Source organism: Hydractinia symbiolongicarpus, chromosome 10 (assembly GCF_029227915.1).
Source record: "Hydractinia symbiolongicarpus strain clone_291-10 chromosome 10, HSymV2.1, whole genome shotgun sequence".
Lineage (NCBI taxonomy): Eukaryota > Metazoa > Cnidaria > Hydrozoa > Anthoathecata > Hydractiniidae > Hydractinia > Hydractinia symbiolongicarpus.
The window spans coordinates 15,449,177-15,583,090 of record NC_079884.1 but is presented as its reverse complement, the minus strand read 5'-3'; the positions used below and the strand labels follow the sequence as shown (position 1 = coordinate 15,583,090).

The 133,914-nt window shown below is 32.6% G+C and overlaps 8 protein-coding genes and 1 pseudogene across 16 annotated transcripts; 6 read left to right on the top strand and 3 right to left on the bottom strand.

Moving 5' to 3' along the window:
- The first annotated feature begins 246 nt into the window (after positions 1-246).
- On the top strand, positions 247-12,571 carry LOC130662525 (zinc finger protein 143-like). Of its 3 annotated transcripts, none has more exons than XM_057461414.1 (14): positions 247-405; positions 5,492-5,668; positions 5,894-6,069; positions 6,335-6,356; positions 6,477-6,578; positions 7,049-7,234; positions 8,058-8,285; positions 8,702-8,856; positions 9,252-9,453; positions 9,528-9,707; positions 9,992-10,198; positions 10,337-10,551; positions 11,014-11,272; positions 11,694-12,571. In XM_057461414.1, the coding sequence occupies exons 1-14, from the start codon at positions 303-305 to the stop codon at positions 11,981-11,983; spliced, it is 2,502 nt and encodes an 833-aa protein (XP_057317397.1). In that variant the 5' UTR covers positions 247-302; the 3' UTR covers positions 11,984-12,571. The 3 variants fall into 3 exon arrangements, with proteins under 3 accessions (XP_057317397.1, XP_057317398.1, XP_057317399.1); XM_057461415.1 differs by lacking the exon at positions 247-405 and adding an exon at positions 418-817; XM_057461416.1 differs by lacking the exons at positions 247-405; positions 5,492-5,668 and having other exon boundaries at positions 5,950-6,069; positions 6,431-6,578.
- A 2,957-nt stretch (positions 12,572-15,528) lies between these two features.
- LOC130662526 (uncharacterized) lies at positions 15,529-24,145 on the top strand. Of its 2 annotated transcripts, none has more exons than XM_057461417.1 (7): positions 15,529-15,789; positions 17,316-17,553; positions 18,656-18,789; positions 22,241-22,340; positions 22,476-22,613; positions 23,195-23,290; positions 23,376-24,145. In XM_057461417.1, exons 2-7 carry the CDS (start codon positions 17,436-17,438, stop codon positions 23,723-23,725), a joined length of 936 nt encoding a protein of 311 aa, XP_057317400.1. In that variant the 5' UTR covers positions 15,529-15,789; positions 17,316-17,435; the 3' UTR covers positions 23,726-24,145. The 2 variants fall into 2 exon arrangements, with proteins under 2 accessions (XP_057317400.1, XP_057317401.1); XM_057461418.1 differs by lacking the exon at positions 15,529-15,789 and adding an exon at positions 16,196-16,345.
- Positions 24,146-24,969: 824 nt separating this feature from the next.
- Positions 24,970-27,112, bottom strand: LOC130662527 (uncharacterized). The gene is made up of 2 exons (XM_057461419.1): positions 26,867-27,112; positions 24,970-26,336 (listed from the first exon to the last, which is right to left on the bottom strand). The coding sequence occupies exons 1-2, from the start codon at positions 26,922-26,924 to the stop codon at positions 25,912-25,914; spliced, it is 483 nt and encodes a 160-aa protein (XP_057317402.1). The 5' UTR covers positions 26,925-27,112; the 3' UTR covers positions 24,970-25,911.
- Positions 27,113-54,460: 27,348 nt separating this feature from the next.
- Positions 54,461-69,147, bottom strand: LOC130612801 (matrix metalloproteinase-14-like). Its single transcript, XM_057434153.1, has 5 exons — positions 68,949-69,147; positions 56,675-57,053; positions 56,340-56,597; positions 55,992-56,203; positions 54,461-55,159 (listed from the first exon to the last, which is right to left on the bottom strand). The coding sequence occupies exons 1-5, from the start codon at positions 69,066-69,068 to the stop codon at positions 54,776-54,778; spliced, it is 1,353 nt and encodes a 450-aa protein (XP_057290136.1). The 5' UTR covers positions 69,069-69,147; the 3' UTR covers positions 54,461-54,775.
- Positions 69,148-79,090: 9,943 nt separating this feature from the next.
- On the bottom strand, positions 79,091-85,367 carry LOC130613065 (uncharacterized). The gene is made up of 7 exons (XM_057434381.1): positions 85,194-85,367; positions 82,827-83,009; positions 81,906-82,067; positions 81,380-81,510; positions 80,744-80,953; positions 79,408-79,508; positions 79,091-79,253 (listed from the first exon to the last, which is right to left on the bottom strand). Exons 1-7 carry the CDS (start codon positions 85,293-85,295, stop codon positions 79,165-79,167), a joined length of 978 nt encoding a protein of 325 aa, XP_057290364.1. The 5' UTR covers positions 85,296-85,367; the 3' UTR covers positions 79,091-79,164.
- A 5,901-nt stretch (positions 85,368-91,268) lies between these two features.
- On the top strand, positions 91,269-93,794 carry LOC130612900 (uncharacterized; annotated as a pseudogene).
- Positions 93,795-97,155: 3,361 nt separating this feature from the next.
- LOC130662750 (folylpolyglutamate synthase, mitochondrial-like) lies at positions 97,156-112,717 on the top strand. Of its 5 annotated transcripts, XR_008989091.1 has the most exons (18): positions 97,159-97,419; positions 102,972-103,103; positions 103,217-103,270; positions 105,089-105,153; positions 105,241-105,358; positions 105,434-105,508; positions 106,056-106,117; positions 107,113-107,215; positions 107,428-107,505; positions 107,813-107,864; positions 108,076-108,165; positions 108,898-109,017; positions 109,149-109,246; positions 110,257-110,309; positions 110,384-110,459; positions 110,686-110,752; positions 110,944-111,555; positions 112,260-112,717. XR_008989091.1 is itself a non-coding variant. In XM_057461673.1 (17 exons), the coding sequence occupies exons 1-17, from the start codon at positions 97,210-97,212 to the stop codon at positions 111,312-111,314; spliced, it is 1,824 nt and encodes a 607-aa protein (XP_057317656.1). In that variant the 5' UTR covers positions 97,159-97,209; the 3' UTR covers positions 111,315-111,982. The 5 variants fall into 5 exon arrangements, 3 of the variants coding, with proteins under 3 accessions (XP_057317657.1, XP_057317656.1, XP_057317658.1); XR_008989092.1 differs by lacking the exon at positions 112,260-112,717 and having other exon boundaries at positions 97,156-97,419; positions 110,686-110,853; positions 110,944-111,078; XM_057461673.1 differs by lacking the exon at positions 112,260-112,717 and having other exon boundaries at positions 110,944-111,982.
- Positions 112,718-113,621: 904 nt separating this feature from the next.
- LOC130662751 (uncharacterized) lies at positions 113,622-120,722 on the top strand. Of its 2 annotated transcripts, none has more exons than XM_057461676.1 (2): positions 113,622-113,976; positions 119,124-120,722. In XM_057461676.1, the coding sequence occupies exons 1-2, from the start codon at positions 113,877-113,879 to the stop codon at positions 120,425-120,427; spliced, it is 1,404 nt and encodes a 467-aa protein (XP_057317659.1). In that variant the 5' UTR covers positions 113,622-113,876; the 3' UTR covers positions 120,428-120,722. The 2 variants fall into 2 exon arrangements, with proteins under 2 accessions (XP_057317659.1, XP_057317660.1); XM_057461677.1 differs by lacking the exon at positions 113,622-113,976 and adding an exon at positions 118,739-118,928 and having other exon boundaries at positions 119,124-120,668.
- A 3,410-nt stretch (positions 120,723-124,132) lies between these two features.
- On the top strand, positions 124,133-125,543 carry LOC130612781 (opine dehydrogenase-like). The gene is made up of 2 exons (XM_057434137.1): positions 124,133-124,234; positions 124,322-125,543. The coding sequence occupies exon 2, from the start codon at positions 124,361-124,363 to the stop codon at positions 125,444-125,446; it is 1,086 nt and encodes a 361-aa protein (XP_057290120.1). The 5' UTR covers positions 124,133-124,234; positions 124,322-124,360; the 3' UTR covers positions 125,447-125,543.
- The last annotated feature ends 8,371 nt before the right edge of the window (positions 125,544-133,914 follow it).

Here is a 133,914-nt window from a genome sequence, read left to right as displayed (position 1 = left end):
TTAAAGTTCTTGTTTTTTCTGAACTTCCGATAATCCGAACATTCGTTAATTCGAACATATAATTAAGTTCTTTGAGTGTTCGAATTAACGGACGTCTACTGTACATTCAACCTCGTTCTCAGCGCCTATTGTCTGTTTATATCCGGGCGCGGCGACAAGAGAAGTTACAAGTTCTTGTGGAAGAGGTTGGGAGGAGGGAGATAATTTTCTTCAAAAAGCCTGGGACGAGGGTGCTAATGACAGACGTTATATGTGTGCATAAATTAGCAGTACAAAAGAATTTCAAAAATGGCGGCTAATTTATGATACTGCACATTGACTTTGTGGGTAAAAAATCCATTCCTCCTTTGCAAGAAATTTCCTCGAAAAGATTTTTCCCGTCGTTCCTCTGCCAAAGTGCTTTGCGTAAGTAGTCAATTTGTTTCGATTATATCTTCTGTCTTGTTTACAAGTCTTGAGGTGTTGCTGTATTTCGGGAAACCTAGAAATCGATTCTTCAATTATTGGTTAAGAATTGACTGAATGAAAAGTTATTTCGTGATGTCAAAGCGAGCCAGCAAACCTAGACTAACTGCACAACAACCAGCTGGATGGTGAAACAAATAGCTAGCTGCTACCTATAGCCAGCTAAGAGATGACTTACTCAGATATTCCACCAATATATTACCCATGATAGCAGGTTTCTCAAATCAGAAGGCTGCTGGCAATGGTGCAGAGCAATGAGAAAAACGTTAAAATTGAATTTAGAATCATATAAATGAATATAAACAGTCTGCTTTTCAGATTCAAGTTCTTGATTGTTAGCTAGCTAGTACAGGTAATATTTTATAGCTGACTAACAACCCCCTAATGGTCTTTTTTTCTGATACATAGCTAGCTAGCTAGCTAGCTAGCTGTTATTTCTGTTATGCTCTTGACTAAAGTGCTGATATTATGTTGGTAGCGTATACTGTTGGTAAATACACCATTCTCCGAGTTCAGCGCGATCATAAATTTAAAATGACGTAATCTAATAATGGCGGATTTCATATGTAAACAAACCCTAAGCGTGGTCGAACACAGTAAGCGTTACTATTTCTTATGGTAAACAATTAATTAAATAGACCTTTAAATTATTTTAAAATAGTTTTTTTAGTAACATATTAACTTTATTTATATGAAAAGATGCAATATGTGTTTAACGAGTCAAGTTGATGTGCTAAATGCCATCAATTTCTCAGCGTCATTTTTGTAAAAATAGTTTTACTACGCTTCTTAATATCAATATAGAAAGGGTTGCGAAGAGGTGGCAAAGGCAAAGGCATTAAGCACGGCAAGGAAACAGGAAGGGGAATCAGCAAGGCAGGGGTAGGTAAGGCATGGGAGGAACAGGCAAGGGCAAAGTAGTAGGCAGGTACGATAAAAGGCACCTCAATATACTCAATATAATAATGTACAGTACAACAATATAGAAAGGGTTGCGAGCGTGGGACAGGGCCCCCTAGGTTTGCAAGCAAAAATTTTTAGTGGTCCTTATTTTGAAAAGATTCCTTGGCAGGATGAACATGTATAATTGCCTTTTCTAAACATGGCATTTTTGTGATATGTAAATGACAGTGGTTGTTGTAGATGCAAGATTATCATCTTTTACTTGCCCTGTCCAGGATTTGAACCTGGATCTCTCATTTTCATGAGTATCTTAGCCATTAGACCAACAGGGCATAAATATATATAAATATATATGAAAAACTTTATAGGTGCAACTTATGCTTATGGATTTACGGCACATATAGCCGTTTAATTTTTCTTGTGGATAATAAAATTCAATTTTTTCTACTAAATAGACGGGGGACCTGATGTTGAAAAGTCTGGATAAGGAACTATATTACCATGTGTTAACGTCTGGTGGAGCGATTAATAGGAAACTGTGCCACCATTCATGTGGAGCTCTTTAGTAGAAGTATGCAGTATATCATAAATAGTGTGAAGCACACACACAGCATTAGGGTGTTTTAGGTTAATATATTTTTCCAAAAATAACTTTCCTGCAAAAATACAGTTTACATGTTGTGTCATCATAGCAAATTTTCTCAAAATATTTGCGGAAAAACTTAAAATATGAATTGTAATCCAGGGTGAGCGCTTAGTACAGGTAATCGATGTTGCACATCCACATAGGTTTAATACCATTTTTTTTAAAAACTATATTGCAACCTCAGTTTATAAATAAACAGTGGAAACAGTCTGGTGTTACCCAGTCCAGCGTTACCCAGTCCAGCTAAAAATCAAACAGTAGTATATATATATATGTTTATTTTGTACAACAACAGTTGGATTAAAAAGCTCTTATTCCAAACTGAACAGAAACTTCAAAAGTATAGTAATGTTAAAAATCTTTCTTCATTCTCAAGTTTTTGCCAGCAAAATTGGCAGTTTTATCCCAGCTAAGTAGTTAATTTTATGCTAGCTTTGTATAGCTAGTTTTATGCCAGTTTCACACTACCTATATCTTTATATACTTGCTCTATTTTTTGCCAGCTAAAAGCCTTAGAAGTGGTTTTTTTTACTGTTGGAAAGGTGAATAATCTTAACAAACGTAATAAGACAGTACGGCTATCCACTATCAAACTTCTTTAAAAAAGGCAGCAAGTTAGCGTTATATTTCTTCTTCACACGAACACATTCCTAAAACACGAGTTGTGGAACATGTGTGTGAGCTTCTCCATCTTTCCAGTGCATAATCTTCATTCCCACATCCAGAAAAAGTACAATGTCTAGCCATGTTTTATGTTCGAAGACTGTAGTCGACTGTTGAATACGCTTTGTTTACATACGAAAATGTAGATTAGTGCGGAGGTCCCACGCTGTAATTATGTATTTTACAGAACAAGCTAAAATCGGAGAATGGTGTATTATGTGATAATCCAAACAAACAGCTTTCGCCACGATCTGGCAACTTGGATCATTATAAACGGAACGGTATACGCCTTTTCTGAGTTAGCGCAGCCATATTTAATTTTCCAGAAAGTTTTGCAAGTTGGACTTTGAACCCCCTGTTCTCGTTAACAAAGCATACAAGAAGTACCAAAAAAAGAGCCTCTTTTGAGAGATTTATTGCCTATCTTGGCACGTCTTTGTTTACATTTGGGTACCAGTATTAAATCCTAAGGCCACCCTCAAAGATATAATTGGTTAGCGTCACCCGACCGACTCACTTTGAAAGTCGAGTCGAGGAGTCGACAAATTTGTAAAAAATAAACAAAACAATCCACGAACAATCTTCAACACACAACAAAATCCACCATTTACCTTTTCAGCAGTCCTCCGAATTACGGAACGACGTTGACTGACAAAAATCGAACTTCAAACAGAGGCTAAAAATACAACTGGTGTACATTTAAAACAAATAACAAAATATGGCTGCAAAATATAGTATTCTTGTAATTTTTAGGGAAAAAATTTTATCCGACCGACTCACTTTTGTAATTAGAAATGACGATAACCAAACATATTTTCGACGGTGGCCTAACCCCCTTGTGTTTTGTTGTAATTCCCAAATATTAGTACACCTTGGATTTGGGATGTTTTGGAACATTATATAATTTTGCTACAAAACAAGGTTTACGAGGCTTAAATAAAATGCTGATATATAAAAATAAGGAAAAACATCTCAAGGTAAACTGTAAATCTCTTAAAACAGCCTCTCCATTTTAGCATTGTCTGTAGTTTTCTCTACTGAGAATGGAAGGTCAAAGTCTAGCTTGCTCCACTTGCAGGAAAATTAAATATGGCTGCGCTAATTCTGAAATGGTGTATTGCCTATAAGCCATCCTTTAACATAACTTTGCAAAAATGCCAGTGAATCGGGCAGATATAGATGATTTGTAAATGTTTAAAAAAGGTTCATATATGCGTGCGCATCCTGACAGGCAAGAAAAGAAGGACCACATAGCCAAATTGATTCTTTATGCTAGTTTATAGATTTTTAGCAATATAAGGTTAAAAGTGCATTGGATTTGTTTTTTCTTAACTATTATCTTCTCTGTTTAAGAGCAGAAATTACCAATTTTGAGTCTGTGTTTTTATACTTAATATTTTCGATCATCGCGGCCTGTTGTTTATATTTTTTGCCTGTGCACATGCATGCACATGTGCATTGTTTTCCATGCAAAATCAAAATATTACGTCACTCCGCAACCCATCTATACACCTCTTTATCACAGTTTAAGTGATGTATGGAAAAAAGGAATTAAACAAAGTGAATTTAATAAAGGCTTTGACGGGCAGTATAAATATTTCTCATTTTTTTAAATTGTCGTAAACTTTGCTTTGAAATAGGTTTTTTGGCTTATGTGAAGCCATTCTGAAAATATCCTACAAGAAATTTAGTGTTTTCCAGATGTAGCCATGCCTGTAAAACAAAGGAGCCATAATAACATAGCACATGTATTTTCAGATTAAAACAAACGAAACTCAATGTCTTCTGATGGTGCAAATGATAATAAAAATATCTAAATAGAAATATCTTTGGGAATAGGTTTAGTATAATGTTTTATAGCCAAAAAAATTGTTGTCTGGCACCCCTAACCTTGTATATATTTATCAAACGCAGCCTAGAATCAGTGCATAAGTACATTTAAGTAATAAATTAAAAAAATTCATGAAAATTAATTATAACAATAGCTTCCTGACCTGCTTTTAAAAAACGAAAAGACCTATTATATATATGTATATAAAAAACGTCCTCCTTTTGTTATTCAAATTCCTAAAACCCTCATTTGGCTAACTTTTTTGTGAAAAAACGTGTTAATAGATGACGTCCCTGGAAAAAATTCCATTTTTTATTGTTTGAAAAGCTTACTTTAACAGGTAATAACACAGGAAGCATTTAGGAAACATCATTAAATTTCCAAGTTTCACAGACACAGCTTAAGCTATTCAAAGGATATTTGAGCTGGTTTACCACACACCCTCCATCCAAGATATTTAATGCTAACAAGACCTATATGTAGTTTGAGAAAGTACTAATTTGCAATGTATTTTAAAAGTTAAACTGGATAAAAAAAAATCCAAAGCATGGGTCGTAAAAACATTTAAAATCAAGTCAGAGTAAAGTTTTGATTAAAGTTTTAATATATAGATACCATAATAAATTAAAAAGTATAATGCAAAATACCGAAAATTCTAACAGGTTAAAATTATCATTGAAATTTTGAAAATTAAACAAACTAAATTCCTGGCTAAATGTGCAGTTTTAATAACTTTTTAATTTCCTCACTTTAACTCCTAATGTATGTAGAAAAAAGATATTGTATAACATACTGTATAATAATATGCTCTTATATTTTTCTTTTCCTAGTGGAGACTAAAAATCAGGGATAATTCAGGAAAAGTAAAGCAGTAGTATTTGATTTGTACAATACATATTGGCTGAACATCAAATGAGTCAATAAATGGTGTTTTTTGTCAACATGTCTCTTTCAACTAAATCTTTTTTTATATTATTTTCCAGTAATGGCAAGGAGCTCTGCAGATCAAACACTTTTACCTAATGAACATGGACATATTTTATGTGAGGACAGAGACAGACCAGTTTCAGTTTTGCCGGCTGGCCATGAATCAGATTACCTTCATAATCCGAGTGTGTTGCACCAGTTGCAAGCAGAAAGAAAACTAGGTGATGAAGAAGGTACAAATACTACATGTAATAGTGTGCAGAGAAGTATAACCCCTCTCCACCTGGAAAAATGAATTCCCCTCTACATAACACGAAAAGTTCATTTGATTTTCCCCTCCGGTATGACAAACAGTGAAAGGGACAAATTAATCTATGGGTGTATTCAACTGCACTATAGGCAGATATTTGGAATGCAATCAAAGTAATTTTTTCTTAATATTGTATTTTGTTTGTCAGGTAACCTGGACCATCCAGATACTGAGATTATGAATTTGCTGATGTCGCAACACAAACATGAGCAAGAAGAACAATTGCAGCATTCTGACAGCCAATCTGTATCGTACCCATGTCCAGTGCAATCAAGTGATGTGACAATGAGTGCGGACAATCAAGAAGCTACAAATACTAAATTGGTATGTTGCGTAAATAAAAATTGATCATGTCATGTCTTGTTTTTGTAACTTAATTTTAATATTATTGTGAAAAATGGCACTAAATACATGAAATATGACACAATTTCACAAACCTTTTTTACATGCAGTCATTTCTTGTGTTTAGAAAAATTATAAGTTTGTTTTATTTATAGCAAATGTAGTTATGCCATTGTAAATTATATATATATATATAATGTTGGAAATACCTTCCGTTGTTTGAAAACCAAAGCTTCTTTTTTTTAAGGAACCAGAAGAAGATTGTGAAGGTCAGAATTTCTTGTCATTTGAAGTTGTAGCTCCTATTGCCTATAATTCATAAAATTTTTACTTTCTTCTCCAGGCACTCGAGGAATCTTGGTGATGAATGTTTTTTTTATTTTTAACAGATGATAAAAATTCTTGCTCCACATTTCATGGGTCAACAGCAGATCCTCCACAAGCATACTATTCATCTTTGGGCAGTGAAGAAACTCACTCATCTTATGAAGGTAATTTCATGCTTTAGGAAAGAGGAATTAGTGAAATTAAATATATAACATAACATCGAATATATAACTTGCCCTTTAGGTCTCCACTCTGTCAGAAGTGCTAGAAGTTAGGGTTTGTTAGGAATTTCTAAACTATTGTTAAAAGGTCAGGAAAATGTTAGAAATATCAGAATTTTTTTTGTCAGGAAAATGTTAGGAAATTTAGGCTTATAGAAGGTCAATAAAAACTATTTTCATTATTTAAACTAAGGAATAAATCTGAGAATTGATCTCAAATAATTTTTTTGAGTCTGCTATCAAAATAATTGTAATAAATTTACATGTTTGATGGTTTTCAAGGTTTCCAAAAGTGTAAAACTCAGGAACGTTAGGAAAATAAGAAGGTACTGTTGAGTGGAAACCCTGGCCTTTGTATTCTTAACAAGTGAACACAAAATTATAATTGTACTTCTTGTGATTTGTTTATTCAGTCTCCACGTTTGTTACTGAAGATGGACAAAATAGTCAGCTCATAATTTCTGGTAATAATGCATATCCTGCAGATATTGCTGTCTCAAACAACATTGTTGCACTTGGTGAAAATAATATAACAACAATTGCACTTCCAGATGGTCAAGTTCTGTCACTTGGTGAAGATGCTTTAGAACAGATTGCAGGTTTCTTGAATTTTTTTCTACCTGGTGTTAAACCTGTTTTTCTGGATTAAAGCCTGTTTTTACTGTTTTTAATCCTGCTTTTGTATCGTTGACTATAATCCTGACTTATTTTAAATTGAAATGCCAGGACTATCTTGGAATTAGGGATTTGGTGGTCAACATGTACCTCTCTTGATAATGCCAAGCAATGTTCCATTAAAAAAATCCTTACTTAATTAAAAGGATCCTGCCGAATTTCCAATGATATATCCATTTTTTGTTGAAGTTTTGTGTCTCCAGATATAGCTTTTTAAAAAGTTTGTTTTCCTTGCCGCCTCGACCACCATTCCATTACGACCTTTGATAAAATATTCAAACTAGCTCCAGTATTTTTTTGTGGAACGTGGCCCTATTACGTATTATGTTAGGTCTGCTTCAATTATTACTGCCTGTTATAGCCGAAACAATAGACGCCTTTTAAAACTGCTAAGTGAAACAAAAGTTCTCAACAAACGATTTTTTTTTAAAAAAAATAATGATTTCACAACAATAGGTAAGCAATCAAACGAAAAATTAAGTACATGTGCTTGGTTTTTTAATTTAAAAGTATTTTCATTTAGGAGGCAACTTGTGAAATTTATTAATGGTCAACATGCTGCACTGTGCTGAATATAATTGCTCGAATGAGTATAAAAAACAAATCAATATCTTATAAATTACCTAGCAATCAGTCCATTTCCAATGAAGAGGCTTAAACTTAAAATTTTCACTCTTTAAAAAATGTGGTATACTTATTATTAGGAGACAGGATCACGATTTAGTTATTCTGCTTGTTTTAATACAGGACTAACCAACTTGAATGGAGGCTCCATTCAGTTAGCCACTACACAAGCTGCAGATGGTTCTACTCAAGTTCAGTATGTACTAAAGCATGATCCGAATATCAAAGAAGAGCAGTACAACCCAGAACAAGACAGTCCTACAAAGAAGGTTTTTCAATGTGATGTTGACAACTGCACAAAGCAGTTTTCTACTCCCTATCGATTGAAAGCTCATGGACGAACTCACACTGGTGTGGATTCTTACTTTTAAATACCACTTTTTAGAATTTTAACTGTTCGTGTAATTTCTTTTATAATCAGAGAAAATCATTCTTTTCTTATGTGGAAATATGGGGGAAACTGAGAATATTGTTGCGTTGTGTTGCTAAACAATAGCATAGTCAGTGCCAAATTTTTTTTTGACTTTCCTTTTAAAAAATTACCTATAGTTCTCACAGTTAAATTGCCTATAACCTTGGATGAAACGTTGCAGCCAAATGGGCAAATTGACTCACTTTTGTATACCAGATGCATTTCAATTTTGTTAATTAAAGTTCACTTGTCACTTTGCAGACTTTAATTTTTGTTGATGTCAATTTGATTTTACAGTTATTTGATTAAGATTTTCACCGAAATTAAGATAACTATGTACAGACATTATTTTCAGGTGAAACATTTACATGTGTTGAAGCTGGCTGCCACAAAACATTTGTCACTCAAAGTGATTTATTGAAACACACCAAAACACATCTTGGTCAGAAGGATTTTATTTGTGAAGTCGAAGGCTGCAAGAAAGAGTACTCAACTGCACACCATCTAAAGGTCAGTGATGTTTGCTTTGTTTTATTATTTCTAACGTTTTCTTATCGGGGCTGCTTAGGTCATCGTGTAGCCTGATTGTTTTGTAAATACACAGTTACAAGTTGAATCTTCTCTCCGGCGAGATGCCAGACCTGTTTTACATCATTAGGTGACTGTGACCTTGCTTTTGTGTGGCAGGCAAGTCAGTGCATTGCTGTATGTATCCAGTGAGAAATGGAACAAAGTTATAGGCGTAGGGATGCCAACTAGTTACACAGAATCCACAAAAGCTTTAAACTTCCTGTTATATAGTTCTTAACTATTTATTTTACTATTTTTCTTTGAAGTGTTGTATTTTTGTATAAAATGATTCCATAATAGGTGAGTTGAGTAATGACCTGGTATATCTATTTAAGGTTCATAAACGGCAACATAGTGGTGAAAGGCCTTTTGTTTGTGAGTGGGAAGGCTGTGGGAAGATGTTTACTACTGGTTATGGTTTAAAATCACATTTCCGAACGCACACAAACGAGCGACCTTACAAATGTCAACATCTTAATTGTGCTAAAGCTTTTAAAACCAGCGGTGATCTTCAGAAGCATGTTCGAACTCATACAGGTTAGTACTGAAGAAAGATAATAATTGATTATTGAAAAGAAGCAGTTTTTTGACGTTTTTTTATTGTGCCATAGGTGAGCGGCCTTTTCATTGTCCATATGAAGGTTGCAACCGTTCATTCACTACATCCAATATCAGAAAAGTCCATATGAGGACACATACTGGCGAGAAGCCATACCGTTGTGAAATAGAAAGCTGTGGACGAATGTTTGCTAGCGCTACCAATTACAAGAATCATTCAAGAATACATACTGGTAAGTGTTATATATTGTATTTCTTTTCTGTTGTACAGTGTATATTATTTAAACCTGTTTTTGTCCTGTCTGGGCACAATATATTTCGTGAAGCTACCTGACCTTAATAAGCGATTAATGCTATAACGTGGTAATAATATCCCGTCTTTATAAAATAACTAATATATTGCATAAAAAAAGAACACAACTAATATAATTGTATTAGTTAAGATTTCACGTGGACAATATTTTTATCCTTTGTCTGTATGTGTAATTGTTGTACTGTATGTAAATGTTTTTTTTAGGTGAACGACCCTATGTGTGTGAGGTACCAGGTTGTATGAAGCGATTCACTGAATACTCGAGCCTGTATAAACACAACATCGTACACACCCAACAAAAACCCTACACGTGCACCTTGTGTCACAAAACATACCGGCAGACGTCAACATTGGCCATGCATAAAAGAACTGTACATGGAACAGACGATTTAACTGATACTGAACGCCAAGGTAAGTTTTTGTACTCTCTGTATGCTGTGATGTTGACAGGGAAAGTAAAAAGGGTTTAAGCGATTTTCTTTAGTTAAACAGCCAGTACCTAATTTTTTAGTTTTTGTCCTAATTCGATACGTTTTGTTTTCTTAATAGAAAATGGTGTTCGACTTCAAATAAAGCGACCGCGAATAGCGCAAAGTCCTCGTCTACCGCCTGCTTCGTCTGCATCAGCTACTGGTTACCTACAAGGGATGTCGTTAGTCATCAATAATACTTCGTCTACCGACAGTCAGTTTACTGCAGAATTGTCAGCTCAACATTTGCCAGAATCAACTGAAATACCAGGTGCTATTGCTATACCCATACAGGTGCGCTAAATTGTTTACTGTGTCCTACAGACAGGTGGCTATCGTAACTATGATATTGCTGTATGTTGTATATACGTGATATATGCTGTATATACGTGATGTATGCTGTATATACGTGATATATGTAATATATGTTGTATATACATAATGATGTATATACGTGAATATGCTGTATATACGTGATATATGTTGTATATACGTGATATATGTGGTATATACGTAATGATGTATATACGTGATGTATGCTGTATATACATGATATATGTAATATATGTTGTATATACATAATGATGTATATACGTGATTATGCTGTATATACGTGATATATGTTGCATTTACGTAATGATGTAAATACGTGATAATGCAGCTCTACTGTTTACAAAACTCACTTTATGTTTTTGTGTATGTAATGTTTTTTTCCCCTACCGATATGATTGCAAATAGTTGTTCTTAAATATATAGGTTACCATGAATGCAGATGGTACAATCGCAGGTGCCCAAGGTTTAAATTTAACAGATGGAAGCGGACGGATGATACCCGTCAACCTTTCAGTCAGTATACCGATGTCAACATTTCCTCAAATGAACAACGGTGGCACTGGTGTCGATGCAGAGCAGTCGGTGGATTCAAATATGTTCACTCAAGCAGATAAAATGGATGGTGTAATCGACATGTTACCTGAAAGTACGAGCCAGGTTACGACTGTACAATCCACTTCAAGTAGGTCCCTTGACATAGATTTATTGCATTTGTTTGTTTGTTTATTTGTTTTTTGTATATAAATAATTTAGTATTAACAATACATGAAAATCTTGTAGAACGCAATTTTAGATGTGTCCGAAACATAACTTTAAAAAATGGAAGAGTCGTTCATGTGTCATGAACGGATTTCTGTTCGTCGTTTTCCAGCCTGGGAATATATGAATGTTATGTATCTTGTATTTATTTATTTTATTTAAACGTTACTAAAAAATTTCAAAATTTTAAAAAAACTGTTCGTTAAGGGAGTTGTGGATAGGCATCGGTACTGTCTCTATTTTCTTTACGCCTGTCGTGTGATGCCGTACGACGGAATCAACTGAAATAATTTTTATTTCTTATTTTTCTTCTCGTTATAAAAGAAAAGTGAATTTTTATTTAGATACACCTTCTGAAGATGGCGAACAACATGGCCGGCTACGACCGAGAATGATTTCCGGTGACGGTGACCACCTTGTATCATCCTCAATGGATGTCGGACTTCTTAACGAACAAACATCGTCGCCGTCGTCAGACTTAATTGACGGCGTGCTACGTGATGAAAATAGACATTTAATAAGAAGTGAACTTCCTGGAGATAATTTTGACGTCGATCCCGACGAAGGCGATGTGACAGACAAGTATTTGACGTCACACTATCGTAAGGACGTCAAAAGCTTTCAGGTGTCTTAATGTGAGAATTCTGTGTAGCTTTCTCAAAAGTTACTTTCAGAAGTCGCTGCTAAGAAATGGCAGGTGTTTCGTAAGAAATTGGATGACAATGACGTTTGATATGATTAGTTTGATGTGAAATGTCGACGATGCAAAAAATCTTATTGTCTGTGTGTTTCGGTTTGACGTAAAAACATTTTACCAACCCCTTGCGTTTTACTAACACATACATTTTTTGTATGAATAGAAAGTATTTACATTTGTTGAATGTGATTCTTATGAACTGATAAAAATGTTGCAATGCAATGCAATAAAAACCTCACTTTAGCTTCAATGTATTTTTATGATAAATCTTGCAGTGATAAAGTTTTATCCTTCGTAACAGCAGTTCAGTATCGATTGAACGGACGTCCATATAAAAAGCGAGGTTATAATATATATTTTTTATTTATTAAGACCAGTTTTTTACTGCCTATACAAACAAACCAGAAAATCACAAGACTGAAATAAAATATTATGTAAATATATATTTATATGTATGTAAATATGAAAAAATGAAATTATTTTGTATATGTAGACCTGTTCGAAAGATATCTATGTGCCAGTTTCTGCGTTGCTGATTCACTTGTAAAAGAATGACTTCGGTCGCAATCCCATTCAGTGTTCGTAGCTTCTGCAACGTAAGAAGTAAATCAGGAAATTTTTCTTCTTCAAGGTTGGTCAGGAAAAGAATTAAATCGGAATTGAATAACTGTTGTTCAAGGTTTCTATATAATCAACAATCTCTTTCCTAGCTGTTTATATTGCAAAACAATGGCCCTTGTCATTTCTGAATATTTCAGAATATGTTTTGGGAAAGTAACGCGAACCCAGTTGTTATCAAAACGTCTGAGATTTTCTGTTCCTTAGGCTAGAACAGCCCTGGAAACTATGTTGGTGGCTACGTTTTCCGGGACAGTTATCGCGGGTTATTTCCTTTAAATATTATCATGATAAAAATATTTCCACTTTTTCAAAATCGTCCCGCCGATTTGTAGTATTGAAAGGTGTTGCTGGGATGATTCACTTCGTCGTCAACTTATGTTTGTGTTTCTTGGAACAAGCCACTGAAGTTATAATGTCTCAATATGTCCGTCATAAGCTTTCGCAGAACGTTCCTTTTTCGTACGAAACAAAGATTAATAAAAATTTTGCATAATTTAACTTTCTTTTAATCGCGTTTAAAAGTCAATAGTATGCTAGAAGACAACTAAAAAAAAAGTAAAAAAAAGCTTGACTATCAAATGTAACATAAATGTGCGTTTTTGGTTTTTTTAGGGCTCTAAGAGTTGCCCTAATTGTGACTTTCCGGAAGCACTAAATACTGTATTTTACTGCGTATAAGCTCCAGATAAACATATTTGGCAATAACCAATAAGTTCCCTCCTCTCCCATCAGGTACACCCACTAAAGAAATCTTACAAAATGAGAGAGACGCCGAAATACACTCAACGTTCCCATATTTTTCTCTCAGTTCTGGACTTTCGAACGTCCTGAATATTTTCCACGTAGCTGTCATCGTGTTTTACGGATGTGATGTTGACACAAATCATTTTCTCATGAATCCTACCATGATTGTCATTCGTTTAAGTCACGCAAGCCCTTTGTTTCCTCACGTGATAACAATATAATTTGATAAAGAAATGATTCCAGGATACCTACAAATCCAAATTCTAGAACCAGTTATAAACAGATTTATAATTTTTTTGTTACTGTGTGTTGGTTGTGGATGCTGTTGGTTTTGTTTACTAGCAAAGGTGAGTTATACTCACTAAACAACAAAAATATTTTTTTGATTGTAAATCTGAAGCCCAATCCGCGAATATAGCTAGCAAGGTACAACGCAACCTCATTCCCAGCCTTTTGTCTCAAGGATGATTTGTTTATTGACAGGCGCAGCATCAGACAGAGAGAAAAAGCCTTGGGAACGATATTAGATAATAATATAAAATTAAATTCAGCTACTGAATTATTTATCAAGGTTATGCAGGTTATGATATTCTAACGGGACGGTACCGTAGAAGGGCTCTGGAGACGTGGTTGATATACATTTTCATTAACCTGGTAACCAATGCTTTTCTCTCCTCCGTGAAAATTAAGAAGTACAACTGGTTTACTTATGTTAAGCTTTGTGATAACAACTCGAGGGAAATAACACCCCTGGGGCGAGGGTGTTAGGAGCGCTAAGAGTCAGTACGTACTTGTGAACACGTAACCGACACGAGTGTTGCATACACACGACTGGTTGACAATTTACTTAAAAAAAGATGTTTATTAGAAAACTAGACATGATGTTATTTAGCGTTCCTGTGTTTACGTCTTTCATTAATTAGAGAATTTTTGTTAACAATGCATGACAGGATCTATATCACTGTATTCATGTTGCATACGCACAAATTGTATCGTCAAAACATATGAAGTCACTTCTTAACGCATCCAATTGAATTAGGTTTCTTACAGTTAAACGGACATTCATTTAATTTGAACATTTTATAAAAAGCAATTTTATCTTGATTTTATCTACAGAAGGCGTGAATAACATGTCCTTATAGCTAGACACACGCTTTTTTAAACAAGAAAATATAAATGGCCCTGGTACTACAATTCTGCTTTCAGTATCTAGATTCACTTAGAAAAAGGTTTTAAAGTTTAAAATAAAAAAAGTAAAATAATAATAATAATAATAATAACGAAAATAAAGTTGAAGGCATTTATCAAAAGCCAGGCATAACTTTTGGAGAAATATCCACATGGGTTCGCCTGTCTTACATATTCCTGTTCTCAGCATCTAAATTAGCAGACAATAGCGAACCGTCTACCATTTTGAACACGCAGACGAAAGGTATTTGTAATATAGAAATACTTTGTTCGTCCCTTACCGTTTTTAGATTACATTACCCTAAAAGTAGAATTTTTTGTTCAATCACAGCAAAATATTTAGACGTTAAATACAGAATTTTAAAATTTCTTTATATCAGAGCGAAAACAGGGAGAAAAACATTTTTCGCATGTGATCATGTCATTTGATTTAGAGTGGGAAGGATATCCATAACCATTAAGAAAAACATAAACGAAAATGTAGGTTTCTCATATAAAGCACTCGAAACGAAGCGGTGATAACAATATTGCCGCAATTGAGTGACGTCATACGGGGAAGTGCAAAAAGACGTGACGTACTTTATTGTTAAAACTCTCCACATTAGAGACTTAAACACTTTAATGAGAAATATCAGAAGTATAATAATCAAAACTGCGGAACTTGTAAGTTCTTTGCAGAGAGAAAAAACCGACAAGAAAAAAAGAATTTGACATGATCGCGGGTCGCAACTTACAGGCGTGTGGGACAAACAAATAAAATAATAAGCTTAATAATTACTTTTCCTTTCACGGTAAAATTTCCCGACTTCGTCTTTTTTATCTCTTTCCGACACTATTATGACGAAATTATGCCGTCAAAATCGCTACGTGAGCCGAAAAGGTTGACATACTATGATATAACTGTGACTACGAAAGCAAAACAAGAGTTCGTGCCTTTTTCACGTTTAAGTTAATCTCCGGCCGATTGAAACTATAGACTTTGTTATTGATGTCTATAAATTTCATTGCAATATAGTGGAAATTGACCAGTGCATGGAATTCGGATAGAGGTATTGTGATAACTATTTCAGTTGTATGCTCGACCTATTGAGATTTTAAATAAACAAACGCACAAATTATGATGGAATTTAATTGTCTTAAAGATGACGATGAAAGATCTAATAGAATAGACTTGCTGCATAGTCAATGAAGTAAGTATTCCTATTATGTCATCGCCGTAACAAATTCTCACAGTGTGGACTGGGTACTACATTGTGTTGAGAAATCACTAATTTGAAAATACATAAAAGTATGTAGATTACATGTGAAACAAATATTTTTTGACTGGTGGAGATTGGGTATTTTGTTGTTTCCATGTTGTTTCCTACAAGCCATTCTCCCTTTTTATGTTAGTTCTTTGTGCACGTTGTTAATTGAGTTTAGTAATTCATATAATGGCGTGTAATCATCCCACTTATTTCGACACACAATCGTAAATGCTTGCTCACACTGCGCTTCTGTGAAATACCTTTGAACATCTCCGAAACATATTTTCACTTCTTAAAAATTTCAATCTACCGAAAGGTGATTTTTATTTGATTTAATTAGCCTTTTGTTCTCGTATATATTTTGTGATTATGCTTTTTATTATTATTACGATGTTTCCTTTAAATATAAGATGGTGTTTTTTTTGGTTGTCATCTAGTCACTCTAATGTAATGATTGGAGTCGAGTTGATATCAGCTTCGTTGTAAAGACTTGATCCAAGTATGTATATAGATGGACAGTGTTGAATTTTTAATTAAAGAATCTAGTAGGTTTCCATGTATTCATCGTTGAATTTTTTTCTGGATAAAGTAGTTGTGAGAAATTTCCTGTATTGATACGCGCTTTTTTTATAAGAGCAAACCACGTGAGAAAACAAGTTTCTTATTCGTCTAAAAATTTAGGGAGACTCAAGAACATTCAGGGTTTACATGACTTTGATTGTAAGAACATCTTGAAGTTCTGTGTTATCTTACAAAAAACCTGGCTGTTCTTGAACGTTTAATTTCTTCGTATCTTAAGAGTTTGTTTGTTGTTGTTGCTTTTTCGTTGTACATCTTTTGCGTCTGAAGGTGTGACTCTTTAAAGTATATCCAAGCCATGGTTGGACAAGATAAGCGTATTAGTGGTTATGCTTTTAAAATTGCGACAAGTGCTTGGAAACCAATTTTGTTTTCTAAATGACAAGTGAACGCGACAAAATAATTCAAGTTTTTTTTCCCGTAAGTATTGGAAGAGAGTTTCACAAAGCTGATCTATGTTTCTTTTGTGCATTAATTTTAAAATAAAGCTTCGTTCATCAACACTCATATAAAAGTAAATCGACTAACAGAAGTGTATGTTACATCTCCAGCAGAGAGGTTTTGTTTGAAAATTAAAAAGAAAATTTGATGATTAAATAAAAGTTAAGAACTTGTATGTAAGCTATGAAGTGTAGCAGAACTAAGCTAAATCTATGAATTGTAAGTTCAATTAATAAAAAGAAAATGCGCAATTAACACTTCTGCCCTGTGTCTTTAAAGAGTGTATATTTTGCTAGCATTGTCATTTCTCAATAAAACAAGCCGGACATTCAGGTAGTCTTCGATGCTTGCACGAATTCTTAAGAAGGCGGATGTTTAGATTTTTAGCCATTGTCAAAAAACGTAATCAACATTTTTTTGCTATATATTTACGTATTTGTTTGTTTAAGCACTCAAAGTAAACAAATATAACCAGAGGTTATACATAATAAGCAACAAGAAGCTAGAGAGAGCAAAGACAAAGAGATCAATCTATACCTTCCTTTACTGGAGAAGACACGTAAAGTATTATGGAGATAAAAAGTTCCTTGAGCATTTTTGGGTTATTTCTCTTGCTTGATATTCGAATTATCACTTGTAACTTGGATGTATTAGTTAGCGGTGAAGAAATGCAGAAATTGTTGTTTGGTAAGAACTGTTTTTTTTGTCTGCTGTTTGTTTGTTTCTTTCGTGTTAGCTTAATTAACAGTTTGTCAACTATTTGATATTTATAATGCTAGCAAACAGCTAAAAGCGATACGCAGGTACAGCCAATTCTCTGTGTGATTGCAAATATGATAATGATCACGTCACCAGCCTTAACCGAAGTAAAAAAAAAAAAAAAATGACGTAAAAATAACAATAACAAGAATGTCGTAAATATCTCTACGAGATGTATTAACTTGTTTCAAAATGTAAACAAAAAACTTATTGTGGGGAAACAGAAAAAGGGAAGATGTAAAATGTGGAAAATGTTCAGGGGCAGCGTTCATATGAAGATCTGTCAACAACACAAACAGTTCACCCAACACGACTGACAACAACACATTCTAAAACACAATTTTTTACGTGACCGGAAGTTCAAATAATTCAGTTTCCCATCATTATGTTATTTCAAGTAAGTACAGAAAAACACCCTTATTAAAAAAGGCACCCATATTCAGATTTGACATGTTCTTTTGGACAAGAAATATTTTTGCTGAAGTGGTTTGCTTTTAAAATTACATTGGTTCAAGTATGCTAAAATGCAACATAACAAAAATATACAAAATTTGACAAAAACATGAATACAATAAGTTTGTCACCATAGTAACATCCAACACGAGTATATTTCACGACATTGTAATTTTGCAAAATTCGCTCATAAAATGGTAGGACGCAGTGCTGTTTACAGGAGTAAACCATTTCTTGAAGCAGTTTTCTCCTTTTTTCATATCACACAAGATCTGCATCGATGCCATCTGATGTGAAACCTTGGAAAAGGAGGCAGGATTCGTTAATGAGTTGATTGAACAAGCAATTAGTCATAAACTGATTATCACTGATGACAGTAGTGATGTAGTGTTTACTGCTTCAATTAAAATCATATTAACAATTTGAACGGATATAAATGAAATCATCGAACATTGTTTGAACCATATGCGCAGCAAAAAATATATTCACATCATTCTACCCCACAGCTGGATGTTGTATCCATTTTGTTTGTGGACATTCAAAATGTTGACATTTTTGTTACTATTGTCGTCTTTAGGGTCGGAAAGCGACATCAAAATTGTGGAGAATGGAAATCTCTCAAATATTTTGAAGCGAAATCTTTCGGCGTTTCTACCACCGATACAACCAAAATTTTCAGAACTGAAATTGCAATTTGCCTCAGCGAACAGGGTAGGTGTTATATATATATTTTTAAGTTGATTTATTTGCTAAAAGTTTTTCTCGAGAAATGGGAGTGTTAGCTACTGGTTAAAATGATAACACAGGCTGTCATCATGGCTAAGGGAAAATGATATTATTGCATTCGTGTAAAAAAATATTTGAAATAAATTAAAATTAAAAAGTAAGCCAAGAAAGATGTTCACATGGGATGTTAATATGTGTTTTCGGAAGAATCGTCATAACTCCACTGTTTAACGGCCTTATCAAAAGGAAACTCCTAGAGATTTATGACGCTGCTCTTTTGTGTGTTCAAATAATTTTTAACGGTAACAACTTTGACCAATGAAGACACATTCAACAAATTTTTAACATTCTGAGCCTCGGTAAAAAAACATATCGGTTATCAATGACGGAAACTCTTGCGTAATTTTTCACATTTCTAAGAACGTAAAAGATAAATTATCACGATCATGCAGCCCCCTGGACATAAATTGGAAACATTATTCTCTTTGTAGTTTTCCAAATTCGTTTGATATATCTTATCGGCAAAGGTTGTAAGATCCGATGAGAGTTCACACTAGAATGAAAACGTTCACCGGCTTTTTACGTTACAATAAGTACAAAGCTTTACAAAAGACGGACGGCTGATTGACTGACAAACTAAACGTCACTTTGTCGAACCAAAGCCGACATTCTAATGGCGAAAACACTGTATCGGAGTGTGTTGACGGCTAAATATTAACTAATATATTTTATTGCTAATGAATTTAATTAACATCCTGTAAATACATGATTAGACGAATTTTATATTTCTTTCCTGTACATAATAAACATACACAAAACAAACAAATTATTTACTAAGGTGTCAGCATTTTTGTCCTGTAGACTTAAAAGGTTTTGATCAATTGATTTTGAAGTCGTCCGAAAAATTGTCTTTTTTAAAACACAGTGAAAAATTTTATTTACGAAATCAATTTTGGATTATTCTCAAGTGATATGAAAAAATAACAACAAAGAGAAATTATTAATCACTGACTCACAAACGCAGGAAACCTGTTTCTACTTTGAGAAAATTGGCCGCTAAACGTCTTTGTTATGGTGCGAATATCTAGCGGTGTCTTCAACTGCCCGCTTACAATTTGAAACAACAAAAAATAAAATACAGTGTGTTCACTGTTTGTTGCAAAGTTACCAAACGGTCACCATTGTAAGAAATCGTCGAATAACAAAGTGTATCGAGCATGTTAAGTCACACCTGTTTGTTATTGTCATGTTAGGTAATATCTTAGAGTTGCGGATAAAACCACTGAAAAGCGAAATTTTGAAGCATTTTTTTTTGCTTCTCAAAAGTAAGAAGGTACTGTATAATAAGTTAAAATATCAAGTAGTAGTAAATTTATCACTAATAAAAAAAAGTGCCAAAAAAATAAAATGCAAACATGAGAAACCGTTTGTTGGATCAAACACACTTTTCACAGAATGAATTTTTTTTTTGGAAATCAACAAATAGCGTGGATTATCTTTGAAACAGATCTAGTTAAACTATTCCAATCTAAAAATATTTTAGACAATTTATGTTGATAATTCATTTATGCGGTCAAGCCAATGTTATTGAAGGCGTGTTTATTTTTAAGTGTAGGAGTTGAGCGGTGAGAAAATATACTCTTTTGTTGGAACGCTATCTTCAATATCTACTAATTACAGTTTGTTCTTTTTGATATATTTACATGCAAAGATGAGTAACAGATTAAAATTTGTTAACTATTCTCAGTAATTGGTTAATGCGACAGGTTAAATTTTTTGGCTATCTTTTCAAGCAAGCGTTTTTTTAATAGCCTCAATAATGTATTGGGCACAAGTAAAATCCTGCGGCAAATTCAAAATTCAATACTTTCGAAATTGTGATGAACTTTTGAGAGCCAGAGCTCCGATAATTGTTATCTTTTAAAGATTTGAGCTACTCCAGCCGACGACGAAACTAAGCATTGCTCAAAATCACTATAGCAAACCATGAGTGGTGAGAGTTCACCGTTGAACAACAATGTTGTTACACTGTACAGCTTGTTATATAGTTTTTCACAAAGCTTCGTGACCCGAATAGTTTATTTTCTCTGATTTTCTTGATTTTAGTTTTCTTTTCTGAGTTTTTGGTACCTTTTAACTGTTTCTCATTTCTTTTTAAAGATCTCTCATAAAACATTTATATAACCGATGTAAAACCAAGCAGAACGGCCTATTGTTGAACATAAGACGATTTAAATAGTATTTTCCCCTAACTGCTGGCCAGAATAACCCACCTCTCACTCGAGCTCGTGGAAAGAAGCATAGGCGGGAAGAGGGTTTTCCTGGCTACCTAACTGTAAGCTTGTGAAAATCGCCCAACTACCATCTTTTACGCGTGCGCATTAGATACGTGTGAAAACGTGTGAAAACAGAAGAAAAACCTTTCGGCAAACGTTGATTATTCGCAACTTGAGGATAGCTGAAGAAAAAAGCATGCTACAAGGAAATTGATCTGTAAGTTGATCATATTTAAAATAAGTTAACTTCAAGCATTAATACCTCCGTCTAATAAAATTTGGAGGTTACATTTTTGTAATAGCATTTAAAGTTTCGTTGTTGGGTATTTCATTTTTATACTTACAAAAGTCTTTTTCTCATTAAAATATATCGATGGCGTACTGTTTAATGTTTATCCGCTTATCCGTTACATTTGTCTTTGCGAATCACAGGTAGAGCAGAAATATATTTGATTTAAAAATATTCTTTTGACTTTATTTTTCCCCACAACATTAGTAACTACTGTTGTTGTTCTTCATTGCAAAGTCACGAGGAATTCTGCTGCAGCGTAAAAACTTCAAAAAAAATATGTATCTTGCTACCCCTTCGTGTAGCACATCACGAAGTGAACTGCGTTGTGATAAACAGTCGTGCTATAAACATTATTCCCTCTATAGCGGTGAACATAAAAGACATTGTTAAAGGTATCATCTACTGAGATGGACAAATGTATAATATACTTCTAATAAGAAGGATTAGAAGGATTTAAAGTTTTAAACAAATCTTCTTTTACCTGCTTACATCAGCACGAAAGTTATTCCAACGTTTACAATTCTGATCCTCATCAATCTGTCTAACAACACCAGCTTAATTAATTTCCTAATGACGTTAGGAACGCCTGGCTATTGATATATTTTACTTGATGTGTAATTAAAAATTAAGTTACCTTTCCAATTTAAAAATTGAGAAAAAGAAGTTTTGAATAGGTAAAAATGATAAATACTGAAACTCCACCAATAGACTACAGTGGTCGATTAGATCGAAATTGTGCTGGGGATCTTCCCATTTTTTGGCAGAAAATATCAAACTTAATCATAGTTCTTTTTAACTTACAGATCAACAGTATTTTACTATTTCAATTATTGCTACCACATAAAACTTTTAACCTTTTTCTTTTTAGTTATACTATCGAATGAATTTAACGTCAAGTGATCTAACAATTATGGCAGACCCGACCGTGACGATACCTTATAAGGGCAGACTACAAAAGAAATTTATAGGTATGCCAGGACTTCATTTTTTTGCGTTGCTTTTAATTTGTCAGAGAAAACATAAGACAGAGGCATTTGATATTGTAGTGATGTCTTTAAACAACATGTCATACTGAATTTATTTCTTTTCTTTTTATTTTATAGCCTTCGAAATTAGGTTTCCCTGCAGGAAACTGAAAACTGGAATGGTCAAATTAGGGATAGTTGTGGATTTCTTTTTTAACAAAGAAAGAACGTTGTATAAAAGAATTGATTTGTCTATGAGAAGATATTGCATATCAGGTAAGAATGCACAGACGGTCTTGCGGGGTAGGACATTAAAAACTGTCTCATTCATCCAAATTTATGTAAAACATAAAAACGAATCGACGGTTGCTTATTTTCTTCTTTTTAAAATCCTGACAAATGGAACTCGCTTGCAATAGATGACGCTATAAAAATTATGACTTTATGTTGAATCATTGTTGAAACTGAAGGATATGGAAAGGATTAAGTTCTAGCTTGTTAAGAGATCAGTCCTAAGGCATCTTCAGGATTATTAAGAAACGGTAACTTACTTCACCGTCTCCTGAAATAATATAAACAAAGGGTTTAAAAAGAGATAATCGTCATGAATTTCACATGACTGTCTGTTAGCAACATCTGTGAATCAGATCTTAACAGGATCACGTCTCCCAACAAGCCCTCAAACAGTGGTTTCTTTTCCTCCTTCTCCGTCAGTAACATCCCTACTAATTAAAAAGTATTTAGTTACCAGACTGCAATTATAATTATACAGCATGACAGGGATGGATATTTTTGCTGACTTATGTAAATTTACTTCGTGACTATATTGAAGTTTTTATGTTGTAATTTTTTATCAGAGAAGAGAATACCCTCTCACGGCTTGCCATCCGCTGGATGTAGAAAGAAATGCAACTTGAAAAACTTCAGAAGAAAGTATTGCTTGTCTGACTTCGGTAAGTGACGTTAAAATTGTCGTTGTTTTTTTGTTGGCGTCATTGTTGTCGGCTATGCGGTGACTACTGTTTTCTTTTTCTTTAGTTGCACGTGTAAAAATTACAAAAGCTGCATTAAATGAAGCAGAACCATATTATTTGGCAAATTTTCCCAGGAGACGTATTTACAAACGAGCACGCACACTAAAGATGATAAAAAAGAATCAAGTTATAAAAGCACGTGGCGCCAGACTAACCTGTGACTGCAAAGTGTTAGAGGAAGGGAAGAGATATTTATTATTTGGTCGAGAAGACCGGTATAATAACGTACTTTACGTAGATAACTTTTCAATTGCGTTTGAAATACCGAAAAATGACAAACGTGCCGATTCTGTTGTGAGAGACTTCCAAAGAGAACGGCAAACAATACATTGTCCGTTTTCAAATTTACTGTAAGTAAAGCTAAAGCTAGAAAATATTTTTCCTGCAACGTTATTTTCTTTCTTGAAAATGGCGATATTTATTTAATTGAAATGAAAACATGAATATATTGGAAAACATTGTCTAGCTAAAGATACGAAGGGTTAAGTATAATGGTGTCACCGCTCTTCAAAAGACAGAGAGAAAAGAAAAATCGAATCATTAACATTCTAATAAAAGAAACATGCTGGCTTCTGGTAAAAGTAAATCGCATGTTATTGATGGCGTTTCACATTTATCTGTTGGCTACAAAGTTTCCTCTCCATTAAGCTGTGCAAATACCTTCTTGAATACTCCATGCTGTTTTAAACAAACGCACACTATATGGAAACTCATTGTTCATAGTATATATATGTAATGTATTTTGTAATTTAATTCACTTAACGTTCTAACTAACTTATCTCGAAGTTTATTTCTTTAATACCAGTTTCCATGTCAGCAAGGAAACACTGGACTATGCGATTTAACTAAGATAGGATGACCATATTAGGCTTCAAAGCATTAGCGACAACGAGACGCCATTAAATGTTTTGTCCAAAGTAATTCTTAAATTTGCTTTCATGACTGTAGTAACCACAAGGCCAGTGCAGGGAAGTCTACCCAATAATTTAAATTTAAATATTTATTTAAATTCAAATGTTTATTTAAGTCAGCTAAGGAAATAGATAAATAGAAAAAACGACGGAAAATCAAGCGGCCAAAATTTTCGCCGGCACATTTTGCGTAGCATAGCGTACACCTCTCTACAACGGTGACTTGTTATATGGACTCGCAGGACCGAATGAAATGAGGATCAAACTCTTACAAAACTTTTATGTAGCGGATATGCAGCGGACAGTTTATAACTGACAATTCTCTATAACTGACGTCGTTTCAAGGTCCCTGAAACTAACCTCACTCTATTTTTCACTTTGAAGTCAGTTAATGCGTAAGGTCGTGCAATTTTATCAATTTTTATCAATAAGAAGTAGATTTCTGACAAAATCTACACAAACTTTACACTAATATTTTTTTAAAAATGGTCCAAATTATTCGTAGACCCAATTTTTTTGTCGGCCCTGACTAACAAAATGTTAAAGAAGCAACAAAAATACGGCGAACAAAAAACGAATGTGAGTGTTTTTTGCCGTTGGAAACATTGGGGATCAGTTACAAACGCACTGCGTAAACTTTGTTATATGTCGGGCGGTCGAAAGATAACTACAGGTGCATTACACATATTTTTATTAAGACAATAGCTTTTTTACAATAGAAGCGATGGCATGATAAAATGATGTTACATAAACTTAAAACGTTTAGTTAAGAAATATCTTTTTTAAATGTATAATTAGTTATTTATAAAAAAAAATTTGTGACGTATGAGCGACGTTAAAATGATGGTATTGAAACAGTGTTACCTCTTGCAGTGAAAAGTTTTCGATCCACGGGCGAAAAATGGAAACGGGAACACTGCATCATGTTTCACAGTAAGTCTAGTGCGGTTATACGCACAAAGAAGTGTGCACAAAAATTACTACCCTGGAAGATATAAGTTTCGCAAAAATATTATACATTAAAGGAAGAAGTTAATGCGGAATTGATGTTTTTGAATCTGACTTGGATTTCGAAATGTTTTATTTTGCATTTTACTCATCTGGTTTGTAATCTTTCTGTAAGTTGAACATAAAAATCACTACAGCTATATGTCATAGGCAAAACAATAGCTATTTAACGTTGCAATTCCGCAATCTTTACTCTAGTAATGTCAATAAAAACATGCGCATTCTAAATATTTCATTCTGCACTTTGCTCAATTCTCGAAGTGCTATTCGCAAACTAAAATTCAACAATCTTTTTTTCCGCAAACGATCTATTCCCTTACTGGAATGAGCTTCTTTCATTGCCTGAAAACAAGATATAGATAAAAAAAATTCATTTAAAACAACCTTGCGCAAAATTAATACGTGATAAATTATATTTAATTTTTGTAGCGAAAACTAATGCGTACAAAATTTCAATTCAAATCCGTTGCCTGAAAAACATTACGCGCGAAAATTACAATAAATAAAGTATTTATTTATATATTTTTATAAAGTATGAATTAAGTTTTATGAATTTGCTTTTTCTCATTTCTAGAAGTTTGTAAAAGGCAACTTTTAATGATACGACACACTTTTTTTTAATTAAACCGATTTAATAACTGAAAGTGATTCATCATCAGGTTTAGAAGAAATTGTTCTTTGTCCTAATTTTCTTTCGACCACGATACAAATTGAAGCCACAATAATCAAAACCAATGCACCAACGCCAACATAAACGAAATTAATATTAAACTTCTTGGAACTTCTTGTTTCATCTAAAGGCAAGTTATCGTCACGTCTCATCATTCTAGCCATTGCTAGTGCTACTCGTGTAGGACCAGCTGTTGTGTAGACTTTAAACACACCACAACCTTGCCAACAAAGTGGATCCACCGTAGGGTTAGTCTTAACACCCACACCAAAACATTCATTACATGGGATATATATGGTGCCATTTGGACCTAGAATACGTCCAGTGCCTGTAGGTGCCGTAAAAATCTTCGTTGTCATCTTGCCTGATTTTGCAGCTAAAGGTTAAAATTTTATCGGATACATTGAAATGTCAAGGTTAAAAATGTCAATATGATTTTATTTTTAACTGTATTTTTAATTTATCATACTAAATAAAATCGATGCACAGATAAAAACAGCCTTAGCATTCCGGGGGCGAAAATTTCATGTTGATTTCTTGTCTAGGCTTTTTTATGTTATATGTTTACATAATTTCGGACGAAATGTAACTCGTTTCGGTGTTGATTTCTTTTCGGTGTAGAAGACTGTCATAAAAATTTTATTTTGCCCTCAAAATATCAATGCAAACACGATTTACCCGAAATGAAAGTATTGCGCATGTTCAAAAAGTTATTGCGCATGTGTCCTAAGTTATGGCACCTGTGCAGTCCACACAACCCCAACATGAAAAACTTTATTTAACGATATTTCATAGTGGTTTGAGATCTTATTTTAGGTAAATCTCATATCAAACCCATGTAAGAGCTACCTAAATGAGAAAGCTTTGGTGTAAGCCATGCTTTGCAGATTAAATAATTATAGCTACCTCGTGTAGATGTTAGGCATATTGTCAATGTGATGAGTATATACATAATATGAACCATGACTTTTCTGTTACTGTTTGTTTTCTAAAATGATATAGATTTCCAGTTAGTTCAGCAACCAATTCTTCACATTTATCTGTTGTTGCACAAGTTATATGCTAAATCAATTTGTCACGTGATGGATTACCGCACTGTCGTCTGATTATTCAGTGATTCTTTTCAGTCAAATTTATTGATATAAATGTTTCTATAACAGAAAAAAAGTTTGTGTGTGGCTAATTTTATTATATTTATCTGTTATCCAATTTATTTGACAGTTGGAAAATATGCAAAAATCAATGTTTGTCACTAAGCAGCTGGACATAAATGTTTTGATATTCCTGGGAAGAAGAAAACAAAAACAATGGCAATAGGAACGTTGTTTATTAGTATTTGCTTATTTGAATATTTTTTTATTTTTATGCACAAGTTTATTTAAGCCTTTTTTTACAGTAATAGGGTTGACGGCTAAAGTTAGTGTGTTTTGGTGTTAAGGTGTTTTCATGCAACACTGGAGTTTTACAGAGAGTTATATCTCCGGCGCCTACCTTTATGGAACTAAGTTTTGTGCTTTTCACCAAATAATGCGTTCGTAAAAGTTTATGCGAACGAAATGTGATTTTTTAAAGTTTTATATAAAGCACTTGAATAATTCTGACTAAAAACAAGAAGCATGAGAAAATTAAATATTAAATTAAAAAAAAACAAAAAAAAAACATTACACTAAATTAAAGTGTTTAAAAATTAATTTAAATTCCTGATCCAGCTAGGAGCAAAAATAGTAATGTGTGGTAAAATATGGCCTAACAAGGTGCATAGTTAAAAAAGTTAAAAAATTTTGATCTATCCTGTTTGGCATGTTTTTTGTTTTGGTCAATGTGTCAAATTGTGTCAAAACCCGCCGATCCTTCAGAACTACACACCGCTTGGGGAACATGTTGAAAGAACAGTGGTTTTACTACATACACGATACAAGAATGAAAGCTTGTTTTTTCTTTAAACAAAATGCACCAAAAAAGCACAATAAATAAAGTGTTACTTTCTGACACAACATCCTTTCTCTTCCCATTTCCTTTTTTTTAACCAAAAACTGGAAAAAATTGTACTTCAAGGGTAAAAATTGCTAGGTGAAGGTTTCGCGAGAAAAAAAAGAAGAGAAATTTAGGGCAATCACTCCTGTAAGAGACGATATGTTTTTTGCAAACTTTGGAAAAACTTTCGCGAGCGAAAGTTTTATTTTTCATTATCACGTGAAATAAAGGTGAAAATGTGGTACCTTGAAGCAATGAATTTTCGAGAACTAATTTTCGCAAATCATTTTTTGAAGTAAATTTAATTTTCGCGATAACTGATTTCCGCGAAATTGAAAAAAAGTCCTAATATTTCGCAAAATTTTTTTGCGAAATTTCGCGAAAAAAGGTTTTTAACCCTATTCGGTCCGGGGGGGATTCCGCCCAACCCCCCTAACGTTTTTTTTTTAATAACTCTTTAATGCTACGTTGCATGGCTACTATACTTACTGAGTTTCAATATTTATCTATTAGGCACCTGCGTGCCAAATTTGTAGGTCCCATACCGTTCCGAGGCTTTGATATTGGCTATTACTCGAAAGTACTCCTAAAAATCTCTATGAAACCCTTATAATGGGTAAAATATAATAACTCTTGTTAGGATTATCATTAGAACTTACAACACAACTTTGTTTCATCAAGGAAAATCATTTTGTATGTTTTGGAAACGTGATTAACCCGATTTTCCGATTTTTTCGGATTTTACCCGAAAATCGAAAAAAACTGCTGAAAAACTGCTGAAGTTGAAATTCCCATATATATTATATATACAATGCCGCTTGACTTGTGGAACCCGTTATAAGTGAAACTTTAACCAAGTGGAACCATCTTCCCCGATTCCTTGGACTTCCTTATGAAGCTCTTTTAATTTCTTCGGATAAGTGGAACCCCGGATAAGATAACTTTTGCTAACTGAAATCATTTTTATGGTTACTTGTAACTGTAAGTTTTGCTTGATATTCATCAAAACAAATTTCGGAATTCCAGCATTCGAACGTATTTTTTTACATTCGAGTCACTAATTTTTCGAAACTAACACGTGCGTGGTGTATGTCTTCTTCCCCTTTCTGGAATCTTTCGCACTTGTATTTTGTCAGGATTATTGTCAGATTTGGTCCCATGAAGTTCCACGACAACTGTAGTTCTAGGTAAGAAATAAACTAGCTAGTGTAAATCATTTTTCAAGAAGGAAATAAAAAAAAATTCGCGGGAATTCAATTTCGTAAAATTGACAGATGTCAAGAAGAGATCAATTAGCACAAAATTAAAAAAAAACAGGTTGTTTTTTTTGCTGCATGAATTTGAATATTTTAACAAGTTTCAGGTGAGGATTTTGATTGTTTGAGCACTTTTGTTCTATAAAGGAAATTCACAACTTTGTAAATTTCTTTAAATTATAAAAATAGTTGTTGCGCGTTGTAAATGTTGTTGATAAAACTAGTTGTTAATACAAGCAATGACTTTCATTTTATTTGACTGTTTTCGAAGTGTGATTAACTAGCAATCACATGTTTGGTATCGTAAAATTTTGGAATAAATTTACCCATTTCGATTTTTGAAATTTTTAAAATCTCCCTCATTTTACTCAAGCGATTTCTAAAATTTTAAATATCGAAGTCAGTAAAATTATTCCAAATTTCCCTCTTAAACATGTTATTACTAGTACTAATAAATTTAATTACATTTTTTGCGTAATAGCTAGCCATAAACCTGTGGAGAAATCCTCCTGAATTTATCCGTCGGGAAAATATAAGAGAATTCTTTCGTCGCTATTCACAGTTACTGTCTTTGACTCACTGCCAGAAAGCGAGCATTGTTATATAGACTAGTCATTAGACTGTGATAAAGTCCACGTGCTCACTAGTCTTTAAAACTTTACAAGAATTATCTCTTCGTAAAAAAATGGATAAAAATATATCGCTCTTGCTATTGCGTGTTTCAGTACCACGATCTTTTCCTCGCTAGTAAACAGACAAAGTACTGGTATTATTAATATAGAGATTACAAGTTCGTCCGTTTAAAATCCATGAGAATCATTAAAAATATGTCGCATTTCCTATTTCAGCCAAAATTATTTTTTGTATTCTTAACACGAAATGGCCTGTACCTACTTTTTATCATGTGACCGGAAACTTGCATTTCGCCTTATTACGCCAACAATGACAATTTTTCGTTCGGACATCACAGTCCGTGCTAGTCAAAATGTATGAACGTGTTCAAAATCTTTCGTCAAACGGCGCACATTTAGACTAGCACAACACTAGGTCAGATGACCTAGTAAAATTTCCATAACCGTTAAAATTTTACTGGAATACAACGATTTTAAATAAGAGGACGTCAAATGAAGAAAAAATACACCTTTTAATATCATCGGACGGTTGTTATATTTATTGATTTTAGTTTCTTATAAAATTATAATAGAACTTCAATTGTTGAAATAAATGTACTATCTGCAAATAACCGGTTAGAGGTAAAAATGCTAAACCTTTTTCGAAATACACCTGAGATTGGTTTCGGTGAGTGGCCGAGTTGTTCGTTCTTACTTTTCTCATGCTAACATTCGCTATGGTTGCCGGTGCAGGAAGAGGTTAATTTTGGAGACAGTGCAACATTTTAGAACATTTTGTACACCAAAGGGAGCAAATTTTTGCTAAATTCGCGTAATAATAAACATTTCAAGATTGCTTTTAGCTAACTTTGATGTTCGCGTATTTTATCATACTTGGATTTTACGGAATTAAGTTTTCGCAAAATCGAACTTTTAGACTATATTTTTTGTCACGAATTTGTATTATTTTCGTCACAAACAAAATAATGGGCTGATGATTCACACTTATGCCTATCGTCGCCTAAGTTGTTCATCGCAGAATATTTTAAAAGGGGTCATTTGCGAAAGTTATTTCCATTGATTTCGCGATTTTTGAATGGCTAAAACTTTCTTACAGTTTCAGATTTAATCTTTTATTCATTGGGGAAATATAATTCTGGCAAAAGTTACTTAGTTTTTCACATCAAAAAATATATTGACTTAATTTTTCCGATACGATTAGAGTGAATGATTTTTTTATCTTAATTTAAACTTCTGTTATTTTTTACAACGTCAAGCTCTGGAAGACCATGTTTGTTTATGTTGTATTCCAAAGGCATGTTCACAAAATGATGGAAAGATGAAGAATAATCCTGAATGCCATAGGCCACGAAAAATTGTTGTTACAAATGTTCAAAACACGCTAGAGGAGCTCAAAAAATGTTGAAAAAACACCCTGCAATGGGATAGTTGTAGCTGGCAACATTGTAATGGTTATGGGTGTGAGCAACATTTTTTTACTGTGATAACATCTCATTGCACGCCTAAAAAATACTGATTGTGGCCCCGCTCTCAAAGATGATATATTATGGTTAGCTATCTCTAATTCCAAAACGTAAAACAGACCCAAGATATGTCTGCGAGTTATTATAGCCCTAGAAAAGCCATAAACAACTTTTAAAAAAATGATGTAACAAATGTTATAGAAAATTAGGCAAAATTTCTACCAGAAATGTCCTATATGATCTATTACTGACTTGTATGTATAGGGAAGTCAGTTCTAGGGGCCAATGGAAATTGGAGACTCAAATAATGACCGCTTTTTTTTCCCTACAACTAGTCTAAATAAAATTAATGAAGCCATCGTACTAATAACCTTAACACTTCATATTGTGAAAACGGATGAAAAAACACTAACGTCGTAGTCTTACAAATTGTAACAATTTATACGGCGAGTTGATGACGTCTGCAAAAACACATCCCCTAATTACTTTAAAGGAAGAAATTTTCGTGTAAGTAACTTTCACGAATGATCATTTCAATCGGCATAGTTGTTGATTATTATATTTCAAGGAGGTCTTGAAATAGCGTGTAAAATTACAATAAAATGTCATCAAGTATAAAAAAGAAACATAATTTAGAATCGATTCAAACAGTTGGTTTAACACTTATTACACAAAACAATAAGGAGAAAAGTTATTTAAAGGTTTTTTTTATCTCATAAAAGAAAATACAGAATAAATTCGCGAAATCACTGTAACTGATATTTCACAAGTTCACATTCTGTCAGCATGCAACCATACACTAAATGCAATAAAACAAGACCGCTAATTTTGAAGTTTGCCGACACAATTTAATACATAAAGTAAAAAACTTAGTCCGAATAAATTCATCTGTACTTGTTAATCAAAGCAACGAGATGAATTTTTTTTATAAAAAGCTAAATTCGTACAACAACGTATACATCTTTCAGGCAACTAAAAATCTATCAACAAGGTTCGCTATAAAAAGATAGAAGTGGTAAAATGGTCAATTAGTGACGAAATAAAATTAAGAAAAAAAGAAAAGTTCCCTAGAGGCTTTCAGTCCGTTATTAAGAAGAGGCCTATGCTTTTTAATTTACAGTGGTTCTTTCAGTAATAAGATGTTCCATTTAACGGAAGTGTCAATAACTGATGTATTGTTTTCAACACAGGTAACATTATAGTTCCTTTGTTCAGCTTTATTAAGTTCAGGTAAATCATAATGCATCATTTTGTTGATGTAATTGAGTTGATGACAAGTATTTAAGTGATTAAAAATAGCACTGTCTTTTGTTGTCGCATGTTTAAGATAACGTTCATGTAGGTTTCAATCTGTTTTACCGATGTAATCAGCGGAACAGCTAGGACAACGAAAACGATATACTACATTTGACTTTGACATTAGCGGTGTTTTATCTTTGTTATTCGTGAAAAAACTGACTTTCGTTGTTGAATAAGTTACTTTCAGAATAAGTTTTACATTCCGACGGACAGATCTGCGTAATTTCTTTTCTAAAGATCGAACTAAGTGTTGACTTTGTTCGCCAAGGTGCGGTATTTTCATCCAAATAGTATTCCATATTAAATGTGGGACTGCGTAATCTGTTGCCTTATCTTACTATATTTTGCGGATAGTCGTTCAATGGGATAAAAAATAACAATCTCTTCAAAAAAAATATGCCTAACATGCCCTCAAATATAAAATTAAAGTAAAAACTCCTTGTAATGGAGATCTTTTAGAGCGGACTCCTCCATGGGCACGGTCACTTTTCTCAAGAACGAATACGGTCAAATGCTTATAACAAAACCTCTATGCAGCGTCTACTTTTTCTTGTTTGTTATTTACATGGGGTATTTTACGCCTTCATGTGCGTTATATTACATGCCTGGATGTAAGAAAGGCGCAAAGTAAAATGATATAGAATTGCATCCATTGTAATCAAGAAATATCTCAACCTAAATTGTTCGGACGCTTCACAATATTTTAACAGTATGACTTAACAAGTTATCGTGAGAATAGAGCCTTGTAACCGTATGTCAACATATATCAGATACGTATCTGCACGTGCTTATTATAACAGGGGCTCTTGCATAGTCGCGAAATTTGATTACTCCGCAAAAGCGTAAATGAAGCATTTTGGGAACACTTATCCACAGAAATAATGTACGCCAACTTCACATTTCAACAAAACCTGTTTAATTTAAAAGCTTTCTGCTACAAAAGTCATGGGTGATTTACTTCTATTGTTCCCTCAATGCATTTACTATAAATAAGAGCACCGCCAAGCAGAAAATTACCATTGTTATTAATATTGTTGTCTATTTCATTTAAAAAGTTTTAATTTTTCCCGCCTTTTCAAAGAATAAATTCATGATAGGAGGAAGAAGAAATTTTAAAAAATTTTTGTGAGTGGTTTTTGTTCGTTTGTATTTTGTTCCACTGTTCGAAATTTTCTAAGACAAATATGTGCAAACATTTTATTATTCCATATGCGATTTTCTGTTACTTTTTTTAATTCTGTTCAACATTGTTCATATTCCTTATGATTCGAAAACATTAGTCTTCGCGAAGTATGAAATTAGTTTACACGAAAATTAATCTAAATAAGTTTACTTATTTTAAAGTCTTATTTACATCAAAAAAAGCTGTAAATACTTCACACAGTGTTTACGAGAGGATGACACTCGACATAGCAATACGAATACCAATTTATTTAAAGTTGATTGTTTCCCGTTTTCCTTAAAGCTTACCTCCCGCGAGGTAACAGATTGAGCTCATATGAAAGATCTTTGAAAGTTATCTGGAAATCTTTTATATTTTTTTGAAAATAGCTCTAAAACATGCAATTGCTCTTATGAAACATAATTGTAGTAGCCAAACTAGTCGATAAATCCCGGGGAAAAATCCGCTTAGGCAGAGGAAAAATGACAAAAAGCCGTCATTTAAATTTCCATGACGTCAACACTGTCATGTTCACATATATAAATATTCTTTTTAGTATTTGGCTGACCCGCGTAGTATTGTGTGAAGAGTTTAAAACTCTGATCAAAATGATGAAAATGGACATAAGGAAAAGTTAAGGGGATATATACGTTTAAAAATCTTGCTGACGTTAGCAAAGTTCCCCTTTCCCCCTAAAAATACAAAAGCTTCTTTTTTAGAAATTTGTATACCTGATGCCTTTATCGCATAGATCTTAAAACACTGATCCAAGGAATTGTATAGGGTCGCGTACTTTTGACACATGGTTGAAGAGATATTCGGGTTTAAAGGTTTTCTGGTGACGTCATTAATCTGTTCATTCCAAATCAGATTGGGGGACCTAGGTTTTGGAAACTTACCCAAATTGGTCCCAGATGGTCCCTAGTTACTCACGCGTTAAAAAAAATGACTGACTTCACCACCTCGTTTCCCAGTTATGGCCTCAAAGTTTTATCTGTATTACAATAGCTTTATTAATTTAAACTAGCTGAATAGTAGTAGGTTGTATGAGGCCTGTGTAAGAAGTGTTATGTTGTACGGTAGTGAGACATGGGCAGTGAAGCAGGAAGATCTTGACCGTTTAGAAAGGAATGATATGAGAATGGTTAGGTGGATGTGTAATGCCAGTCTGAGAGACAGAAAGAGTTCAGATGAGCTAAGAAGCAGGCTAAGTCTCCGTAGAATTAAAGATGTTATCCAGATAAGAAGATTAAACTGGCTGGGGCACTTGGAAAGAATGGAGGAGGATAATTGGGTAAGAAAGTGTAGAGACTTGATAGTTCCTGGGGCAAAGCCCAGAGGAAGACCGAGAAAGACTTGGCAGGAGGTTATAAGGACAGACTTGATAGAGAGGAAGTTGAGTTTAGATCTAACACAGTCTAGATCAGATTGGAAGAGGGTCATTAATATACCCCGTCCAACCCATGCTAGCATGGAAAACGGACGTTAAGCCGAGAATGAATGATGAAAAAAAATGAATGAATGAATAACGGTGGGGGAATCCACTGAATCTCTCATTAAACCGATGCAAGGGATACCGAACAAAAACATACATCACAGTTTTTTAAATTTTCAAAACTCACATTTCAACCCCGACCCTAAGCTCTTTGTCTCTTTTATAACGGGATGGTAAGAAGAGAAAAAAGCCCTAGGATCGAGGTTGCTCACAATCTGCATTATTCTATGATTATAACCGCTGAAACAGAACCTGCAAAAAATTATAAAATAAAAATGGAAAATGTCCAAAAAAATTAAAGGTGTTTAACAACCGTTACGTAAAAAGCGAAATACTTGCTTTGCCATTCCAGAAGTACACCAGGGAAAAAAAGGATACCAAGCATTCAAAAAAAATCCAACAGTTTTTGTTAAGTCATACAAAATCATCTATTCAGTCTCTATTGCATGCGGCAACCATTCCAAGGTTATACTCAAAATATAAGAAATTAATAGTTGACAAAACACAAAACAGAAATATAACAAACTTGAATCATTTGGTATATTGTATATCTACTGAAATATTTCAATTCATAATACTAAAAGAACAGCTTGCCTTACAGACCCAAACTTATGATCAAGAAAATCACGCATAAAATCAAAGAAGATAACAATGCAGCGTTTTCGAATTTAAAAATCGAATATTTTTCAAACGATCGCAATCTAACAGATGTAAACATTGATTTAAGTTTAGGTTTTAGGTTTACATTTATTATCAACAACAACACTGACAACAACGCAGTTTGTAGTGTTAAAAACAGTAACAACAGAAAAATTACTTTTTACAGTTTATATAAATTCTTTTCTAGGATGTACGCGCTGGTTTTATAAGTGTGTTTTAGTTTCAGCCTCGACGTTCTTAACTTTTTTGACAAATGCTATCCCCATTATTCTTAGCATGGCTATGACCTGAAAATATATAATGCCTTAATAAAATAAAGCTTGCTATATTTTACTATAGCTATTGGCAAATTCTTTTTATATTTAGAACAAACAATCGAGGTTGAACATATTCTTAGAATATTCTTAACTTCTGACCCATTGTTCAGAGTTTATTCTTACAAAAAATAAAACATTTTCTGTTTCAAGACACAACAGAAAACTTAATGTTTAAGGGAAAATTTAGCTCTGAAAGTTAAAACGGCTAAAAAATTATTGTACGCCTAAATTTATTTCTGTACTAAATAATCTAAACAACGCACCTGCTTTTTTTCGCGTTCTCAGTAGGTAGCTTGTTAGCGTTGTGTGGATAAAAGTTCAACCAGTTTTTACTTCGATTACTAAACTTCGCTTCATCCCAAAGAGAACAAATTGAAAATGTATAGCTACAATTGTCTGATACATTTCCAATCAATTCTTTTTCTGATATTAAATCATCGTACGTTAGAAATATTTCTAACTAACAACAACAGTTTGTTTTTTACATTTCAGATTTGAATTACATTCATATTCGAATTTGATAGTTTTTCTATAAAAAGAAGCAATCTCGATCCCAGAACACAAAATTGACCTTTAAGCTGACCTTATGATAAGTAAGCATTGACATGCCTTGTTTGAAATAACTTTTTGTCAGAATCACTTTGAAAAGGAGACAACCTTTGTCGCTTCAGTTTCCTTTTTCAGTTGATAAACAACTTGTTCGGTTAGATACGGCGCGCACATTGTAAACCGGGGGTAAAATTAAATTATTCCCCGTGGGACTTTTAAAACAAAAAACAAAATGAATAAAAACATTGAAAAGATTTTTAAAAAAGTTTAAAAAATCTTCTTTATTTTTTAAAGTAATAAGAAAAAAGAATTGAATGTTTAAATAGCAGCCCCCTGATTTGCGTATTTTAACTTAGTAAATTTTAGCGTAACGCCACGCTTTGGGGACACAATGCATGAAAAATAAGAAAGTGACCCGTATATTTTTCTCCTTGGCCTCACCGTGCGCGCACACACACAGACACACAAGGCGTATTGATATCGTACATACTAAAAAGGGTAACACCCTAGAACAAGCTAGAACAACCTGGAATAATCTGGAACAACCTAAGAACAAGCTAAAACAACCTAAGAACAACCTGAAACAACCTAAGAACAAGCTAGAACAACCTAAGAACAACCTGGAACAAGCTAGAACAAGCTAGAACAACCTAAGAACAACCTGGAACAAACTGGAATAAACTAAAGACAAGCGAGACCTATCTGAAAACATGCTAAAAGATTATGCTGATAGAGTTAAATTTGGGTAATCCCTTTGCGTGTTTTGTGAGCGATTGAGGTTATAAGCGTGTACAAAAAAAAATTCAAGGGTAAGAATCGCCGTGATTGTAACATCTGCTGAATGAATAACGAAAAGATACGTCAGTTGGACCGTCGAGGTAGTTTGGCTCCTGTATATAGCTCTTCGACAAAAAATTCAAACGCGATCTCCTATGTTTCGCGAAGCCAGAAGGCAGCGATTAATAGCCTGGAATGACAGGGTCACTAATGACAAGGAATAGTCGTAATAGCAACGTGGCCAGAGATTTGCTTTTGGTTGATGATGCGTGCTTCAAATCTTCATCATCAGAAGACGCCATTTAACTAAAACTGTTTTAAAAAACCTTCTTGGATGCTTAGTAATGAAATGGGTGTCGAATGTGTGTTTTCGACATCTCGCTACAGGCGTTTTTAAAGGTTTTTTTACCCAAAGACCAGGTATAACCACCAGTTTTACAGAACAATGAGAGAGCTGACAGTACACGAAGAGAACAACCGGAGAACCGGCAGCGAATGAAATAAGAATTCTGTGCGGAATAGCGTAAACGCTCTGTGTTCTGAAAACTGATTTGAATGAAGAAAAAAATATAATATTTTTCCTTCTTTCCATTCATTTCAAACACTTCGAATGTGGCGAGACAGAAAGAAGTCGATTTCCTTGATGCAGCGAACTGTATCGTCGTAAGACCGGGGGCTCACATAAAATGGTAAAATTCAATATAATAAAGAAATGTAATAACTAGTTATTGTTCTAGCTAAATGCTGATATTGGACGCACTTTAGGGGTAAAAATACCGTGACGGTTAATGCTGCTGTTGTACTAAACTAAGGGAATCCCCCATAACTTGGCAAGCGGGAAACATGGCGGAAATATTCTTACTAGAAACCCAGATTTATTTACAGAATCGAGATAGTCTTATATTTTTGGTTGTTATATTTCTTAGGTTGTTCTAGCTTGTTCTAGGTTGTTCCAGCTTGTTCTCAGGTTGTTCTAGGTTGTTCTAGATCGTTCCAGGTTGTTCTAGCTTGTTCTAGGGTGTTACCCTTTTTAGTATGTACGGTATTAATATATAGACTAGCCGAATTCCCGTGGAAGAATCCACTGAATCTCTTATTGAGTCCTTTTGAGGTGTGCTAAAAAAAACATAGAACATAGGAATTTTTAAGAGTCACAATTTGCATTATTCTATATCTATAACCGCTAAAACAAAACGTCCAAAAAAATAAACATGTGCAGCAATAAAAAATAATAATAAAAGAGAAAAAAGAAGCCCTGGGATTGAGGTTGCTCACAATCTGCGTTATATTTATACCCGCTGAAACAGAACGCTTAAAAATATAAGCATGTCCAACAGTAAAACCGAAGGTGGCTAACAACGGTTATGTAAAAAACTAAAGCTGCTAAAACTATATACTTGTTTTGCCATCCCAGAAGTACACCAGGGAAAATGGTATACCAGACATTAGAAAAAAATCGTTATGTCACACAAAAAATCTAATTGCGAAATTTCCACAACGTACAGTTTCTAATGCATCATACCAAATTAGCTATTTAGTCTATTGCATACAGCAACCCTCCCAATGCGCAAACGTGCCGTGCATGATAGATAACAATACAGTGTTTTCGAATTTAAGAATCGAATAATATTTTAAACGGTAACGTAACAGATGTAAACATTGATTTAACTTTGTTTACATTAAGGTTTATTATAACGACATAACCCACGTCTTAGCGTTAAAACCAGTAACAACGGAAAAATTACTTTTTATAGTTTATAAAGTTCTTATCTACGATATACACCCTGTATTTTATAAGAATTGTGTTATTCCTTTTCAGCCTTAATGTTCTTAACTTTCTTGACAAATACTTTTTAACAGCTTTATTAAAAACAGTCCATCAAAAGCTACGTTTTAGCCAAAAAATCGACCTGACAAGTTCTTTTCCCATAGTGAGATCACTACATTGGCCTGTTAGGGACTGTCCGTAAGTTGCCCGAGGTATTTACAAATGCCATAATATTTAATTAAGATATCATGTATCCGATAATTTAAGAGAACGTTAGACCAAACAAGGCGTATTATTATATAGACTAGTCGATAAATCCCGTGGAGTAATCCACTTAGGCAGAAGGACAATGGAAAAATAGGTTGTTTTAGTTTTTTTGCTGACGTCAGCAGTGCAAATACAAAATAAATATATATTTTTAGAAATTTGTATACCTGTTGCCTTCATCGTATATATCTTGAAATGCTGATCAAGAAAATGTATATGATCATGTATCTTTGACAAACGGTTCCAGAGATATCAAGGTTTAAAGTTTTTTTGATGACGTCATCAAACCGTCCATTCCGAAACGGATTCGGGGACCCAGGTTTGGAAAACTTACCCAAATTGGTCCCAGGTTGTCCCTAGTTACCCACGCGGTGAAAAAACATTGACGTCACCACCTCGTTTCCAAGTTATTTGGCCTCAAAGTTTTAAGTGCATTGTAATGGCTTCACTAATCTTAATTAACTTTCCTTTGACGTCAATACTTTTTTTTATCGGTAAAGTTTGGTAAATTACAGAACAATTTTATAGGCGATGTTTTATAGAATTTGTTAAAGAAAATTTTGAAGAATGTAATGCACTTCGCAAAAGTGACAGACAGACACACGGAACTGGCGTATTATTATATAGACTAGTCGATAAAGCCCGTGGAAAAGTCCACTGAGGCAGAATAAAAATTTTGATGACGTCAGCAACCCATCCACAAAAAAAAGTAGAACTGTGTTTCCACGTTGCCTCTATTGTGTAGAGCTTAAACTGCTGATCAAGAAAATGTATATGATCATGTGCTTTTGATGAGCGGTTAATGAGATATAAGGGTTTTAAAATTTTGCTGACGTCAGCAATGGCCAGTCAAACCCCCAAAACTTTTTTTTAGAAATTTGTATACCTGTTGCCTTCATCGTATAGATCTTGAAATGCTGATCAAGAAAATGTATAGGAACGTGCACTTTTGACAAACGGTTGCAGAAATATTGGGATTTGAAGGTTTTGTGATGACGTCATCAACCCGTCCATTCCGAAACGGATTCGGGGATCCAGGTTTGGGAAACTTACCCAAATTGGTCCCAGGTGGTCCCTAGTTACCCACGCAGTGAAAAATCATTGACGTCACCACCTCGTTTCCAAGTTATTTGGCCTCAAAGTTTTAAGTGCACTGTAACGGCTTCATTAATTTAATATAGGATATTGACGTTAAAGTGGTGTTATTGACGTCGCGCCGTACCGTCAGAAAATTTAGCATATTAGACATGCATTTTTCGGTTACTTCAAAGAAAATTTCGGTAAGATTAAAGGAAAATGAACATATCCACTTTGCCTGTTACAGACACACGGAACTGGCGTATTATTATATAGATTAAGCTATTGACGCTAAATTCATATTATTGACGTCGTTACGTTTAACTAGTCGATTAGAGCGTTTAAGACATGCATTTTTCGGTTACATCAAAAAAACTAAACACATCCACTTTGTCTGTCACAGACAGACGGACAAACTCTTCGTATTATTATAAAAGATATCGAAATTTATGTAAAATGTTCAAAACGCCAAACTGAATGGCCAAAAAACATTTTTAACCCTACATGCCTAGTCAAAAATGTCAAATGCATAATTAAATTTCTAAATTTCTAGGTCCAAATTCTTAAGAATCAATAAAGAATTTTCAAAAAAATATACAAATTCCTAGTTATTTTCATATAAAATTAACTAGTTTTTTTTCGCGGGAGATAAGCTTTAAACAAAATAAAAGGAAAATTCTTCGAATGTCACAAGCTATTTTTGTCTGCTTTATTTTTCCTATGTCTCGTTTTTTGTTATGATAAGCATGTTGAAATCTATAAAAAGACAATACTTGACCTTGACATCTTCACAGGTTATTCAGTTATGACGCAGAATATGCCAATTTCCCTCAACGAACTAAGTTAAAAAAAATTGATAACTTTTTTTTTCCTTTTACGAAACATGTGGAAATTTTTATTCCCGTTACTAAAATAGAAATTGTTGAACCATAGTCACAAGAAAAAGAATAGTCTGGAGACTCGTGCCAACGCGCTCTGCTCCCGTTTAATAACTCGGGTTCCTACAATTTCTAGTACCCAGACTACTTTTAGGGGCACCAAAATTTAAAAAACAAGCGGGAAACCTTAGCGAAGCTTATATTTTTTTAAAGTAATTTTTCATTTATGCTGTAATTTGCTATGCCTGGTGCTAATTGTTCGATTTTTGGTTGCTCTACTTCGAGAAGAACTACTGGCATCTCAATATTTTGTATTCCACAAGGAAATGATGAGTACAACACATCTTGGAGACAGGGATTTTAGTGGATTTTAGTGATGAACCTGTTCCTTGCAGAAAAAAGAAAAAACTATGAAGAAAAACACTTAAAAAAACGGCTATTTTTATAGCCACACATTCTTAAAAACATTATACTTGGCTTTAAAACAGTTACACTTATGCCTCTCACTAGCCTAGCTAGCTATATGCTAGTAACTAGCTATCCAGCTATGTGCTAATAATGCCATAGGTAATGATTTTTATAGGTGTGTAGCTATAAAAATAGCTGTTTTGTTAGTGGTTGCAGTACTTTCAATGACCTTGATCCAGGGTGGATGATTTCTTCTTTAATTCTGTGCGTAGAGATTTTGATCTCTTTGTATCGGCCGATATTTTGTGAAGCTGCATTTTATCTTTGACAAAAGAAAATGTTCTCACTCTGACATATAGCATGAGTAGGTCTTCTAGAAGATTTAAAGAAACTTCTTTTTTCAGTGATACATCGCAGAGGTTAACTATTTTCGTGAAATTTGACTTCACATTAAAATTTTTCATAAGAAAGGAAACTATTTCCTTGCTATCAATTTTACTGCACCCTTTATTGGTATATGATCGAAAATATTCCTCGGCAGCTGTAAAAATTAAAATTATCTCTTTTCTGACTTTCCATAGACCACCACGATCCCTAGCATTAACCAATTTGTACTCTGGTATATCTTCTGTGTCATCAGATTTTCCAGCCAGAAGAACTGCCAAATACTGTTGATGATATATTTGTTGACATGTGTTTTTTGAGGAGAAACGTATTCGCCGATACATAGTACTAAAGATGTATCCATTAAGATAGGATATGATGGACGTTTCCTTATCTGAAAAGGTGTGTGGTTTATTTGGAACTTGCAAAACATCCTTGAAATCAGACTTAGACAAGTGACACAATACTTGATTTGCTAACTCAAATCCTAGAAGAACAGTACAGTTGTGGCTTAGACTTGCTCCAAAGGGGTGTTCCATGTCCAAAATATTTTTATAAAATAATGGATAAAACTTTTCAGCATCTCCATCAAAAGATTTGATAACATTTTTCACCAGACTGTATGATGGCAAAACATTGTCAAGGCTACCAATTTTAAAAAACTTGAATTCGTTTGTGATTTCAGAGGGATAACATTCATCACCTGTCAATTTTATTATTGAATCTTCGATATATCGCTTAAAATACAGCGGATGCAGAACCTGTTCAGCTTCCAAATTTGCATCACTTTCCTTTTCTTTACTGTGCTTAGTGTTGTTGTGGCGAGATAACCCCCTTTGTGATACACAAACTTTAGAGCACAAACTACAGGTAAATGTAACCTTGGCCTTTTCTTTGGGTATTTCGTCAATTACTGAAGTTAGTTCCACTTCAAACTCAGTATTACTTTGTAAAAAATCTTCATCTATTGCCTCCAAAATAGCATCCAGATCTTCACCATAAAGGAAATCCTCTGCAGCCGCAGCCATTTTTTAAACTTTGGTGCCCTTATATTCGGCCACCCCAGTTTTTTGAAGTCTCTTTACGATACGGCCCGGAATGGCCGATTACCCAGACTATTCTTTTTCTTGTGACTATGGTTGAACGTTGTCGGAGCTACTTAAAAAAATTAAAAACAACAACACTTTTTTGTTCATGAGAACACTTCTAATTTATTTACATTTGTCTTTTGCATTACGAAAACCAGTTAGCCAAGCATAAAATGGAATGATAATAAATCTGAAAAAAACATTCTGGAAAAACGATGACGTTATGTAAAACAATGACGTCAGAATTAATTTTAAATGTGAAATACATTTTATAATTTGGTTAGTTAATCTACCAAATTTTATAATCATACCGTTTGTCCTCTCGTGAAATCCATCCTCCTACCAACCTTAAAACAAAGATCAACAATACACTCCCTCACTATAAAAGGGTTAAAAGGGTTAATACCTATACGCCTTTCTCCCCATGATGTTTCCCTGATTTCTGATGTACCCTTTGTCGCAATCAGAACGGTACTTTCAGTTGCTTTTTGTTCACTATCGCAAGCGATGCAGCCTCAGTAAGAGGATTTAGAGGATTTTGGTTCCGCTAAATATACATACTCAAAATGCAGAATAACATAAAAACGAGATTAGTTATGAGCAAAATTTTAGTTTGCAGCGAAGTAGTGCAGATATTGTTTGTTTACTTCCAATATTTGCAAGATTAATTTGTCATACAGATTGTTATTAACATTTGGTGATAATATAGCATAATGGCATGTACCATTGGGCCGTTCTAATGATTTTTTATTATTCTTGGGGTTAAATGAGCTAGCTTTGAATATGATATAAGTAGCCATAGCTAGCTAGATGGCTGGCTGATTTGTTCCAAACAAACGTGAAATTTCAAGCTGTTTACCAAAATTGGTGAGTGTACCTTATTTTTTAAACAACATCTGTGAAAATAACATTAGCCAGGCTTACTGACAGTGGTTTTAAAATAGTAGTTGAGTTGACCTTGCCTTAAATTTTTAATATTTTTTTAAGGGAGGGTAGTTTTGGAAGTATTTATAACTCACATTTTACACATTTGTGATTTCAGAATTAGGATACTAATTTGACTTGGTGGGAAAAGTTGGACTTTGAACCTTTCTTGGAATGTTCTTGCTTATTTGTGTTAAATTTTAAGCCAGATTGAATTTGGCTAAAAAAATTATCTAAAATTTCAAACAATAAGGTTGACTAAAAGGATAATATCCTAATTTTTAAATTTTGTATTCAGAGAGTTACAATCTCAGTATATTTTCAGGAAAATGAAATTGTCCAGTGATCTATCAGAAACAAATATTTCCTTGAATGGATCACTTCAAAAAATTCTGCAAGATTATTTTCAAGATTTCAAAAAAGCAAGAAAACAAAATACATAAGGACCTGGTTTTTGAACATTGAGACTGAGATTTTGATAAATATTAAGCACGTTTACAGCTAAAATCCAGAAATTTTTATATATTATTTTTTTTTCTATTTTTTTTCCTAAAAACCTAAAAAAATGAGGTAAAAATGGGGTAATATCAATTCCTATTACTTACAAACTGTAAGTATTAGGGTTAACCATCACAATGCTTGATACAAATGTGCGATTATTGAAAGTCAGTAAGAGACGGAGTGGTGACAGAGGAAGTGTGACAATTACATAATCACATCAGCCAATACCAAAAATATTAATTTTAAATATCAGTTTACGCAACAAATATTAAAAAATGATTCGTTGGTAACTCATGCAGCTAAGCTATAGCTCCAACCCTGGGAAAAATACTTGTGAGAATGCTATAAGAAAATCCAACCTTTGAAATCTCTTTACTGTGCCATCCCCTTTCCCCTGAAGTCAATGTTATTTTTCTTTAGGTTTCTGGAATACTTCTGTTAGCATCTGTCAAACATATTCAATATTGATTCATGGGGAATGGGGAGCTCAAAATGATATTTAAATATGTTTTTCCAGTGTTTTAGCTTAGCTGCTGGCTACTTTTTGGCATAGCTATACTAGCAAGCTAATTATAATTTTTTTAACTGATCAGAAGAAATATGAAGTGGCACTGAGCGTTAGTAAACTGTATATTGAGTTTTAGTTCTAAATTCACTTGGAAACAGTAAATAAAAATGTATTCACATCATTCTAAAAACGGAGCTAGGTTTACCGTGGCTAGGAGGTTTTTAGAGGTTTAGCTAGCTAGCTAGCTATCTAATATATACCAAACGATACACCCTTAAAATCTGCAATATTTTGAATTTTTTTGTAACACTACCACTACCAAAACCCTCTTTATAACTGTGTTGAATACGATTATGTGAAACTGCCACTTAAAAGCTGTAAAACCCAACATTTTGTTGATACATTCTTCAAACTTGCATGTAAACAACCAGCATCCCGAAATTTGCTCATAACTAATCTCGTTTTTATGTTATTCTGCATTTTAAGTATGTATATTTCGTAGAACCAAATGGATATGGAAATAGGTCTATTCTTCTTTCGAACGGCGGAAATTTTTACAAACCAAATAAAATGATCAAACTCAATTTGGTGTCATATTGAAGAAGAACTACTTTGTTCATCACTAACATACTGCCAAGCAGTGAGCGGGATTCGATCCGCGGTCCCCAGATCGAATCCCGCTCACTGCTTGGCAGTATGTTAGTGATGAACAAAGTAGTTCTTCTTCAATATGACTTACACGCACTATACTCACTCGTCATGATCAGAGGTCTGATCGGGGTGAAGCATTCTCTGTTGAGAATGAAATACGGATGTGCTATGATAAATATTCACCTATATCAATTTGGTGTCATCGTGAATTCTGACTCCCCCTAAAAACGACTCTCCAGTCATTATAAACTAATGTAAAGTAACTCCCCATCATTATTATCTGATGAAATAGGACTCCTTAAAGATAATATAAAATTATTAAGGATTAAAAACATGCTAAACATGAAAAATATGAACTCTTCTCTTTTTTTATAAGCATAGGCTGTATATAAAAGCATATAAAAATTATAGGTTTATTAGTAAACAGTGTACTGTAACGAAATTATATAGTCTTTCAAACGTTCTTTATTTTTCTCATATTTGTGGGAATGGTGATAAATTCTTTTGTCCATAACAGCGTATTAAATGTGGTCACATTTTTTGACGTCAAAAATATCTTCCATGGGTGCCCTTTTTATCCAAGATTCTTCTGCGCACGCAATTGTAAATGGACCACAGTTAAATCCATCCGGTTGTTTGTGGATTGGTAAGAAAGTAGGTATTACTTTCCTACAATCACCGACTACATATTTGTACAACGGATTTTATTGAAGAACTGTTCAGAGTAGATATCAGGCAGATCTGAACTCGATCACTCGAGCAAAAACAATGTGATCTCTCAAAAACAATGTGATATCTCTGTGAAGCTAAATACGGTCTTGATATACTGCTTGGGAAGGTATTCCTGTTTTCTTTTGTGTATTCAATACAGATTGCTAACTACCTTTATCGTGATATGTTTCACATATCAGCTTTTGCACTGCATCCAGAATTCTGTCATGTGTGGCCGGGCATATTTGAAGCATAGAATATCAGACTCTTCCTTTTGTTAAAAATAGAGTTTATCCTTTATAATCTTTTTCGGTTAACTTGAGGTGAACAATAAGAAGAAAGGAACGACTTTTTCAGGAGTGCATTCAACCTGGAAACAGTGGATTTAAAATTATCAACATCTCTTGCAGCTTTTCTGGCGGAGTGATGCGAGGATTTGGATTTACTGTAAGTAGCTATGTACCTAGCTAGCTATGTTACCAATTCTCTGGTGCAGTTTTTTGTTTCCATTTATAACAACCATTTTGCTTGCTATAAATTAAAACTATACCGTGCTGTATAAAACCTGTAGGGCAGTGCAGCGAATTCCCCGTGTAAACCGATTAAAAATAGCTATCAGTTAATAAAGGATAAGATCGTCTGTTTATATTTACATATATACAAAGAGCTGCTATTATATGACCGTACAGTGTAAATTGTTTTTTGAAAAGGAAAAACATTCCAAATTTCGAGAGAGAAATTTTTTGCGAATTTCGCGAATAGCGAATTTTTCGTGGGAAGTTATCGCGAAATGTGTGAAAACCAATTCGCGTGGAAATTAATCCCCTTAAAGTTAATGATAGTGAGACTCGATCTGGAAAAACTGACATACTGTTTGAGTTAAAATTTAATATTTACAGAACTTAGCTGCTTTTACAGCACCATTCCCAGGGGAAATATTTTATTTGGTTATATTCATAACTGTACCTCACCGCCACCATTATGGTCTATATATCCAGTTAATAAACATAATTTAAACTAACATCTAACATCAGTGGTCAACAACAAAATTGAATATAAAATTAATACTTTCTGACGTTCCGTTTCCTTGGATTATAGGTGCAGCACCAGAATAACAATGGCCATTTAAAATTTAGTTACAGGATTGGTATATTCGTATTGCTTTGTTTAATTTAAAAACGTGCTTAAAAAATTGATGCATCGGAGAACCAACGTAATATGACTTTATTTATGATATGGCTGAGTTTTGAGATAAATGAATTCAAAAGCTTTAAAAATAAGCTGAGCAGCACATGTTTTAAAATCTCGCTCAAAATATAACTGATTTTCTTTTTATTTTGTTGTTACAAAGCCAATTGTCATAAAAAGGATTCCATTTTTTTGACATAGCAAATCAACAGCATATGATATCATTGTAAAAACCTGCACAATAGTATTCCCTTTTTTAAGATGCTGCCTTCTAATAGAAGCGGGACACAGGCACCTAAAGACTAGGGCGCACAGACTGGTAAGACGCACGAACACACAGCATGTGGGTGCTTAAATACATATTGGAAGAAATTAATAGTAAATAAATCTCTGTTGTCCTTTTACAAGTCAACCTTAGTTTACTTTTTAACACAAAATGGTTTTATATATGCAGACACAAACAAAATACAATCGATAGTATATTGGTGCAGTTCTCTTCCCCTTTCACAACATGCAAATCTTTTTGCGAAGTATTTATGCAATAATCTGTTATTAGTCACCCTTTGTTATCCAATTGTTTTAGCGGTGCAGAGTCGTGCAATGCATAAGGATGTGGTTAAGGATCTAAATGCGTGGTTATACTGGAGTGTTTAAAAATAGTCTGACATAAATATCTTTTAGTTCTATACATATTGTTTTATTATTCACGTAAGGTGAGCTTTTTTCAGGCTGCATTTTTGTAAATGGAATTAATTTTAGTATAGTCATCATTGTTAAAATAAAAACAAAGCAAAGGTAAGATGAAAGAATGAGAGCGAAAACAATATCCGTATAAAAGATTCAACATACATCAATTAAAGAAAGAAGCATAACTGTGAAAACGATGTAAAAAGTAGTAAAATTTTGGTTCGTATGTTTATTATTTTTATTAAAACTTCTTTCAATTTCTACCATAGTTAAAACATTCAATTGAAAATTTTTAGTTCCAGGTCCAACTTGCATTAAAATGGTTTTACCATTCGCCAATTTTTGTAAGCAACAAAACATTTTAAATTTTTTAGGCGAAATTGGGCAAAGATGATGATGTCAATTTTTTTGTTCATTGTGCTAATTATCGTCAAAATCACGATAATTTCAGCTACCACATTTTTTGAAAAAAGAGAAAAATTTTAATAGACTAGAATCTATGTTTCAGTTTGGCTTTGAAAATTTTGATACGCCACAGTTACACAAGTTACGATCTTTTTTCTTTTCTTCTTTTTTTCATTATTTTTTTAATAAGCAAGATCTTTTGTTGGACAAAAAATCCCAAACCACCAGGCCACCAGGCCGTTGTGACGAGTTTTGGTACGCATTTTTTTTTAATTATAACTTTTTTAACAACAATTGAAAAGTTTAAGTGGAAAAGGTGCCAAGAAAAGGGTTGACAACAACAACAGCATGAAGAATGAATTACTGAAGAAGAAGAAGAAGAAGAAGAAGAAGAACAGAAAACAACTTTCTCAACTACAAGCTATACTGAAAATGCATCAAGACACAATATTTGAAATTATTAAGATGCAAGAAGCTTGTTTTGAAAAAGCAATACAAGAAACTTGTAACTGCATGAAGAATCAGAACATAGAGATAAAGAAAGAAATTGGCAATATAAAGGTAGAATTAAGCTTCAATAACAAAAAAACATGAGCAAGGGAAAGAGCAAATAAAGCAGCTAAATTAACTACAACAAAAACAGTATGATTTTTTTTAAGAAAAGGTGTCTGAACTGGAAGATAAAAAAACAAAATAATTTAAGATTTGACAGCGTAGAGGAAAGTGAGAATGAAACATGGGAGAAAGTGAAAAGAAAGTGTAGGATATCATTATAAACCAACTGGAAAGGACTGACGCTGTGGAAATTGAAATGGCGCACAGAACAGGAAGAAAAAATTGGAAAGAAGAGAACCATAGTTGTAAGGTTTGTGAACTACAAAGACAAAGAGGACATTTTATCAAGATACTGCAAAAAAAGGTTGTGGGAAAATAAAACTTGCATAAATCAGAACTTCTCAGAACACACAACTAGCATTAGGAAGGAGCTTACAAAAGAAATGAAGTATAAGATAATACTGTCTGACGAAGTATTTACTGCACACAATGGCATTCTTAAAAGAATTTTATGATTCATAAATTCTCTTTTTTTACAATAAAATCCGTAACCACATTTGAAAAACTATTTCCAAAATTTTAATGATGTCACTCACCACATTATAACACACCGTATTATAATGTGGGACAAATTTACTCATCTAGTCTCACGAAAAGCAGCTTTTCAGCACCACATTGAAATATCAAAGGCATGCAAATAAATTTTGAATCTTTTAGAAATTTTCTGACACAGACAAATCAAACATTTAGTTAATCGTTTTAACAGAAACATCGCTGACAAAAGGCCAATATCCACACACGAAAAACGTTCCGCGAGCCTGACCGGACCTAGCCAGGAGACCTAGCATAACTTTTCTTACCACAAGGAAAAAGGAATAGTTTAGGTGGAGAAAATAGTTAAGAAAAATATTTTTGGAAAGAAAGGCGAAAGGAGAATATCATCAATTAATTCAAGAACTTAATTCATGAATTTTTTACAAACAGTTTTGTCTCTTCTACGAGATACAAATAACTTTTCAATCTCATAGCTCCATTAACAACAAAATCTCTTACTGCAGTACGTGAGCCCATAGGTCCCAATGAAAGGTTGTGTATTTACTCATCAATTGGTGATTCATACGTTACAATTTCAAGTAGCTATCGCGTAGGAATTTCGACAATAGGACGAATTATTAAAAAAACATTTGGGACCATATAAAAGCACTAAACCAGACAATATAGTGTTGGGGTTTGAGATATGCTTCGCTGGAGACTGAGAGGAGCTGTAGGAGCTTGAGTCGCTTCATCGATGGCCATACTTATGATAAACCGCACCATTGTTGTAATTACCAAATATAATTTAGCATTTGTGCTGAATTTTACTCTCTTCCATGGTAGCATGCTGCTTTACTGGTTGCTGTTGCACCATTTTTAATTTAAGCAGGTCGGTGATTTGTTGATATCACGTGATTTTTTTTGTAGCTTGATATTGGTCAAAAATGCTAGTCGCTCCGAGAACTTGAAAAAAAGTTGAAAACATTTCAACTCTTTTCTGGCTTCTCGGACCGGAGAATTTTTTGTTTTGATTGCGCAATGAGCTAACAATGCGGATGCGCAAAGCTTTGGTTTGATCCCGTCCTATCCGCGGAATGTTTCCGTGTGTGCATATTAGCCTTAACGAATAATTTAATTGCAATCATGACTACCAGCTTACTGGTTATAATAGCATCCATTTTGAGCGTAAAACAGATAAAAATTTGGTGTAATATGTGCGTTAGTGCATAATTCCTTCTCATTCTCGTTCTTAATAATGACAATGAAATTCTTTTTGTTAGTAATTAAAATCAAAACAAATATGAGTAAAGAAGAGATAGTTCATTCAGGCTAAGTTTGTCAATGCTATATAAGAAGCTGTTTTTACATCGTTGCACAGTTTTTACTTTGCGGAGACGTTCTATTTTTACCAAATTACTTTACCCATTTCGTTAATTATTTTTTACATGGCTAACAAGACTTTTCACACACATGGCGTAATTTTGTCCATAATTTGGACAATAAATGTGGTTTCTTTGACTCAAAGCTTATTGGCTTTTCACTTTAATTTTGTTTATTCAATATAATGATTGTGTCATATTATTTCCTCTGTTACTGTAGTAGCATACAAATATAACAACGTCTTTCATACTTTGATTATTGACAACAAACATCGCTCTTTCTTGTGAAAGAAAAGCCGTAAAAACAATTCATTTTCTGAAAGTATATTTTAGATAAAAGTGTGTTTCATAATTTCCCATTTGAAAGCTAACTTTTCATGCGAAAGAAGAATTTTCCTGGATTTCAGCGTAGTTGCGTATGTGTTTTAAAGCCTTGTTTTCTTTTTTCGAACTGAGAGTTTATTTAGATCGTCTAAACTGATCCAGGGAAATTGTAAGGGGGCGTGAAGAATATCCTACCACTGTAACTTACTTTCTGATTTCCAAAGTAACTTTGCAGATATGATCTTGCCACCAACTAAAAAAGGTGACAGCCATAATTTATGTTTGGTCACGTGGTTAATTTTAACTTCAAAAAAATTTGACAAATTGTGATATATTGCTTAAGCTTTATCCCTATTTATTCTGGAGAGCGTGGGGGAAGAGAGTGGTAGGACGGAGGGGGAGCCAACCTATAGACTTATAACTGCCAGCATCGAGAATGAACATATTTTCTTTTAAAAATACACAGTTATTAATTTCATTATGATATTATTGTAAATTTTTTAAAAAAATTCCAAAATACGTATGACTACAGTCTTTAGCTCAAACATAGCCAGCTGCCGGTGGCAAAATTTATTTTCATTAGTTAACCTTAGTGGATCAAAACTCTGCTAGCTGTAAAGCAACCAGAAGTTACTGATCCAAAATCCACATTTTTGTAAAGTATGACGATTGGCCTGATGATAAGAAAAGAATGTCAGTTAGTTCTTTACTCAAAAATTTTATAATGTAATGTGACAGAGCATACAACCTTGGAGATATTTACAAAAATACTTTTTATTCTCAAATTTTATCCTAGTCCTCCCCTTTCAGGGAGCTACAGTGTTAGCGATTATTCTTTTTTATATACTTATTTGCTATTATATTTCTCTTTTTTGATTTTGCATTTTGTACAGGTTTTTTAAATTTAGAATTCTTTTAAAAATTTACTTACTAGCGTCTATGGGCTGACTATGGCGCAGAATAATTAAGACAATTGCTCGCAACCTTCTATAAAGTGGTCAATTCTTGTACGAACGTGACAACAATTTTACTCTGTGTACCATGTACCATTTATTTCTATAATTTTTTTTGCAACGAAAACTTTTATTTCGTTTAGATCCAGTATTTCTCATACAAAACTAGAGAAATATCCGAGGTTTTGTAAAAGTGTTGTTTAAGACAAAACTTGTTTTGGCGCGACGTAAAAATCAGACAAGGTTGCTATCATTTTCTGACTAGTACCTGAAATCTCATCACCCACTTCCATAAAATATTGCAGTAAGTCCACTTTTGTCCATCTTTTTCACCTCTTTATAATCAAATATAAAAAATAAATAAATAACTGCCGCACCTTTTTCACTTTCTCTCGTCAGTTCCCCATCCGTCTTATAAAAATATAAACACGGATCCGATCTTAAACTCTACACGCATAACGTTTTTCCGATTATTAATAAAACCCAGACCGAGGACACACTTTTGTTATTTCTGCCGAATCAATATATCGATTATTGGTGTTAGGTAGGATAAGAATATGAACTAAAAGTGGTTAACTGTGCAAGGTATTAACTAAAAGAAACTGCTTGCATTTTTTCCATAGTGGTCCGCGATTCAAAGCTATGTACAGGAACTTATAAGACGTTCTTCTATGACATGACATAAAGAGATGAATTTTTTTCATACAGCATGAAATGATATTTTTATTCCACAAATACTCGCCGACAGTGAAATAATTTTCCTGTTTATTATTTTAAGCAAGTAAAAAAATTTTGTTAGCATCTCTCTTTTTGAATTCCTAACGTACAGCGTTGACATCCCGATTTTTCTAAAAATCCTGTCTATTGTTTCGTTTAAGTGGTGGACAAGTTTGCCTTATGACATCATCTATGAATAGGACGTTCGTCTTAAAGAATTTTTCTAGACGAAGGTTGTTTTTATATCACATCCTATAGTTTTTTTACATAAGTAAAAACTAGTAACAACAGAACTTTTGACTTCTCCCAAAAAAACCAAGAAAGAAAACTGATAACAAGTGTTGACACTTGCATAAAAAGTTTGCAACAGACATTCTTTAGAGAAAGAAGAAACCAGCTTATAAATACTGTGTGCATCTGAAAACAACCCTATTATACAATTTTGAACTGTGTTTGCCATACACCATGGGGGTGTAATACGGAGGGGTGTAACATTATTTTTAGATTAAAGGCATGGGGAAAATATTTATTTTTGTTTTGTCTAAATTGGAAGGAGTAAATACAGTAATTTCACCGAGGGTGGATTTAAGAACTATGATTTTTTTTGAGTCCTTTTATTCTTTATGTATCTATTATGTATTTATTTAAGTTCAATTCTTAAATTACTTTTCTGATGCTAGTTTGACTATGAATTGACACAAATTTATTTTTTGGCTGAAATTATGTCTTTAGTAGTAAATCCGAGAGCTTTTCAAGAAATTACCGTTCAATCTTTCAAACATTCTAATTCTTTCCAGACCATAGCACTTGTTATTTTTAAAACATAGTAAGAGCTATGTGTTTTGCGTAAATACAACGCTATATAAAAGAATGGCACTTGTCGGAACAAAATGAATGTTTTCTTAAAAAATGTTTACAATACAAAGTGGTAAACAAATAAATTGCAAGAAGGCATCAAAATGTTGAAAGTATTTGTTGATATGCTCAAGTGTTTTTAGGACTCCGGAAAAAATATCACTAGAAGTCGAACAAGGGAGTACAAATGCAGTACTAAATACATATCAAAAAACAAGGGAGTACAAATGCGGTACCAAATACATATTTTAAAAAACAAAGTGCACATTTAAAAACCAAGAACTAAACTATATTTTAGGCGCGTCATAATTTATTTTACACTAGCTAGTTTTCTCTTACGTTGACATTGTTTTGAAGTGCCTTTTCAATTTAACATTGTTTCGAGAAATACAATCTGCCAGTCGTTAATCTTTAGAGTCCTAGCAGAACAATCTGTTTTATCGCCTAGGCGATGTATTTGAGAAAGCAACTAATCGATGCAAAGTTTCGACCAACCATCTTTGATATAAAAAGGGCCATCAACTTGATTATACTTTTCATTCCATTTATAATATTTGGTGTCTTTGAAAAAATATACGTCGCCGTCGTAGTAATATCTAAAAGCAGAGTCGATATTAGCAGGCAAGCCATGAAAAATACTGCTTATTTTCAGCGGGTATCCATAAGCAACTCGATCTCTACTGTTATCATACTTGTAAACTTGATCGCCTTTGAAAAAATAACTTATATCTTGACGATCTGTAAAAGCCGCATCAATATTGTTTGGAACACCACGCCAGCCTTGACTAATCTTCTTCGGGTATCCTTTATAAATCTCATCTTTTGAACCATCGTACATGTAATAGTTACTTCCCTATAAATAATTGGAAATGATTTCGGGTTTTTAAAAGATCAGAATAAATGATAGATGTTACTTTCATTCATTCAACTATTTATTCATCAATTCATTTATTAACTTATTCGTTCATTTATCCATTCATTTATTCATTTGTTCATTTATCCATTCATTTATTCATTCGTTCATTTATCCATTCATTTATTCATTCATTTACCGTTTTTCTCCGTTAATATGCCCCTAACCCCTCTCTACGTGGCTAAGCCCACCCTCTGTCCCCTTGTACAAAGTCACCTTTTCATACACATGATTTTGATTGTGTTTTAGTCCACACAGATAACCCCTTGTAGATAAACATAATTGGCGATTCTTAGATGGAAGGAAAAGCCAATAGAGAATGATAAGATGTTTTTTATTATTTTTATGTCTTTTATTATTTTTCTTACATTATGTTGAATTTTTTGTCTATAAACTTCTTAGCTACATGAGATTATCAAATTACTTTTAAACAAAACTTCCGCAAACGTATCTTATACATGAATATAAAAAGAATTAAAGATGCTAAACAGTGAGTGTGAAGTTGACGACCATAACTATGATGATAAATTTAAAGAGTCTCACAGTCGAACTCACATTATTAATTTTTGTTTGTTTATTTTATTTATTTATGTACCCTATGGAAACGGTTATGTGATCATGACCCCCACCAATCTCCTTTCCCCTTCACGAATACACCAAAAAAAACCAGATTAGGTCAGGGCCTATACGCCAGAAATACGGTAGTTAATTATCTTTTATTTGTTTATTTATCCATAACTAACCGCTTTTTCAAAAACTATATAGTCCTTACCTTGAAGAAGTACGTCTGCCAATTAGCTCCCCAGAGGAAGCTTTCGTCGAATGAATTAGGAATTCCTTTCCATTTTTGCGTGATATTTTTTGGATATCCTTTATCTATTTCGTACTTTCCAGATAATCTCCAATACAAAGAATCTTTGAAGAAATACGTCAATCCATCAGCCATGCTGCTGAATACAGACGTAATCGATAACGAACATTTTGCTGAAAAACATAAAGGGACATGATATAATACAGTCCTTACGTGTTTTTTTGAGGCAGATACCAATCTATGTGTTACTTCCCATGTGTTCACTATAATAACAAACACAATAGTAAGAAAGGAGGAGTGCGCCCTAACCTGTTTTACTTTGATTATGGCGGTATCTTTCCTTTTCAGTTTGTGTCAAGTCGAATATGGGAAACATGTTGCTTGTTATGTTGCCATGAGAAAATCCCAGAACGTGCCCAAATGCATGATGAGCTCCATTGTACAATTGTTGCTCAGTAACATTAATATCGTTATTTAGGTAAACTTTATGAGTGTAATTTTTCCCAGTCGTAATCTTTGTTAAGAACAATTTTTTTGTAGTTTTAACTCCTTTCTCTTTGTCAAAGTCTTTAAAAGAAAGAAAAAGTAATTTTTTATAAAAATAAGTAATTAGTAACTATCAAAGCATGGTAGCATTTTCTTACCTTCTGTAAATACTATATCAACTTTGGCGTTTTTCTCCACCCATTCGACGTTTATCAAAATTTTTGGCGATGCCCAAGATCGTAGAGCCTTAAATATAGTTTTATTTTGGATAAAGTGAGGTAGGCTTCTTCCCCATTTTGAAATTGAATATGTAATGTCATATTTTCTGATAGCATTAAACAAATTTTTTCTCTTTATTTTGACACCAACATCTGGTGCAGGACACCTTGGCTTCGTCATCAATAAGCTGGTTTCATTATTTGTTAATCCAGTGGTATGTATACCCATAAATGTCTGGAATTTCAAAACAGCCTTAAAAATTTCGACTTTTTGAGATTTTCTCTTCAATGGTAAGTAGCCATAGCTTTGGAGATACTTCTAAAAAAAGGAGGGGAATGTGAACTAATGATGTAAATTTATACTGCATATCCTAAAGATATGTGTTAGTTTTTTGCAAAAAGGAAACTTTGGCTGCAATTTCTTATTCTTTATATTTTAAACTAGGCTTTTGAATATTTTAAAATTTAGCGAAAAAAAAATTACTGTAACTGTTTTTCTTTCTTTTAATAATTAATCGTTGTGTTCTAATTCCCAACTATTTGGTCGTGAATAACCGCGTGTAAAAGTTTGTTTGCTATAAAATCTATATTGCAAAATAGAAACAGCGATATCACTAACAAGACTGTGTCAATGTTTATTTAGAACGTTTTGTTTACAACAGGAAAAAGTCTTCTGTGCTGTCTGCACAGTTATTGACAATATTTATGTAGATTTCTCCTCAGCAGAAGTGTGTCGTGTCTACTTACAAAAACCACCGAGAGTAAAAATAGTCGAGAGGAAAGTGTCAACAAATATTGTGCTGCTGTTATTAAGGATTTTAAGTGAAAAAAATCCCTGATATAAATATGATATTTTCGTTTTCTTGTGATTAAATTAAAATTAAATATTTTGATGAAATAACTTTAATGATATTAACTTTCAAATTTCGCAAAAACAAACGTTCTCCAGATTTTTGAAATTTGAATTTGAAAAAGAAAGAAATGTTTTTTTCTGCTGAATAATAGGAACAGCACTCATCAAAATTAGCAAACTAAAATTAAGTACCCCTTGTAAAAGTTTAAATTTGGTTTGCTTTATTTTCTCAAAAGTTTAAATATCCATCTGTTGTTTTATAATGACATCGTACTTTAAGTTGGGACTGGAAGTGCTTCTTTTTTTTAATTTTCAACATTAAATGTACTTATTCTTGTTCCTTCCAAAAATGGAATATATGATTACAAAGTAAAAGATTTAAAAGGATTGAAAGAAATGGATGAGGTTGAAGGTATCTTATTGTAAAAGCATACATGCAGCAAAAAAAACCTTACCCGCAGACACGGCGTGAAAGCTTTTAGGCGAAGAAAACGAAGATTACGAAACCCTGCGTAAAACCATGGCTTAAATGACGAGTTCAACAGGGATGTTTTCGCAATCGTTTTCAAAAACTGCAGAGATAGAGGCTAAATTATTTTTTTTTGCTTTTTCTGTTTCTACTTTTTTCTAAACAAAAAAGTAGAAACAGTGCACCACTGATAAATTTTGCGGCGACAATCTTGTAACAAAATTTTGCTACATGCATCTGAAAAATGTTAATGTAGCTTTAGAAAATGGCAATTTTGGGGGATTGAAGAATCTGTACTATGTGTTTATTGAATCGGTATCCAATTAAGTTCTTAAGTTTTTTATATTAAACAGAAATATCTAAATATAAGAACCTAAAAAGCCCTGGGGAAAAGGTTTCCTGTTACTTTAAAGAGGCTATGAAACGATTCAATAAGCTCAATCCCGCAATTTCCGAAGAAAGGCGTGTTATAAACGGACCGCTCAAAAGGTCAAGGTGTAAGAAATTAAACACACTTTAGAATCACATAGACTTCTAGACAACCTGTTTATGAATAATTTATTTTTTATCATGAATTTGCTACTTTTTATTGTTATTTTCTAAAAACAAAAAAGTTTTCCTTTAGTATTCTTTTTGGCGGTAAAATAAGCTACGGTCTGTAAAATATATTAATTATGAGTAAATCGAAAGTTTGTTTTGACGAGGGAACAGAGACAACTGACAATACTTTATTTTTGTCCCAATATGCAAATTTTAAGATGATCACACATATTTTTATCTGTTGTTTTAATAGTGTTCCTCTCCTCAACTTCCAAAGTTGAGCAATTACAAGTATTGTGACCAGAGAAAAATTCTAATGCACTTTTCCAAACATTGGAAACTACATCCATAAATGAAGGAAGCGACAATAAATTAACCTTTTAGTTTATGGGAGAAAATAATAAAGATGTGCAGAATTTTATTGAGTTTTTTTCTAAGTAAAATAAGTTTCTCAAGTGCGAGGGTTATAAACAGTTCATCATTTATAAGTTGCAGCCACATTTGTCAGATGGTACTGACATAAGATGCAGGCATATTTGCCAGATGGTACTGGCGTAAGTTATTGAATAACTCTTTCTTTTACTGCAACTTAAAGTCAAATTGGGAACATTGCATGTATTGGAATGACATCATTGTTTCTTTGGTTTCAAATATCAAGTTAAGAAAAGAGAATTGTAGCAGGAATTGCATGAGTTCTCAAAGAAATTAAGGAATTTTTAATATTCAAAGATTGGAAACAGCACTCGAGATACCACAATGGTACTAATTTCTGGTGTACTTTGAGAGAAACTTTCGTAGTATTTTAACCTCGTTTTCCGTTAAAAAGACTCTTCCGCAAAACACGCCTAAGTTGCTTAATCGCAAAAGTTTCTTCCAAAAATAAAATACAAATACTTTTAGTCAACTATAGTCTAACAATTTAGCATGAACGACGTAAAAATATTAAATACTCTTCAAAGAAAAACCTGTTTCAGAAAAAGATCCACACAAGTATACCTTTGTTTGGTCTCTTGTTATGAATATGCCGACATTTTTTTCTTTGTGTCAATAAAATTTTGCTCTCTTCCTAACTTTGAGATAAAAGTTTTGAAATTTTTTCGCAGGTATTACTAAAATATTATACTGACATAACCTACTGTGGGAATAGTAGATTTGAAAAGGTCCAAGAATAATTAGAATATTAAAGGGGGATCAGTTAAAGGAAACCAGTTGTGCGGGTACAGTTCCAGCATAGGAAAAGTGTGTTGAATGCTTTACTTGTTGATGACAGCAGAAAGATGTATCTTAACAGATTTAAGACGTCAAGCAAGTGAATGTTTACATATTGAATGGTTAAGTCTATCCTTTGATGGTGGATTGTGAGTTTAAGTCAATGAGAATAAATTTGCTGAAGTTTTGACATAGATTTTGTATTTAAAAGTGTAACAAGTGCTTCAGTTGCATCCAACTGACCTGCCATAGTTTTAAAGGACACTCACTAACAACAAATTCAAAATCTGGTGTATACAAGGCAAGAAAATTATTAGCAGAACAACACAACACAGTGAAAAAAATAATTAAAAGAGATTATAGTTTCCATGGACAAATAGTACGTGTATGATAAGGAAGTTATGGAAAAAAGTCAAAATTAGGAAACATTTACCGGTGTCTATTAAATAGCAAAGAACTTGGCAAAAACCAATAAAATTATGAAACAACATAAGGAAAAAGAATATTCGAAGAAAATTGGGAGGGCAGGTTATTGTTGCAAAATTCCAACGTCATGCATAATGACAAATCTACAAGACACAGATACCCAAGATACCCAAGAGCCTTGTTTATGACAACAAAATTCGATGGGAAAATTTGACAGCAGAACCAGAAAGTAGATTCTAACAATTTTTTATATTAATTCTTCTTCTGTTGAAACACAATTTCAAGGCAATGGTATTCTAAGAAAAAAGCATTAGAACCGGTGCTGGATTCAATCTTTTGGTAAAAAAAAGAGATGTTACATATATCATAAACAAAGAAATGGCTTAACCCTATTCGGTCCGGGGTTTTTCGAACATACTATGACCGGGGGGGGGCGGATTCCGCCCCCCCCTTAATAACTTTTCATAGGATTGTTCAAGTTGAATCAAACTTGGCACACTTATAGTACGTCATAAAATGAACAAAATGGCGGCAATAAATTTTTGCTTGCGTCAGCACATTTTCTGTGACGTCATCAGAAGCTTGAAAATTGTCAAAAATGCCACTATCTGCTTAAATTATAATTACTTTCGTTCTAGAGCGAATTTTTACATTCTGTTTGAAGTTTCTGAAAGTTAAATAAAAGTTATTTAACATATCTTCCGGTTTTAACATGGATCGGATAAAAAATTGCCAAAAATTTCCCGAAAATCCGTTTTTTTCCGATTTTCGGGTGAAATCCGACAAAATCGGGAAATCGGATTAGTCACGTGTTCAAATTATTCAAAATGATTCTTCTTGATGAAATAAAGTTGTGTTGCAAGTTTCAAGTTCTAAGGATAATCCTAACAGGAGTTATTATATTTTCCCCATTATAAGGATTTCATAGAGATTTTTAGGGGTAGTTTCGAGTAATGGCCAATATCAAAGCCTCTGAAAGGTATGGGACCTAAAAAATTAGCATGCAGGTGTCTAATAGATAAATGTTGAAACTCAGTAAGTATCATAGCCAAATAACAAAGCAATCAGGAGTTATTACAAAAAAAACGTCAGGGGGGGCGGAATCCGCCCCCCCCCCCGGACCGAATAGGGTTAATCCATAAAGACTAATATCATCGGATTATCATGCAAGAAATTTCAAATTTATAGGTGTGGATGAGACGATAACTAAAGAGAAAATAACGTCAAAGCATGCTGTCAAACCCCATTTATCTAAAATTCAAAAGAACATAAACGAGAATTTTTGCAGATACAACGTTTATGATGCAGTAGATTTGCAACAATGTCCTTATAAATTTGAGGGTCAGTGATCTGTTAAACCATTATGCCCTAGGTTAGACTTAGTCTTTAACACACAAGTACATTAAGAGAAGTAAAAGAAGGTCTAAAGTTAACGACAATTTAAAGAGATTATGTGGAAATAAAAAGTAAATGGCAAGAATCTGGCATCAAAAATGATTTTCATTTTTTAAGGAAGCAAAAGCAACACGAGGAACTGTATTTGGTAAAAAAATTCTGAATTAGTAACTTTAAGAATCTATATTATAATACCCGTATACGTCTGTCCGTCTGTTTGTCACGCAAAATGGTAGCTGCGCAAGTAGAGAGACGCACGCAATGCGGTATAAAAAGGACGGGCGAATCCATGGATTTTTCCACGGGTCACCGACTAGTAATAATAATAATACCTGCCAATAGATTTCGAACTTGTTGCTCCGACTGGCTTTATGTAAAATAATCCTGTATTTTTTTATGTAAAATTTACAAGAATATAGCTAGCACGTGTTCGAAGTAGCAGAAAGCTTAATTTGATAGGAAGGAAAGTGCTGATATCGAATAAAATATGGATATTAAATATAAATTCAGTTATATTTAGATGTCCAATGTGATGCGAAAGATGATGATGTTATTTTTTTCATCAGTTTAGAAGAGTTGCGAAAAAAATATAATCATTTTTCAAAAAAGTATAAAAAAGGGCTAGCATTATAAATAAGATTATTATCTTGAATATTTGGATACTTGAAGAAGGTGAATATGAGCATGGACACCATCAATTGATTTTAGAAAAAAAAAACACAATTAAAAGTTAAAGATTTTTACTCGATATAAGTCAATATATACCCTGACGATTATAATACTGGTTAAAAAATGTTTTGAAATTTAATAATTGTGGATTCTATAGAAACTTCATACTGGCTTTATTCAGTTACAAACATATCACTGCAGGCTAACATTTTTATTGTTTTCCTCCTTAGACTTTTTCCATTGTAATATGCTATTTCAATTTGATTACAGAATTGGCTAGATGTTTCCAATGAGTTTTACTTTGCTCGTCCCAATAGAATAAGAAATGGTGGGTTGGAAAAACGCATGAGGGGAAGGAATGGAAGTCACAAATTAACAATCAGGAGGAACGAATTTTCAGTACTCTGGAGTTTAAAACATTCTATTTCGTTTACGTCGTTTCAATGTTTAAAAATGAAGGTAACCACATTCGTCCAACATTTCTCGAGCCAATTGAAGTGTCAAAATATGACGTACATAATAGATATTATCAGATGGAAAAAAAAACAGAATTACAAAGGTAATGTTAAAAAACGACATCAAAGAAAGAATTTATCTCCATGACTGATTAGATTATTGGCTGTTACTACGAAATAAGTAAAATGTCACTGTTCGTAAGTTTCTTTTCTCAAAAAATCCGAAAATCGTAAGAGAACTACAATCATTATAATAGCACATCCCAAGTTTCAGATTTTTTTCGGACATCGACGTGGATAGTGTCAAACGTGGGATTGTTGTTAGTTGCGATAGGCTAATTTTTAGGGGTTTCCTAAATTGACCTGTGTCTGCCAAAATGGGAAATGCGGAGTATTTTTCAGTTGTTGATGTTCGTTAATTTTAAGTAAAACAGTGAAAAAACTCTAAAGCGAACATCGTCAAAAGCAGAAGCCTCTCTGACTCCGACAGCTTGATTTGTTCCCGACGAAGTTTAAAAAAAAACTTTTTTCCTAAAAAATGTATAATCGTTTAGACTGAAAATTCCTAATTTTCTGTTAAGCAACCTATACAATAGATTAATTACTTTTCGAGTCTCCATTCCGGCGCACTTTAAATGTAGTGTTGTCAGCCCATTTGGAACCTTCTACTGACCACCAATTGGTTTGTGTGGCAGGCAAGCAAGTTAGAACAATGCTATATGCATCGGAGGGGAAGAATAGTTAGCCATCATAAGGGAATTCCCAAGGACGCTAAAACTTCCCGTTACTCACTTACTTTTTTACTTACTTACTATGACCTTAAATACCTCATAAAATATATTTCCCTATGGTGTTTATTCATAAAAGTATTTTTTGAAACTTTTTATGTGCTATCCTTGAACAGTTTTTATTTAATAAACAAAAATGCATAAAACTGCATAATATAATTATACATTATGGATTTGTACTCGGAATTGCTTGTGCAGTTCCTTTTAATATTGCTACTATTAATGCTTATGTAAAAGGTACTAACGCTTTAAAACTTCCAATTCCGTTACAAAATCCGTGTAAACACAGCAACCTCTCAACTAGAAAAGCCGTTAATGTATCAATCGATCCATCTTCATGCCGAACGCTGAGTAGAAAAACCCGACTGGTAACATTGCAAATAATGCAATTGTAATTGATGAGAAAAATCATGAATTGATGTGAAATAGACATTTACATTTATGTTGAATTGGCCACATTTACATATGACTTGCAACAATTAATAATTTTTGTCACTGATCAATTATGTTGCGTCACTTATTACATTTCTTTTTTTGTTAACTTTTCTGCAGTTTAATTTACTTCACTATATTTTATTTTAATTTAACTTCGCTGCACTTACACACTATAAAAACTTTCTTAGTTTTTCTTTAAAAAGAGGTACAGGTTTTTCAAGAAAACTTTTTGCCCTATTAGTATTTTTTACCATCCCTTTCAAAAATCTATGAGACACTAATTTGTGAGCAGCTCAGAAAATATTTCGAAAATTTATTTTCTATCTATTATATCCAGTTTATGCCGGAGACGCAGGACATACTTTAATGTCAGAAATTTTCGCGGGAAGAAATTTTCGCGAATTGATCCTAAATTCGCGAAATTAAATGCCCGCGAAAAAAATCCATTTTGCGATTATTCGCGAAATTTCGCGGAACTTTTTAAAAATCTAAAGAAATCTTAAAAATTGTATTTTGCGTTCTTTTTGTGCCTAATATTTGCATGTGTTGTATTTTACAGGTTTTAGGAACAAAACATTACTATTGATGCTACTACTCCCTAACTTTTCGTTGTTCCCCCCGAGATAACAAGGGTCGACTGTTAAAAGAAATGGGAAAATTGTGACTAATGTAAAAAAAAACAATAAGTTTTCTTCTCTTTTTTAAAAATATCACCAAAATAACGTCGTAAAACGTAAAAATAAATTTAGTCTAATATATTGCTTGGCTCAACATCCTTTCTTTTAACATTCAATTATTTGATAAGATCTGCGCTTGTTAGTCAATTCTAAAAGCTTCCTTAAAAAAATATTTTTTTCAACTATCAACTCGCGAAAATTAATTCCCGCGAAAAATATTTTTTTGGCCAATTCGCGAAAATTAATTTCCGTGAAATACAAAAAAATTCGCGAAGGGGCAACCCGCGAAAATTTCTGACATTAAAGTAGCATGCTTTAATTCGGATGTTAGGTCTGCGGTATGAATGTCAAAAAGAAAAATCTAGTAACCACACTGATGGTTTTCTAAAAGTTATTGAATAAGTAGATAATACTGCGTTGCGTTTTTTAAGAAACTATTTCAATGGAACATCTTTAAGGACCAAATTATGTTCTTTATTAAATGAATAGCTTCGAATAGTTTTTGGTGTTCCACAGAGATCTATGCTTGGTCCTCTGCTTTTCAATATTTTAGACATATGCTAAGTGTTTGGGTTGTCTAAAACACTATCTATGCAAGATTTCAACGTTCTTTTCACTAAATCAGCTTATAGTTGCAAATATTAGAAAATATTTCTCGGTTTAAAATATACTGAATATTAAAATACGTTTTCTAATTTTGTAAGCCTTTATGTATTAACATATTCACTTGTTTAATTCATACATTGCCACGTTATGCAATTAAGCAAATTACAGTCTAAGGTGTCTTTTTTAGCAGTGTTAGAGATTATACTTACTAATCGATCGAAACTAATGTTCAAATTATCCTCTGTGTTTAGTTACACTGCGCTTTATATGTTTTGCAGTAAATCCACCATTAAAGGGGTTAAGGATTTTGGTGTTTGGCTTTAGTGACTTACACGAAAGTCGAGCTAATAGCGGTCGAAAAGTTTATGATCACTAAGGACAAAAAATGGCGGTGGAAAAGTTTATGATCACTAAGGACAAAAACAGTAACTTAAATTATGTTAAATATAATATTGGGCATCTAAATTTAAATGAAAATGACAGAAAAGTTGCTTTCTTTTAACTCAATCTTTTTTAATAAATTAAACTTTTGAATTATCTAGCTAGCTATATCCTAATATATAAGTTTATTGCACATAAAGCCAGTTTAAGCAACAACAATAACTTTAAAATCTTATTAATTATAAAAAGTTATTCATTGCCTTATTAAAGCTAGTAACATAGCATTTTTTAACAAATATAGCTCATCGTGTCTCTGTTCCCTTGTCGAAACAAACTGTCGATTGATTGATATGAATTATATTTTACGGACCGTAGCTAATTTTAGTGTCAAAAAATAAAATAAAATAGTAGCAAATTCATTATAAAAAATTAATTATTCATTAACAGGTTTTCTAGACGTCTATGTGGTTCTAAAGTGTGTATAATTTCTTAAAACTTGACCTTCAGTGATCCGTTTATTACACGCCTTTCTTTTGAAATTGCAGGGATTGAGCTTATTTAATTCTATTTATAAACATTTTGACAAGCTGTAGGACAATTTTCTGTAAGAAATGCAGTTTCGTCTGCTCATAATTTACTACTTAGGATAATGGCGAGTAGTTTTGGAACATGTTCCCTTTAATTAAGGAACCACCTTATTGAATGTGCTGTCAGAATATATAAAAAGTAAAGAATCGTTAGAAACTTTTAAAGTTGCTCTACACACAATGAATCTAACAGACAATAAATTTATGCTGGCATAAAAGAATGTGTGATAAATATTTCCGAAGTAAATCCAAAATTTCACAATTAAAAGTTGCAAATGATCAAGGAGATACTTAAATCACGCACAAATGTGCTGAACAATTTAAAAACACGTCGCAAAATCCATTTTTTAAACCTTCGCTTCGGATGTATTTATGACAAATTCTTTTATTTTTTTGCTTCAATGTTGTGGTTGGTGCAAATTGGACGGTTTTTTTACGTAACAACTGTAATATTAACTTTAAAAAGATAATAAATAAATAAATTTAAAAAAATCAATTTACAATATTTCTTGATGCTTACAATATTTCACTTTGTAAAACTTAAAGTTACTGTAACTGATCATAATTTGAAATAACAGTATTTTTTGACGTCTCGAATGGTTCCAATTTCTTTAAGAGCACAAACTTTTTTTGCAGAACTTTATGGCAAATTCGGAAAAGCTTTGTTAGCAAAAGTTTATTCTTGTGAGGTATTTTATATTTCTTCTTTCGCGAAAGTTGATGCCCTAAATTTTTGTATTTTTTTAATATTTTTGTAAGTGCTTCAACTTATAAACACGAAACAACAACAATATTTCACCACAAGGCATTTTTTGATACAAAACATTAACTTTGGACCTGATGAGTTCAATTATTCAAAAAAAAAATTAAAGAATATTCATAAAGGACGAGATAAGCTTGTATAATATCAATGAATTATACCTTATAATATCAATATAATTTCTTAAAATATGTGCAAAATATGGTTATAATTTCTTATAATATAGCTATAATATGTATAATTTGAACACCTGGCATGTGCGACATAACCTCATAATTTGCTGCATGGCTATAATTTGAGTTTGATTTAATAATATTGTTTGTGATCTGGTTTCGAATGCCTTTTGTTTATGTGACAATAGATCTATTATCTGCTAGCGTTGTTGTGGCAACGATGTTATGAAATTAAATGAAATTATAACGATATTATAACAAACTAGTCGTTAACCCGTGGAGAAATCCACGGGGTCGCCCCCGTCGCGTTCGCTCGTCTTTTAAATTAACCCGTTGCAACAAAGTGGACAAAAATTTATCACATTTGATATTCGTGCGTATTTTAAAAATTTCGTGTTTCCGTTACGGGACACGGCTTTCGCGGACACACAGACAGACGGAATACGGCTATTATTAAAGAGATTATAAGTATATTGTAGAAAAATTATAACTGTATTATAGAATACTAGTCGTTAGACCGTGGAAAAATCCACAGGTTTGCTCGTCCTCTTTATACCGCATTGCTACCATTTTGCGTGACAGACAGACAGACGGACAGACGTATACGGGTATTATAATATTTAATGATATTATACAAGTGTATCCTGGCCTTAAAAGTGTATTTTTTTAATCTTTCAATCCCGAAAATAATATTATTATTTCGGCATTCGCGAAATGCATTGCTCGCTTTATTTTTATCTGATGTATGTAAAAATATGATTTTATTAAAATGTGTTGGTTTTCCTTCCGCAAGGTTTGTGCTCTGAAAGCATAAATGAAAATGTAAAACTGCTAGTGAAATAAAGTGTGCCGTGAATACCGGAAGTAAGCTGTGAGATCATAATTAACATTTTGACGAAATTTGAAGGCTCATTTAAAGAAATGCCATGATTGACAGTAATATTTTTTCTTCTTTATTAACATAGAATTACCGCAAACACAAAAGCTCTCAAGAAGTTACAAGCTGAATGTCATCCCGTGAAGTTTTTGTCATTAAATTGTCTATTTGTGGGCAGATAACTGGACCACAGTGTTGGTGTGAACATAGAAACTGTCACGTTACAGCTACGTAACATAAAAATTGTAACACTCAGTTTCAAAATTTCCGATAAATACCATGGCAACTGTCATATTATAGCTAAGTAGCATAATATCTGTAAACCACAAGTTCGAAACACTTCCGATAAACACCATACTAATGACTACAGAATATTTAGAAATAAAGTTAAATTCGTGTTTTATAATTAGTACAACTAGCTTGTTTTTGCAAAATTATTGGTTCAATTTGAATTCCGTCAATGTATAGTATTAGTCGTTTGCCCGTGGATAAACATGAATACTACACTGCAAAAGTCTTTAGTTATGAGTATTTTGTCGGCAGTTCAGTTGTCAATCTTGAGGTAATCACGTTTTCTCCAAAATTAATGAAATAAATTAATGAAATTAGTGAAGTGGTATTTTCTTGGTTAATACAAAGATATACTGTAATTCTTACTTTGGGATACTAAAACATGCTCAAAGTTGTGTATTTTTCTCTGGTTTAATCATAATTTGGAAGTGCTATTTTTTTTCTTTTTTAACTCGCTTACTCATAAACAAGAGAGTAAAAATTGAAGCAATGAGGAAATGAAGAGCCGTGGTAAGAAAATGATTGCTTTTTACGCTGTTTTGAGTTTTATTTAAATAGTAAATTAATATAAGCAGACAACGCAGACAGTAGCATTAAATAAATAAAAAAACATCTAAACTTACAATTGCATAATCCGGATAATCTGGATGTTTAACATTTGTGATGACAGGTTTTGAACAAACAAGAATTGGTTGGAACGTCAAGAAGCAGGGCAGAAGGTAAAACATAAAACAATTCATCATTCTGTAGCTCTGTCTTCTTCGTTTCTCTTCTTCTTTTTTTTTTTGTCTATCCTACGATTACTTATTTACCAGTTCTTATCTAAAAAATGTTCTATTAGCGTTAAGTTGGTCCTCTAAGCTGCCAAGTTTTGTCAAAAGTATTCAGAAATACTTAACATTAAAAACATACATGCAAAAGTCACTTTTTTGTTTTAATATCTTTGTAAATAAACTGCTTCCGATAAAACATCTCAATTTCAAGTTGCGTAGTGCAGCCATTTATATTGACAACGGCATCTCAGATTTGAATGAGCTATAATGTCGTGCTGAATATGCTAACTCATAAATGGCCCATGTTATAAAACATAGAAAAGAAAAAAAGGTGCTATCCTTAGAAAACATTCTTTAATAACGAGTAATTTCTTGATAAAATCTAATTACATTGCAGCTTTGCTGTGCTACGGCCAAATGAAATTAAAAAAAAAGGATTCAAAATTATGCATATGTAAACATTGTGATTGTAGAACATCAATCATAACACACTTGTCACGAAAACGAAAGAAAGAAAGAAAGAAAGAAAGAAAGAAAGAAAGAAAGAAAGAAAGAAAGAAAGAAAGAAAGAAAGAAAGAAAGAAAGAAAGAAAGAAAGAAAGAAAGAAAGAAAGAAAGAAAGAAAGAAAGAAAGAAAGAAAGAAAGAAAGAAAGAAAGAAAGAAAGAAAGAAAGAAAGAAAGAAAGAAAGAAAGAAAGAAAGAAAGAAAGAAAGAAAGAAAGAAAGAAAGAAAGAAAGAAAGAAAGAAAGAAAGAAAGAAAGAAAGAAAGAAAGAAAGAAAGAAAGAAAGAAAGAAAGAAAGAAAGAAAGTCTGGTTCATCGCTTCATAAATAAGAAAAAATAAAAACAATTGAGGTTCAAGTCATGGAAAGAATAAGAACAATGGAGCTTACTAAAATTTTACTAATTCTTATAAAAGAAGGGTGTACGCTGTGAAAGTTTCTTGAAATATTTGTCCGTCCGCTTTGTAGTGGTTAAGGTGTATCGTAACTGTGCACGCACACCCGTACTCTAATATTAAAACTTTTACAATGAGGTTCTATGACATTTTTAAGATGTCGAAACACTGTGATGCTAAACCAAGAACTTCAAGCCGTTACGAGGGCGAATTCCAGTGGGTTCACGACGAACTAACGATTAGTTTTGTATCATTGGACATCACACTTGCATTAAGGCTGGTCACGATTAACGTGAAAATTGAACTTGATTGGTAAACATTGTTATAGGCTCCTTTTTACGTCAATGTCAATTTTTGCTTGCACAAGATCACGCTTCAATATTTTTTTAAATCTACAGTTTCTTGAATCAATACTTCCAATAAAAAACAACTTGAGTTCATATGAAAGAGCTTAGAAAGTTGTCTACGAATTTGTATCTTTCTTTGAAAATCTTGTGAGTTGTTGTATTTAACATTTTTACAGAGGCATAAATTTTCTTGGACCATTTAGTTTAGCAATTTAAACATATGGCATAAATATTTAAACATTTTGACAGCAATCACTACTTTAAAACGTAAAGAAACCCAACCTGATCTAGTTATAATGCACCTCCTCTAGAGAGTTATTAAATCGAGGGCTGTTCAAAGATCAAACTTGCGAGTTAATGTGGACTTTACACAGAAAAAACCAAAATAAAACTACAGTTTTTTTTTTTACTGTTTTCTATAACTGTATATTTGCTTAATCAAAGTTTCTGATATATTATAACCCCTCTCCTTTTTTTCTTTTTTTTTTTTGCACTCCCTGTATTAATAAGTCCAATTGTAATAAATATTAAAAAAATATTTTGAAAAAGTATTGTTGTTATTTAAGGGGTAAATTATTCGTCAATTTGTCCACTTTTATTACAAACAGATATCGTGTTAAAAACCTTATAGGTAGTTAGTACCTCTTTTAATCTTAGACAGAATTTTGATCGGACACTCCATAATGTACACGGTTTTTTTATATAAGAAACATGTTTATAAGAAACCTACATGTAGAAACTTCAAATTAAGAAACTTTTAATACTACATTCTATATCTATTTCTGAAATAAGAAACTTGTTTCTAACTAATTCTTACAATTAATTGAAGAAGATGTTACAATCATCACTAGGGAGAGACTTTGAAACGAAAAATGCTTTATTTTTTTATTATAAAACCAACTAGTCCAAGGATTAAAGAAACGTTTAGAACTAGCTATTTATTTGATATAAGAAACCCTTATTATACTTGGAAAATTAAGAAACTAAATAAGAAACTTTTGGAACTAAAAACATAGAATTTTAGAACTAGGCCCTACGCCAGGTTTCTTATAAAAAAAGAAACAACGTGTAATCAGTTTTGCCCGATATTATATCATTATTTTTTTTGTTTATATTCTCTTTATTGAATCTATAGAAACATTTTGCACATATAAACTTAACTTCGTAAAAATATGTTAAACTTGAAAATTGGTGTATGATATCTGAAACGTTAAGGATTCTGTAAAGCTTTGTAAACACTGATGGTGTTAAGGAAATTAGCAGCGCTAATAACGTCAATGAAAGCGCTAATCGCGTGATTGAATAAGTAGTGTAAATGTTCAGTGTTATTACGCGTTTGGCTTTCGATAACGCCGAAAACGCTTCCTTTTAGCGTCGGTGTTAAGATATCAAAATTTTTTGATATTTAACGCCGGGGAAGCGGTGTTAAGAAGTTTTCTAATGTTTTACAAAATTGAACTTGCGTCACAAAATGAGTATGAAAGCTGTAGATTTATGTTTACCTGGATAAAAAAATTAAATTTTATATTTTTATTATCTGATAGACTATTTAATTTGCTAACAATAAATAATTTGTAAGAAAAGCTGAAGTTTTGAGAAATAGTGAATATATTGGATATTTAAGCTTAATTTAAGCTCAACTGTTGATTTTTTATATGTTGCTTGTTAACAATTTACTTGAGAAGATCAAATTCCCTTGTTTTCTTGCTCGTAAGGCTACTGCGACAATTGAAATCAAATTTCAATTTTAATCATGTTTGCCGAAATTAAGTAACTTACGATAGAATGAGAGAGAAAAATCTCTTGCCTATTGTTCTTATGAGTTGCTTCGTTATTTAAGGATTTAAACCTCATTGTTGCTTATATGAGAGCGTCTAAATATTTTATAAGTACAGGTATTTACCCCTTAGCATATTATGAGTTATCGCTGTCGAACCGTTTCCTTCCAAAATTCCGGAAACCGTTGCAAAGGGTGAAAAATACAATAGCAATGCAGTATCTTCTGAATTTTATCCATAATAATAATTAACGTTTGAAGTACGTCGAAAATGTAAGTTCTTCCGTGTCTCTATAGTGAAAGTCTATTTTTGTGGGAAGCGATGAACCATTTGCATTAAGAAAAATAACAAAACCGTAATTGAACTTATCCTCGGCCTAACACATGCGACTGCCAGAGAATAAACTCTAACTGAAATATTTTCTCTTTTATAATAAATACATTCGAAATGTGAGGGTCTGGAAATGTTGGATCAATAATTTGCCGTGCAAAAAACATTAAATTATAAACCAACTCAATATTGCAACGCCGAAACAAAGCATAAATTGTTCATTAAACAGATTAACAACTTTCCAGCTATAGCCGTATTCAATCGTCAAACTTTAGTATTTTAAGAGAAGAAAGTGTTTGCGAAAACACTCGCAAAAACTAAGATCAAGTGTGAACCCCCAAATTTTTTACATCGAAAATGTTTCAATTAGAAATATTCGTCAGAGAGTTTCGCTGGTCAGAAATAGATGAAAAACACAAAACACAAAAGCTTTTTCCCGCAAAAACAAAAACGATTTTCATCGAATTTAATAGAAAATATAATATAACCGTTTTTAGACCCCTAGCGTTTACTTGCTCAGGCCATTTAAAAGCAAAAATATTTTTCTAAAATAAAACATTTTAAATGTAAATATTAGTGAAATAACCAGTGCGTAAAGCAATCATTGGTAACAAGCTCTAGGCTAATTAATGACTGACTTCGCTGTGACGCAAAAGTTGATTGATAAAATACAAAACAGGACATGAAAAAAACTCAAAACACGCATGTGCTACTTACTAAATATTTTTCAACATGATTATTTCCACACTAAATCTCAACGTGTACTCGCTCTGACAAGACTAACGACCTTATTATTATGTGAATAATTTAATAACGTCCACACTAAAACTCAACACGTTCTCGCTATTGTCAATAAACGATCCTGTGGATAACCATACAAATAATTTCAATAACGTGCACATTGTATCTCGACACGTAACACGTAAATGCAGTTTTTACGTGACCCATTGTTGGGCGTGTCTGCTACAGAAATGTTAGTTCTAGGGCGTAATATAATTAGAAATGTTGAAATAATGTTTTTTCTAGAGGTTTCCGCCATAAACTGTTTCCACATTGAACTTTCGTTATAAACACTTGACAGTCATGTGTACGCTATAAAGAATATCCCCCATAAGGAAGTGTATATAAGCGATTTCTATATGATAAATTTCTTGCTGAGTAGAGAAAATTTGGAAACCTACACATAGATGAGAAATGCTACTGACAGAAAAGTTAATTTAGATTTTACTGACGTCTCATTCATTGTCCTTCTGGTGTTACTAATTTTCTTTTTTTCTCGATTAGGATTGTAAAACACGGCCTGACTTTTTTTGGAACAAAATATATATTCAGTATAAATTTGTGGACCACATAAAACATGCGTCCTCAACGTGGTATATACTTTATTAAATCGAGGTAATTAATTTATTCAATGTTCGATGTTTTTGGGCATATGTCAAAAACGGTCTGTCGGTGTCTTGGAAATAGCTACATTCAGGAAATTCGAAAATGATGTTTATACAGAATTTTAGTTAAATATTTGTTTTTGGTTAAGTTTCAGTCACCAGCACCAAAACAACCATGTCAGCTGAACGACTTTGAATTATTTTTTCAAATCTTGACATGTTTACCGCCTGAAACAACAAAAGGTGTAGCTGCTAAAAATAAAAACACAAAATGGACCAATTAAAACATTTTTAGGCCACACATAAAACTGTGTCTGAGATGTTCTTACCTTTCATGACACGTAAACGTATCGTGAATATTAGTTTCAAATGATATCAGATGTCTTCTACGTTCCATGAAATAAGATCCTGCAAAATCAAGTTAGTTAACTTTTCCTTTCGATGAAAAATTCTGGCCTGCGTTTTAGTACACAAACGTCAACAAGAATTTAAAAGATTCATAATACTTAAATTAATTCGCAAAAAAGGGTCCACGCAATTTTCCCCATTTTTTATTTTTTTTAATAAGAAACTTTGAGCTTATCGTATTTAAACAATTTAACGCCCTCATCCAAATAAACGCCCCTATTTAACGCCGTGTGGCCTTGTGGTTATGAAGTTCGCTTCGCAATCACAAGGTCGTGGTTCGGTCCACAGCGCGGGCATATTTACCAAATGCCTTTACCACAGCTACGCGTCAACCCATGCTATGTGAGGGAAATTGGGTAGGTATTACCGGTATATACTTAATGTATGCATCCCGAACACTGGACCCACATTGATAACAGGGTTTCCGACACTGAAGTGGTTATATTCTGTATAAATATTCGGAATAATAATATTAATAATAATAATAATTCGAATAAACGCCATATATTATATATCACTACACGATTCTGACCAACACATTTTTTTTATTTTGGAGAACAAACCATTTCATTTGAGCTTCCATGCAAAACTTTCGCCCTTAGTTAAACAAATTGGACTAAAAATTGATTGGTCCGAAACTAAATTGGACAAAATTAAAATACAAAAAGAGTTGCTTAAAATTGCAAAAAACAAATATGGACTTGTGAAAATAAATCCATAAGAAAATAAAAATTCGTCGGTCAAAAGTGACGAAAGTTTCTGAGAGCGACGAGAATATGGTCCGATAAGATTTTATTCAAATTTTGTTATTAGGCCTCTTTTAAACATTGAATTATTTCTGGTGTTAAAGGTATACTTGCATACTCCCTACGATGTTTTTTTTTTATTGAATATAAACATATTTATTTTCGTTCATTTCCTAATTCTACCGAAAGTTCTTTTCAATCAGGGTAATTTGGAGAGGGGGGATTCCTATAAGAGGGGATGGGTGGTTTTTCCAAACATTTTTTAACATAGGATGTGTTAATAAAATTAAAGGAGTGGTTGTGAGTGTTGAAACTTGTTGTTGTACCCCTACAACTAGGTTACCAAGAGTTCCGTGACTGAGAACTGGTTAAAAATGAACCGTAAATAAAGCGTACCTAACCTGAATTTAAGAAGTATATTGAAGTGCGAAAAGTCCCCAACATAGTTTAATCCTCTTTCTATAATTTTTTTCCTATCGAGTAATCTTTATACTCTGAACCGTTAAAAAATTCATAAACAGCTTTATCTTTTGTTCTTCCTCTCGAATATCACAGATAGCAAACCTACCCACAAAAACAAATGACGAGTTTAGTTGTACAGTTCTACTTGTTCAAAGCAGTAGGGTTCGAGAAATCGAAATTCAGAAAGTTTAATTTATAAGATTAAACTAAAAGCCCCAAAAAATAGTTTGAAAAATCAGAAAAATCAGAAAATTCAAATTATCGGACTGTATTTGATTCAGTTTATGGAAATTTGAGAGTCTGAAAGCGCATCAAACATTTTTTTTTTCAGTTTTTTCTTGCAAAAATGAAAAAAATCAACTCTTAAAAGTTTTCTTGCAAAAACAGGGTTTCTCGCGAAAGTTTATGTCCTAAACTTTGCTTTTTTTCCTCACAAATCTTTCTCCCACTAAAGTTTCTTTCCCTAAAGTACAAAGTTTTATTTAACTGATTTGAACACAGAAGAGAGAAGTGAATTAAAGTTAAAAACTGCAGTATGCAACCGAATAACAATTTTAAAAATATTTTTTGAATTAAGCATGGTATTATTTTGACATATTTGAAAACAAAATGCTCTCTTTGAGTGGGATACCCAGGGGATCGCAACAAATGTTATAAAACTATTTTACATGCACCTCCCTTTTGGTAACCCCATTTTTAACCCCGACAAAATGAATGATAAAGTGCTGTTCGCTATTTTTTTAGTCTTTAATCATGGACTGTGATCAACTCAGAAAACTTTGACATGTTTGCCCCTCCAGAAGACTCCCCTGCCTTCGTGCACCAAAGACACCTCGAAAAAAAAAAAAAACAAAGCTTGGTCATGCTCCTAAAAAAAATTAAAAAAAAAACAGAAATCGAGAACTTTGGGCTATGCAAATTGAACTACAATCACAGTACATACATATGCCTACACCCATACCAAACAACGGCCAACCTTGTACAGGTAAGTCAGGTAGGTATCTCTCCACACCTCTGTCTCCACCTGTGACCACTAACAAGAAAAATTTAATAACTAAAAGAACTACACTCCTCCCAAAAGAAGAGATCCTGAATCAAACACAGCGACCAGTACCACTCATGAACCTCAAAATCCGACCACCTAAACTACACTACAAAAACACCAACTCCAATTCCAATCAAAAAAACACCCAATTCAATGACCACTATAAAAATCAAAGCAAAACAAAACGAAACAACTATCAAACCCAACAAACAGAATATAAATCAGCAGCACCAGAAAGCACAATAAAATACAGGGTTTACCGCTATTTTTAGTGGTATATCTCTCACACACATATACCTCCCTACTGCCATGGTAAGCCCGTACAAAATTATTTTTCCAAATAAATTCAAATCAACAAATTATGCAAATTTTTTAATTTCAACGAAGTCCAAATTTGAACAATCTCTGTAACCACCCATAAACAAAATATTTTGAGAACAAGCGCGCTCGAAACATGCACTACTTGCACTATCGCTTGCTATAATTACCAATTTTACCTAAGCTTCTAGCCAAGAGGCTGCGGAGCGATATGCGTGACAAGATTAAAGCCACCGTCTTGCAGTAGTCACAAATTTCTTACCTCAAGTTCCTGGTAAAGGGATGCGCGATAAATTGTTATAGACTGGCAAAGGTTGCAGCTTTTTCACCACGGACTTCTAGGCTACAACCTGTTGGGGTAAAATGCGGTTGTGTGCTCATGACTTAATATAAACGCTATTTAATTTTGTTGATTTATCATAACTACAATTTCTCGCGAAGGGCTGCATGGTAGGGTAAGACGCGTATCGAACTAGAGATGTTCAGCACTGACGCGGTTCATCAGGGTGCGGGGTTAATTGTCCTGTCGTTATCCTTTTGGGGGGGAGGGGGTGAAGGGGCGTACGGGGCACGTGTGACTAGACTTATGGGTTTAAGGGACAAGTTATAGAAATACACTTATCGGACTAAAGTTTGGTATATTTAAAATAAAAGGGACACCGCCTGCCACTGGACCCATCCATGCGAATACAGGCGTGTTTGATCTGTTGTTTTATTCTTTTTGTGGGAATGAGGGGGGGCACACGGGGCACGTGTGGCTTCACTCATAGGTTGGAGGGGCAAGTTATAGTACCATTGTCCGTCACAATTTAGCCTAAAGAGACATTCTGCACTGGGTTGAAAGAAGCGTGTTGCTGAAAGTTAAAACACATACATTTATTTACCTACAGGCACTATTTCCGCGACTTTTAAACTATAAATAGTACTCTTAATCTAAAGGTTGGTTTTATTAACATAAAATTTTGTTGGGCTATGTCTATGTTATGGAAACCAAGATTTACGTTTTGCAAAACAAGACGACAGTAAGTACAACCTCGTCCCCATTCACAATATCATAGGAGTAGAAGAGCCCTCGGAACGATGTTTAAGTAAGCAATCTTTTCTTCAAAGCAAGTTTGGCAATAACTCTAGCCGAAACTAATTTTCGCAAAATTGACAAAAACTCGCAAATTTTGCACAAATTAATTTCCTAATTAGTTTCATCTGTGACAAAATACGCCACACATAAGTTGTAATTTATCGAGCAGGCTGGGCTATTGTCAACCATTTGCTTGTTCTTTTTTAAAGGAACTGAGTCCTAAGATTCTTATAAAAAGTAGCCGAGAAAAAAAGAGTACATAAGTAAAGAGCTTTTAACAAAGAGAAAAATTTCATAGTTTTTACGAGCGGTGACCACCTTGCACGAATGCAGAGAATAATAATACAGGAAATATGATATGTTAAAATTTGTAAAAACTATATATGCTCTTTCGCAAATACCTTCATCAGGTTACATACAAAAAACTGTCAACGATTTTTTTTTGCAATATCCATAATAATAATACGTCGGTGAATGCGGAAAAAATTTCCAATTTTGTAGCATCAGGGTGGCCACAGAAATTTTGGAAAAAATCCATGACTTCTATAAAAAATTCTGAGATCACGGAACAGTAAAACAGTAACAGTAAAAAACATTTTTAGAGGTTAAAAATTGAATAATTATTCTTTTAACTGCAATGGTATCAAGTCAAGAAAGGTGAGAACACAAAATAAAAGAAATTAAACAAGTCGTCTTTTTAACTTGAACCATAATTTAAAAATGTAGATAAAAATATGAAAAGATCACTGATGTGAAGCTTTCTGAATGTCTTTATTTTTTCAGGCCAAACTAAATTTGACGATTTTTTCATGATTTCTGCACTTTCCATGACTTGTGGCCACCCTATAGCATTGTTGAAGGGAAATGGTATCAAGGAGTTTGGGCAGTTTTAAGAACAGTCAAACCAAATAATATTCTGCCTATACATTCATAGAGATATACAAAGATATTTAGTACAAACAAATGCAAAATAGAAAAATTAATTTTACAAAATCACAAAAATTATATATTTGTGTAGTATTTATCGTTTTAAGTGATGAGAAAAATAGAAGATTAAACAAAATTTAAAAACAAATTTTTTAAAAAATTTGAAACTTTGCAAAGAAGGCATCGTTAAAAAAGCATGGAAGAATAATACCGATTTAATCTAGATTTAAACGAAAAAGTTCCAAAAAGATGTATAAAAATTCCTTAATATTGGAAAATCTGCCAATAAGTTATAATATATTTTTTTAATCACCAGTTTAAAATTTATACATTTTGGAGTTTTACTACACGAGTACAGGCTTTCCACTTGCAATTGACTGATACTCTGTTCGGTACATTTTAGGAACGCTAAAGATCTCTTCTTTGCCAGCAGCTAAAAGTAAGTTAAAATTATGGTTAATACTTATTGAAACGCATAGCGGACAGATTGACCTAGCAATGCAAAAACTCTATTTCACAGGAGTTTTCATATGGGAGTAACCATTGAAGTAACCAAAAAAAAGTTGATATTGAGCATTTAAACTTACTTTTTAATTTCCATGGGCTAGGAACAGGACAGTGAAATAAGTCTTTTCGTTGTGAATGAGTAATATCACGGAAATTCGCAGCTATTTCCGAACACATCCCACTGAAAAGAAAGATTTAGATGTAGTTAACATATCGAAAATATGCCATTGTCCAATGTTACCTTATCGGTAATAGCACTCGATAAAAATATTTTGGCCCGGTGGTTAATATTTTGTACTAACCAAAACCCATTTTCAGCGACTTTATTTTTTTCTGACTAAGTTTGCTGTCGAATTTTGCTTTTCATTTTTATCTAGTACGTCAACCTTTTTGACCACCGTTTGAGGTTTTGAAAGGTTCAAATTTTTCCCTCAGAATTTAATTGCAAATATCTCCAAAAGTAAAAGTAGTTAAACATTCCTCTTGTGTTCGTTGGATAGCTAATTCTGCTTTCCTAAAATAGTGTCGAAATATTTTGTCCATTCTGCACGTGCAGGTCGGGCCCCCGGTGACCTGTAGTCGTTAAAGAGTTAAGAACCAAAATGGTTTTAAAATAAGGATGCAAAGGTTGGATATTCTCAGCTTAACTTCTTTGAGTTGGGATTATTACATAAAAAGGATAATCCGCGACAATTTATATATACTTTATGATTTATAAAGTCAACAAGTATTTTCGAATTAGTCGGCAAAATGTGGTAAAATTTAGTTGGCAAAATGTGGTAAAATTTAGTTGGCAAAATGTGGTAAAATTTAGTTGGCAAAAAGTGGTAAAATCTAGTTGGCAAAAAGTGGTAAAATCTAGTCGGCAAAATGTGGTAACATCTAGTTGGCAAAAAGTGGTAAAATTTAGTTGGCAAAATGTGGTAAAATTTAGTTGGCAAAATGTGGTAAAATTTAGTCGGCAAAAAGTGGTAAAATTTAGTCGGCAAAAAATGGTAAAATTAAGGCAACAAAAAATGGTAAAATTTAGTCGGCAAAAAGTGGTAAAATTTAGTCGGCAAAATGTGGTAAAATCTAGTCGGCAAAAAGTGGTAAAATCTAGTCGGCAAAAAGTGGTAAAATTTAGTCGGCAAAATGTGGTAAAATATAGTCGCCAAAAAGTGGTAAAATTTAGTCGGTAAAAAGTGGTAAAATTTAGTTGGCAAAAAGTGGTAAAATTTTGTCGGCAAAAAATGGTAAAATTTAGTCGGCAAAAAGTGGTAAAATTTAGTTGGCAAAAAGTGGTAACATTTTTGCATCCAATAAGGTACCCAATAATCATCCAATTAAATATTAATATCGGCGTATTTTTTTAAAATTAAAGGGATCAAGGTATACTAGTTTTCGTAAAAAAGAAACGGGTTGGGTGCGACTTACGTATGAGGAACAGGATCTAAAGGTTTTGGTATCCTTGGTATTATAGTAGGAGTCTTAAACCAGATCGAATCCCGCATCGGACCTTTTTCCCTTTGTACTGAATCTGGTGGCAGTGGATTACACTGAGAACCATGACCCCAAGCTTTGGGATACGATTCACACTCCCAATATGTTGCATAATTCTTTTTAGAATATTTGCTTTGTTCCATTCTAAATAAATAAAAAAATCTTGTAACTAAAGCTTCACAATTAAATGTACACTTATTACTGAGAATGTTCTTATTTTTAGCTAGAGACTTATTTCCAATGGCTGTACAAAATTTGCGTGTATTCTACAACTCATGAATTGATTTGTCAAACGTGTTGTGCAACCATCACACTGTTGCAAAATTTAGGCGGTGTTGTGTTTCCACTGAGTTGTAGAATACACGCAATAATGCATCATGCAATTTTTGACCTTTGGAAACTAGCCTTTACCCGACCTGACCTTGATATTTTTTTCAACTAAGTTTAAGCGAAAACGTCCAGCGGACAATACTTGTTTATATACAACTAATAATAAATAATATAAATAATCGAAACAATAATTTAAAGTCGCACCGTGGAAGTATTTTAGTCATCAAACAAAATTCTTACTTTGTAAATGGGCGATGATCTTTACGAGTTGTGGTAAGATACATATCTCCGTGATAATTAAGCACTCCCTTGTCTTGGATGTTGTATCTTCGACCAGAAAGTTCAGGATTTTTCGTGGAGGCGACAAGAGACTAAAACAAATCGTTCAACTTAAAGATGGTGTTCATAGCAATCAAAACTATTACTAGGGCTGTCCCAATCGTGAAGAATCAAAAGTATTTTTAAAATAACCACAATGAATACAAGTCTCGTTAGAAAATTAATCAAATTTTCTATGATTAAGCAATGAGTTGACTTTGATATTGGACAAAAAATAGCGTTTTTTAAGCAAAATTTTTTGATACCCGACCCATGGTAGCTTTTTAGAGTGAATGCAGAGTTTATTTGAAGGTGGGAGCTTACTCAAGGACTTATGGTTGAGATAGTCATTTTGTACTTTTATCTTTTTGTCGAAAATCTAAGGTCGCCATCTTCTTCCCTCATTCAAATAAAATGCATTGTAAATAAAGACTTTAATATTACACACCTTTAGAGGACCATCCTTGTGATGATGCTTATATACTGGTGGTTGAATATCACTTGAGAAGCGTGTATTTAAAGAAATCCCTTTGCTGCCAGTAAATTTAGATTTCATTTCACTTGACTGGTTCCCCATGGTCAAGGCTTTTCTTTGAGGTTTAACTTGAAGCTGGTATAGGAAAAAAAACAGTAATACGGTAGACTCTCGATATAACGAAACTTGAAGGGACAAAGAAAAACGTTCTTTATATCTAGAGTTCGTTATATTGAAAAATCAATAAAAATTCTAATTTTGATCAAATTAATTGAAATCCTATATATTTTTTAAATAACCCTGCAAAAAACGTCTTTCTATATCTGTGTATCTCACTGTAACAAAGATTGAACTTAAAATTCGAATTCGAATTTCAAAAATTGCAGAAACTGTCTACGAGTCTTTTAGCCTTCTTTAGCGTGGTTTTTAGTACATTTCTAATCAGAGCTTGTCAGAGAGCAATGTACAATAATTTTTTGACTCGTATCAACTGGACAAACAGTGGCTGCTATCGTTTACACCACGAAAAAACAAATAACAAGGTGGTTTGTTTATGTTTGTGGTCAAAATTAGAATGCAGACTCGACGTTCGAACGTTCTAAAACTGTGCAATTTGGAAGACATTACAGTGCTTTCTTTTTTTGAAGAAAAAAATTAGTTGCATTTGGTGCTTTAAGTTTGTTACATCGGGGTATTTTGGCTTTTTGGAGACATATAAAGGTTAGCTAAAAGAAAAGTCCGCCATACTGAAGGTTCGTTGTATGGAGAGGGTTTATAAGAATTTGATAAGACAGATTTGTAATTCGTAATATAGAAATTTTCACTATACCAGGGGTTCGCTATACTGAGAGTGAACTGTACAAGTATAAAAGTATAATAACCTCTAATAAATACCTTTCTGACAGTATCTTCTAAATAATTTACACCCCAATGACCTGGAGCCTTTTTATATAACTCCTTTTGTAACAGTGGGTTATGAGGTTTAAAATCATGATATGAGCCAGTTGTAGTAATGTAGAAGTCTTTAACATTGTCAGACTTCCTTAATGATAATGGTAAGGGAGTTTTAACACTTCTCTAAAAATAAAGCAAAAAATAATTAGATGCTTGACTACATGGAAATAAAATGTACTGTTGTTAAAAAAAAGTAGTATTTATATGTAAATTGCTATATTATTCTTCAATTTAGTATTATCATTCCTCCTAAAAAAACTTATATCTGGATTTTCTGCTGACCCAAAGGAAAAAATTACTGAAAGATATTTTACAAAAAAAAAAACTTGTTCTGGTACTTTCTTAAAGTTAATAAGTATTATTTATGATTTACTTTTTCAATAATAAACTATTTATGGTATATATTATAATGAAACTGCCTGTGTCTAGTGTTACAATGGGTGAATATGCTTTGCTATATTTTGCTCACTGCAAAATAGCTGCAGTTACTGCAGGTAAAAAAGAGAAAAAAAGAATGAAACATGATCCAGTTAAGACTTAATGGAGAGTTATAAATGAAGAGAGACCACAGAACAAAACCTTTTTTATGGCGTACACATTTCTTCCTTTGCAAAACAAACCTTAAAGATTCACTCCAAATAATAAATAAAATCATTAACCGGGCCCGCGTGATGCCCAGGTAAGTTTACCTTCAATCAACAAAACATTGATTGAAGGACATTTTTCGTGTTGCTGTTGGTAACACAAGTACAATATTTCTTCCTATATTTTCTTTATAACTATTTTTAATTTGCTAACTGATAGGCCCGTAAAATAATCTTTACTGCCCGTAGAACAGCAAATTAAATTGACTTTGTCTAGTACACGTAGGTATACGCTATACAAGAATCAAGGCTATTTTAATTGGTACCTTTTAATTGGTCAAAATACACCTCAGTCTGTTGTCATATTAATTTAACATGTATATATAGACTGTAAAATTCCTGGTTGTCATAATTTAAATGCCATGATCACATAGTTAAGTGATAAAGAACTCTAGCCACAACAGTAAAAGTTGATTAAGCACAGTTTTATTATCCCTGTCAGCAAATATCATGTGATACTTTTTAACCAATTACAGGTCTGCATTTTTAACAGTAGCCATTATTATTTGAAAAAAACATAAAATCTTTGCTTTCTAACTTCAACCTGACATATTTTGTAGTTTTAGGTGAGTTTTTGCTAATTTAGCTTCCTTTAACCCAGATACTTGTAGTTCTTATTTAATCAAAGCTTCAGCGCTGGGAGTATTCATCATTGGACCCCCCTTTCCCCTTTAAAAAGGGAGGGGTAAATTTCTAAAATTTTAAAAAAGGTAAGGTTAAATAAAATGGGGGATAGGGGGTTGTGTTAAAAAGGGTGGAGTTGCTCTATATTCCAGAGTAAATTATTGCTTTATAGATTACCTACTTTAAGTGAGACAGATTATTTAATTTAGCCTTAAAACAGCAATCAATCTTTTTTGCAGCCAGTTTTTATTTCTTTATTATTCAGAGAACTTGCTGAAAGTTTTAAAAATACCAGGTATTTTTAGTCACATTTAGTGGCTATGAAAGGCACTATTCATTTTTTGTGACTAATTAACATTGCTTTTTAGTAGGTAACATATCTTTTTTGTAACAACAACGACAACAAGATTGCTCTTTGAATACAGGGTGAAGATAATAGTGGAAGAGGGGTACTCTTAAAATAAGAAGGGTGGGTTTCCTAATAAAGTTAAGGGGTTAAAAAAAGGGAGGTTCTTAATCCTCTGCCAACTATGGTGTTTGACCACAAAAGTTGGTTTTTCTCTCAACCAAAAGTAGTACCATGTTACATTCCCACAGAGAGAATATAGTCAGAATTGCAGCATGATTCTAAATTTCCAACCCACACTTAGCTAGCTAGCTATGTCACACATATAGCTCTTAGTTAAAATATTTGAATCCTGAACGCAGCCCTGTGAATCTAGGTCGGCACTCGGCAATGCCGACCTGAAAACCGACCTTCATTAAATTGAAGTTGCCTTGTACATGCCAACCTATATTCTTTCCATGGTCGGCATGCCAAGAAAATTATTTATTACGTCGGCAAAACTGACCTTCTTTCACAACTGACCTTCTTTCACAAATAAGTATAACAAATGTAGCTTCGAAGAACTGTTACCGTTTCCATATTTTATTCACAGGGCTGTATACGTATAATGTATAATACTTTGCGATTTAGTTTGAGCCTATAGTTAGTTGGCACATATACAGCTATCGCCAAATTAAAGCCACTTCACAATACCTTGAAATCAGAAGGCGGGAACAACAAAGGTGACTTGTACTGGTGTCCTGTTCCTGTGGATGTTAGATGTAGATCATTTCTGATATCTTCATTGAAGCTCATAGTTATCTAATGCAATGGCTTTTCGTACACACTGTAGCTCACTTGTTTATGGCTATTGCTCATTTTAGTTTGAAAAGGGTACCATCTTAATTGTTTACAAAACACATGGCAACAAATTTCTTCGAATATTAATAAAAACAGGACCCGAGTAGAGACCCTCTAACATAAAACTTTATACATTTCTCCATTATAGCTTGTCAAAGTTTGTACAAAAGTAAATATAAAAGAATTTTAGTTATATGGCGTAGCTAAAATTAATTTTACAAGACATGTTAAGAATTCTATTAATACCTAAGAAAAAGAGACCCTGGGGTAAAAAGCGCCCTGGCGGCAAGGTTAAAAATAGTAAATCTGAAGCAACGACACTTTTATGAACTATAATTCTCTTTGTACGGTGGCTCTAAAAAATTGTGGATACCGTATTTACTTCAATTATTCACGCCTCTCTAATATTCCTCATAGGTTGAAAAAATAATTCCGCCTCTCCGATGATCCTGCATCCGGAACTGCTGTGTATTTTTCTCGATTTGTACCGCATCGATGTTCTCCAACATTTCAGCCGAATAGTGTAAGAAGGATCTTGTGTACGTGGCAAGTATCTGCCATTATATAGGTATAATTATATCTTGATACTTGATATGTTAATTTAGTGTAGCTAACTGTCGAATTTCGACGCTTAGAAGAGCTAAGGACGCTTAGAAGAGCGCTAAGGACGCTTAAAAGAGCTAAGGACGTCTAAAACAGCGCTAAGGACTCTTAGAGGAACTAACTGTCGAAATTTGACGGTTAGAAGAGCTAATTGTCGAAATTTGACGGTTAGAAGAGCTAACTCTCGATATTTCGACGCTTAGGAAGGCTAAGTATCGATTTCGGACACCTAGAATAGCTAAGCGTCGATTTTCGCTGCTTAGAAGAGCTAACTGTCGAATTTCGACGCTTAGAAGAGCTAAGAACGCTTAGAAAAGCTACGGACGCCTAAACTGTTTAATTTTCGACGCTTACACCGTAGCTTTTGTCCTGTTGAGGGTGTTTGTTGTTTATTCAATAACCTGTTCTTTGATTAGTCAAAAATAAACGCGGGAAATCAGTTCAGCGAATGACGTCATTCGTTTATGTATAAAATACTCTTCTCCTGTGGCGTCCTTCCATTTTTAACTCACAATCAAGAACAGATGGTTGCGACCGACATTTCTGAGTTCTATGTGAGTTGATTTTATTACTTAACATTATTTTGTGTTGATTTTTTTGATTTTTGATTTCAAATTTCTATTCGTTTTTTCTCACATCTAGTTAGCTTGAGTAAACCAGATTCGCTGAGTTATATATTACAGGGAAGAAATCTAAATGCAGCAACCTTCTGTCACGAAAGGAAATTGGGTCATGTGTATATTGTGCTTTATCTCATCTCATCGACGTTAGCGGAGAATAATCTCTAAGCTAGCTGACTACATTTTCCTGATGTTATGAAATGGTAAGACTATCGAACTTTTTTTTATTTTTAGGCATTATACCTTCATGTATAAAAATGTATCACTATATTTGTAATTTTTTTTATTCTAGACGATTATTTTTATCTGTAATATTAAAGCAGCATGAAGTTGTTTGTTTTTAGTTTCACATTGTTATACCCACTAGTAATATGCGTTATGCAAAACTCAAAAGCTGGGCGACTCTTATTCATGAGTGATATTTTGTGTCTGAGAGTTGTGTGTGAAGTATCAACTTTGCCATTTCACACTTAATTCAAGGTTGCGCATTTCGATGCACTTAAATTCCGATAGCTAAATTTCTTCAATTATTATTTAAAATAGCAAGAGTACTGGAAACGAAAGACATTGTATCACTTTCAAAATGTCAGCATAGCCAGACCTATGTGTAATTTAGGCAGTTTCCCAGAAAGCTTCTCAGAAAAAAATCAAGCGCAATATTCTGAGGTGATATTTTTTAATGCGTACAATTACGTACCGTTCCTCTCGTCGCTACAAGAAAGGCATTTTGCGTAAGTTACTCTTTACTCTGAACAAAAAAAAATCTATGGATAAACTCTGAAAACGGGAACTTTTCGTTTTTATACAAAACCACAGTTTGAAAGTTTTATTCCTTCCAAGGAGGTCCCTCGGATTTTTTGTGGTTCTACATACTTCAAAAATACCGTGATTATATTTGAGGAGTGTGAAAGAACGTTATCAATTATAATTCCTTTTTGTAGGTAACCAAAGAAGAAAAATACCTCCAATTCAATATTTTCCTGTTCATATCCAAAATATTTACAATATAGAGATAAGTCTTTTATATAATTGTTCAGAATCATTTGAATTTTTAGGTATTTCCAAGTTTAAATTATGCATACACAGAATGCATAATTTCGCATATGTATGTTCACAGCAATACATAGATGCGTCTTTGCAAATTGACGTTGCAGTATACACATCAGAATTATAAACTGCTACTTTCCCATCCGTGGTACCAGGGTGACTGTAGCATAGGAAATTAGGTTTACCCGATGCAGATTCCAAATTTCTTACGGGTCTGATGCTATGGTGATTCCAGTCATTACAAACTTCTGAAAGATCATCTTTCAAAACTCCGTAGAATCAAAACTGCACGCACTGATAATGTTTAGGATTGCCATCATCATAATAACCTCGAGGTTCTTCCACCAATCCAAAAAACGTTTACGGAGGAATGACCACCACTATTTTTTGGTTGGATGTTGAAAGAACTTATATAGTTTGGTTTATGACGATTGAAAAACCCTAGAATTCCAGCGATGTTCGTGTTTTCTACACGTCGATCGGCTCTTATTTTCTTAAATGTCCCACCAATCTGTGATACAAAACTTATCGGAAAAAAGCTACAACAGCAGGATCCTTATCTGATAGGCAAACTCGCAACTATAACATTTTTCGGATATAACCATCAATACAGCCATGTATGCCGAACCCGAAAGATTTCAGTTTATCATTTTCGTTCAAATGCCTAACTACGTTAAGCCTTTTCTCGTTATACTTCCTTCCAACTAACTTGTGTGCTTTTCTGTGTGCAACACCTTTCGGACCCAGATATTTTGGTGCGTAACGAACAACTTTATGAGTTGCAGTAATTCCATTTTTAGTTAATAGTCGAAACATAGCTCTATATCTTCAATCGCAGACATAACTTCTAAATAAACAAATCCTCGATATCCTCTCTTCCTTCCTCTTCGTCGATGATGGCGGGATGTATTGAAGAGGTAGGCGTCAATTTAGTCGCTTGATAAAAATCCGTCCAATCAGGTGGTTTACAACTAATTTATGCACTGAAAGAACATATTTGATTGGCTCGTTTAGTTGGTTTACACCTAACCCTTTTAAGCGTTCTTAGCGCTGTTTTAAGAGTCCTTAGCGCTGTTCTAAGCGTCCTTAGCTCTTCTAAGCGTCGAAATTCGACAGTGAGCTCCTCTAAGAGTCCTTAGCGTTGTTCTAAGCGTCCTTAGCTCTTCTAAGCGTCGAATTTTGACAGTTAGCTTCTTTAAGAGTCTTTAGCGCTCTTCTAAGCGTTCTTAGCTCCTTTAAGCGTCGAAATTCGACATTAACTTCACTTAATTTAATGTATCAAGTATCAAGATATAAGTATACTTCAAAATGGCAGATAAATGCCACGGGACAGATTTTTCCTGATCTCTTTTTATGCTTTTTACGTACCATAATTCATAATTATATGAATTTTGAAAATAGTACTGACGTACTTTCCATGCATTGAAAAAATTCCGCCATTCTAATATTCTCGTATCTCTAGTAAACATGCTTTTTTCCTGAGGTTGAAATACTAATATAGCGGCAGGAATAATAGAGTGAATAGAATAATCCTAAGTTGTCGTTTTACAACCTGTCTCCCAGGTAATATAAAGAACTACTTAAAACTGCCCCGTAAAACGGCACTGAATGCAAACACATTCCCGCACCTTTCACACAGAGAAAAACTTTTGAAATTACTATGGATATTTGTTATCGAGCCCCTCTCATCGATAATTGAAATTTATTACCCAAAATTAACAATGATCATGTGATTCATATCTACACCAAAAAAAATTTTTAAAAAAAGTCTATTTAGTTGCTTGAATACCGCCATTAAAATATAAAAAACTCACACATGCACGTAGGATTTTCGAAAAATTCGAGAAGCGGATAAACATTAGGTCATTTCCTACAAATTTTATACAAATATGAATTACTCTGCAAACGCTTGTTAAGCACAATGTAACTGAGCGCACCGTAAACTCGGTAAAGTATCTGAAAACTAGCCCTAGTCTAGGAATATAGAAAAAGAGATCTATCATCTTATGTATAATAATCCTTTTTGCGTGTTATGGTTGTCAAAAATCTTCCTTGTGCATTAGTTAAGTCTAATCGATAGCCCTCAACGTGGCTGCTTTCAATTCATCACAAAATCAATCTCGTTCCCGGGGCTTATTTTTCGCATTCTAACATTTTGCTACGCGCCAGTCACACATCAGAAAGCGAAAAAAAAGTTGTTATTGGACGAGATTGTTGCATAAAAAATCGACGTCTCGATTTTATTGGAAGAAATTTCCTAGCAATTGGAAGTGTGTTCTACTTTTAAGGGAACGTAACATTCGGTTGAATAAAACAAGATTTTTTTATTAAAGAAGAAAGTATCAGACGTGCTTGGAGTTGTGTGACTAGGTAGTGCAGGACAGGAAGATCTAGTATGTATGGGCTGTTTCTTTGTGCGTAAAACATTGATATGGTCTTAAAAAAACAGGCGGTATTTGTTTAAGTCCCAACCTCGATCCCGGGACCTGTTGTCTCTTTTTGAATATCGGACAACGAGAGACCAATAAGAAGTCCTGTGGACAAGGTTGTTCGAACAATGTTATCATTAGTTTCTTATGTAGTTTTCCTCAAAAGCAAAATAGTTCGATTTCTAACAAACTATACTTCGCTTGAAAAACTCATTTAGCTTCTCAAAACATATTTCGTTACAATTTTGACTAAGCCAAAAACTTGAGAAAGTTGATGCAGTTCTCGATTTTCAAGGTAATATCAACACATAAATAGATTTATTTCAAACTTTTTTGCGTATCTTTGATCCGGATGTCTGTAATTCTTTTGTATATACGAATTTTTAGGACAGGGGATTAAAGAGATGTATTTTACAAGTGAAGAGTATTCAAGTCAACTTTTTGACGTGATCATCACTTTCTTGATGATCACGTCAAAAAGTTTTATTTTATTTTTACTTCAATCAATCGAAAAGCGTAAAGAAAGAATTTCGACGCAATAAACTTCGTCTTGACAAAGTGGCTTTGTCAAATTACTTATTAAAATCACATAATGACACTATTACTTGAGCTTGCAGACTACTCATTAAATGGATTGAACAAGATCCCAGCAGAACTCTCATGCACCAATAAGACCAGGAAAATAGCTTAAAAGGGACTGTTATTTTTTGAACTTACAGCTTAACGAGCCTTACATTCAGGAATTAATAATGACGCAAACAAGAAATTATGTTACATTTATGTTACCAGAAATTTCCTGATGCGTAATGTATGTTTTTTTTGTCAGCATAACATATATAAACATATGCTCTGTTTTGGTCAGTCTTTTTGTTTTTTTTGTTATGGATATTTGAATTAGACAATCTTCTCTTTTTCACACTACAATATTGTATGAAATCGGCTCGGTATGTATCTTCGCCGAAAATAGTTTGAGTTCCTTATACCTCAACCTTTAATAATTAAGGACGGTGAAAATGCAGAAATAATAATAAACTTTAAATTCTTCAAGTGTCTTGTTTTAGGTATTTTGCTATCTTTCCTGACTCGCCATCGCAAAATATAGTATTCTTTTACAGAAGACTTAGTTTTGTTTAAAAAAAATCTGCAATTCTTTAGAAAAATGAACAATTACAATATCAGTAATAACAAAAAACACTCCACTTATTAGGTAAATTTTTTAATGCTAAGAAATGCCTCGCCTTTATGTCAATGATGTAATGATAATTAAGTTCGAAAAGGTGTATTTTATTGACACAAAGAAGAAAAAAAAACGGAACGCTGATGCCAACCTTATAAAACAGGTTCATTTATCCTTCATTTGAAAATGTACCTGTGTGAATATTTTTATTTTTGTAGTATTTAGGGTAACTTTATCTCGCTGCTACTGTCATTGCGCCTGACTTAACAACTAGCCTCAAATTCAATGACGTCAAATAGCTTAAATAAACGAATGTGTAGCTAACGCAGAACGTCAAATAACTTTAGCAAGAATGTGGCGTATCGTTTTGTATTTTCAGAGAAGTTGCCATCATGACTAATTCTCCTAAGCGTTCAAAAAGCCTCCTTGCAATCTCAGAACATGAAGATGAATCGACCATTCCGAAGTATGAAATCTTTCTTGGTAACCTCAAGTATGATTGCTCCACTCGTTTTATTATATGCACCATACAACAATTATTCCTGAACATTAACATTAAAGTACCAGATTTTAGATTCACTGTCTTCCAACGTTATTCTAAAAAAAACCCTCGGAAATACGCTTTTGTTGTTTTATCAAACAAAAACGAGGAGAATCAAGCTTACCAGTTAGAAGGTTTAAAGAACTTAGATATTTTGGTCGACGGTTTACCCCTGCAAGTTCGTAAAAGGCGATCAGTTCGTAGTAAAAAAAATAAGAAAATAAAAGTTTCTTTTGATGGAAATAAAACCCTTTTAAAACGTAGCAGATCGGCACCAATCTTATGCACGAGTGATGACGGGTATTATAATGAGGTAATGAACCGTGAAATGACCGTTAGTCAGTACAAAAAAGAATTATACCGTGGTCAACATTTACCTGTCGAAGATCGAGTGACTGAATATAAACGTGGTGCCGGAAATTACTGAAGAAAATGCTTGTGCCTCACATTAGAAAATATATTTGTGCTTTTCTTAACAGCGAAGGTAAACTAAATTGCTAATGTATCGTTTCTACAACGAAGACGAGAAAACATTTTAGCTTTCTAATATATTTTTTGAGTTAAATTGAAGTCAAATTCAAACCTGAAGTCAAATTTCTTGAAATTGTTAAGAGGATGAAATATTAAAATATGCCCCATTTAAAAGCGTTGGCCTAATTTATGCTGTGCTTTTGAACTCTGTCTCGTTTTAAGGGCTTCCTCTTTTCTATCTCGTAACAAAAAGAGAAGAGAGGTTCTCGGAATGAAGTTGCTGACGATCTAAACCTGCTTATGGACAATAATTTTTCTCCTTTGTATTTTTAAAGTCAAATGCTTTTTTTAGACTGCTAATCCATATTCTAATATAAGCATTATATTTTATTGTTAAAAAGCTTCTTGAGTCTATATGTCATCATTGTTAGGATATACTTCACACATGTCTAAATTACTGAACATTTTCATCTTTGATATGCGCATAAAAATGCATTTTTTATATCTATCAGTGAAAATTTCCAGCTGCTATTTTGTAGGTGGTCGATTGATGATTGGTGTCAACGATAACTGTAAAGTATACGGCATCAACTGCACACGAAAGCAAGAAGACATTGCTCGGTGTCAAATAGATAACACCATTAAACAATTCCAACCGCACGTGTTACCAAACTTATATTTAATCAATTTTATACCAGTCAAACTAATGGCCAGTGATAATCTAAGTGACTCGATTGACCCACTCCTGAAAGTTTTAGAAGTGTCTGTGAACCGACCAAACGTTACGAATTCGCTATACCAAAATGATCGAGGCGAAATATATGTACGTCGTGATGGTAGTGTTGAAGGACCTTTAAAGGCAACACAAATTGTGGAGTGGTGTCGTGTGAATTTTACGTCAAATAAGGTTAACTTCTCTGATGGTAACTATAAAAGTTGCGACAGTAAAAATGCAATAACGTCAGAAGATGTTATTTTGGCCCAAGAAAGCTACAGTAATAATCTGAACTTAATGAAGCTGGAAGAGTTAGAGGAAACGATCAACGAGAATCATCGTCGAATTGAAGTCAAATTGCAAGAAATGCAAGAAGCATACGAAAGAAAAGAAAGGGAAATGAAAACTGAATTATTAAATTCAAAAGAGAAAATGACAAACACCAAATTTGAAATGCAATCTTTCAGAAAACGCTCTAAGTATTCATTTGTTTGCCGAATCTTGTGAAAGAAATCTTGAAGAAGAAAAAACTGTTTTCATTATTTTATTTGACAAGTAGATCGAAGGAATGTTAATGTTCTCAAAGATTTCATTTTAATAGCAGGCTCTTTATTCCTTGTAATATGTACGTATAATTCTACTCCGCCCCTAGCCATTAGGGAAAAGATTCTTTGATTTCGAAGTTTAAGTTTGTGAACAGCACCTAAGTAGAAAACAGAAACACGCAAAGGAAATTTAATACAACTACAGTGAAATCACCTTATAGCGGACATCTTTTATAGCGAACACCTCTCTACAACGAACACTTTTCTTGGAAACGGATAAAACGACGGTCAAACTCTCATAACAAAACTTCCATGTAGCGGACACTTTATAAGGGACACCTCTATATAACGGACATCATTTCAAGGTCCCGATTGACATTACCCGCTGGAACTGACCTCTCCACAGCGGACAGGCTTGTTTTAGTTTTGAAAGAAAGGTATAAAGCATAACTTCAATATATTGTCTTCACTGTCTTTCTTCTCCCAAAACCAGTCTCTTGATACACCTTACGGTCGATTTCAATACGCCCTAATAGTCCTGGGATGGTTTTTGAAGAAATTTGAGCTAATTTTGGGAAGAACCTCTATGTAGCGGACACCTCTCTATAGCGGACACTTTTTTTTATTGTAAGTCCATACAACTATCACAAATACAGACAAGGTTAATGTATTTTTACCGCACAAATGACATATTAAGTCTTGACTCAGTGATTTTGTTTTGAGTTGCACCAATTTCTCAATGCAAAATATGCATTGAGAACTTCTCCTTTCACCTACTGCGGGAAATTTTGAATTTCCTGGTTTGGGTTTATGTAATTTGTCATATACCCATTGAAGCAAGAGTCAGAGCAATTTTTTGATTGGTGTTGGCTTTAAGTTTGTCGCATCGTTGCTTGAGGAAAGGACAAAAAAGACTGAAAAAAAACACTTGCCAAAATGAAAGGATCTATCTAATTATTTAGGGCAAATAAAGTAGACGCCTTCACAAACAAATGCTACCATCGACCAATTTCGTGATTTTAATTTGCTGGTATGAAACCCCATCCGTTGGTCAACGATATCCGTACCTCCTTTTGTGAAATCATAAAGTTAATACAGCATAGCTTTGCTCTTTCCATCAACAACGGTTGTCTTAAGAGGTGAATCTGGCTGCAGGTTTAAAAAATTATAAATATTTTCTTTTGATCCTGCTTATTTTCAGTAACACCTTTTATTTTTTTCACTTTTATAGGAATATCCATTGGTTGGTAGTTGGATTTATTAAGAGCAAATTCTATGAAATGAACTTTTCTCTGATATGTTAAAATTTATTTTGAGTAACGCGGGTAAGGATTAGTAGTAGTAGTATATATTCGCCGACAAAAATATATACAAAAAATGTAGTCATATAAGTGTTAACAATATGACAGGGGCAAGCAGAAGACATATTTTGTCTTATCATCAAGCCCCTAAAGCGAGCAACATTTATTTACAATCTATGGTCTATATTAACAAAAAGGGTAAAGTAGAAAAAGAAGCATAACGCTATTTTGAATTAGCAGAGGTCTTTGATGTCTTAATTTAGAAGAAATATTTTTAACTGATTCTCAGAGTCAACAGTTTTAGTCGTTGTAAATAAGGTATCTACGGTTCCACATATGAGGACCGCGAAAATGTGTGGAAAACTTTGAACATGGCAATTTAGGTGTTGGTAATTTAAAACCATATTTTGAAAGTCTGGTCCCATACCTATGATTTACAGTTGAGAATTGGTCCGAGAAGATTTTAGGTGTAAGATTTCATTTAACTCTGAACATAAAGATAAGTGTTTGTAGAATGTTAAGCTTATATACGTTTAAAATTTCAATTTTTGTCAAAAGGGGTTCTGCAGTGGTGTACCTCCTTGGGTGTACCTATCGGCATTGAGAATTATTCTTATAGCATGTTTCTGTTAAGAATATATTTGTTTACATTTATTTCTACTCGTCGATGTGCATGCTATATTTCCGTAATGTGATGTAACTATGTATGAATGAGAAACACAGTGATTTTAGACAATTACTATTTAAGTACGGTTTAGCTTTATACAATAATCCAATATTTTCTGAAATTTTATTCTCAACTTCATGAATATGATTTTTCCAGGTACGATTGTCGTCAAGTATTGTACCAAGGAATTTTATAGAGCTTTCACGTTGAATTTGACTAATATTCAAGAAAAGTTTAGGAAGTTGGAGTGATAAGTTATCTGTCATACATGAGTTTTGGAAGAGCGTGTATTTTGTCTTACTTGTGTTTAATGAAAGTTTATTTGCCTTAAACTAGTCAGTTAGATGTTTTAGTTCATAGTTTACTGTCTCATAAAGAGTTATTACGTCTTTGTGTGAGAAAATAAAGATTGGTATCGTCTGCAAACATAAAAAATTTAAAAGGGTTGAGGTGTTAAAAATGTCGTTCAAGTCGGCCTTAAAATTAATTTCTGTGGCACTCCACAACTAATCATTTTAAGTTTTGAAAAAGATTGTTTAAAAGAAAAACATTGTTTTCGATTTGTTAAGTAATCACCGCTTTCGTTTTCAAGGTTTTCACTATCATTGCCATCTGTTACCATACTTTGCTTCACATCAGACTCATTCTGAACTTTATCTGAACATTGAAAGTCTAAAAACACAATTAGAACAGTTGCAGGGAAGCTACAAGAAGTCACGCTGAAATATCATTTTTTCTTTAGATTTTGTATGTACAAACGACATCAAGGTTCAACCGATATTCCGGAAATAAGGAAAAATTAAATTTTTGACTGGTCATGATTTACCAGTCGGGCGGTGCACCGAAAAAATAATGTCGCTTTTTAAAAACAGTACCTGGTTGGCTCTTATTACGCTGACCCTAATTTAACACCGATCCCTTTAACGCCGGTCCTTTTTTCGCCAAAGCAGAAAGAATAGATTCACACTTTTATAGGTTCTGGCATGAATCCGGTTTGGGATCTAAAGTCTCTCGCAGTGGAAGAGAACGCTCTACCACAAGGTACCAGTCGGTAACTCTGGGTAATTCGAACCTCGGATAACTAGAACCTCAGATAAATAGAACCTCGGATAAATAGAACCACGGACAAATAGAACCTCGGATAAAACTCAAGAATTCTTTGTAATTTTTTTTGCAAAAACCTTTTTTTTTCAATGTATTTGCCGTTTTCACTTGCTAAAAAATGAATGTATTTATATAATAAAAATCCTTTTTCTTGATTAAAAAGTATAATTTTTCGCTTGCGAACATAGGAGACCTCTTTCCGCTCCTCAATCCTTTTTATATTTATTTACTACAGTAAATTTATCAATTTAAAAATATTGAATAAAGGTTTAACTTCTCGTTTACAGGACCAAAAAAAGTTACCACATAATCTCTTCTCCAACCTTTTTCATACAGAGCATTCTTACCGTACCTATCAAGAAGTAATAAAAGCAATAAAAGCCTTGGAAACAAGGTTGCACATTTCTTGGAAAATAAAAACCATAACTCTTTCAATGTTATATTTCTCCTATATTCATTCATTCATTCCCTTTCACCCCTCAAATCACATAATAACAACGGAGTTCCGGAAAGTCGGTGGTAATCGGGTAATTCAGGAAAGGCGGAATAATAAATAGGCAATGTCTCCCCTTTGTCAAGAATTAACAATAACAAAACAAACTGCGTGCTCACACGTGTGCGGATAAGGTCAAGTCAAATTCCTTAAGTTATGCTTGGACCTGCAACCTGTTCTGGAAAAGCTATGAAATGTATTATATCTAATATTAGAAGAGTAAATATTGGTTTAGCTTTAAACACGAGCAAATTTTGTTGCGACAGATCTTACTTGTTTTACAATCATAGTCGTCGTAGTTGGTTCTCTCTACTGGCAACAGACATGGTTAAGGGTCGTAAAAAGATAGGAGAAAAGACATACGAAGTAAGTTAAGTTGCAAGGTAATTTAACTAAATATGAGTTCTGCGCCCAGAAACTAATGAGATAAGCAAAAAACTGTTCCAGTTTTATCAATGGTGAATGGTCTCAAGTAGCTTTACGTAGCTAGAATTGCAAGAGCTTAAAAAAAATACCAAACCAATAACTTTGCCTCTTATATTATAAACTTTAATTTATTTGCATCCTTAATTTTTCATGAATACAAATTCACTAGTATCATACTTTTTTATTTGTCCCTGATAATAATTGTTTTTAATAATAATAACACTATTTTTAACTAGCTAAACCTAGACCTATTGTTCTGCCAAGATTGCAAAAAATGCCTGTTTATAAACAGTACGGCCGGATTATGTACGCATGACCTTATTATGTTTTTTTTGCCTTGATTATGTCATGGTTACTGGGTTAAGAACGCTATATATAATGGCTGGCCAGGCAGGCTGTAATAAGCATTTTCTTTGAACTTTTGAGAATGAAACATTGACTAGAGCTATTGACTTAGCTACTGGTATCTTCCCAAATTTGACTGAAAAAGAATTATGCCAGTTTATAAAAAAGGAGAATTACACTGTATTGAAAATTATCGCCCTATATCATTATTGTCCAATATTGCCAAAATCTTTGAAAAATTATATTATAATCGTCTCTATAAATTTCTAAGACATAATTTTCTCTTATATAAAAACCAGTTTGGATTTAGGAACAACCACAGCACCAATCATGCCCTCATTCAAAAAACTGAAAAAATCAGAAATGCTATTGACAAAGGTGAATTTGCAGTTGGAGTTTTTGTTGATTTTCAAAAAGCTTTTGACACTGTGGAACACAAAATATTTCTTGATAAACTTTCCTTCTATGGTATCAGAGGAATCACAAATAATTGGATTAAATCTTATCTAAAAGGTAGAACCCAACATGTTGAAATTTCTGGGTCTGTCCTTGGTCCCCTGTTATTTTTAATTTATATAAAGATCTACACTCTTCAATTTTCCACTCAGATGTTTTCCATTTTGCAGATGACACAAGTCTTCTTCAAGTAAACAAATCCTTGAAGAAACTCAATGCTCGTACAAACCAGGATTTAAATTTGCTGTGCAACTGGTTGAAAGCTAATAAAATTTCTCTTAATGTTAATAAAACTGAGCTCATTATATTTAAATCCCCCAAGAAAACCATTAGTAAACACCTCAATTTTAAAATAAGTGGACAGAAAATTCTTCCAAGTAGTTATACAAAATACTTAGGTGTCATCCCAGATGAGCATTTACGGTATGAGAAACATATGAATACACTCACTTCACAGCTTAGTCGTGCCGTTGGTATGTTAGCTAAAATGAGGTACTTTGTCTCGCAAGAAACTCTCATCAATATCTATTATGCAATCTTCCAATCGCATTTAACTTACAGACTTCAAGTTTGTGCACAGAGTAACAACATGCTCAAACAAAAAATATTGTTCTCCAAAATAAAACCCTAAGAATAATACATTTTAAAAATCAGTGTGAATCATCCAATCCACTGTACAAAAAATCAAACATCTTAAAAGTATCTGACTATTTAAGCACTCTAAACTGCTTGCTTAATGCTAAAATACACTATCATTTTTCAATGATCATTTTCCAATTATCATTGAAAAATGACAGTGTATACAGAAAAAAAATGTCCCTTAAAAATTAAAAGTTGAACATGTTCAGCTTTTAATTTTTCAATGACATTTTTTTCTATTGTTTTAAATCAAATCCATTGTTTTTGCACACGTGTTTGTTGCACGCGATATATATTTAGGCGTAAACATAGTTAAAAACAAAGATTTGAACAAGATAATTCACCCGAGAATGAAGACGCAAGAAGCGACTGAAAATTTTTTTGAGATTTGGAGAAGTCAGCCTTTTAGCAGGAATTGGGTTTCGTAATTGTGCTGTTTTTTTCTCAATGTCAACTTCTATGAGATTAAGGAGCTCATCAAGAATATTTGGCGGCATTCTTAAAAATCGCATATACTCTGCAATTTTCTCCACGCACAGTTCATACATAAGATTATTGTCATTGGAATATATCATTGAAAAATGATAGATAGTATATTTCAGCCTTTATACATGACCTTTTCAATAACAAGCTTCCTATTGTATTTAAGGATTCTGTACAACCCATCTCCAGTTTTCATTCCTATGTTTATTATTCCATATTCGAAAACCATTAATTATGGCTCAAACTCTATCACACATAAACGCACTCATGACTGGAACAATCTGCAATTAAAAACCAATAAAAACTTTCGGTCCTTGTCTATAGCCCAATTAAAATCTCTTCTCTTTGAACATTATCTTAGTAACTATGTATAATTCTGCTTTTTTCTGCATCAAACTTTGAAATACCACTCTATTACTATCAATACCATTACTCCTAAGGGTAAGTATTGCTATCACTAACCCTTCCTTATACTTTGTTTTATGGTTTTCCCTGTGTCGAGCTTATAACAACTTCCACAACCCTCATTAGTGAACCACCAATGAAGTTTATTTGATCACATAACATTTTTAAACTGTAAACAACTCTTTTTTAACTGTTGAAAAACGAAACAGTTATATTTATATTTAAAACATAGCTATAGTAACTGTTATAACTATTTATGAATTTTGTGTGCAATTTCTTAGTAAATTATTTTTAACTAAAAGTATAAACGCTCATTATACACGAAAAATATATCTATCTACAATCGTGGACAAAAATATTGACACTAAGGCAGTTTTTTACTCGTTATTCAAATATGGACAAAACAGTCAAATAGTCAAGACTCTGCAGCCGGCAGGCTGCAAAGTCGCCACTTTTGCACACAAGTAGGCCAGGCAGAGAGGGTTGAAAAGTTGCTAGTCACATTCTTTATCACGCCCTCACCGAAATAATTCACGTCGGGGACCACGAAGGCCCCAAAATTCGTGATTATTAGCCTTGCTGACGTCAGCGACAATTAGCACGTTTTCAGAATTTTGTATTTACCAAATAACCTAAGATCCGAAGCCCTAAGTCCACTCTGCACATTGACAAGTGAACTTTGACAAGTTCAAGATGTGTGAATCTAATATAGAATGAGCCTACGCAATTACTTGTGGCGAACTTCGAAATTTGTTGTCTTGTCCCAGCATATTGTGACCACGATTGTAGACACAGCGAAAGAAAAAAGTTTCACATAATTTTTCTTTGCAGAATAAAACACCATTGAAAACTAGGCATAACGAAAAAAGTCTTGACCTAATTTTTAATATAAACTTCTCTTGTGAGTACATTTCAACATAATATGCTTTGAAGTAAATAAATTTCACAGATGGGTAGGCTCATTTTTATTTTTTGTAGAGATTGAATTCTGGGGATGACCTATATTATTCAGCCCTTAAAATAACGGCCGGTCAACGGTCACTGACCGCCGAATTTTGTTAATTGACCGTCAGGATCATGTTACGAGCGGTCAGACTGACCAGCGATCGATTCCTTGCTTCGCAAAAAAAATTATTTATCTACTATTAAGAATAGATAATAATCTAAATATCTCGCTTCACATTTATTTACCATTGATTCATACACATTTTTCATATAGATAATGGAGCAGCGTTTTCAATCACGAAATTTAATTAGAAATTCAATACATTGCATTGCGTAATAACACCTGTTGTTCTTTTCTAATGTTACTGGCTTTTTATTTTTCGAGATGAATTCATTAGGTTGTATATTGCAGATTTCGCCGGTGGCATGCTTTGAAAATGCTTGTCACGGGCACAGCTTAACATGAAGCAAAACTGTACAGAAGACTCAATTGTTAGAGTCTTTGCAGAACACCTCTTCTCACAAAACCGAGGGCAGGACTGAATTATTGCCTGCTGTGTCGTGTGGGAGACAGAACTTCTGGACTTCTTTTTAATACGATATACATTTTTTTTTTGATTATTATTACTAAACATATTTGATTTCTCTTTCCCCTTTTAAAAAGATTTTTTAAACTTTATTCAACATGTTTTTTCTTTGGTATTACATTACGAGAACATTCGTCCGAAAGCTGTATTAAGGTACAGGACACCTAACCTCTCCCATGTTCTGGTTATATTTAACTTGCAGGGGTGTGCACTCTTTTCGCAGTATTCTCTGTGACAATGAAGGTTGGACTGACTTGTGGCATGGTTCCAAATGGTCTTCCGTCTTTCGTTTGAGTCTGAGTGTAATGCACCAGCCGAGCATAAGAGTGTCAGCATGAAGGAAAGGGGCAGAATTTAATGTTCTCTATACCTTACGTTCTTCATAAAAACACCGACCGTTTTTGATCGTGGCATTCATTCAAATTTCACAACAAAATAACGCCAGCAATTTTTTTGTCGACACAACTGCGGTATCTTTGTGTTTCATGTCGGCAGTGCCGAATGCAACACTAACACGTGCAACCTAGTTCCCAGGCAGCTTGCTTTTATGAGCGCGAGGGAAGCAAAGTTGACTAATTATCGTTCATTGTGTATTCACTTGACGAAGTATACCAACGTGAAGGTAGGTCAATGGGACTTGTATTTCATTAGGGAGGCATAAGAATAATTTAAAACATCAAAGTGGAATAAATATCAAATTTCGTGATTAAAACCGTTTCGCAAGGAATCACATATATTTTTGACCGCCGAAAAATTCAATTTGACCAGCCATTTTGGATCTCTGACAGTCAGTATGACCGGCAGTGATCAAATATTTATTTTAAGCGCTGTTATTTGTTTTGCGGAAAATTAAGTTTTATGAAAAGTTATTAAACTTGCAAACTTTCGAATCACTAAATTTAGTTTCCAAGAAATTTAGTCTCATTTGAGAATAATTTGCCACCAGGGCTATTTTCTTGTCAGAAGTGATGATGAATACATACATATAAAAGCTGGTCGGCTTCGATTATGTTAAAATGATAATTTTTAACATAATAATATTTAACAAAATAATATTTTTTTACTGTCATTCACAACCGGTCAATCTTGATTATGTTGCCCCAATCATGTATTTTCTGCCCTGTTTATAAGCAGGGCAAGCTGTCGTGCATAATCTGGGCAGAACACTATTTATATGCTCTTTTTAAAATAATTTTTTTCCCAAAGGCAACTCTTGCTTTAAGAACTATATCTATAACAATCTTTGTTATTGATATATTGAGCCTTAATTCTTAAAGTAATTATTAAATAATTTTTGCTCTGATAATGTCTAATGCTCTGTTTAGGGTCAGGTTTTTCTCCCCCTCAATTTAAAAGATGGTTTTTCCTCTGTTGCTTGAAATGTTGAGCCTGGCTGCTCTATCTTGATGATGGCCTAGTCATTTTAAAAACAGCTTAGATAAAATCAATTGCTACTCAGACATACCAATGAACATGGTTTCCAGACCACAAATCATGGTATCCAAATGGAGACAAGGTGGAAAACTTAAGATTCTTTCAGTAAAGCTGGAAAACTACACCATTTCTTTGTAAGTTTACAGGACCTTCCATCGGTTTAATTTTTTTTGCATTTTAAATTGCTCCTTTTTTCAGGATGCTATTTGCACGTTAAATGGACTTCAAACTAATGCTGCTGTCATTGCACAAATGAGAAAGGAGAGAGGTACACTACAGCGAAACAGTTTACCAAATATGGAATGTTTTCTTAAAAGACTTAACATAAATGTGAGTAGCTGTTGCACCCTTCACAAAGGATCAATTGGATTGAAATAAGTTTAGGAGTATCTATACTCTTTATTGGTTTATAAAAGATGGTTTTGATTGTTTGCTTTTTTTAGGTTTGTGATTTGGATCAGTTGAATGTAATTCATGTGAGTGGAACAAAGGGAAAGGTAGTGTTGTTTTACCAACATTTTCTTACAAATGTCAACACTCAGGATGAGAAAACATTTTTTGTTGCTGTTACTTACCATTATCTCTTTTTTATACAGTGTTTTTTAAGTTTTTTTTCTGCCCAAGTGCTACCCTTTTTTGCATTTGTTATGTAATATTCTAAATAATTTTCAAGATTCAGTACACTAAGGTATAAACAAACAGGGCTTGTATCCAACATGAAACTCATGTCAGTTATAGTCACCCAAAAGTTTAAATTTGCTTGCATAAAAAGAAGAAAAAAAACAAGTTTATAGTAGTATAAAGTAAATTGGTAACATCCTTTGTACTCAAAATATCCACATGCAAAGTTAAAAGAATTTAACTATTGTAAGATAATATAGACTTGGTGGAATTATTTAATGTAATTAACAAGAATCTAAAAAGACTATGTATGTGCTTGGAGGAAAGAATACGGAAGGAGAAACAACTCTTTTAATTCTATTGAAACACTGCGTGAGGTTCTAGCAGGTGTCTGTATAGAAACTTAATTTGAAATTTTGGCGGTTGTGTGACTAAATTATTCGTGAATAACAATTCGCAACTATGATTGGTTATAAAAACAATTAGATAATTTGATGATGAATTTGATAATATTATCAAAACAAGAAGCCATATTGAAATCGGTAAAATTTCTTTTGTTTTTATGTTAACATAATTAGCGAAGAAGCACATGCTCGACACTTTTGTAAACAAAAAGAAAAAGTTTATATCTCGTTTTAAAACGACGTTCTGTTATAAGAAGTTATTTCTTTAGTTAGAATAAACATTAATCCAGCACACATTTTGTCGGCACTCGTCCGGCGCATATCTATCTATATTGTTTTTCATGATCAAAGTGGTATACTCAAGCCTGCAAAAATAGGTTAATATCATGGTTAAACGCTTATTTCCAAACGTAATGTTGAAGTTTTTAACAGCAATGTTTACCGACTTATATTAGGCACACTTTCAATGCAATAATCACGTGCCTGCAGCGTGTTACAGTCAGATTTTAATAGAAAAAAGTTAGCCTCTATTAAAGGAGAATATGGAATTTGATCATTTTTTTGCGAAAAAGACTCGGTCGAGCACCTCACGCACTGATTCTTTTGAAATTAAAAACAATAGAAAATTCAATACATTTAAAGCGTACAGAAATGAAGTTGTGAGGTATGTGGGACATTATCCATTTTTTGATAAGGGTTTATTTAAACCTTTTTTTATTAAAAACATTAATCTGGTCTCTTTTGGCACAATATAAGTCAAAAGCGCAGTTTATTTTGACCAGATTTTCTAGGTAATGCTAAAGAGACAGGACTCGTTTAAAATAAGGTTTCAGCATAGCAGATTTTTTTTTTAATTTTAATTTTGCCTATTTCAGACAATCAGGCATCTTTCTGTATGAAAAAAATTGCAACAAACTTCACAGAACCTTTCAGTGGTTCAGCAATATTTTTTGGATATTGTCCTTCTCTATTTTTTTCCCCACATCCTTTTAATTGTCATCACTGCCAATTTTTATACAGAATGTTCTAGTGGACACACTGTGAAAAGTTTGGACAGGTCAACAAACCATGCATAGTAAAAAAGGAATAGAGCTACTTTAAAATTTTCCTCGACAAAACTTATCATCTGGTTGCAGCTGGCCAGCATTTGTAAAAGTACCTTGGCATACAAGCACTTATGATACACATGTTTTCTTAAATAATAATGTCAAATTGACATTGTATATGTTGTAGCTAGACAAATTAGAAAACTCAGCATTTAATCAAACAAATTATTGTGAATTATTACAGGGTTCAGTGTCAGCATTTTGTGAAAGCATAATGAGACATGCTGGTTTGCAGACTGGTTTTTACAGGTAATTTTATTTCTAGTATTTTTAAAATTGTACATTAAAATATTGAATCAAATTTTATTTTGTATCACAAATAACAATCATCTTTAGCTCACCTCATCTTCTAGAAGTCCGAGAAAGAATACGTATTGGGGGCAAACCCTTACCAAGAGAACTTTTTGCGAAATACTTTTTTGAATGTTATGATGCTCTGGTGGCTTCCTCTTCTGTATGTATAATTCAATATGTAACTATATAAAGCTCCATGTTGATGTATTATATATTTCCTAAGATATTCATTTAGGCAGAAGAAAATGAAATGCCTGGTTATTTTCGATTCCTGACGTTAATGGCTTATTATGTTTTTTTGCAAGAACAGGTAAATTTTTCATTTTTACTACTAAACGATTTAAACAACATTTGCAGGAACTCTTCTTGGGAAATTTTTGTAGTTTTGCGTTTTGATTGATATTATGGCATTTCATACAATGTTGATTAGTATTAGACTAATATTACTTGTATTATAGTATGTTCTTACATTAAACTACCACTTCATTTGTCAATAATGTATATTCGTTTTAATATCTTAATGGTTTTCTTCAGGCCACATGGACCACACTTCCTACCATCTCCTAAATAACCTAAAAAAATTAGATCCTCCTAAAATTGTTTATGGTGACTTCCTTTTTTTAAAAAATAGTAACTTGTTCTTATGTTTTTTGGGACCAAAATTTAAGCATTTCTTTAACATTTCTTTAAGGACTGATAAATTATATTTATATACACTTTATTTTCTGCTAAATTTTGACAACATCTTCTAATTTTCGTAATTTCTATTCAAAATCTTTTAAACTTATGACATGTTGCATCCATGTTGGAGCAAGATAAACTACTTTAAAGTTCATTAATAAATATGTTTTATTCAGGTAAATGTTGTTGTTCTGGAAGTTGGCATAGGTGGAACATATGACTGTACTAACGTTCTGCAGTATGTTATTTTGTTATGTAGTTGGACATTTGTACTAATTTTTTAGGTTGAGGAATTATTGCTGTGTTTCTAATATTTTAATAAGTTGTCGGAGTTGACACTTGTGATTGCTTCAAAACTACACGAATACATTTTTCCTAATTTTTATTTATTTATTTACTGCAGGTTTTAGTAACTGAAGTTAATTGGATTTCTTTTTATCTGAACGAGGAAACATTTTTCTTCTTTTTTCTTCTTTAAAATTTCTTTAATATTGTACTTTTACTTTTTGTCACGATGGCCATGTTTAGATTGTAGGACTTTTTAAAGAAAACTTTTCCATAAGAACCCAGTTTCACTATTGCTTAGATTGTAATTCACAATTCGGTTTAAAGTTAGCAAGCAATTATTATTTGGTAGTAGTTTTTCTTGAATTTGCAAATCAATTATACTTTCTTTTAATCACAATAACATCAAAGATTCTGGTCCTGGCGATCTGCAGGAAATGTCTTGTTTCACAGCAGGCAGGATCTTAAAAAATATATTTCGTAATTCTTTACTTCCTTAATTAAGTGGATTTAATAGAGTTTGAAACGTTTATTAAAATAATGTTTAGGATATTGTGCTTTCAATGAATCGTTTAGATTAAACTAAACGCTAGCTGGGTTTTTAATAACTTCTTCAAACCCATTGATTTTAAAACAGGTGGATTGGTCCAGCTCTGTAGATTTAGCCCATTTAGACGACTCCTAGTTAAATAGGTTGGGAGTGTCAATTATTTCCATCTATTTTAAAGCTATTAGACGTCAAACTTAAGTACAATGACTTCAATAATCCTATTCAACGCATTATAACATAACAGGATAAAAATTAGAAATTTTTTTTTCTGACTCTAAAAAGAATGAACACCTCCATTTTTTTCTGGCACAGACGGAATTACTGTATTATTTTAGGAAAACAAGTTGTATATTTAGCAAATCTTGCAGCTTGACGTTATAGTTATTTTTTGTATTTAGAAACCCAGTGGTGTCTGGCATTTGCAAGCTAGAACTTGATCACACAGCAGTTCTTGGAGATACAATAGAGCAAATAGCTTGGCATAAATCTGGAATTATGAAGGTATTAGAATTTTAGAACTAATGTTTGAAACATATTAAAATATTATTCTTGACAATAATATTGCTGAAGTCCATACAGAAAGTAAAAATGGAATTGTGTGAAAGCAAGATGATTTTCATCTCTTCAATTCGGCTTTCTGTGAAAAGGCATGCTTGTAACGCCTTATCTTAATATACTTATTAAGTTGGATATTTAACATTATTTTGTTTTAGCCAGGAAAACCAGCACTTTGTCTTGAGCAAGTTGATGCGGCACAGCAGGTACTGTTCGATCGAGCGAAAGACTTAAAGGTGAAGTAGTTGTTTTTTAGTTCCTATGATCCTAGAATCTACCACCTGTCATTTCAGAGTTAAAACCTGGAAAAACATAAAAAAATGAAAAAAAAACGTATTTTGAAAAACTCCAGAAATGTTTTTGACAATAGAGGAAATAAAATTGTTTTCAATCAATCCTTTAAAAGTTATGTTTAGTTTTTGTTTTGTTTTCAATTTCACCTTACGATTTTAGGTAAATTATACCTAAAATCATACAAGGCTTAGATGGGTTAATTCCAAGAATAGAACTCTGCATTTATAGCTGAATATATTCATGTTATAGACAACGCTTCATGTTGTTCCACAATTATCTTCATATGATTTAGATGTGACAGGTAACTAACCTTTTTCTTTATGAGCGCTGTAGTTATCCAAAATGAATTTATGTATTATATGCTATATTTATTTATTTGAAGCGTTACTGTGGTTGTTCTCACCACTTTATTTCCCGTGCAAATTCAAAAAGGATTATCCAAGTGCATTTATTCTTTATTTTTGTCATTGTACAAGTTAATAGTAGTAGCTTTTTGTTAACGAAATCTTTAGAACTGACATTTAATGGCGAACACCAAAAAGTCAATGCAGCCCTAGCAATTCAGTTGTGTCGTGTTTGGTTCCACAAGCAAAAACAATACAGTAAGTACAAAGTAAGACTCTAGAGTTAGTAGTTTCTAACCAAATGATAAGCAGGACTTACAGTCCACATAGAAACCAGAAATTTTGGTGGAATGGCAGGGAAATTAGTCGGTACTTGTGAGCTGTGTATGCTCGATATTTTCAGTTCATATGGGATGGCATTTTTCTTCTTGTGTGAAAACCTGGTGGAAATGTACTACAGAGCTGAAACTGTGAAATCCAGGAATCATGGGAATTTTTTTAGTTCATCAGGAAAATCAGAGATTTTTTATTCAAGCTTGGGGCTAAATTCTGCTAAAAAAATCATGCAACATCAGTTCGCATGGAAAAAATAAAGCTGTGAATTTCTAGGCTTTTTCAGGAGAATTTGTGGCAAATGTGGCAAAAAGTGCACTTTAGGTGTTTTAGTGTGCTTTTATATGCGTTGCAATGAACAGCTTCATCAAATCTGGGATTTTATATGTGCTATCAACAGCTTGCCTAAATCGTTTGGAGCACGACTCACCTGAAAACGTCTAATTTATTTTTCTTTGATATTATATGTATTTTTTTACTAAAAATTATAATAACTCATCGAAGCTAAAGCATATGACTTGGATTCCATACTGTTCTTGCACCTTACAAATGCAACCTTTTTCCAAATAAGTGTGTCACTGGGAATATGTTGTTTTTGCTGTTGATACACGTTGTTTCTTTTTTCTTTTTTTAATTATATTATACTGCATTCGTTAGTTTCAGGGTTAGGAATGGAAACAGTGGCAAACAGTATTAAAGAATTACAAGGAGACGAACCTTTTACTGCAAATTCAGAAGTTATTGGCACTTTTAAAGTTCCGCATGTGTTTATACAAGGTAGGAATATAAATACACGTGTACTTATAGAAACGTAGTTTCTGCGCTCGTGTGGGGTTATTATGCTACAAATGACACTTTAGACCGCTATCAGTTAACAAGGATGTAATAGTAATATTTTGTATGTTCAGGATTGGCGAACACAAATTTATATGGTAGGTGTCAAGTCATACAGAGAAAACGAATCACATTCTATATTGATGGTGCACACACACCAGGAAGCATCGAGGTATTTGTTTACTCCATAAGAAAAAAGTCTTGCAATGAAAAAAAATGTGGATTTTTATGATTTAATGCACAAAACGAGAAGCTTGTAAAAATTTCTTTGCCGTTAGAAAGAAAAAAACGATATGATAATAAATTAAAGGGTTTGAAAATATTAAAAGCGGAGAACGGAGTTTTTTTTAAATAAATTAATTTTTAAAAACAAATTGTCAAAAATTTACTACAAGCAAGTTAAATTTCAAATGTTGAAGTACCTTGTTTTGATCTATTAGTTGCCAGGAAAACATTAAAAAAATAAGAAGCAGATAAATAAGAACTTGACAAATTGTTGGAAAAATTAAAAATTTAGTTTAAACAAAACAAAACTGGGGGCATTTTTATGTTAGTATGTCAGTACAACCAAATAGAGTAACGTAGAATAAAATACTTCACATGCTCCATTTTTTTTTTCTTTATCACCACTAGGCGAGGTATTTCTTAGCGCGCCCTCACAACAAAATAATCCGCGAAATTCGGGAAAAATTGTCGTGCTAAATTGGCATGTTTGAACAGTATAGATTTAACCTGCTGTAAACATTGAAAAGTTCAAAATGCGCAACTCTGATATAGAAACAGCAAATGTGGCAGCGAAATTTGAAATTAGCCGTGCTCTTTAATTATATTTTATCGTAACCAATAAAAATGTTTAAACTATTAGTTTCCCTTGGTCCAGATGAACCTATGTTATAATATTACTTTAAGGTCATACATTGTAAATATAATGATAAAATAAAACGTATTATATGTTTTGCTGTGTACGTTTTTGCGGTTTAAGGTTGTGCTGTGCATTTTTATAAGTTATTGCTCTATTTGCGACTTTCTAAAATGTTTGAGATAATATAAATAGTAAAAATTTGTGTGTGCTTGCACTGCACAGTATAGATCTAAGCATCGCGTCCCAACGGCTTCCTTGCTTTCCTGATTTTTAAGATTATTCGCCAACGTTTCAAACAATTGTAAAACTTCTTTTTTCAGGCTTGTGTTAATTGGATAAATTCCAGAAAGAATGTTGACACGACTCTTCCACGGTTTGTGATATCTGTTAAAACTCATGTATATACTATTTTAATGATTATATTATTATTTTTTGTGTTTCACTTAGAGAAAATATCTTTCGAGTGTTACTGTTTAACGTGTCTGGCAATCGAGATGAAACAACAATGTTAAAAATGCTCTTGGTATGTTATTTATAGCCAGTTTTTAGCTAAATTTGTGTGAAGCAATCTTTGCACAGTGTAGCTTATTTTTGTGGCTCAGGAAGAGACAATTTATTTCATGTTTTTATGGTTTTCATTTTCACCCAGCTTACATCTTTCACTAAAACATATAGGCGAGCTGGATAACTACAAGTTTTAAGTTTTATCACTATCAGCATAAATCGTTAGCTGGTATATATTTTTTTAGAATATTGGATTTGATCATGCTGTTTTTTGTCCAAGTATTTTAGAATCAACACCAGGAGACACTGCAGGTATCGTCATACATTTATGCTTCGTATGATCTGCTAAATGATGTCATGGTTACCAACTCACACAGTGCATAATTGCTGTGTGCTGTTGCAATATGTGCATGGTAATGATTCCATTCCGTAAGAAATGTATAGTGTAGTGAATAAAGTGTTAGGTAAAGAAAGTGTTGACATTTTTATTTATTTATTTTTAGCTGATATTGCGAACTTTAATGTAACACGAGATAGCCGCTTAAGACTTTGCGAACAAAATCAAAAATCATGGCTGTCATTGAACGGCATTCTATCTTCAGACTCGACCATCGATACTAATTTCAGTCAGGTTCAGGAAAATTCTCCTGAAGCATCGAGTATATCAACTGTTTTTCCTAGCATTAGCTCAGCTATTAAATGGATTGCCCAAGGAAGAGATGCAGACATTGGAAAACCTGAAGCTAATTCACCTTGTCATCCAAGAACTTTATTAGATAGCTCACATATTCAAGTTGTCGTAACGGGAAGTTTACATTTAGTCGGGGGTGTTCTCCGCTTTCTTGGTCCCAATATTTGTGATATATATAAATAGACAAAAGACTAAATTTTTTGTAGCTTAGAATTTTACGGAGATGAGTAGGATATTTTTATAAGTTAGACTAACTCAATATAACAGTTTTAGCGAAAGCATCAATATCGTATATTAAAATTGTATTATGTCATATTTCATTACCATGTTAGTATAGTCAAACAAAAGGCTTCTGATTTGTCAGAGGATGTCAGACAAATCGAAAATGTAAAATAATTCTAAAGTATTTGTGGAAATTTGCGTGGTGAGTTTTATAATTAAAAGATTTTTTATTTTTATCTGTACTTTGTAGTCGCGTATAGTATGTTTGACAAACATTCTATTTTCGAGGTTAGCAGTACTGCAATAAAAGTTGATATTTGATGAATTTTTCACCACATTTTATCCAGGGTCTACTTCCCCCTGAGCTGTGTGATCATGGAAAAATATGTAGCTATGTTTTAAGCTCGAGTAATGATTTATTTAGCGTTGTCTAAACATACATAAATACAAAAGAGATAGTCAATGTAATGAGACCAAGACATTGTTTGCCACTTCAACAAAATGGTTGACGTGACTGTCTGCTATAACCAAACTAGCTTAAACATATATTATGCACTTGTTCTTTTTACATATATTTCATTTCTAGTTTTGTAAACTATATATTTGAAAAATAGATGTTATTGATTTTTTGTTTTGCTGTCATTAATTCTGTCTTTGATAAAATAAAGATGTTTATGGCTATTTAAGCGTGTGTCGCCATAGTCTTCTACGTTATAACAAAACGCATATCATAAAAGATTTCCTAAAACTAATTAGATGGATGGAAAAAATAGAAATGGAAGAGCAAAAACATTCTGCAAGCATTTTTTACCTACTTCTACCTACTTCCCTTTACATCATGTTTCGGGGAATTGTAGCAAAAAATTACGTTAGTGAAGTATTCCACATGATCTTTTATTATTTCAGGTTGCATCCATGCATTCACTGCAGTTTCTTATTTACCAAACAAACCCAGTTGTACGATAATGACTGGCTTACATCAAGTGGAAATTCTGCAACGACAAGAATGATGTTTGGGCTTCAATGAAAAAGTCTCCGTTTTGGAAACATTGCGTTTCAAGTATTTCCATAACAAAAGTTAGCGAAGAAAAAATTTGCGAATTTCGCCTAATCAAAACTGCGCTGAATCTAATTCTCGCAGATTTGGTATAATTAAATGATTCCTGTATTGAGAATGATTTTTATATGTTGTGGAGGATCAAGTCTTTTGAAATTTTTTATAAATTCTTTTTTCGTTCTCAAGTTTTCTAGATTCAAATATTTATAATCTGAGAACGATAAAAGATAAGATCTCTTTTAAGCCACAAAACTTCGCATTTGTCAAGGTATAATCAAGAGCAAAAATTCGCACTTCTAAAAAGTTTGGATATTCTGCAAGTTTGCAAGATGTTTAAATTATTAATTTATGCTTATTACCTTATTACATCAACAATGATATGTCATAAGGTCAGCAGATGGAAAACTTTGAAGAACGAAACAAGATTTTTTAAAAAGACTTATTCGAAAAAAATTGTTTAGAAAATGTAGTTTCTAAATAAAATAATGAAAAACGCAATCTTTTTAAAACCTCCGTTTTGCTTTCGTCCCTGTTGTCACCATATGGCACCAAACAGGGGTTATACTATACTCATGTGAAAGGAAGGGGGCGCAGTTAATTACCCGAAATGAACGGGCAGAACAGCTTTCCAAGAGATATTCACGCCGGTGTGAAAAATAAGTAAAATGACCCCATTAGATACCTAATCACCTCGCGCGGCGTATGATGCCTTGTAACCGCTTGCCGTTTGTCCGGGTGGTACAAGTGTTATTATGATATGTGAGACTTCTTAATGCAACTTCTAAGAAGTTTATACAGGACAAACGTTCCCATACGCCTGCAGCTTATTTTGTCGTCTTCCACGATCAGGATCAGTAGTGGACCTACGGTAATTCGAGCGCTGAACAGAATGGGAAAAACAGGATGGCGTTTGGGTTAGTGTGTTGGTAGAAAATAATGTATCATCTCCTACCAACATGATAACCCACATCTACAACAAAACTATAACTAACTATATAATTATAACTAACATTTTTCAACTAAATATCCTGATCGTGATTTGTACCTGCTTTCGTTTGACCTAATCAGCCGGGTTGGATATTAACAGCTGCTACCTAACCTATAAATAGTCTTGACGCTCCACCGTAGATAATATCCGTAGAATGAGTAAATAAGTCAAGATGTGCTAATTAAGGTTGTTAACTTAGCAGATGAAGTGTTATATGTCTATCAAACGGCTTTTTATTATATCTTAGTTTTTTAGTATTACAAATCATAATATTGTTTTCATAGTGAAATGTAATCTTTAATCAGATTTATCATCGTTTTAAATTAATCTCACAAGTATATATCGGCACTGCGATGGTCATTTAAAATAGGGTGATCTTTTGATAAATACGTAAACACGAAAGCAAGCCAGCAATACCATCTTTGTATATGCCAAGAGAAAGTTAGTCGTTTTATCTCTACAAAACAATCTGTTAGCTATGCCAAAATCATTTTTACTACGACGTAAGAGGGAAGAAAATGTTTCATCGAACATTGTAGTTGCAGAAATTTCTCAGAATGGAGGCAAGCAATCGACAGGTAATTCAGCTTTTTGAGATTTTTTTCACGCTTTATAAATCTTGCGCCAATCGTTTTGCGTAAAACAGCCGGTCTTGACGGTAATAAAAAAGTTAGTTAATAGATTTTCTTTAAGTGGTTAAAACTTTTTTTACTTACCTTTTTTTTACCGACGGGGACTTTTAACCGTTCTTTAGGAATTAAGTTTTTTTTTCCTTAAAAGTTTTAAACGAGTTAATTTAAGTTAATTTAACTAGGTAGTAATCTCATGTCGAAATTCTCCTGATTAATTTTTTTACACTTAGATTATGTCAGTAAATGTTAGAAAGTGATTACAATTTTTTTGGCCAACTGTTTTTTTTTTACTCCTTTTTTTACCGGTAATACACGGTTTGTTATGTGAATATTTTATACAAGGAGCTTGATCCGTTATATTAAAGGATACATTTAAAGTATTTTCTTGTCAAAAAATCAGTGATAGCACCTTCCTCGGGTGACATTCCTGTTGTGTTAGCGTTGTTCATATATTTTTCAACTTACATATTCCGCTCACAAAAGTAGTTTAGTTAAAAAAATTTAAAAACTTAATATGCTAACCAAGATAGTGAGATGAAATTTATTGTTATCGTTGTGAAGAGATAACGCCGTGTTCATACTTTTGTTTTGTTTTCAATTCACGCGAGACAAATTTACATCCTTATAAAAAAGTGTCTGGATTTTTTTTCATATGACCGTTGTTAAGATTTTCTTTGATAGATATTTGCACAATAGAAATGAATTATGACCATTCAGTAATAATAAAAAAATAGATTGCTAAAAATCTTTTGCGAAGTAACAAATTTATGAAGGGTCCAAGGGTTGAGAAATACTAAGCCGACCAGCAACCAACCAATAGGCAAGCTGGGAATGTAAATTTCGAAGCAATTTTTAGTTCTTAGCGTTGTACTTTAGCAACTATAAAAAGTTAAAAGGGAGCTAGTTTAAACAGTTTATCTGCAATGCCGATCATGTCCAACTGATACATTTTTTTATAAGCGAAACTGAACTGTGGAAAGACCTTCAAGTTAATAGTTCTCCTATTGTTCATTATTATAAAAGAAAACGTCATTTTTTTGTAACAGCCTATGTTTATAAGAACGTATATGTTTATAATAACCTTCCATCGTCTACCCGCTATGATTCTAGGTTTGTTTATTTTGAGAATCACTAAGAATCACTACAACATACTTAGTCTGAATTCGTTCGTTGACTATAAAAACGAAATAATGCAGCTCTACGAAACGATATGTTGGAACAGTTATTTAAAATTTATTTATTCACAGAGGAAAAAACGAGAAAAATAGGGGATTTCACAAGAACTTTTTTTTTTTTTTTTGCAAATTTTCAGAATGAAATTTTGCGTGCCAATTCTTTTTCATCTTTGCGTGACAAAAATATGAAAATATAAATATATTTTTATTTTTGCGTGAAAAATTAAACAAACACCCATTTTTTTCAAGCAGTTCCAAATACTATTAAAAATACAACCTCGACCTCAAGACCTGTTGTCCTTTTTTGCATATCAAACGGCGAGACGGCCAGACCTATCAATAAGCACAGCACCGATGAGAGACAAGGGAGCGAGGTTGTGATATATAGGTTCAACGGTTCTTCCAGAAACTCCTTTCCACGCAGCTGCTTCCATCGTCTTTTTCATCATCATTTATTCAAATGTATAAAATTTTAGAGCGCAAAAAATAAATAAAAATAAAAAAGAAATAAAAAAAATAGGCGTGCCTTGAAAAAAAAATTCCCGAAATCAATTGTTGCTATTTTGTGAAACTTGTAGTAAATTTTGTAGCAGTGTAAATGCTTATGTAACTGTATGTTCTGTTTGCTTGTGGTAAGCCTGCAAGTCCAACCGTGACAAGCTAGCGACTACACTTTTGTTAAAAAGCAAGGTTTTCCCGAAACTAGAAGTTGCTTAACATTGTGACAGGAATGTTTTTTGATTAACACCGATGTAATAAAAAAAAATTATATTTTCCAGTACTTGAAAAAATTACAAAGCCAAGAACTAAAAGATGTTCAAGTTGATTAGTTCACTAGTTGCTTGTTGGGTTGGTTGCTTATTAAAAAATAATGTAGTTTAAAGCTGAACTTGGCATGTTTTGTTACGTGTATGTTTATCACAAAACAATGTCCAACAGCTGGAAAAAATGATTACAGATGTGTAAAACGTCCTTTTTTTTCAGTTTCGTGTTTCGTACAATAGCGGTAAGTCTTTGATTCTTAAACTAATATTTATAAGTCGAGTTTCTTAAAATTTGTTTCAAATTAATGTTGTTTGTGCAGCTATATAAATAAAAGCTAGATGAAAAACAAAACAACGTTTTTTTTATCTTTTGGAAATGAACCAAGCACGCTTTGTGAGAACGTGTGAAGGCTGTTAGACTGTAGATTTGCTGATAAATCGTGTTTTTCGCAAAAAAATCTTATCGCAAAAAAAAAAATTCATGCCTGACAACCCCACCAATTATTATCGAGTGCCAGTGAAACTGAGCCTCTGCTAGCGATATCCATGTTGCGGTAATCACAACAAAATTTCACACATGGTCAAAGTATTGATTGCGGTCAGATTGCCGGAGTTATGTTGACATGAGTACAATCTGAATTTTGTTTTCTTCATGATTTTTTTTCTACTTTCCTGCAGCGCGTTCTTCAGAAAAGTAAAAAAAAAAAACAGTTCTTTTTAGGAATAGTTAATAATAAGAATTGAAGAAAAATCATTTTTGATCTTTGTACTAGTATGATGCAACACTTGGGTTTTTTCCATTGCGCATGCGTATTTTTTAGATGCTGGACAGGTTTTAGATTCTATGGGAATGTCAAACAGATTGTAAATAAACGTAGTCTTAAAGCGGATTGAATGTATTTTGCGAAAGGAATTATAGTTTTAAATAAAAATCAAACACTTTATAAAGCTCTTGAGATTAAACCGAAGTTGAAACATTAACACCGTTCGAATTTTAAGTACCTACGTGTACCGTTTTGTTGTGTTTGCACAATTCTGATTGGGCCAGAAAAATTTTCTCAATTCTCCAATTTAAGGCGTATATATGTGATCAGAATTGCATAAAAATCTACGGTAGCCGAAGCTTAAAAATACGTACTAATGTGAAAGTGTTTATACGTAGTTGAGTAGAGTTAAATTCAAATTATTTTCACTTCTCTTTTTGGAATTATGGGATGATATGGCAGAACACCAAAAATGAGCGAAATTCTTTTAAAGGAGAAGGGTAAAGCAACTTGCAAACTACGTAGTAAGCACCAATTTATATTCGACACACAAAAAATATCAACAAATAAACAAAGTTAAGAATAAATAAACAGAAGCAAAAACTTTTCATAAACCACTCGAGATGAAACTTTTGCCGAAACGATAAATATTAACCCAGGTGGTTGAATAAAAAATCTTCTCCGTGGCGGTTAATTATAAAATGTGGATATATAACAATTAGATTTAATCTCTGCGGAGGCGCGTGAAATAAATAGAAAAAGGTTTTTATCAACTTTCGCGTTTTTTGTTTATATGTGTTGTTTGTTTCCCTGTGCACAGATGTTTTTCACCAGATGTTAGGCGTTCTTTTGACTATCAAACAAATGGCGGGAAGTTTTATTCTTCGCAAAAACATACGTTGATGCTGATTTCACAATAAGAATATTATAACGAGTAACTGTTTTAGTATTGGATTTCAGAATTCAATACTAGTACAAATGCGATTTCTTCTATACATGTCAATTTATAGCACCAAGTTTTTTGTAAATTAGGCCTGAAGGGCCCGATTACACACATTTTTTGTAAGAATTCTTTTTAGAAGAATTATAAGGCTCTACCAGACAAGAAAATATTTATTTTAACAACATTTTTCAGAAATAAATTGAGGTGTAAAAGTCGTGTGTGTTTTAAAATGTGTAGCTAATACGTTTTATTGATTCTTCAATATTGTTTTATATGTCATCGCGTTTTAATTAAACTATTAGTTGATTTTTTTTAACAAAATTTACAAGATTTACGAAAGTAAAAAAAATTATTAAAAAAATGCAAACGTGTGAAGTTTTAGGCTGTGCTAAAGGTGTTATATTTTTATTTCTGTCAACCAAAGTAGATTTCCTGTCTTGTCGAAAAGTAATTTGACAGGTGTTTTAATTTAAAACAAGGCCAGCTAGAAAAAAAACTCGTTAAAAGCACAGCTATCACACCTACTTTCTCCCGAAAGGATTATAAAAATATATTCAGCTTTTTGTAACAAAGATATAATTGAATTATCTTTTTACTTCTATTCGATGTTCCAGATGTTAAATTATAGGCAAATTTTTAAAAGGTGCAAAAACGCTTCGGTTATGTTATACGAAGACATATCAAGTCCGACAGTTACAAATAACGTGTTTTTTTGTCTTCTGGAATGTTTATCTGAATCTTTTTTAAACTACGCACAGAAAAAATTGTGCTTAAGAAATAATACGAATTGCTTTTTCTAGACAATTAATAAAGAAAAGTTAGCGCGTTTTGGCTTTAGTCAACGTATAAAATCGTCGAACAATTGGATAATTGTGTAATGTTTTAATTCGAGAGAAAGAAAAAAAATTACGAAAAACAGATGGGGTTATTATTTCCAAGTGAATGCCTATTTTAAATTCCCGTCTTTATTATTAGAAAAAATAAAAATAAAAAAAGTTCACCAACGTGTTAGCTATTTAATTTTAACTCAATGTACACATGTTCATTTACAAGCAGTTGCATCAGGGCGTAGTCGTTGTTTTAAATTTTTTAACGTTTCATTAGTTCTTGCTTGTTTTTAGATTATTGCTATTATTACGAAAATGTTAGTCTTTTAAAACCAGAATTTTTATCAATGTTTATCGTTTTTGTCATTTTCTGTTCGAGTATATTTTATGCGTGGTGTAATTTTTTGATTTATCGAGATAAAATGGTAAGCTGGATAATATTCAGTTTATCAAATGTTATAAACATGTAGCCATTTTAGTTCATATGTCTAGCTTTCCCTAAACTAAATGCCAGGATTAAGATATATATTTTTACATTTTGTATTTATTGTAGATAGCATTGCGGAGATCTGTTTACTAGTGTACGTGTCGAGTGGTTTAAGTTTTCGTTTCTTTTTTAGATCAGTCGATAAAAATGGCTGGGAAACGCAAGTTACGCGATAGTGAGAATTCTCCACAAACAATTTCGAGAATTACCGGACTTTCGACGCACGTTCACAATGATTTGCATGCTTACCACAAAAACGCTGAACGTTACAGCAAGTATCTTTGCATAGACAAGCCTGTAAAGAAAGAAAATAGTTTCCATGTTTCTCGATTACTCCAAGAGAACAAAAAAGCACCCAGTATTCATAATACGGATTATTCGGCTTTTAAAGTCTTAAGCAAGTCAAGTCCGCTAAATTATTTCGAACGATTGTATAAGAAACGAATGCGTGAACACAACGAACTTACAATGGAAATTGATAGGTTTAAACCATGTAGTAAGTCATGCTGTGTTCCGTCGCCGTCATCATATCCACGTCACTCACCGACAGTTTCACATCATACGCCAACACGTTTTAGTTACTCGCCAATACTTTCTCGCCGTTCGAGTGAAACAAGTAGTGCAAATTCCAGCGGAAGTACATGCAACTCTCGTCAAAACGAAAGCAATTTGTCGTGTGAAACCGATGAGGAGCACCAAAGAAGTCCCATTTTGCGTATAAAAAACACAATCTGCCATGGACCTTGCTGCGGGCCACGCACTCCAGGAGAAAAATCAATGATAAGAAAGAATATTGATCGACATTTTTTACCTTTTGTTCCATATCGAAAAGTTAAAAAAGAGATAAACGAAGAAAGTTATAACATGAGAAAGTGCTCTTGTCCGCAGTGTTATATTGATACACAATTTGAACACAGGGAACCTCTAAAAGGGATACCATACCTTGCTAAAAAAAATTCTATAGATACACCTGAAAATTTACAAAAATTGGAAATAAAACCTATATCAAAAAGGAAGGCTCTGATTGGCGAGCTAGGACTTCATCAAAATGTTCGTAAGGAAGAAGAAAGAGAAGGTAATAAAGAGGGAAAAGATAAACACGTCAGTTCGACCGATTTGATAAATATACCACCAGGTCCGAATCGCAGTCGCGCTGTTGCTAATTTACTGGAACGACGGAGAGTAGCGGAGTTGAACAGTGCTTTTGGAAAGTTGCGTCTCCTTGTGCCAAGTTACGGCGATGAAGATAGAACGTTATCCAAAATCAAAACTTTAAAATATGCTTTAAACTACATGTACCATCTTACTGATATACTAAACATGCAAGCCAAGGATGACTCTTTTGACGTTAAGACATATTTTGTAGGTTTATGTAGAAAAGACCCCTTAATACAAAAGTGTCAGGAGCATATGATGAAAAGAAATGTTATTCAATAAGGAAGTTATTTTCTCTGTTTTTTGAAACCTAAATTCGAAAAAATAAAAAATAAAAATCCGTGAAATGTAATGTCTATTCTTTATCTTCTGAACGAAAGTAAAATTATACAATACACAATGTCATATTTAAAAAAAAAACTCTTTTAGCTAATTGTATCTGAAATTCAGCACAAAAAATTCTTTACCCCCATGCTCCCATGTACGCACTGTATAATTAATGCAAGAAGTAAATTTGAAATCAAAAATTTTTTTTATCAAACCATTGTTTGGTAGTCACATTTTTAAATAAAACCAGGAAATTTGACTTCATAGTCCAGGGATGTGAAGAACGTTACAAAATTTCTTTTTAAAAAAAAACAAAAAAAAACCTGAGTATATTTTATAACATAAATTAGAATGGTTTGGATAAATGAAAAAAATGATATTATTATCAAACTTTTGAAAAAATGGATGGAAATAACCAAATCGATCTTTGTTTTGTTTTGCCAGTCTTTTTATCCCCTAAATGAATTACGTTTGCTGTTCTTCTAACTTTTTAGGTAAATCACCACCACTGCACTGTCGAAGCGCACAATTACAACCAATTATTGCGAGCATATCGTCCTAGGACTTATTATTATTGCAAGGAGCTCATCAAAATTTCATAAAATAAACATCCAGCTCCTGCAGCCATTTAGTGGTCAGTAAACACGTGCGAAAAACATCTAAAGCAATTTCTATGATTAAAATAAGCCGCATAAGGTCATAAAATATTTGCCGTTCAGACCAAATGCATTATTAGATTCAATATTGGAATATCGCCTTTTAATAGACAGTGCTGTAATTATTGCTTTTCGCTACAAAAAGCTTGAAACCATGCGTAATACGGAATTACGTTACAAAAAACATAGCAAAAAACATGCTGGTCACTACTTTCGATGATGTATACTTGCATATGTATTAAAGATAATCTCAATGCATTTTATGTAATTATTTCGTCACTTTCAACAACATTGTAGAAATTGTTCAACATATCACTTTTTTGTACCTATAAAATAATTGGGCTTTGTCTCACCATAACCAGCATAAATAAATGGATCTTCGATTCCAAGCTTTTCATGGTTGAACGAAAAAAAATTATAGATGAAGCAAATATGATACAATCAAGAATCTCTTAAAATAATAAGACAATTTCGGGTGTCTGTATAAGGAGTTTTAAAGAGAGTTGTCTTCTTTTTCCTCCCTGATCGGTCGGTGACAGGCAAAGCTGATTATATTTTTTAAAGTTTTCCTTACAAGCGCCTATGTTTATTATATTTATAAAATATTATACATTAGATGGAACATGTTTAAAAAAATCTGTATTATCTCTCCGCTTGAGAGGTCTCTCGTTTACACATAGCTAGCACTTCCAAGATTGAAATAATTCTTCTTATCTGACCGTCAATTTCCACAACAGGATTAAATTTTTCTTCTAATTATTTCGCACTTTTGAACCAAAGTTTTATATATAAAAAACATTTTTATCAATACAGTCGGAAAAATCGGGTAGATTTTTTGCGTGTCATTTGCCGTAGATGCAACGAACGATATTTAACGCTATTAGGTACACCCTGCTCCAAATAATATTCAGAAGTATTTAAATAGTCAATACTGTTTCTAATATATTGCGCTTGAAGCATGTTACACTTCTGCGATACATTCATCTTTTTTCAGACCACAAAAATAAAAAATGGTCCAGACTTTTTAGCAATTGAATAGTTCTTTTGTGTTTCATGCATATCGAAAGAATTTTTTATTGCTTGGTGTAATCTTTGCTTTTACATTCACATTATTTTTTTCGTTTCGAGACTCAATGTGTAAGTTTGTTAGCTCTTCTTCACTTAGTTCAAGTTCTGTATACTGAATTTCAAATGAAAGATTAAATTTTCCTTGTTTTAACAAGTATATATATATATATGATATATTTTAGCACTGCAGATATAGATCTGAATTGTAGAAGCACAAAGGTTCCAAGAGTCTAAAAATCCTCCATTTTCATCACTACTATATGAATCGAATGGAAACACCATCCTTTTTTTGACCAAATCAAAACAACTGTATATTTATTAACAAGAAACATGGCACCATTTTCAATATTTGCTTTCTTATTAAGCGCATCATCTAATGTTGAGGCATGTAGGGTAAGAGTCCCACCCCCGTCAAGAAATTTGATTTTGCATGTCTTGCCTTTGACTGTAACTATGTTTAGTAGTTCATTGAAAGATGCATAAATTAAGGTTTGAATGGATTTATACAATGAATACTCCTTAGTAAATATCTATTCCAAATTTTCACTCCTCTAATTATAAACCTTGTGGTTAGTAAACCAACACACTGCAAACAAAGACGCGCATGTAGACCTGACGTATCCCCAAACCTAGAATTCTCTTGGCTAAAAGACTTTCAGGTTTACAGTTACTTTCTATTTTTAACGATAAGTTCTGACTGATTAAAGCTATCAGTTTCTGTTTCAATATTTGTCGAAGATATGAAAAAGATTGTGCTGGGTAGGTAAAAGTCCTTCATACGACGTAAACGACATTGGAAGTTGCATTGAAAAGTACAGTGCGCTACAGAAACTGTACGGGAGCAAGTACTTATATAGCTAGGACAAAAATATAATAATAAACAAAAATGACAAATAATTCAGGAATCAGTACGCAAATGTCGAAAACCAATATATTTCTTGTTTCTTGTTTAATTTTTTTTGTGGGATAAACACATTCCTTTGAATTGATTTAAAGTCGAATTTTTATCGTTGCTGGCATTTTATGTTAAATTGAAGACCTATCGCGAAAGTTCATTCTCGCAAAAACAAAACATAAAAGTTGTCATTGCGGAGAATATTTCGATTGATTTTACGATTTATTTATTTATTTATTTATTTTTTGATTTGCAGTTGTTATACGCATTTCTTTCTTTTTGATGTCCGAGAAGTTAATGAACTGAAAAATTGCGAAATTTAGTTAAAAATTATAAACTACATAAGGCGAAACACGTATTAAAAGATTGCGAATATAATCGTCTTCGTTTAAAAAGTGTTAAATCAAACTTTCTTTACACCAAACTCGCGTTCTTTAATCTGCATATTCCGCAATAATAGTTTAATATGAACTTTATTCAGTAAACATCAAACACAAGACATATTTATGACTATCAAAAATCATCGAGAGACGGTTGCCAAAGATGTTCAAAAGATGAAGATCTTGCCATTAGAGCATATATTTCTTTTATCAGAGGACCTATTTGAAGACGTAAAGAGTGATTTTTTTTTGCGTACAAGCATTTGAAATGACTATGGTGTAACTGGTTTTATAATTGCAAAGAAAATTTTTAAAATCCGTTTTTTACCTTGTATACAAAATAATTGCAATCCAATGTCCGAATTTCTAATATAACGTTTACTGCACCTTCATTTTTACTTCTCTGTGAACGAGATTGAACAATCAATAATTAAAATGTCAGCTTGTCATTGTTCTTATTTTGTTCTTATTTTTAATTCGCAACGTCTTGTTATAAAAAAACCAAGATGTACCCACCCTCGTTACTAGGGATTTTTCTTTTCATATGAGAAAAGGCGAAAATATTATACAATTAATTGTAGGAACAGAGGTACAATTATAAACAAAAAAGATACAAATAGCTCAAACATTTGTTTTCATAACTGTGTGATCATAACAATTTTATAAGCACCTGGGTGGAGAGCAGGCTTTGAAAATTAACATGTTTATGTTTTATGCTGAACTTGTGTAATCTGCGACGAGTGTTTGTAAGAAGGTTTCGCCAGTAAGTACATTGTACAATTTTTTTTCATGCATAAATTTTACAGTAAATATTCCATTCGATGACAAAACTTTTTAATTGATTTTATAGGTAGTATTGAAATATTTTAAGTTGTTGAAAGCAACAAAAATGAAAGTATCTGTGCTTGGTTCAGGAAATGGTGGTTATGCTCTGGCTTTTCATTTGGTACAGTTGGGCCATGAAGTTTTGCTTTTTGAATCTGAGGAATTTAAAGATGCCATTCAACCTGTTCAGAATACTGGATGCATTGTCGCTTTAAAGGAGATAGGCGATTCTCAAGCTGTTGTTCATGGCGTGTCGAAAATTTCCATAAGCACAACAGACATTAAGGATGCGATTGGTTTCAGCAATATTGTGATGCTTATTGTTCCATCTTTTGGACAAGGTCCCGTATTTAAATCGGCTTTGCCCTACCTGACAGAAAAACACATACTCATAAGTCTTCCAGGCAATTTCGCCTTCCTTGAATACTTAAAAATCGTTAAAGAGAGATCTGAATTAGATGTAACAAAAGATTTACCATTCACGCTTGTAGAAACCAGCACGATTCCGTATGCATGTCGGAAAGTTAAGGGAAACCAGGTTTTCATTAGCGGCATTAAAGCAATGTTAAATGCAGGAGTTTATCCATGCTCAAAAACGGCTGAAACCATGAAGGCTATCAGTCCGTTGTTTATACTGAACTTACAGACAACAACAAATATATTAGAGGTTGGTTTTTGCAATCTGGCATGCGTTGTACATCCATCCATAACCATTTATAATGCTGGTTGGATCGAATCAAGGGAAGGAGAATTCGGTTTTTACAAAGACGGTGCGTCGCCTGCAGTGTTAAAGTTAGTCACGGCTTTAGATAAAGAACGAATTGCTATAGCGCATGCACTGGGCTTTACTGTGGATAGCCTTTTGACAGGTTGGGCGAAGTGGTACGGAGAAAAGGAAGTAAATACCTTAGAAGAGCTGGTTGGTACCAAACGTTATGAAACAATTAAAGCGCCTTCCAGCTTGAACAGCCGCTATCTAACCGAGGATTTGAACTTCATCCTCCTCCCGATTGTTAACCTTGCGAGACAATATAATGTACCAACTCCAGTGGCTGATGCTGTGGTCACGTCAGCGAAAACATTGACCGGTTTATCCTTCCAATCCGCCCGATGCTTTTCTACTTTCCCAAGACATTTTCAAAATCTTTAATTTCTAAGGAATATATAAATATTATTAAGCAAAACTAGCGAATTTTGTTTTACGATTAACTCAATATCTTTTTTTGAAATGAAAACAAACTTCGAAACATTTGTTATAATTTTTTTTTGAAAAACTTCTAGTACATTCGCATATTCTTTGTAAAATATCTCAAAATTACTGATTCGCAAAACGCAACCTTTGCGAAACGCATTTTTGGACCTCGCGAAGAAGGTCTTTGCTAAAGTTAAGCTAGGGTTTAATAATCTATCTAAAAAATGCCTTTGGTTGTGACAGCAACGTGAAGTTTTAGGGTAATAATTGATCAAAAAAAGTGTCTTACGTCTTCAACAATTTTTTCTTTCATTCAGATTTTTTATGCAAAAGCAACCATGAATGACACTCTCGCCAATTGAGGGAGGACAGAGGAAACCGTTTTTATGTCATTTGCTTTCAATTATTACATGGCAAGACATTAGACGGAAAAATATTTTATTGTACTTTAAAGTATTAAAAGACATTTTGCAACATTGTGGTGACCGCGATCCTTGAATGTCCTGGAAAATCCTAAAATTGAAGAGGTCCTGGAATTGTTCTGAAATGTAATCATATAATTTGAAATTTTTGCAAATCCAATTACAAATCTAATCTTTTTACAAACCTTGCGGAAGGGATTTTCTAGAAGCTAAAACACACCTGTTTTACTTCTCTACACCATTTAGCATCATTTTCTAATATTTCATGGCTTGCCCATAATTAGCGGATGATCATTCGCATTAAAATCGTAAGGATTCTTAGCTTCCAGAACTTCATTGTGTTAACTTTAATTATGGAGAAAAAGAAAATGGTTATGATTATTCATTACTGATTGCAGACAGGTCTTTTAATTTGAACTATTTTAAGATTGTTTTCTATTGAATCAAGTTTTTGTTTAAGTCCTACAATATTCGAAAAATAAACTTTCAAGTTGTTGAGATAAAGGGTCCCAGAAATCAATGTAAAATTTTATTATGCTTAAAAGAACTTCGTTTTGATTTAGAATTTTTTGCATCTTTGATTTAGAATTTCTTGTATCTTTGATTTAGAATTTCTTGCATCTTTGATTTAGAATTTCTTGCATCTTTGATTTAGAATTTCTTGTATCTTTGATTTAGAATTTCTTGCATCTTTGATTTAGAATTTCTTGTATCTTTGATTTAGAATTTCTTGCTATGTTTGATTTAGAATTTCTTGCTATGTTTGATTTAGAATTTCTTGTATCTTTGATTTAGAATTTCTTGTATCTTTGATTTAGAATTTCTTGTATCTTTGATTTAAAATTTCTTGCATCTTTGATTTAGAATTTCTTGTATCTTTGATTTAGAATTTCTTGTATCTTTGATTTAGAATTTCTTGCATCTTTGATTTAGAATTTCTTGTATCTTTGATTTAGAATTTCTTGCTATGTTTGATTTAGAATTTCTTGCATCTTTGATTTAGAATTTCTTGTATCTTTGATTTAGAATTTCTTGCTATGTTTGATTTAGAATTTCTTGCATCTTTGATTTAGAATTTCTTGTATCTTTGATTTAGAATTTCTTGCATCTTTGATTTAAAATTTCTTGCATCTTTGATTTAGAATTTCTTGTATCTTTGATTTAGAATTTCTTGTATCTTTGATTTAGAATTTCTTGTATCTTTGATTTAGAATTTCTTGCATCTTTGATTTAGAATTTCTTGTATCTTTGATTTAGAATTTCTTGTATCTTTGATTTAGAATTTCTTGTATCTTTGATTTAGAATTTCTTGTATCTTTGATTTAGAATTTCTTGCATCTTTGATTTAAAATTTCTTTTATCTTTGATTTAGAATTTCTTGTATCTTTGATTTAGAATTTCTTGCATCTTTGATTTAAAATTTCTTGTATCTTTGATTTAGAATTTCTTGTATCTTTGATTTAGAATTTCTTGTATTGTATCATTGATTTAGAATTTCTTGTATCTTTGATTTAGAATTTCTTGTATCTTTGATTTAGAATTTCTTGCATCTTTGATTTAAAATTTCTTGTATCTTTGATTTAGAATTTCTTGTATCTTTGATTTAGAATTTCTTGCATCTTTGATTTAGAATTTCTTGTATCTTTGATTTAGAATTTCTTGTATCTTTGATTTAGAATTTCTTGTATTGTATCTTTGATTTAGAATTTCTTGCATCTTTGATTTAGAATTTCTTGTATCTTTGATTTAGAATTTCTTGTATCTTTGATTTAGAATTTCTTGCATCTTTGATTTAAAATTTATTGTATCTTTGATTTAGAATTTCTTGTATCTTTGATTTAGAATTTCTTGCATCTTTGATTTAAAATTTCTTGTATCTTTGATTTAGAATTTCTTGTATCTTTGATTTAGAATTTCTTGTATTGTATCTTTGATTTAGAATTTCTTGTATCTTTGATTTAGAATTTCTTGTATCTTTGATTTAGAATTTCTTGTATCTTTGATTTAGAATTTCTTGTATCTTTGATTTAGAATTTCTTGTATCTTTGATTTAGAATTTCTTGTATCTTTGATTTAGAATTTCTTGTATCTTTGATTTAGAATTTCTTGCATCTTTGATTTAAAATTTCTTGTATCTTTGATTTAGAATTTCTTGTATCTTTGATTTAGAATTTCTTGCATCTTTGATTTAGAATTTCTTGTATCTTTGATTTAGAATTTCTTGTATCTTTGATTTAGAATTTCTTGTATCTTTGATTTAGAATTTCTTGTATCTTTGATTTAGAATTTCTTGCATCTTTGATTTAGAATTTCTTGTATCTTTGATTTAGAATTTCTTGCATCTTTGATTTAGAATTTCTTGCATCTTTGATTTAAAATTTCTTGCATCTTTGATTTAGAATTTCTTGTATCTTTGATTTAGAATTTCTTGCATCTTTGATTTAGAATTTCTTGTATCTTTGATTTAGAATTTCTTGTATCTTTGATTTAAAATTTCTTGTATCTTTGATTTAGAATTTCTTGTATCTTTGATTTAGAATTTCTTGCATCTTTGATTTAGAATTTCTTGTATCTTTGATTTAGAATTTCCTGTATTGTATCTTTGATTTAGAATTTCTTGCATCTTTGATTTAAGATTTCTTGTATCTTTGATTTAGAATTTCTTGCATCTTTGATTTAGAATTTCTTGTATTGTATCTTTGATTTAGAATTTCTTGCATCTTTGATTTAAAATTTCTTGTATCTTTGATTTAGAATTTCTTGTATCTTTGATTTAAAATTTCTTGTATCTTTGATTTAAAATTTCTTGCATCTTTGATTTAGAATTTCTTGTATCTTTGATTTAGAATTTCTTGCATCTTTGATTTAGAATTTCTTGCATCTTTGATTTAGAATTTCTTGTATCTTTGATTTAGAATTTCTTGCATCTTTGATTTAGAATTTCTTGTATCTTTGATTTAGAATTTCTTGCATCTTTGATTTAGAATTTCTTGTATCTTTGATTTAGAATTTCTTGCATCTTTGATTTAGAATTTCTTGCATCTTTGATTTAGAATTTCTTGTATCTTTGATTTAGAATTTCTTGCATCTTTGATTTAGAATTTCTTGTATCTTTGATTTAGAATTTCTTGCTATGTTTGATTTAGAATTTCTTGCATCTTTGATTTAGAATTTCTTGTATCTTTGATTTAGAATTTCTTGCTATGTTTGATTTAGAATTTCTTGCATCTTTGATTTAGAATTTCTTGTATCTTTGATTTAGAATTTCTTGCATCTTTGATTTAGAATTTCTTGCATCTTTGATTTAGAATTTCTTGTATCTTTGATTTAGAATTTCTTGCATCTTTGATTTAGAATTTCTTGCATCTTTGATTTAAAATTTCTTGCATCTTTGATTTAGAATTTCTTGTATCTTTGATTTAGAATTTCTTGCATCTTTGATTTAGAATTTCTTGTATCTTTGATTTAGAATTTCTTGTATCTTTGATTTAAAATTTCTTGTATCTTTGATTTAGAATTTCTTGTATCTTTGATTTAGAATTTCTTGCATCTTTGATTTAGAATTTCTTGTATCTTTGATTTAGAATTTCCTGTATTGTATCTTTGATTTAGAATTTCTTGCATCTTTGATTTAAGATTTCTTGTATCTTTGATTTAGAATTTCTTGCATCTTTGATTTAGAATTTCTTGTATTGTATCTTTGATTTAGAATTTCTTGCATCTTTGATTTAAAATTTCTTGTATCTTTGATTTAGAATTTCTTGTATCTTTGATTTAAAATTTCTTGTATCTTTGATTTAAAATTTCTTGCATCTTTGATTTAGAATTTCTTGTATCTTTGATTTAGAATTTCTTGCATCTTTGATTTAGAATTTCTTGCATCTTTGATTTAGAATTTCTTGTATCTTTGATTTAGAATTTCTTGCATCTTTGATTTAGAATTTCTTGTATCTTTGATTTAGAATTTCTTGCATCTTTGATTTAGAATTTCTTGTATCTTTGATTTAGAATTTCTTGCATCTTTGATTTAGAATTTCTTGCATCTTTGATTTAGAATTTCTTGTATCTTTGATTTAGAATTTCTTGCATCTTTGATTTAGAATTTCTTGTATCTTTGATTTAGAATTTCTTGCTATGTTTGATTTAGAATTTCTTGCATCTTTGATTTAGAATTTCTTGTATCTTTGATTTAGAATTTCTTGCTATGTTTGATTTAGAATTTCTTGCATCTTTGATTTAGAATTTCTTGTATCTTTGATTTAGAATTTCTTGCATCTTTGATTTAAAATTTCTTGCATCTTTGATTTAGAATTTCTTGTATCTTTGATTTAGAATTTCTTGTATCTTTGATTTAGAATTTCTTGTATCTTTGATTTAGAATTTCTTGCATCTTTGATTTAGAATTTCTTGTATCTTTGATTTAGAATTTCTTGTATCTTTGATTTAGAATTTCTTGTATCTTTGATTTAGAATTTCTTGTATCTTTGATTTAGAATTTCTTGCATCTTTGATTTAAAATTTCTTGTATCTTTGATTTAGAATTTCTTGTATCTTTGATTTAGAATTTCTTGCATCTTTGATTTAAAATTTCTTGTATCTTTGATTTAGAATTTCTTGTATCTTTGATTTAGAATTTCTTGTATTGTATCATTGATTTAGAATTTCTTGTATCTTTGATTTAGAATTTCTTGTATCTTTGATTTAGAATTTCTTGCATCTTTGATTTAAAATTTCTTGTATCTTTGATTTAGAATTTCTTGTATCTTTGATTTAGAATTTCTTGCATCTTTGATTTAGAATTTCTTGTATCTTTGATTTAGAATTTCTTGTATCTTTGATTTAGAATTTCTTGTATTGTATCTTTGATTTAGAATTTCTTGCATCTTTGATTTAGAATTTCTTGTATCTTTGATTTAGAATTTCTTGTATCTTTGATTTAGAATTTCTTGCATCTTTGATTTAAAATTTATTGTATCTTTGATTTAGAATTTCTTGTATCTTTGATTTAGAATTTCTTGCATCTTTGATTTAAAATTTCTTGTATCTTTGATTTAGAATTTCTTGTATCTTTGATTTAGAATTTCTTGTATTGTATCTTTGATTTAGAATTTCTTGTATCTTTGATTTAGAATTTCTTGTGTCTTTGATTTACAATTTCTTGCATCTTTGATTTAAAATTTCTTGTATCTTTGATTTAGAATTTCTTGTATCTTTGATTTAGAATTTCTTGCATCTTTGATTTAGAATTTCTTGTATCTTTGATTTAGAATTTCTTGTATCTTTGATTTAGAATTTCTTGTATCTTTGATTTAGAATTTCTTGTATCTTTGATTTAGAATTTCTTGCATCTTTGATTTAGAATTTCTTGTATCTTTGATTTAGAATTTCTTGCATCTTTGATTTAGAATTTCTTGTATCTTTGATTTAGAATTTCTTGCATCTTTGATTTAAAATTTCTTGTATCTTTGATTTAAAATTTCTTGTATCTTTGATTTAGAATTTCTTGTATCTTTGATTTAGAATTTCTTGCATCTTTGATTTAGAATTTCTTGTATCTTTGATTTAGAATTTCTTGTATCTTTGATTTAAAATTTCTTGTATCTTTGATTTAGAATTTCTTGTATCTTTGATTTAGAATTTCTTGTATCTTTGATTTAGAATTTCTTGCATCTTTGATTTAAAATTTATTGTATCTTTGATTTAGAATTTCTTGTATCTTTGATTTAGAATTTCTTGCATCTTTGATTTAAAATTTCTTGTATCTTTGATTTAGAATTTCTTGTATCTTTGATTTAGAATTTCTTGTATTGTATCTTTGATTTAGAATTTCTTGTATCTTTGATTTAGAATTTCTTGTGTCTTTGATTTAGAATTTCTTGCATCTTTGATTTAAAATTTCTTGTATCTTTGATTTAGAATTTCTTGTATCTTTGATTTAGAATTTCTTGCATCTTTGATTTAGAATTTCTTGTATCTTTGATTTAGAATTTCTTGTATCTTTGATTTAGAATTTCTTGTATCTTTGATTTAGAATTTCTTGTATCTTTGATTTAGAATTTCTTGCATCTTTGATTTAGAATTTCTTGTATCTTTGATTTAGAATTTCTTGCATCTTTGATTTAGAATTTCTTGCATCTTTGATTTAAAATTTCTTGCATCTTTGATTTAGAATTTCTTGTATCTTTGATTTAGAATTTCTTGCATCTTTGATTTAGAATTTCTTGTATCTTTGATTTAGAATTTCTTGTATCTTTGATTTAAAATTTCTTGTATCTTTGATTTAGAATTTCTTGTATCTTTGATTTAGAATTTCTTGCATCTTTGATTTAGAATTTCTTGTATCTTTGATTTAGAATTTCCTGTATTGTATCTTTGATTTAGAATTTCTTGCATCTTTGATTTAAGATTTCTTGTATCTTTGATTTAGAATTTCTTGCATCTTTGATTTAGAATTTCTTGTATTGTATCTTTGATTTAGAATTTCTTGCATCTTTGATTTAAAATTTCTTGTATCTTTGATTTAGAATTTCTTGTATCTTTGATTTAAAATTTCTTGTATCTTTGATTTAAAATTTCTTGCATCTTTGATTTAGAATTTCTTGTATCTTTGATTTAGAATTTCTTGCATCTTTGATTTAGAATTTCTTGCATCTTTGATTTAGAATTTCTTGTATCTTTGATTTAGAATTTCTTGCATCTTTGATTTAGAATTTCTTGTATCTTTGATTTAGAATTTCTTGCATCTTTGATTTAGAATTTCTTGTATCTTTGATTTAGAATTTCTTGCATCTTTGATTTAGAATTTCTTGCATCTTTGATTTAGAATTTCTTGTATCTTTGATTTAGAATTTCTTGCATCTTTGATTTAGAATTTCTTGTATCTTTGATTTAGAATTTCTTGCTATGTTTGATTTAGAATTTCTTGTATCTTTGATTTAGAATTTCTTGCATCTTTGATTTAGAATTTCTTGCTATGTTTGATTTAGAATTTCTTGTATCTTTGATTTAGAATTTCTTGTATCTTTGATTTAGAATTTCTTGCATCTTTGATTTAGAATTTCTTGCTATGTTTGATTTAGAATTTCTTGCATCTTTGATTTAGAATTTCTTGTATCTTTGATTTAGAATTTCTTGCATCTTTGATTTAAAAATTCTTGCATCTTTGATTTAAAAATTCTTGCTACCTTTAAAACTAGTTTTTCGGTAAGCATGTTATAAGCATTTAGGGCTTGAGGTTACAATTATTGTTTTTCAGGACCATGTGCCCTGAAAATGAAGTTTGCATTGTGTAGCCATTTACTGCAACATTGTGCTTGTTTTAAAACCAAAATGATTGAAAACACATTTGCACATCCAGAAGATGACCTAAAAAACATATTTTCACTAAATTTTAAAAGTTATGAATGAAGCTGCAAATTCCGCAAAATTTAATCCATGCAGGAATTATTCCCCCTGATGAGGATAAAAGTATTTTGATAAAGTGTTGAAAGTCTGAGTTGAATTTATGTGGTGCATCGATGAGTTCTTTCGAAATGTTAAATACTTTGTCGGACAGAGTGACATCCGAACCCACGCACTTTAAACTTCCCGGTTGCAGGTGACGGCTTTTTTAGGGCTTGTTATGTATAGACACATGAGCTGTACTTTGAATTTGTATATATACGATGCTCGTATTCGGCATCGAGAAAGTGAAAATAAAATGAACGATATAACAGGGCTGACGCCTTAGACCGCTCGACCATCCGTTCATGGAACGAATCATCATCCTGGCCTACATTTAGCTACGGGATCAATCTTTGTTGACCATGGTTAATGGTGATCAGCAACTGTGTGAGGATTAAGTGTTGAAGGTCGGAGTTGAATTTATGTTGTTTATCGATGTGTGCTGCGTCCGAACAGTGAAGCGTTTTAATAAAGTAAATAAACCATAGAAAGGACTAGTAGCACCATTCCATCCCGTTATTTAGACGTTAAACGTTAGCATACAAAGCAAAAATTAGAAAA

Excerpts from the sequence above, each read along its gene's own strand:
- LOC130613065 (XM_057434381.1), bottom strand. The coding sequence starts at position 85,295 with ATGAGCTTCAATGAAGATATCAGAAATGATCTACATCTAACATCCACA. Across the intron at positions 80,954-81,379 it reads GATCATCGCCCATTTACAAA|AATGGAACAAAGCAAATATT; the intron begins GTAAGAATTTTG and ends TTATTTATTTAG. Across the intron at positions 79,509-80,743 it reads TTAGATCCTGTTCCTCATAC|TGGGATGTGTTCGGAAATAG; the intron begins GTAAGTCGCACC and ends CTTTCTTTTCAG.
- LOC130662527 (XM_057461419.1), bottom strand. The coding sequence starts at position 26,924 with ATGGTTCATATTATGTATATACTCATCACATTGACAATATGCCTAACA. Across the intron at positions 26,337-26,866 it reads ATGCCTAACATCTACACGAG|CTGCAAAATCAGGCAAGATG; the intron begins GTAGCTATAATT and ends TTTAACCTTTAG.
- LOC130612801 (XM_057434153.1), bottom strand. The coding sequence starts at position 69,068 with ATGATGAATTGTTTTATGTTTTACCTTCTGCCCTGCTTCTTGACGTTC. Across the intron at positions 57,054-68,948 it reads ATTATCCGGATTATGCAATT|AAGTATCTCCAAAGCTATGG; the intron begins GTAAGTTTAGAT and ends TCCTTTTTTTAG. Across the intron at positions 56,598-56,674 it reads TGATATAGTATTTACAGAAG|ACTTTGACAAAGAGAAAGGA; the intron begins GTAAGAAAATGC and ends TTTCTTTTAAAG.
- LOC130662526 (XM_057461417.1), top strand. The coding sequence starts at position 17,436 with ATGGAGATAAAAAGTTCCTTGAGCATTTTTGGGTTATTTCTCTTGCTT. Across the intron at positions 18,790-22,240 it reads AATTTGCCTCAGCGAACAGG|TTATACTATCGAATGAATTT; the intron begins GTAGGTGTTATA and ends TTTTCTTTTTAG. Across the intron at positions 23,291-23,375 it reads GTATTGCTTGTCTGACTTCG|TTGCACGTGTAAAAATTACA; the intron begins GTAAGTGACGTT and ends CTTTTTCTTTAG.
- LOC130662751 (XM_057461676.1), top strand. The coding sequence starts at position 113,877 with ATGCCAAAATCATTTTTACTACGACGTAAGAGGGAAGAAAATGTTTCA. Across the intron at positions 113,977-119,123 it reads TGGAGGCAAGCAATCGACAG|ATCAGTCGATAAAAATGGCT; the intron begins GTAATTCAGCTT and ends TTTCTTTTTTAG.
- LOC130662750 (XM_057461673.1), top strand. The coding sequence starts at position 97,210 with ATGCTTGGACCTGCAACCTGTTCTGGAAAAGCTATGAAATGTATTATA. Across the intron at positions 106,118-107,112 it reads GACTGTACTAACGTTCTGCA|AAACCCAGTGGTGTCTGGCA; the intron begins GTATGTTATTTT and ends TTTTGTATTTAG. Across the intron at positions 110,753-110,943 it reads AACACCAGGAGACACTGCAG|CTGATATTGCGAACTTTAAT; the intron begins GTATCGTCATAC and ends ATTTATTTTTAG.
- LOC130612781 (XM_057434137.1), top strand. The coding sequence starts at position 124,361 with ATGAAAGTATCTGTGCTTGGTTCAGGAAATGGTGGTTATGCTCTGGCT.
- LOC130662525 (XM_057461414.1), top strand. The coding sequence starts at position 303 with ATGATACTGCACATTGACTTTGTGGGTAAAAAATCCATTCCTCCTTTG. Across the intron at positions 8,286-8,701 it reads TCATGGACGAACTCACACTG|GTGAAACATTTACATGTGTT; the intron begins GTGTGGATTCTT and ends CATTATTTTCAG. Across the intron at positions 9,454-9,527 it reads GCATGTTCGAACTCATACAG|GTGAGCGGCCTTTTCATTGT; the intron begins GTTAGTACTGAA and ends ATTGTGCCATAG.